We start from the raw sequence: 129,895 nt of genomic DNA, 5'->3' as shown, positions 1-129,895 counted from the left end.
AGTTTTAGCGTAGTATATCAAGATACTCGATATATTTTTGAATAAAAATACCAAACAACTAATCGCTAATTATTTAAATTCGCCAGATATACCAAAAATATCAAACACGAAAATATTTACTTATGTGGATCAGCGACGTACAGGCTCTCTTTCCAATGTACCGGACGTCACTGGCCTGATTAAGATAGCTGCCGTCGGTGCGCAGAAACGTTCGATTTCATGACATATTTACTAATTATATATATATTTTTTCCTTGTGGAGCTATTTCAATCGGAACAACTTACCCCGGGAACTTTTAGCCCCGCTCTCCCCTACTTCGTTGAATTTTTATAAAAAAGCATTCCGAACTTTGGTTTAATGTAACAAATAAGACATCCAGTGGAATAACGTAATATGTTCTAAAGTACTTTGAATGTACAGTGTACAGTACATTCGCTTTGTCAGAATAGGACTAGGAGCGCATATAATCGCACGTGCGGTTTCGATGACTTTACTGAAATTGACGTCATTATTACTCTCTCGTAACGTAAGAAGTACAGTACGTCAAATTAACGTAAAAGTACATATTATTCTGACAAAACGAACCTCGAGAAAACTTTTTTTTTGGTTAAAATAAACGAGCGAAACCAAAATAGCTTTTGCTTATTTTTATTGAATATAATATAGGAAAAAATGATGATATATGCGATTAAATGCTAAAATCCATTATCTGCTGGAACGTATTTAACCGGTAGGGATGGGACGGAAAGAACTACTGGCATATTCCCTCGTCACACTGCAAGAAACTTTGGCACGGACACATTAATCTGTACACTCCTCTCACTTCCAATGTACTTCCGTCGGGGTAAGACAAGACCTTATCTTCAGGAAAATTTCCGGGAATGCAACTGTCTCCTCGCTGACCAATTTTCTGGCAGAATGGAGTGACGTATCTGTCCATGCCTAAAAATTAAATTTATTTTAAATCGAAATTATAATTTAGTGTGACGCAATATAACATAAATAATTAGTACGTGTAGTCGAGTTAGAAATTTTGTTTTGCATAATAATCGTATTTCGTCATACAGAGACACGAGACAACCCGTCTAGACTAAAATTGTTTGGATTCTTGGAAAAAATTTGCGCGATTTCAAGTTTGCTTTCAAAATTTTAACTGTCGTGTCAGCTCTTTAAACAATAAAAAGCTTCTTGATAAAATTCACATACGAAGTCTGATGTAAATTTATCCATTATTTCGGTTTGAAAGCCCTCATCAGACAGGACACACACATCTTAAAACCGAACAATTCGGTAAATACATTTTTTTTTCATTTACCAAAATATTGTCCCAATGCATTGCAAATATTGCCAACGGAAGCTAATTAACAAGCAATACATTTTTAAGCTTTATAATACTTGTTAATTAGATTCTGGTGGCAGTATTTGCAATGCATAACACAATATTTTGGTAAATGAAAAAAATGTATTTACCGAATTGTTCGGTTTTAAGATGTGTGTCCTGTCTGATGAGGGCTTTCAAATCGAAATAATGGATAAATTTACATCAGACTTCGTATGTGAATTTTTCGGCAAATGATTAGTTTTGATTTTGTTTGATATGAAAAAGCAACACATGAGCGATCTTCCAAGGGGATTGCTTCTCGGAGGAATTTCTATGGAAAACTGACCATATTTAGGTGTTAGACACACGAAGAAAGTCCAGAAAACTATACGTAGACAGCTCGTTAGTCAGGCGTGAACCCATGACCTAGGGACAAGTACCAGTGATGTATCCACTCGGTTACTGATGGGCTCTTACCGTATATTGTGTGAACCTGGCCAAGTTCAGGAGCCTCGTCTCACTGTTCGTTAACTAATATATATATATATAGTTACCATATAGGCATTGTGAGATATACAGTGAGTGTGGGTTATGACACTGAGCTTAAAACGGCCCTGTAGGCCTCCGTAAGTGCCAGTATATTAGACGAAAACTACTATCACATATATGCGCTACTACTTGTAAATCTCTATTAAATTAGCTTTCGATATTTAATAAAAGATACTTCAAACTCGGGAGCGAATGCACGGGGGCTAAAGGAGATTAAGTCCTCCCCAAGGACACATTAGTTATTTGTTGGAACTTCAAGACACTACTTTTAAAAAACAATTATGATGGCAAATATGGTTTATCGAACCATTCGCAATACAATCTTCTTGCACCTGTTAATAAAACGTACTGATTAGTTATTCAAATATTTTTAATTTTTGAATTAGTCTCCCTTTGGGTTCTTCTGGATCTGCCACTATTCAAACGTCGTCGGTGTGTACTTTGATTTACACGAATTGACAATTAAAAGTCGAATCACTTACCTAAACGGCAACATTCGTCGGGTGCACAGTCATCTGCCGATTGGCAATTCATCACTTCCTGAAAATGGAAACAGATGATATAGCTTATAAATTCCGAAAAATTTTCAAAATGAGTCTTTAAAAGTACTTACTTTAAACAAACAGGCCATTATCACCATCGAAAAGCAAAACAGTAACTTCATGATTTCTGAATTATATCGGGACAATAATCGTCGATCTAAAAATGAACAAAAATAAAATAATTATAAATTATTTTAAAATAAAATTTAAAAAAAAAACCAATTTAACTTAAAAACTTTTTATTATTTGTAAAAGATTTTAACACGCAAACTAATTAATTAAAATTTGTTTTATAAAAAATATCAAACATTTGATTAAGAGAATTCCACATGTTACTAAAGGATCCCGCCTCTAACTCAATATCTGTCTTATTTTTTATAAGATATGAACCATTTACGTATTAATTTCTTACGTTTTGCATGCTAATACATTAAATACGTAACATAAAATATGATTTAGAATACCAATTGCCTTTATATAATTGGCATCGATTCAATTTAAGAAAATCTGTCGAGGACTCGTTATTTTCAAAATGTTTGAGTTTAATTAATTGTACAAAACGGGTAGTATCAGCAAGGATCATCATAAGAATATGATAAAATGTTCGACTAGTACCGTGAATTCTTTTATTGTTTTATTGCAGTATATAGAAAAATACAATTTCGTTTTAGTTCCAACGCGAAAGAGATGAGTAATTAAGAAAACATCCTCATCGAGAGACCATAACTCAGAGAAATTAATTACAAGTAGAAGTTATTCTTGAAAGTATTTCCGCTATTGTTTTGCATTAAGTTGTTTTTCAATCTATTGACAAATAAACAATACCCGGAAGTTTGTTAGACATTAGATAATCCCAAGGAAGGATGCTCTTTTTGACACATTATCAGAGGAACAAAACTTCCTTAACGTGTCGTGTTTTCTTCCAAAATTCTACGAGTCAATGACCAAGAAAACTAGCGAAAAAATTTCGATTCATTTTTTTAATGACGAAATAAGCATATTTTACAAAATTCTTTGGATTTTTATCTATATTTTGGCTATTTAATTCTAAGACTTCTTAATGCGAATATCATTCTCCCTTACATGGTCTTAGAATTGTAGGAAGATGCTTATTGTTCTAAGATAATGAAGATTCAAGTTCATTCACATTCGAGCGAAACCGGTCTGATCTTTGCACTTCTACATTTCGTTTGACTTATACATTCTTCATTTGGATCCTTATTGCTAATTGAGACAGATTTTTATAAATTTATGAAATATTTCAGAAAATAAAGTAACAATTTGACAGTAAAAACACAATTAATTAAAAGAGAATCGCACGTAAAAGTATAAATTACATCTGCGAAGTTTAATTTAGTTTACTTTAACAATGGGAAGGTCATTCAGAGCACTTAAACGCCCTTAAAGCTTCAAGATCATTTTCAATAACTTACATTAGTAATTGGGCTTTTAATTATATTTATTTTAAAAATATTAATTGGAGAAGCATCTTTATGCAATATTTTCAAATAAATTCACATTTTTATTAACTGTAATTAAGAAAAAGCCGTGATTCATGCGTACATTCGCGTTTTTTTAAGCGACAAAACTCAAATTTCGGGTCCTAAAAGCGTAAGAAAAACTCAAATTTATAAAATATTTGACAAAAATATTTACAGTTGTAAACATCTACATAATAATTTCATATATAAATAGCATGCGAATCATTATTTTACGGGATTCCCCTCTTCAAACAACTTTACTAAAATTCTTCTTGACATTTTTAAAATAAAAATTACATTTAATTATTAAAAGTAATTGTTTTTTTTTAATTAAATGTTATCTATAGAAGAAAACACAAAATCAAAACAAAATAAAAAAAATTACGTACTTACCCGTCAGGAAAATATTCAGAAGTGCGACCTTTAGACGGGATTGTTGCCGTTTTACGTGATTTCATCCACTCCCTCGCACGTGACTTCCACTCGATCCTTCTTAAAGTTAGGTAATAAGGAGGTGTGGCAACAGGATGCCTTTTTACATTTGCTTTCCTGTCATCACTCGCCTCCCAGTTAAGTAAGTTCCCGAAAAGAATGCAATTTCCACATTTCTCAAATCGATTTTTATTTGGTTTACAAAATCCAATGCTTTCGTCACAATTATTCCCATTAAATTTTTTTTTCTAATGTAAAATTAATTCTTATTATTGTTAAATAGCAACAAGTTAATTATAACAGTCCAGGTTTGAATTTAATAATTAACACTACGCAGCGATATACAATGGAACCCCTTTTATCCGGCTTCGGGGCAAATGCAAAAGCGCGATGCAAAAGAGGGTGGAAATACTACTAAGAAGCGCAGAATCGTTTCCACGCTCAATAAAATTATACGAAAAATGCTTATTGTCTGAAGTTTTACACTAACGTTATAATTAGATAAACCTCCATTTAGTGCCAGATTTGTTCGCTTTTGTATCTAGCACTATATCAAGTTTGGCGCTAAATTGAAGGTCCTCAAACTTGAATTATACACAGTAATGAGGTTTGTGAGAGTGTTTGAAATCCGCGTGTTTGATAAATTCTCTACGTCGTTTTGCAATGCCAAGTCGTACATTTAATAATTAAACGTCCGAAACAGAAAAAAAATAGTTTGGAAAAAGGGTTTAACCGATCTAAATCTAAAAATTAAAAAAAAAGATCATCGTAGAAATTAATGTAAATTGACAGCAATCAACTCGATTGACACATAGCGAGCGACCAACTTACAACGGGCAATTGGTCTATACTCTACTTGGAGAACTTTGACCTCGAATATCTCGGCCCATACATTGAATTTCAAAATCCCGGCTTAGTCACGACGGTCTTGCCGAGTTGTAATATTTACAAAAACTCACGTGCAGTTGCTTTAAACTTCGATCATAGAGTTATGCAGACTTCCGCTCAACAAACATGGAGATTACGTTTAATATACGAGGTAATATTTAATGAGATTCGTTCACAAGTATCCATTGAGGTTATATCGACGCTTGAAGCCTACAAGCCAAGTATAGATCGCTCTTCCTCTTTTTCAAGCATAATACAAGCGTCATTGCATCTTGAAATGATAGGACTATAGTTTTGCCACAATTTCAAGCAAAGAATCATCTGTTATGCTTAAGCTTATCGAGTTTCTGGAAAGCTTGTTTTTGTTCATTTGCTCTGTTCTTTCTGAATGCTTCACGACATCTATGAATCCAAGTTTATTAGATCGTCCGTATCCGATTACACTACATAAACAGCTCTCGCCGAAGAAGTTAGAAGAATTATTATAAATGATAATCCTTCTAACTTGAAAGACCCTAGGTAATATTCACACAGTGCATGCAAGCAAAGCTTAGCGATTATTTTAATTACAACATAAATAGGAAAAAATTAAATCTGTCAAAATTTCATCACCTCCAATCGACGGCACTTTTTGCAGTGACGTTAACGAGATGATAGGAACAGGTGTAAATTAGCACGGGTTAATGAGTTTAAAAACAAGCAAAAATAAAGTTAATATGATTTAGAAAATAAACACACGAAAAACTAAGATATTTTATAAATATATGTCATCCTTACCACAGCGCACTCTTAAAGCACCATCGTTTAATATTTATATGGGAGATTGAAGGATTCTTCGTTCTCCACGAATTACTAAATGCAAAATTTTGCATTGCAAACAGCCAGTCACTTGATTCAGTAATGTTTGTTCCCAAACTTTCAATTTAGCGCCACAGTCGATTTACTGCCAGATTCAGATGGGAGCAAATCTTGAACAAAATCGAGATTTGACTGTGCATTTACAGAAAAATTATTCATGTAAATAATCATAATTTTATTTATGAGTTAAATACAATCCCTTAATAATAAATTTTATCGAAATTATGGCAATTAAACGCATAGGTAGAACGATTTTAAGTACACGATCAAGTACAGTAAAGTTTCCGTTTACAGTAAATTGAGGACCCTCAATTATAATTATCTATAGTAATTAGATCTAAATACAGGTTTGAGTTTGGTAGTTTGATATTCACGTGAATTAGTGTAAATATCGTTTGCCATGCGAAATCGTACGTTTAACAATTCACAGATACTGAATTTGTTTAATATTTATGAGGAAGTTCATTCACAAGAATTCGTTGGTACTTTACGAGGTTGCGATGCTTTTTAGGACGACTTATATACAAAGATTTGACTATGTACTGTATAATCATACAGAGTCAAACGTAAGTGGGCAAATCAAATATACAGTATGTCTAATATCATTGAATTTTGAAAACATGGAACGAAATTATTGGGTTTGAAAAATGGAATTGCATTTACATTCAATTCAGCTTGTAAAATTTACTAATATTTTACATGTATTTTTTAATACAGTCGAGTCCGCATAAGTCGACACCCCAAGGGGAAGCGAAAATGTGTCGAGTTATCCCATATGACGAGTAAAGCGAAGTTGAAAAAACCACAATACTACAATTAGGAAAATACAGTAGTGCAATATACCTCTCTGATCATCCATCGCTGGCATTAAAGTTTGTTTCTACTCAGTGGCGTAGCGTGGTGTCAGCCGCCCGGGTCGGAGGAAAATTTCGCTCCTTCTTAAATAAAATACGGGGAATCTATATAGAGGGGGTCACGTGACGTCATATGACTCCACTCACATATACAGGCGCCATATTGGTTGCTGATTTCACGTTACCCTGCTTGATCACTTTATTACGTCAACGTGGAAGAAAGGAATTTTACTGGCTTTGCAGCCGATTTAAAAGGTAATGATTTGATAAAATATAAAGAGAAAACTTCTTTTATTGAATTGGATCCATAAGAAATGAAACAAACGGATATTTCATCCAACGATTTAACCACGTGGCCAACTATAGAACATGGAGACAAGTAAATTATTTGGTTTTAACAACCTGTCACACTGGATCAGATGAAGGCATACAAATCACTCGATGCTCATAATTAGTTGAAGCGGATTTATTCATCGTGATATTTTATTCGTAATGATCTAATTTTGCTTGTAGGAAAGGTACAGTACGTATCTTCATGCGAGACTTTCCATTACTCATAACATAACTGCGTTAATATAAAGATGAATGTAATTTTATATTTAGCCACATTTTAAGTTAAATTGTATTTATAATTACCATTAAATTTATTTTTGTCACTATGGTTTTGTGTTGCGCAAGTCTCTAACAACCTGTTATTAAGATTAAATGAATTAGCCTAATAAATGTGGCTATAATAAATTGGAGGGCTTATCACATCAGGGACTGACTGGAACAAAATAGACTAAATTTTTATAAAAATTAGCCTTCAATTAACCACAATCAAATTTTTAGTAGAATGCATTTCGGGCATGAAAACTCATCAGCTTACATACACCAATACAGTATAAACACAAATATCTATCAAGACCATCATAACATAAATAGCGATTCCAGACTAATACATTTTGGAATTGGCTAATCAGGAGTTTTTATGAAAAGGAGTTTCCAAATAATTACTTGTCTCCATGTTGGCCACGTGGTTAAATCGTTGGATGAAAAATACGTTTGTTTCATTTCTTATGGATCCAATTCAATAAAAGAAGTTTTCCCTTTATATTTTATCAAATCATTACCTTTTAAATCGGCTGCAAAGCCAGTAAAATTCCTTTCTTCCACGTTGACGTAATAAAGTGATCAAGCAGGGTAACGTGAAATCAGCAACCAATACGGCGGACGATTGATTTGTTGGGCGGAGCGATGACGTTATATCACGTGACTGCACCCCCACTATAAGTCAGTATAGACGGTGTTGTCAGTCGCTACAATGAGCAAGATGTCATTATTATACATTCATTTAAAGAAAGGGGATTCCCCAGTTTCGCCACAGAATAACTAATGAAAAATTCCGTGCTCATTTCAATCGGTCCGAATCGTAGGTGCGATAAAAATATGAAATGAAATGGTTCAAATTTTTACAAGATATTATTATTATTTATTGTGAAAAAATGCCGCCCCCACTACGCTACGCTACTGTTTCTACTCCAAGTATCCCAGCAATTTCCATCGCCTCTTGTTTCAGTATCGGTCCCTAAACAGGAAGATTCGATGAACGAATTTGCTTAACCAACCTACGAGACAATCTTTGACATCTTTTTACGACGACTTTCTCTGGCGTTTTCGACACAACCGCGACGAAAATCCAAGAAAAAGTTTCTTAATTTCTCTTTTTTCTTGAGAATTCCCGCCAATGTTGTTTTTGGAAGGTTTTTTGTTTTGCAAATTTGGCTTGCGAAGTTTTCTTACATTCAAATTACATTACATTCAACAAGTTCGTATTTTTCCTTCAGAGTAAGCGTTGTTAGCCTTCGGACACTCATTTCTAACAAATGTGAAACACGTGCTACAAATAACGCATGACGTGAGAAAATGCAAAATCGGATTCTGCTGTTTCGTTGATATAGATTGTATATTTTCTTTTTGTTTATGTTATTATTTTATACATAAAAATACATAAAATGTTAATATATACATAGTAATAAAAATGCCTTAATAAATAAGTGGACTCTCCTGAAAAAAAAAAAAAATGAATTTACAGTGTGAACTCATTTTTTTCAGGAGGGGAGTCGACTTATCGGACGTCTAAACGAGTGTGGGACGGCAAAAATATGTCGATTTATCCAGTGGTGACGAGTTAAACGGTGTCGAGTAAACCGGAGTTTTTTAAACATTAATGCCTATGTAAGTCGGCCGGGACCATGCATTTACATATATTTACTTTATTTTATTTTGATAGTACAAGGAAAGCCCTGTATGTACGGGCAATAAGTGAACAAACAAAAAAAAAAAATATTACAATCACACATAATAGTATAAGAATACAATTACAGTATCTTCTACCAGAGACACGTGACAATCAATCTATAAACAAAAAGAGGTACAAAATTATTCACGTCACATCCCTTCTAAAATCAATAAATGTCCCCCCAAAAAACAAAATGACAAATAACAAATAAACACACAAAACAAGAAAGTGGCAGCGATTGGTCGACGCATATAAAACTAAAAGTAATAATAAAACAAAATAAATTAACACACTAAAATACACACTTAATAATCGAAAATACACTTAACACACTTAATAATCGAAAATAAATTAAACAAATACCTGAAAAATATTAAAGTGTTAATTAATAACCGCCCAAAAGCGCCGACCATAAACGCTGCCAACTAGCCAACACCCAGATGTCCTCTTAAATACTGTAAACACACCACCTGTTGGACAAACTTCTGAAAAAGGAAAGAATAAAAAATAGCTTATTCTAATCAAATCTATTCTGTTGATCGTTTATCTTAGTAATAAATATATAAATACAGTAATATTTGTTATGGTCTTGCAACAGTTGCCTATATGATTGAATTGACAAATAATCTTCTCCAAAGCACTTTTGTCTATCTGCAGTTAAAACTTTACATTCAGCAACCACATGGTAAGCATCAAAATTGACGCAAGAATCACAGAACTCACAATACTCGATACACGGAGAACTCATTCGTCTAAATGTATTACAACGAACATGTAGCACTGCTTGTATCATAGAAAATGGTCTTTCCATATTTAAATAAGTCAGCGACCCCCAATCATTAAAAACATCCCGATACCACTTATTATATTTATAGTTGGCCGCTCTATCTTTGAATTCGTTTACATAATTGATCGCAAGCCGCATTAAAATATCAGAGGCAATAGTTTCATTGACCATTGTCGGATCCATTCGATAACCGAACTTCTGCATCAAAGACATAATACGATCTCCCCACGCTATTCTTAACGAAATTAATAATAATTTAGCCGACTCAGTAAGCTTACTAGCAGCCTGTTTATATACCCATCTTAAATTACTTTTTATTATATTAAAATAAAGGGGAACCCTTTGAAACTCCAAATATATAATATACGATGGAATCCATCTTTTTAATGAATATAGACGCTTAATAAAATTAATTTGTAGATTATCATCTCTGTCTTTCCAATCAAAACCCCACACCTCGGACCCATATAACACTACTGACTGTATAAAAGCCTCAAACAATTTTAACTTATCTTTCCACCGTACCAATCTACCAGAAACACATACCTTAATAATCTTATCTATTCCTATATTCACTTTATTATGAATATACTTTAAATGTTTAGAAAAACGACCGTTAGACTGGAAGAATACACCCAAATATTTATACTCATCAACTACTTCTATTTTACCCTCTTGTAAAAACCAATTTTCCCTTTTAGAATGTTTTCCTCCGTTTCGAAAAACCATAATTTTAGATTTATTAATATTCACAGAAAGATTTAACTCCTGTAATGCCATTTCCAAAAAATCTATCAATCTCTGTAGGCCCAAGGGCGAGTCTGCCATGACCACCAAATCATCAGCATACGTCAAAATTTTCACTTCAGTTCCCAAAAGATCAATACCCCCTAATTCAGAAGCAATCAATTTACTTACCAGTGGAAATAAATATAGATTAAACAATAATGGGCTCAAAACACAATCCTGTCTCACACCCTTAAACGTATAAAAAAGATCAGAAATACCATCTTTACCGGACACACATGCCTCTGTATTAGTATATAACTGCATCAAAAAATTTACAAATTTATAACTCAACCCAATCTTCAATAGCTGTCTCCACAAAATGTCTCTATCCAAGGAATCAAATGCAGCAGTCAAATCCACAAAAAAGACGTAAAGTTTGCCTCGTTTCTTCCTTAAAGACTTCTGTATTAAAGCATATAAAACAAAAATATTGTCCAATGTTGAAAAACCCGACCGGAAACCAACCTGGAAGTCCGAAAGAACTTCAAACTTATTCAACCACATTACCAATCGCTTACCTAAGATTTTACAAAACACTTTAGAAATAGTCGGTAATAATGAAATTGGTCTATAATTATCCGGCAAATCTCTACGCCCTTTCTTAAATATAGGAATGATCTTACATATACGCCAATCCAATGGAATTATTCCTGATTGATAGACATTATTGAACAAACCTGCCAAATATCCAACCAATTCTGGAAGATTCTTATACAGCTCCACCGGAATACCATCTATACCTGGAGCAGTTCCATTTTTCATGGAAACTAAAACCTTTTTGACTTCCTGTTCCGTTATGTCGGTATCCAACAACTCGTCCTGCCAATTCACACACCAATTATATACAGTGATATCTGGTAAATACTGCCTAGAACAAAATTTCCGAGCAAAATGCGATACCCAATCGAGAGCCGGAAGTTCACTACGTTTCCTACCAATAAAGAAATTAATAGATCGCCAGAACTGTTTACTATCACCAGACGCCAAATTACTATTCATCCTTTTCAAAAAAAGCTTTTTCTTAGTTCTGCATAAATTGCGAGTGATATTCCGTTCCTTAATGAAATTACCCACAGCAACACTATTTCCAATCTTGGCTGGCCTCATTCTTTTCAACGCCTGGTTTCTCCTCGCAATACTCAATCTACAATCTACATCAAACCACGAAATACACGTTCCAACCGACCTTTGATACCAATCAGAAAATGATGATTTAATTAAATCGTCCAAAATCTCAAACGTTAATACCGACTGACTCCGGATTGCAGACAATAAATCACTGTATTTATGACTCATCACCTCTTTACTTTCTTCCCTCCAAAAGATCCTCACTCTACTATCTCTAGACCTCTTCCACCGTTCTTTACATATATTTACTTAATAAACTGAATACTTAACCGACGGTGTCGAGTTATACCTATGACGACTTATGCGGACTCGACTGTATTTTAAATCAGTATAATACGTGCATTAATATATATTTACTTATTATATTTAAAATTGCTTTTTAAACAGATGTTTCCTGTCATCTTGCTAAATTAGACATGTTTTAAAAGAAGTTCGCTTATTATAAACGAAACAAATTTCTGTATTTTTGGTACATGTTTTTTTTTTAACATTTCAACTATTTATTATTATTCTATTCTATATTTGTCTATAAGTTCTTATTTAAAATATAAAACATTAAAACAGCAATTTTTTTATGTTTATTTAAAAATAAAGACGTTAATGTCGTAATGAATAAACAATTAATTCTATCTAATAATTATATTTTAAGCAACCTTATTTGTTAGTGTCATCTCCGGGTTGTACTAAAAAGTATTTATTCCTAGAAAAGAACAATCGACTGATGTTCGTACGATATAAAATCCGGAACTGGTTTGATTTGATAAATAATGCCAGTAACTGCTATTGTAAATTTCACCTATCACCACTTTATTCCACTAAATTGTTGCGTTCTAATTTTCGTTATAAGCAAGCTGAATATTCCAATTATATTGATATACTGAAAATAATAAATCCAATTCAGTTTAAATATTTTTGATTAATATTACATGTTCGTCTATATTGAGCAAAGTTGAAGTCAAGGTTGTACAACGGGATATTACATATGGGGAGAAACGTCTCTACCAGAAATCGTGAAGAGCCAAAATATACAGTCCCCCGTCCAGTGGCAATTTCAGACAACTATTACCTGTCACTGAGTAGCTTTGGCATAAGGCCTCCAGATGTTATGAGCGTCAAATACGAGGATATGTAAATGCATGGTCTTGTTTGAATCACGTAGGCCTACTCTGAATTCAGTATTAGCTAAGGCCATAAATCTTACAGATCAATTATTATATGATGTATACTTCTATTATAGAAAAATTTCATATAAAGGTCCTGACAATTCGTGGGTCTAGGCCACAGAGCTTCGCACGACCCTGCATGGCTGTTCGTCTAAGTATGGCTACGTGACAGACATTTCTGGAACACACTTAGTTCTGCAGCCAGAGCCGGATTTACATAAGGGCATTTGGGGCCGGTGCCCAGGGCCCCCACAAAACTCTGTTTAAATATATATATATTTTACTATATACTTAACTATTGAATATATATAAGTTTCACTGGTGTAAAGTTAACTTGCAGAAAAAAAAATTTTACATAAGCATTTTCAATTAAATTAAAATAATTAGTTTTACCAGTAGCGTGCCGTCATTGGAAGCGGTGGAAGCGCCGCTTCGACTTTCCAATAAACTTTCCTTGCAGTTTCTAAAATATAAATTTTCATATTTTAACGTACTTTGAATTAATTAAAATTAATATTTTATTATAACTGCATTATGTATCTTATTACAAATTTCTATATACATGTGAAAAAAAACGATAAGATTGCTATTGTATATTCGAATATCAGTGGCGGAATGGAAGCGCTTACCAGACAGCTTCCACGGCGAGAATAACTGAATGGTGTAAAGCATCCAGACGGCATTGGCGGATGCGCTTTACAGAGCACCAACCTCAGCCGGTTGACGGCCGGATGGCCGAGCGGTAAAGGTGGCAGCCTACCGCTCTGGGGGACCCGGGATCGAATCCGAACGGGTCGAATAATCCCCAGGAATTTTTCGGGGGGTGGTCCGTTCGGATATGTCGGGCCCCGTCCCTCACCACCCGGTCGCCCCATTGTGGGCCTGGCCGAACCCATAATGGGCCTACTAAAAGAGGCCCTCTTAGTGCCCACAGGGCGGAAAGAGTTAAAAAAAAAAAAAAAAAAAAAAAAACCTCAGCCGGTTTAGTTGATGGAAGCTACACACGTATAACGCTTCCAAGCAGCCAGATTATAGGCATTTGCGCATGCTCTTTACAGAGCACCAGCCTCAGCTGGTTTAGCTGGTAGAAGCTACACACGTAACGCTTCCAACGATTCTATCCCTTAGTCAGATAGCTCCTTACCCAGTGGCTAAGTGAATTGTTTAAGATTTAAAAAGTAAAGAGTATTCAATGTTATTTTTATGTACGTTTTTGTTGCAAAGCTATATTTAATTATAATTTTCTTTTAATTATACTGTAATTATATTGACAGATTTTCAGACAAAATCTTTAGAATTTTTATCACTTTTAGATGTTAATAATTTTAATATTGTGAAAAACAATTTTTCCAAGCGTGTTTTAATTCTTTAAATTAAATAAATTTTATGGGAAATGTTTTGATTTATCTAAATTACGTAGCGAATCGCAATATTTATATTCGTGTCCGGACTATAGGCCTATTGACAAGTAACTCTTAGACATAAAAAGTATTATAATTAATGTCGATCCGAACAAAGACGTACTAAAACAATTATATGATTTAATATCATTAATTTTTACGGTACCATCTACCAGTGCGTGTGTTGAGCGCAGTTTTTCGACCACGAAATAAATTCATACATTGGCCAGGAACACTCGGTCGGAGGAAAGATTGCGGTCGCTAGCGTTGCTTTCGATAGAAAAGAGCGTTCAAATACGTTGATGGAGTCGACGACCAGCGACTTTTATGATAAAGTAATTAACGACTTTGCGGAAAAAATCGCCGAATAGAGTTAGTTTATAAAAAAACTTAAAAAAACAAGTTTTTCTATCATTGTTTGTATCGTATCAATTTGTATTATGTATGCATCATTTGTATTTTAGAACTAAAATACATGAATTGTTTATTTTTGTCATTTCCACTATTTGTTTAAAACTTTTATGAAAATGTCATGTACCGGACAAGTCTGACCCGTCACGAAAAACGTGAAAAAACGGTTAATTTAGAAAAAAATTTATTAGTTTAAAAAAATATAGGTAAAAGTCGTTTGTAGTCGAACACCCATTGTTTATATCAAACTGCCAGGCAGAAATCATAAATCGCGGAAGGAAGTCGTCCTATGATCGGTGGAAGATCGAATTCATCTTCGATTTTGACTTTTCTCCCGCTCCTGGTAAGAGTCTCGTTACGTTTAGTAACCAGGATCAACCACTCGGGAAGCGTGATTGAGGAAAAATGACCAATCAAATAGACGAAAGAAAGAACGGAGATAGAAAGAACGGGATTACCCCGACAATCTCTGACACCTGGCACTCGGTTAACATTCCGAATTACCAAAACGCCGTGTGTCAACGCGCAAAAAAAAAAAAAAAAAAAAAAAAAATACAATTTCTATTGTGCCAACCTGTAACCCGTGCGTGCCCCTTCGGACTTAGACCGTGTCCCCGACGCCAACAGAGGAAGTCTCGCCGTGCCCTACAGACTTGTTAACGCCATTGTCCCGGGGCCACCTTCGACCGACCATCGAAGAACCACATCGACGCCCAGGATGTCCGAACGGCTCATTGTCCTAAAGCAAACTATTTTGTACATAGTATATGTTTATTTTGTGTTTCTTTTTTGTCAATTTTTGTCAGGTACGTCTCTTCCGCCACTACGTACGTACGAATGGACCGTAGGCCTTCACTGACGCGCAATTAACTGATTGCCCTTGGAAGTCGGCTTCTTACAGAAACACAGCTTCCCTATCATCAAACGTCACGGCACGCCACTGAGTTTTACACAATAAAATATATGTACAGTACGTTTACAATATCCTTATTTTTAAATGAAATTTACAACTTCCTACAGTTGAAATTTTTAAAATACTTGAAATATCGCGCGATTCGTTCGTGCAAGTTTATAAATTTTCTAAATCATCAAACTTGCCTACTGTTAAAGGGGGCCCCACCTTATTTCTGCCCATGGGCCTCTGATTGTTAAATCCAGCCCTGAGTGTGACACAAGCTTACGGACTGCTACAGACTAGCGTCTTGAGTTATGAATCCTGGTTCTGTTTCGAAATGGACTGCTTTAGAGTGGAGGACCATTGATCGGTAAGAGCTTCATCGCCGCCTTTACTATTGAGAACACTGCTGCCACTGATGGCATACTATCTGTGGAGCTATCTCATATGACAGTCGACACTCGTAATGGTACAAGGGATATTTGTTGACATATTATTATGTTTAAGAAATCTTCATTCTCATGTATTGCTGGAAAATGGCTGTTTACAGCTCTGCCATGAAAGACAAGATAATATTTTGCTGCAGACAGTGCCGTCTTTAGAACGTAAGGGGCCCTGGGCTAGAAGAATGTTGGCCCCCCATGAAGAAACAGAATCAATACTAGATTACAGACCTAGGGGTCGCTGGTGTAGCTAGCACGGGCGAGACCGGTTACGGATATCGCGCTATCACCCTTTTAACATATCCCGGAAAAGCGTAAGTTTGGCTGGAACACAGGGATAAGCAGCTGTAAACATTCGAAATTAATATATGATATTTTCTCGTTTTTAACTCAGATATTGCTTTCGTCTTTTATAAATGACTGCTTATAAATACTATTTTAATTCGGTTTTGTGCATTATTTATTCATAAATGTCGTTACTATTTCTATTTACTGTCAATTTAATGTGTTCATTTTAAAATATTTTTGGGAGTTTTCGTTAATGGTAAGAAAAAATAGTCAAAAAATGTATACCGTATATTTTCGCAGATAAGACGAGGTATAAATTTTCGTCAAAGTTTTATAGTTTTAGCATATACCAGTCCTATAAGACTACCCCCAAACTATCAACGGTGTATGAATTTAGTTTAGATCAGCGATCATCATCTGGATAATAATACTGTATAGCGTATACGGAATGTCCTATTCGTAATTTTTCGAATGAACAAATTTTATTTACTGCCTTGCTATTGTTGCAAACGTTTCACTGATTCGGGCATTCGGGTAATGACCTTGAGTATTCACAAAAACGTCGTATGGGTTAATGATAATTCTAATTACTAGATTAATAATTGGATTCAAAAAGATCTGTTATAATTAATCTAGCTTATCTGGAAGTAAATATTTTTAAAATCTCTGTCATAGTCTATGAGGACTCAATCATATCAATTAAAGATGTGGTTTGATCCACAATGGCTGTGTGATGACGGACACATAGGAGAGTACACCCATTAAAAATTTTTTAAGTTCCTGGTCATAATAATAGGCTAAAGCCTTTTTACTCTTCTCCATCATTAACTCAAACACTCAAGAACATTTGTTGTAATTATACAACAAACGTTTGAGTTCTTATAAATGTGAAGCCAAGGAAAAATGACCCTGTTAGTCCTCCTATAAGGTCTGGCATGGCAGGTAATTGTAATAGGCAAATGATAGTCAGCAAATGCAGTGAGCAGTGCACAAAATTTCGACTGTGTTCTGTGATCTAATGTCGTTGAAGAAAGATGACACTTAGGTGGTGTGCACATATTGAGACAACAGATTTTGCTTCAATTTTTAATTTCCACCCATTTCTGTATACAATTTGTCATCACTACTGCTTCCCCCTCCCCATTTGTGCAATCATATGTACAGTACAACAAATGTCAATTAACAACAGAATATTCCAAAATAAATGAACTATTTTGTATGCACAAACACAGATGATTTCCTCTCCCTGTGTAAGCATTCATCAACACCCTCTTGACACAATCCCCCCATCTCTATGTCATTACACTAAATGATTATTATATCAGTGCTCATAACATAAATTTTGTTTTATTCAACATATTAGTGAGCTGTTTAAACTGTATGAAATTGAGTTTTTTTTAAATATAAAAAATATAGGTAATTTATGAAATATGAATTTATCCATACATACATAATTTTGAAACATCCTATATGTTTGTGTAACCCAGTGATTCCCAAACTTTTTTGAGCCATCATCTCTTGATTCCATAAACTTATACCCAATGTCCCCAACCCATTTTCCCTTGTGTGAGAAAGGCTTGGAAATATCTTAGAAAAACTTTTCTATGAATCTCACATTGTGTGTCCTCACTGTACAGTAAATTTTTCTCCATATCAGGAAACCATTAAATGCAATATTTTTTCTTACCTGTTTTAATGGAGAAAAGGGAAAGGTTGCCAGTGACCTATCCCCCTCATCCTCCCCTATGATCATCATTCAGTTAGAACCCTCCCCTGCTGCTTCCTTGGTTCTTTTTGCCCCCAAGACTTACTCACTGCCTGAAGGGCGGTAGTAAATTTAGGGGGTTTATATGCTTTATTTCTGTTTTAGTTTTTACTCTTTCTTCTCTGTCCAAATTTGTATCTTTAGGAAGAGGAATTGTATCAATTTCTCTTGCATTGCAATACAATCTGTCAAGAGGTGTCTTGAAAGTTTTTCTTTGCAAACTGGTCCTTATTTAAGCATTAGGAAAATAAAGAAAATCTTGAAAAATTATGCAGCCAGCTCATAGTTAGGTGTGAATCTGCAACTGACTACCAGTTTTCTGTCCCTTGGTCACTCACGGGTATGACATAGCCAAAACAGATCATCCATGAAAAAGTTTCCAGGATTCCTCATCTGTATTCAATTCCAGACTCCAAGAATGCCAGACTGATGCCTTTATAGTTTTATATATGCTGATGGTGGTTGGCTAAGTTATACAAACATACTTTTGATAAAATATTGTTATACAATGATTTATCATAAGTATTTGTTTATATTCTTCAATATGTCTTCAATATTCTTCATTTGTTTATATTTTGTAATATTCAAAGCTTAATCATCAAATAAATAATAGTGATCTCAATTCTTTCATAAAGAATTTTATACACCATGACATTTTTTAATGATATTTATATTCAATTTTTTTTCCTACACAAGAATGAACAAATATATTGAAGAAAATTTTATTGAAAAAATTGAAACTTAAAATATTTATACATAATAATAATAATCTTAATTGGTTGATCAAATTAGAAAAAAGAAAATAATAATAATAATAATAAATATTAACATGTAATATATCCATAAAGTAACAATTACTTCTAGTCTAAATTAAGTATATCTTTATATATATATATAACATTATGAAACATAAATCATTTAAAATAATTGTTCCACCATTGCATCCTGGAAATAAATTATTTTTCTCAGAGTTATTTATCACAATTTGCAAACTTGCAATAATAATAAATACTCTCTTTCACAGATACAAATGTATTCTATTTACAGGGGTGTAGCTCTAAAAATGCTGTTTAGGAAGATTTCAGATGGAAGTGTATGGTATAAGAAATGATTAGTCCTTTTGTAGTGGGACGTTTAGAGAGAGTCGTTTCTTCTGTGATTCGTTGTTATTTTGGGAATATTTTTGCATCTTGCCATATTTGCACATGTAATGGTTGCAATATATTTTCCAAGAGAAATTTATTAAATTTACATTTGTAGTGCAGTGTACTTTTCTATTGACTTTAAATCTAACTTGGGCATATTGCTCTAAATTGAGAGCAGAAATTTTTTGCTTCTAAAATTGTTTTCTTTTTAAATATTAGAAAAATAATATATATTTCACTCTACTATTGTTTAGACATTTCAAAATTTTATTCATTGTTAATCTTTCTGCTGACTATGCCATATAATGGAGTGATTAAGATATGCATATATGTCAATATATTGAGGATGATATTGAATAGTATATATTTTCCAACAGATTCAATGTGATTTTTTGCAATTCCCTGGATATGTCCATTAAATGCACAAATATGGTTTAAAAAACAAATCTTTTTTATACAGTTATTAATCATGAATCTACTTATTTGTATCAAAATTACTATAAAGTGTACCAAATAAGACTTACTTTATCCTAGATTGAATTTTACATGAATGCAGTAAAATATGTTTGTTTTTTACAAATATAAATAATCACTCATTCACTAATTGGTTCCTCATTTATAAATTTTAGTAAATAATTATTTACTTCAAAAAACCAAATTTTATTCAAATTCCTAACATTGTTTGATCAACTTTGATTCTTTATATCATTTTGTAAACTGAAAATAAGTATAATATGACAATTAAACATTTTCTGACTTCAATTTAAAAGTTTTCATTAAATTAATAGTAAGGTTGCAGCCAAAGTTTTCATTTCTAAAATGTAAAAGTTGAACGTTGCTATCTTGTAAGCAGCGCTTGACATTCACATTTTGGAGATGAAAACTTTGCCTGCAACCTCACTAATATTTATACTATAAATCTGAATCAAGCAATTTTTAAAATTGTATTCAGTCTTACATATATTTGATGAAAATCATATAAACATGCAAAGTATATAGTTCTATTAATATAAGATTAATTTTCAGATCCAATTCAAAAACTACATTTTTTTGGAGCAAAACTATTAAGAAAATAATACTTTAAGGTTATTTTTAATCAAAAGCTAACAGCAAATTTTTACTGTCTCCTGATAACAGATGTACAGTTCAGAAATACTAAGTGTTTTTGTTTTGCTCCAATCAAATCAATTTTAATATTATCTACATAATTTTGAGAAGATTCCTTAAAAACCGTACTTTTAGAATACCTCATTCTTTAATTGTTATATTTAAACTCTTTAATTAAGTTGCTTTAGAGAGAGATTTAAAAATATACACTGACAGACAATGACAAAAATATAGATTTGGATTTGACATTTAATTTGTCAACAGCAATATTCATGGATTCTAAAAGTTCTGTTTATTTTGGAATATTTAAAAAATAAATTATGTAATCTTCAAATGATTTATTTGTAATATCTTTACTTAATAAATTCAATGACCATAGATAATATGAAATATAGATTATTATTTTCCAAAATTTATATTTTAAGTATGAAAATGTGACATCATTTCTAATATAATTAAGAAAGTCTAATTGGAATATAAATTTAACTTTGTATTAAACTTCTTAAATCATGTAACACATGTAAAATTTTGATTTACAATCAGAATATTTGAGTTATATTCTTTTGCAGTTTTAAAATGATACAAGAAAACTAACTCAAAAATGTTAGGCTTTGACTATAGCTTTGGTTTTCTTGAAATGAGCAATCATTTATCATGGCAATGTAATTTAAATCACAAATAAATTGAAATGTAAATAATTATTTACTTTTAATGCATATATATATCATTAATATGGAAAAATTATAATTTCTAATTTTTTTTATAAAATCTAATTACAAAAAAAAAACGCTAAAATGATAGTGCATTCCAATTTGTGAAAAGTCACATTGATCCATTATCCTAAAATGCTGTACCATTAGTTCCATAGAGAACCACAAAAATTATTCTTCTCCTTGAAGAAAAACTAAATAAAAATTTGAATAAATGTATTTATATTACAAGATGGAATTTGTAAATGTCATCTTTACAGCTATTGTTGTTAACTTCCTGTCTTCATCAGCTCTAATAAACATCCAACAGAACCAAAATAACCCTGTAAATAAATTTACCACATGTCATTTTTCTCTAAAATTTATAAAAAATAAAAACTAATTTGATAACTTACTTCATGTTCTAAGAAAACAGCTTTCATAGTTCCTTTTGACCAAAACTCCATTGCATATGCAAGTAATTTCATTGAAAGTTCATTGATATGCAGAAAATTTCCAACGAAAACAACTCGTTCAATACCCTACAATATATATATGTATAAATCATCAAATCATAAATCTGATTTATAGTTATGATTATAAGAAATCCAATTTATTATAATCATTAAATCTAGTACAAGATGGCAGCTGTCTACTGTCTACTTCTAAATAAATTACAGTGGAACATCACTTAACGAGCAAAACAAATTGTAAAAAATGACTTGCTTAACAACTGACGAGAAGGGATGTTCCAGATTGTGCACATGCTACATCAGTCTGTGTTTAGCCCTCGTTCCGCTAGCACATTAGTGTCACTTGTGATCCCACATTTTTCCAAACTTGTGTTCAGACATATTACATATAAACAACAACAACCATAGCCTGTTATATAATAAATATGCCAAATTCTTGGGCTATGTAAAGGCTATAATTAAATATTAAAAATTAAATAATTTGACTAGAGGCAAGCAGTTATGCTGCCATCTTGTAATAAATTTAATGACTGATTTCAAATTAAATTTCAATTTTTGTTTTTGTTTTCTACAAATTGAATTTGTATTCCAGGTTGGTTCATTCTGCACTTTCTTCTAGTGCAGAATGAACATGCAGATGATTCACACACCTTAGCAATGTATATTGTATATATTTTTTTTTTTTGAACAAACATTATACATTATATAACAAATATTTTTTTCAGCATGGAACACATTATCATATTTTACATTCATTTAAATAAGAAAAATTGTTTTGCTTAACAAGTGTTTCGCATTACAAGTAAGATTCTGAAACAAATTATGCTCGTTAAGTGAGGTTCCACTGTATTTAGTATTTAATTAATTACATAGCTATATTATAGCCTGATAATTTGGCAGCCACTGGCTTTAACCTTACAGTTTAATTCTTTATTTTAATTTACAAACAACAACAACAACAAAAACAACCCCAAATATAATATATCAAAAATTCTGAATTTTATTTACAAAAACAATTCTTCCTTTGCACATGGAACTGGCCAACACATTTTAATACACACAAACAAATTTAACAAATGTTTGACATATCTTACAGCATAGCATCATCACATGCACTAGATTCAAAACTTACTACACAAAAGACTATGCAATACAAATAAATTTTATGCCTTCAACACTATACAAAATAGCTTTGCCCTTCATCACAAGCAGGTTAAGTATAAAATGTTATTGCATCTCATATACAAAAACAAGAATTTGCACTTCCACACAAAAAATCATCCTCCTTAAAAATCACACACACAACAATTTATATATAATATAAAAATCTGCTAGGCACAGTTTGTTTTCTTTCCAAATGCAAACTAAGAATAGAGTCAAAGTATTAGCAAGTCAATAATATTGTTTCAGGGAGCTATGTATAATGATCACTTGCTACTGCCATGATAGTGACATTGCACTGGCATAAAAAATAATCGTGTGCACTCTTGATCTTTTATCTCAAAAATGAAATCATAGACCCACAATTTTAATTGTATTTTTAATTTCCACATCTTATGTAAAATGACAAAGTTTAAATCAAAATTGACCAATCAAATTTTGATGATAAACTCAATTCTATAAGCCACATAGAAGAGATTTCACTAACACTCCACCTCAATAAGCAAAATATTCACTCCAAGCAAGCTAATCTATCTGCCATGAATAGATTTTTTTTTAAATTGATGACCATTACTTTCTGGAACCTGTGTTTAAAGATGATGATTATTATATACAATGGAAAAAATCGAACATTAATGTGAAAGCAACATGGTTATTTTACAAACTTCTGGCCAGTAGATTCCTGTCTTAATGAAAAGGATGGTGATTATGAGTAGGAAAAATAATTTAAATTGCATTTCTACAATATTCACTTTATAAAAATGGCCATTCATAGCAACTAAATGTATAAAAGATATCAATGAAGAAATGTGTGAAGTAAACAGGATCTTGATAAAAGTAAATTAAATAGTAGTATTAAATAAAGCAGTGATAACAAAAACAAAAATTAAAACAGCTCTCTTAATATACAGATAGTAACAAAAGCTCTGTCAATATACAGTAGTGGCCAGAAGTAGAGCTACCCTTGACATATTTTTTTAAAATGCAACCTTTATTTTGTTTACCACCTACTACATAATTAATATAATTTTCAATGTCGACTGAGGATATTATTTCTTCATATTATGAAGTTTAGACTATTTACAAAAAATTTTTACATTTTTGAGTCTGTCTAAACTTCATAATATGAATACATAATTAATATTGTGATAGTTGAAAAGAGTACAAACAAAGTCAAAATACTCAATTGAATCAAACAGATTTTATTTTAAATCTAATTTACACAATAAAAAACTAAGTTTTTATATTTTACACAGTGACAAAAGTAGAGCTACCAAAGGAAGTATGCAGATTTGTCCAGTATTTTCAGGACAAAATATTAGTAATTTATGGTGTAACCAGAGCATTTGATCACTGCATCACATTACGTTCCATTGAATCAACAAAGTTGTCAAACACTGATTGGGGAATCTCATACTATGCTTTTTGGATGGCAGACCACAATTCATCCGGATTTGAATATGTACACTGGTGTATACAGTGCTCAACTTTATCCCAAAGATTCTCTATTAGAATATAGAACAAAGACTAATACTTCGAAAAAACTATAATTACAAAATCATCCATGATAAATGTATCTATTCCAGATATTCACAATAGTAATATGAAAATAAATAAAATGCCTATGGTAAATGGATTAAAGGCTTACTTTATCTACTCTTCCATAGGTATCTTTATCACACACATTATACAAAAAGTATACAATATTATGGTACCATATGTTTTTAGTATTATGTTAGACAGCAATAACATTAAACATATCACATGGACATGAAATTTTGAGAGGAGACAGATAAACAACAGTAAATAAAATATTTACCTCATTTACAGCACACATCCTAGCTATAGAACCAATGTTATTTGTTAATGTAACTAATGTTGCTCTTGCTAAATCTTCTTTTGTAACTGCTGCTCTTTTTTCCTTACTTGACATTTGACCAAAACTAATAATAAAAATTATTATTATAATGATATGGTAACAGTCATCAATCTAAAAATTGAAAATAATTCATGAAATAATGTAATTATTCATTTAATTCAAGAAATCTTCCAAAATCAACCTCAGATTGGCTGGAAAAAAGTCACAAATAGAGGAAAAAATTGGTTGCTCACAAATATGTACTTATAAATAGCTACATCACTTTTCCACAGTTGCCATCCAAACTCATACTTGTCTTACAGTGGTAGCTGCTTTTACAATCCCATGTAAAAGAACAGTACCATCACATTATGCAGCCTGTTGCTGACTGCATCCATGAGCTCATTTGTTTCAAACTGCTGGGTAACTAACTACACCTTATCTTGAAGAGATGGTAACTGCTTGATGCAAAGTTCAGGCTGTAATGAAATGGTTGAAAATCTAGTGGAACTGCTCAAGTGTGAACCAGTGTGAGGCTATGCTCTGTCATAGAGAACAATACACTTGGTGAGTCTTCCATATCTTAGTGAAGCTTTCAAGATCAATCCAAAACAAAGCCTCTGATTTTAGAAACCATGGCGATAGAGATAATATTCAATGTTAACAAAATTCCTTTGTAGATAATTGACAACTAAACTTGACTTCAAAAATGGCGGCCTAGAAGACTGTGGCCATGATTTTTGAATTCAAGTGTGTTTGTTTGAAAAAGTGAATGTGCATCCACTGTTTACTGTTCTTCATCTCTGTGTTCAGAAATTAAACCAATGTCTCATCCCCATCACAATCCTGTCTAGAAATATATTGTCTTCTTCTTGGTAGTGCAGAAGAAACATCAAGGCTAAGCCCATTCTTTGAGTATTTTTTATGAATACCATTCAGTTGTTTGTTTTTATACCCATTTGATACTTATAGTAATCAAATCTCTGTGTCAATGCAAAATAGTATTCTCAAAATTTCAAAAAATTCACCATAAAGTTCCAAAAGCATAATGGCTAGATTCACACAAAATATTTTGCTAATGAAAACATTTAATACCAAAAAGCAAAATGCTAATACTTTCAGGCATATTCTTCTTCCTCAGACAACCATTTTCAAATTAGAACATAATGCAATTACAATAGAATGCAAATAACAAACATATTTTGACCTAAAGTGCACGTTTGAAAAATAAAAAGAGTAAAAACACAATTGTTAAGTAAATGTACAATAAACCAAAAACATGTTACATAGGGGAAAGTTTTGAATATATAAAATGTATTTGTATGTTCACTTATTTAAACAATGAAATCCCAGATTAGATAGCTCTAGCGTAGGGTTAGTGCATATTTCATTTGTTGATATATACATTTCTCAGATAAACAGCATATTGTAGTCCCAATATTGGTGTATTAAAGATGCATATGATCATAAAGGCTCATAACTGATTCAAAATCCTTTTGACAATTTCAGTAGTGTAATGTCATCTTGATGTTCAGCCAGTCTGTTGGCTAGCATTCTTGCATTAGCATCTTTATATGTAGCTCTCTCATACTCAGCATATTAATCGCTATCATTAAATGAATACGTAAATGTCTCTTCAATCCAATCTGACAAGAATGTGTAAAGAAATAAGGGTGTAATGGGCAGAAAATACTTGTCTCCTATAAAGTCTAGCAAGATACAACAAAATTGGGCCTAGAAAGCAATGTAACAAACTTTCTCTGTTGACAGCCATGACAGAAATTGAGAATAAAATCCTTAATACACTACAATCAATGTAATTAAATTTGGTTATAGTGGAACCTGCTTTTAGAATCACCAATTTGATAACCTTTAACATCATAAGTTCAATTTAGCACTCTTAATTATACTATCAACTTTTTTCCAGCCACCATACTACATCAATGCCTCAATCATAGCCCTGGTACAAAGAGCATATTTGTACCCTTCCACACAAAGCTTGATAGCTGAATAATTAAAGATTTAAAAAAATGGGTTTAAACTCTTATGGTCTAGGTGTCATTAACAGACCAATGTAAGGGTATTGTTTATCTGAAAAACATTGTGTATATTAACAAATGAAGCAGGCAATAATCCTACATTAGAGCTACCCAATCTGTAGATTTCAACATTTAAACAAATGACAATGATAGTGTCCATGGTTAACTCAGTTGACTCATGCACAAATGAAAAACTAAATAGAATTACTATTCAGCAATACTTTGTATAAACCGTTACTTCTGTGTGCAGTGTGGCATATTGCTGTTAATTTTTACCAGCCAATCAGAAGTTGATTTTGGAACAGCCTTCATAGATATATAATAAATCCACGAAAAAAAAATGTTATCAAAAAGAATTAATTTGATTAAAGCAAATTATTTCAGTTAATTATTTTCCAAAAATATTTAATAATTTTTTTTATTTTGTAAATTCATTACATGTAAAAAATTTTGAAATAATTTTTTTTTCTAATGTCAAAAAAATTGTATCTATTTTAAATTAAATATTGCTTGATGTGTGTTATCTTTTAACATTTTTTTTTATTTTTGTTTAATTCCACCAAAATAATCACAATTTAAATCTTGGAGTTTTGAGTAAGAATTTGAGTTTAAGTAATAATAATAATAATTATAATTATGATGGTGAAACTAGATAAATTTAATTTAAAAATGTTCTGTAACCAAATGTTTTAAATAATAACTATATATTTCAAACTTTAAATCTCTAAATTTAGTTAAATTTCCTATGCAAAGCAATATTAAACATTTTGATTATTATGTAAATTAGCATTGAAAGATAAGTCTAATTGTTATGCCTCTGTCTTTAAATTATTCAATATAAATATTAAAGATAATAGAATAGAGAATGAAGTATCTTCTTTAGCAATAAAGGTACAATATCCAGAATCAGTTATATGCACTACATGCAACACTTGCATGTCAGAAGGTTTTGCTTGTATTCGATACTTCAAGATATATTATTAACTTGAATCCTAAGTTAAGATATAAGTGTTAATGTAGGCTTTATAAGTAACTGAAATAAAAATTTATGTATTTGTGAGAAAATTAGTAATTTTATAGAATTATCACATATTAGATAGTATTTATTTTAACTGAAGAAATTACTGCTTTCCAAAATGTTATCAACATAATTATGAATGGTATGTAAATACTTAAAAAAAATTCTTACCTGCTAGCAACAATATCACCTGGTAAATTAAATTTTGAATAATCTCCACCATAAATATCTTTAACTAGTTTATCGACTTTATTACTATCACCTTTCTCTGCTAAAGCAATGGCTTCTTCAAAAGTTTCACAACCAGTAAGAAGACAACAAAGCCCTAAAAACGTACCACCTCCTAAACTGAATGAAAAAGAAAAATCCTAAGAATAAATTTATTGGATTTATTTGAGGTTTTTTTATGATATCAAAAACTTACCTGGTACCTGAAATTCTTTTATAATTATTAGGAGAATAAACAGCAAGAATACTAACTCCAGAACCAATATTTACAACTAAAAATGGATAGCAGTTTGTAAAATCATATCTTCTTTTCCTACAAGTTTCTTCATTTGGATTACACCAATAATAACATTCACTTGGATTGTTAGCTTCAATAAAATGTATACCACGAATTAATGAGTCCAATTCATCAAATTTGTATAATTCTAAATTTACTTCCTGAAAGTTAAAATAAATAACTATTACTAGATATTTTGATATAATCTTTCTTTTCATTAAATTATTCAACATATGATTATTATTTTTAAAAATACACACACACAAAAGAAAATAAAAATTATAATTTATTATGTTGACTACTTTATTTCTTTTCCCCCTTCTAAAAGTGAAAGATGACAAAAAAATTCTATAAATTTACAAAAGCATAATGTATATTACAAAATATGTAATGCTTTATCTACATATCATTTTAAACAAATTTAGAAAAATTAATTTTATTATAATAGATTTTATCAAAGTTAATGAATGATGAAAGAACTTATATAGCGGGGGTGGGCAAGCAACAGTTCAGTGGGAGCGGAAATGTAGGTTTTGCAAAATGCATGGGAGCCGCAGTTCTGTACTGTCGTAGCAGATAGTATGGTAAGGTGCGAGATTTTATTATATAATATAAATATAATATAAAACAAATATTGAATTTTTTTAATAAACATATTTTCACAAAATTACAAAAATAAAAGTGTAAAAATAATAATAAACAGAAATTAACACTTTCAGCAAGAGCTGCATGTAACTCAAAAGGAGCTGCATTTGCCCATGTCTGTTATATAGTATAATAAAACTTAAATCATCATCAGAGTATAAACTAAACTGATGTTCCAACAATACTTTTAAATGTTTAAGAGATTCACATGAAGTAAATAAATAGTTAACATTTTTCACCATTAAAACACATTTGATATTTTTCATAAATTTAAATTAATCTTTATGATGTAAAAAAATAGTATACTTAACATAGTTGTACCACCGTATATTTTTCATTAGATAGATTTAAAAAATTATTATTGTCTGATATTTTCATTTACAAAGGAAAAATTTCCATTATTATTTCCAACCATAAAAATATCATATGCAATTAAATAACAACATCTTTAGTTTTAGTTAGGTATTCTATTAAACATTAAATTAAAAATTGTTTTTGTAGTTTGTCATTTTATTATTTTAAATTAAAACAGGGATGACTATCAGTAGAACATATCAAACCTGCAAGATCTATATGGCTAGCCAATGGCAAGAAACTAACCATCACTAGACCAATTACCACTTTGTTTTGTGGTGGCAATTAGATAGTTCAAAATACTTGTTTTGCTTTCCTATGGTAACAAGTAGTTTGATTTAAATACCTGTATAATCTTAACATTTCACAGCATAGCAGTGTTCTTTCAATGAAAAAGTGAAATGACAAGTATTTTGAACCATCTATTTGCCTATTTTGTAGTCTCTTGATCTACATTAACAAATATTGAATTAGGATTGTTGTTTCTACACTGTTTACAGATTATTATTTTAACATTAAAACACAGGAATTGATTCACATAATAATTACTTAATTAAAATAATATAATGTACTTCCTTGATTAAATCCCTGGAGATTTATTTAAAACCTGGGCTCTTCAAGGCCAGAATTGCAAAGAGAGAGAGAGGAATGAATAAAAATTGAAAGAAATATCTTTATTACTTGTACATTTTCTGAATGATTGAAACCACTTATTGACTGTATTTATGGATTACAGCTATTTATAATATTTGAAATAATTACTGTTTCTATAGTTAATGATAATGTAACAACTAAATCAGGTTATCATTTTTGATGTTCTTATCAGAATTAAGATCTTGCCTACCATCTTCTAGTTTAAACTCTCCTTCTCCAATTTGAGTTTTCCTAACTAACCTTCAGCTGATTATCTCTCAACTTAAGAATTCAATTGCAGTTTCCACATTCAATATTCCACAATATTTATAATTTTATTTCAAAATTATTCCCTTAAACTTTGGAATAAAAGCACTGTCTGACTCTAGACAATTTGAAGAGGTAAAGTTTTAGTTAAATTTCATGCCTGTCATTCTAAACTAGAAGAATTGCCCAATTGAAAAGTGGACATGTGTCAGATTTCATTATGGAAAGTAGCAATTGGTAACAGGCAGAAAAGCTCAACATAGACAAAGTGTGGGCTGCATTAAGTATTGGTAGGAATAGAAATTTTAAAAATTTTTTAAATTAGATTTTTCACGGGGTAACACTTTTGATTCCATGCAGGCAAGTGCTAGGTGCTACCTGTCATAGTAATGATATAGCATGTCTATTCACACTATAAAATTGTAGCAGTAATTAAGTGAATATAATATATATTTTTAAAAATTATACTTAGTTTATTATTTTCTTAAATTTTTTTGCCAACAACACTATGGCACTGTGTGTAAACCCAGTAAATTTAATGTAGACAGATGTGAGAATCCAGACTTCAACATAAACAATTTAACATCATAACATCAACTTTGTCAAGTATCTGTCAGCTTTCACACCTGGGAATATATCCTCTTTTAAGTTCTCAGTGTGGATAAAGGCACTTTCATGCAACGTTCTGACCTGCTGTCCTGACTTTTTCATTTTAATATAATACCAAATGGACAGTCAGGGAGTCGTCACCAGTCGCTCTCAAATTAAAGATTTCAAATGACACTTGTAAATCTGTACAAATCTGTACAGATTTACAAATGACACAGGAACAACAGGATTTACAAATGACACAGGAAAATCTTGATTTTCCTGTGTCATTTGTAAATCCTGTTGTTCCTGACACAGGAAAATCTTGATTTTCCTGTGTCAGTGCCAATTGTATTCTATTGGATTTTCACATTACCCTCAACTATGCCTAGGAGAACTTTCTTGGTCCCGGATCAATCCAGAACTTTCTTAATCCAGACCTGTCCCAAATCCAAATCCAGACAACCTCAAGACCCTAGACCTCAGAGTCTTCACAGAATTTAAATCAAGAAGCACCATCATCAACGCAGATATTTCCCAACTCACGAACAATTGTAAACACTCTCTCTCGCAACTGCTAGATAGATAGGTTAAGTCGATATATTGTATCATGTACTCCTTTTTGTTGAAATTAAATGGTTATTTAGTTGTTAACTTTAGTGTCTGAGAACTTTACTTCTGTCTCTCAGTCTCCATCCAGAACCAGATCGCATACTCATTCGGCCACTTGCGTGATTCATTTTTTAATCCAAAATAAAATTGCCATCACAGCTCCCATGTCAACCAAGACAGTAATCCTGGACAAGGAATCAAAGAGGTGCTGACCCTCCGGTCACACAGGAATTAATTAATATATAGAAATCCAATCAATATTTTGGGGGTGATATTTATGATATTATCCAAGTTAGAAGTATGTTAATGTAATTGCAGAGTTTCGTAATCATTGGTCAAACAGCCTAAAGCCTGGTACTCACATGCAGGAAATGACGACAGAAACTGTTGCCGTTCTGCTCTTTCTGTATCACGTGTACTCACATGCAGAAAGTACCCTACAATTGAGATACATCAATCTGCCAGCCATAAATATAAACAGCTACTACAATAGGTTATGCCACATGCAGGTAGTCAAAAACAATACCTACGGGATTGCTTTGTTATATCAATTAAACTTTCTATGTTTGTCTATGATCTTATCGCAAATAAAATGAAGAATTTGGATAGGAAAAATATTCTAAATCATTGAAAGTTAAGAATATCAAATACTTTCGTAACCAAATTACAATTACACCATTCCGAATATTTTACACAGTAAGTACATCTATTTGACATTAATATTTAAATTGGATAGTAATATAGCATATAAATGAAATGTATTAGTGTATTAGTATATAAATAAAGCCTTTTAGCCTTGCTGGCTGCCATAGTTCAAATGCTATCATCCCACATGATAATTATGATGACATTGCTAAACAGCCTTCCTATTGGTCTAATTTTTACTGTTCCGCTTTCTGCAACAGCAAAAGTTGAAAATTTTCAACTTCATATTCCGTTGACTTCAATGACAAAATGATGTCACTTTTGCTGTTCCATTGATGGTTTCCATCCTGTTTCCACATGCAAGTACCAAGCTTAAGTGTGCATAGCAAACAAACATCCTTAAATATATATATATATATATATACATACATACATACATACACACACGTGGTACGATCCAAAAGTTCGGGGAATGCAGTAATCTACGACAACAAAAGCGTGTATTTGAAGTTACAGCATATGAAATGGATTCTACCAAACCATTTCTACGTGTTCAGGTTAATTTCACCCATGTCATGTGATTAAACCATGAGCGCTGCTGTTTTTTTCCGGAGATAGTTACCTTTGTCCTGCGACGTAATCAAAGTGGAGTTTCAAGAACAACCTCCAACATTTCGACTTCACTGTGACCTTTCACCATAGAATCACCGTACACCTTTCTTAGCAATTTTAAAATCTCCGTAGGTGTTTTACCTAAATGCTGACAAAATTTAATGTTGGAGGTTGTTCTTGAAACTCCACTTTGATTACGTCGCAGGACAAAGGTAACTATCTCCGGAAAAAAACAGCAGCGCTCGCGGTTTAATCACATGACATGGGTGAAATTAACCTGAACACGTAGAAATGGTTTGGTAGAATCCATTTCATACGCTGTAACTTCAAATACATGCTTTTGTTGTCGTAGATTACTACATTCCCCGAACTTTTGGATCGTACCACGTATAAGGATGTTTGTTTGCTATGCACACTTAAGCTTTATATTATAAAGAGAAAAATATATTTAAATATTGTGGTTAGGAATAATTGATTAAAAAAAGAAACATGTTCCAATACTTACACGTCTAAAATCTTCTTCAAATTTGTAAGCACCACCTCCTGTGGCACAAACTGTACTAGCCAAGGTTGCCATTCCTTTGGATTTTGCCAACTCGAGGAATGTTGCCATTTGGCTTGTTGGAAATCTAATAAAATGGAGAGTGCCTGTTCTACCACCTATTTTCACATTATCCATCTAAGAATGAATAAAAATGGATAAAACCATAAAATCTTCAATTCAGAACATGTAAATCTTATTTAATTGATTATCAAAATTGCATTATCATCATACCAAACAAGTTATATACTTAATCAAGTTAAAACTTAAACAAGTCATACAAAAATTATAATAAAACAAATCTTAACTACCAAAATTCAGTATTACAATTAATATCTTAAATTATCAATTTTAATGTTATATAAATAAAAAATGTTTAGTCATTTTATAATCTTGCAAACTTTAGACATTTCAATAAAATCGGGAACTGAAAATCAATATTAAACAGAATCCAATGTCCCAAAAAATACATTTGACTCAAGTCAAAAATATTTTTTTCTGTCTGAATTTTTTTTCTTTGAATACTTTATACAACATACAGTAGGATCTAGTTTTACATAGGATTAATATACTTGATTTGATTTTTGCACATGGTAAAACTTGGCTAACCTACTTTTGAGGCCACTGAAAAGTCATGCAAACTGTACTTTACTTCTCCATCCTCTGACATTCTGTACAGAAAAAACTACTAAATGTTACTCACTGTAGTGAATATCCTGATTTGCATGTATTTTTCTCAAGAAGTTTCTCAACACGTTTTAATAAAATTTTCCTCTACATTTTCAGAAATGTCATATTTGAGACTAAGGTTAAAAATGTTATTCATTATTGTAAAAACAAGTAAAACATTTTAAAATTTTATTGTTAATTGTAAATAATTGTGTGTGTCTAGCCAATCATCTGAGATTACTTGGAATATAGCAAAAATTTACACAAAATTTCATTTTACATGCACCTGCTGACACCTGTTTTCATGGCACCTGTTTATATCAACTCTGGAATAAAACAAGATCATATTATAATTTACACTTTAAAATTCACACTTTAAATATTGCTTTTTAGTTGATTGTGTTTATGGATATAGATCAACTAACTAAAAATAACAACAAAGTTAAAAAACTTTGCTATTATATAATCTTTATATTATTTTCTAAACTTTTTCTGAATAAAATGTAAATGCATGAAGACAATGAATTCATAAGAAGTATTTACACTAATAATAAAAATATTTATCTGAAGTGCTTTATAAATTTCTGTTTCATTTTCTTGTTTCTTTTAAGTTCATATGTATACACCTATCCCTCGATTTACACGAAAGATAGGTTCCCGAGAAAAACGTGTAAATCGAATTTGTATCTTTTTGAATGTAAAACCGTGTAAATCGAAAAGTATGCAAAAAACGCATAATTTCGTTGTTTATTAATTATGAATTTTTTTCAATTTTTTAAAGGTACATAAATCAAACAAAAATATTGAAAGGCAAAAAAATATATTCTTTTATTAATTAAATACAAAGTATAAAGGAACAAAAAATAAAATCTGAAAGATTCATAAAAATGTAATGTAATTGTGTAATGTAATGTAATGTAAAAAATGTAATTAAAAATAATGTAATCGTTTGTTACTTATGAATATGAAAAATTAAAATTTTCTGGTTTAAAACCATGTGCAATGAATGCAACTTCGTGCGTATGGGGGAGTATCCTACATCGGTTTATCGGTTACTATTTGACGGATTGAAATAAAACTGTCACCTAGTATCCTAAATATCAACTATAACATATAATTAAGGTGGATTGGAATATAGATGTAGATTGGAGTTAAAAATTGTTCCTTTTGATCATAGCCAGTTTATTTTCTACATTTATTTTTTAAACTGTGTAAAAGCGAAAACGTGTAAAAAAAGTACCGTGTAAAACGAGGGATAGGTGTATTTAAAAAAAATTATCAAAATTAATGATGATATATTTTAAGTATATACTGCAAAATTAGTATTAGCAAAATTGATATAACTTTTATTACCTGTAAATGAATATCTCTCTTCCCAGCAGTACCATAAGCAGAATTACATTTTAAATAATGTCTAATTTTTCTAATTGTTTCCACTTCACTTTCTGCTTCATCTGGAGTAGAATCAGTTGGTTCAAAATAGACAAGTTTTGCCAAAGTACCACCAATATCCATACCAAACCAAGGCATTGCTGTGAATTTTATATATATATAATATAACATATAAATTAATTTTTTCTTAAGGGAAAAAAATTATCACTGATAATTGATAATTAAATTTTTTAAAAATATATAAAAGTAAACATTCTTCTATATTTGTATATTCAATAAATTCTAATAATTTATAGCTTAGAGATATATGATAAATTTTCAGGAAAATATATACATACAAGAATAAAAATAAAATTTAAAATTGATATTTCAATATATAATTATAATCTATTTCAAAACTAAAAATATAATGAATTTTGCTTACGTGGTGTAGTAACTCCGTTAACATAATCTAGCATGCCATTAACAGTACTCATAATTAATTCTTCAGAATTGTATGGAACAAAAAAATAATCTCTTAAAAAAAAAAAAAACATCACAGTTTGTAATGTATTCTGAAAAATTCATATAGTTAAAAATAATTATTAAATACATTATGAAATTTTTGCTGAGTTCATTATTTTTAATGAAAAATAGTATATTATTAAGCAAACTTCAATGAAAGTAATTATATTCATAGAGAAAAATAAATAAATAATAAGAAATAATAAAAAAATAATATACTAGAATACAGAAAAACTAAATGTAATAAAGCCTTTTAAAACAAAAATTAATATATTTTTTAAAATTTCAGCTAGTTCTATGATTATTAAAATTTATCATTTTATGATAAAAATTTGCATAAACACAATATCATTTAAAAAGGTACCATAAAAAAAAGAAAAGGGCTAGAAAAACAACAATTACAATTTTCTCTTTCTCTAACATGATGAATCATATACATACATACATACATATATATATACATATATATATATATATATATATATATATATATATATATATGTATGTATGTATGTATGTATGTACTGTACATGTATGATTTCATTAAAGTAAAATTTAATGATTTAATAATTATCTCAATTAACTAATTGGTAGAGATATGAGGCTTATCAAACTGCAATGGAGCCACGTAATCAAGAAATTAAGACTTTTAAGTCTTAATTTCTCAATGTGATCTCAGTAATTAAACTATTTTTTAGAGGCAAGAAGCTTACAACTATAAAATTTAATAAATTTGTTTTTGGACATTAAATTATAAATAAAAAAAATAAAACAAATAAAATTCAAGTACTTTCTTTGATTTCAATTTTAATAACTGTATTTCTAAAAATGTTAAAATTAAACACATTTAAAAAGTTTACACAATGTAAAAAACATTATATAAATCTGAAATGAAAACTTGAATTTTCTGACTATTAAAAATATAAAATAAATAAATGATAATGAAATAAATAAAGGATAAAATAATAAAGAACAAGTTGGGAATAATCAAGTAGAAAGAAATAGACAATAGTATTATAATAATAAATTATTATTTTATATACCAATCGTCATAGTATCCAGCCTTTCATATATTTGTGCCTATCTCTGTCTTTCTTTCACATTGTTTGCATTCTTTTAAAATGTCCATTAATTTTAAATGCCATTTTATGATTATATTTTCTGAAAACTTGAAATTAAAATCAATGAAAAGTATTTCGATTTTATTTGTTAGATGCCATATGTTAAGTATAAATAAAAACAGTAAGAAAATGCATATTGTATATATAAGTTGATTATTACATTATGTAGGTACAGTACATTGGTTGGCAGTCACATAATTCACAAAAATCAATAAGAAGAGTAATTCATTACTTTAAATTTTGAGACACAGACAGACAGCTAAGTGTTATAATAATGATAAACACATCTTACTTATTTTGATTTTAGGTTAAACAAAGATATTATCTTAAAGGGTTTGGGTCATAATCCCAAAAGACAATCCTGAATGTTGAAATCCCAAAAGGCTAAAATCCCAAAATGCCTAAAATCTCAATTCCTAATGAAAAATTTGTGGTCAGTATATGAGTGCATACAGAATGGATTTCTGTATACCCAAAACAACATGGAAGTATGATACAGAAGATAAGAAAATTCAGTAGGAATTGCTCACTTTGGCATATATTGAATCATTGAAGAATTTCAAAAAGTGCAACATCACATAGAAAATGAATAGGACCATATTCTTATAAAAACCATGCCCTAAAAGGAAAAACAGATACCCATCACAAAACAAGACTTCAAAATATAATTAATGATCATGAAAGTTGGCCAGCTCTTACGGACTACCTCCATACAATTGCCCATAATCTTTCCAAGTAATATGCTTTTTTTGTATGTTGATATTTTTTTTCTTCTTTCCCATTATTTAAAATTTTCATAATTTGCAATTCTATATACAGTATTAATGTAATAATACTCAATGTGTATTATGCACAGTGCATACATATTGACTATTACTGTTATTAAATATTTTATTGTATAAAAGGGGATAGGAAGTGTTCTCTCACATGTTTGTTTCTCAAATAAATTTCATTTAAAAATGTAAATAAATGACTTTTAAACACTTATTATTTTTCTCAGGATTATATTTTCGAAATTTTAATCTCTTGGGATTACAGTGTTTGGAATTGTGTCTTTCAGGACTATGATTGATACCGAATTTTAAAGTACTTCTTAAATAGAACTTGTTTAAATAGGCATCCATGTATAATTATTATTCTATTTACTCGAATATAAGACAATCTTGCATATAGGACGAGGTATGACTTTAAAGATCAAAACAAAGAAAATTAGATTTATTAATACAATTCTAATTTTATCTCATTTAATTACAAATAAAATATCAAATGCACATAAATGTACACATTGTCCCACAAAAATTATTGACATTTTAAACTTTATTGAAAAATCTCGTAAAATCAACAATATAATTTGTGCATGTAAGGCTGGACAATCAGGAACCCTTTTTGGCCAACTCTTAACAGTCATATTCACTCTTCGTCAATTACACTTAAGAGTTTCTTCGAATTCTGATTTCCAAATAATCATCTGTTTTCACACATGGAAATGAATTAAAACTTATATCAGACTCCCATGTAATTTTGGAATTCAATTCAAAAGCTTTGCTTTTCCTAATGCTATTCATCTTTACTCATGACAATACACAAGAACAATTCAAATGACCCAGATAAAATACTTTTGTTTTTAAACACCAGAAGGCAAGAAACCGGTAAAAAATGTGAATACACGGTTTAAAAAATTATACAAAAACAAAAACAATCCTTCACTTGCACATATAGGATGACCTAGGAATTTGAAGCAGTGAAAAATGGATAAAAACCTCATCTTATATGCGAGTAAATACTGTATATAAAATGTGATGTGAAGATAACTAAATACACAGTTATTTCTCCTACACCTTCAAAGGTAAGATTAAATTTAAATACCTTATAACTTTTTATAAATTCAAGTGAAACATGTGGTGAGTTTGCAGTAAGATTTCCTGCAATTGTAGATGACATCATTCATCTGCAACTGCATTAACTAGAAAATAAAAAAAGGTATATAAATTAAGCAACCATACTATATAGCACGGTTGCTTAAATATATACTGTATATGACTAATAATGAAAATCCTGTATCACTAGGATTCCTTATTTTAATTAATAATAAATTTTAAAAATATATCAGAAAGAATTTTATTCAAATTATCACATTTTTGGTCTGTTAGTAATTTTTTTTAAATCTCAGAAATTTTAATTTTGATACATTTTAATCCATGGTAGATTTATCTATAATTAATAAATACCATTTTTTGCAAAATCTAATAAAAAAAATTACAAACATTACCAAGATAGTTCCCAAAAGTAAGATAAATTCTACTATCAATAATAATTTTTAAAAAATTGTTGTCTTTTTCATCAATATATTTTTTTAAATTTACATAAGAAAGTTTCAAAACATTAATGTTTGTAATTAATGTTTTTAGAAAAATTTATTCCATTAGATATTATACCTAAATACAACAATTTATTTGTCATTAAACTATGTTTTTAACTCTGATTTTTTTTTTTTAAAACAACATTCTGATTTGTACTGTACATTTAAAGCAAAAAACAAACAGCTTAAACAATATATATAAACATAGTTTACTAATAATTTTATAAATCATTAATCTAAAATTAGAAATAGTTTTAAATCCTAGATGATATTCTCTCTTGAATCTTGCATGATCTGTTTCTATTAAATTATATTCAAGGATGTACTTTGTTTTTTATCAAATAAAAAAATCCTTTAAAATGGCAATACATTATTCCTCTACAGTTCTGATAGGAAAAACTTCTGATTTTAAACTTTAGAAAGTTAACTTTGCATCTTCTGCTAAGTATTATCTCAGAAAGCTTGTTAATTAATGCACTAGGGCTATCTCTTGATAATGTATATAAGGAGAGAATTTACTTCCCATAGATGAAACTTTTAATAAGTAGGCCTACAGCATTTTTGTGTGTTAATTACGTGTAGATTTCACTATTTTTGCAAGTGCTTTTGACACTTTATAATTCGTCATCCTCAGGCAGAACATAAATTCAAATAAACCTTTCAAACAGAATATTTCAAATTAAAAACTAATGGCATTTAGTCCTTTAGAACAAACCAAATTTAAAATAAAAATGTGAAGAATTTGAATTAAGGGGCATGTGATGACAATGCTCATGAACCAAGTTGTGTTGAATAGGTGCCGAAAGCAAAGCTAGAGCGATGAAAGCACTCACAAAAATAGCAAAATCTACACATAATTAATGCCTTTGTGATAATTTCTTCCTTTCTTGTTTACCCAATAATTTTACCAGACTCAACAATTAACCTAGATTACAAAGAAGTTTAATATAAGCAATAGGTATAGAGGAAAACAAGAACAAATTCTTTGAAATTACAAATTGGAAAGTATTCAGATTTTATCTTTATCCATTTTCAATACAACGTCATTAGTGACCAAATGGAGAAACCATCAGAAATTTCTGGCCAAATCTTGATGTGATTCTATTGAGATTCAGTACTGTTTATTTTGAAGTACAAAATAAAAATTATAATAGTTCACACAGCATCATCTTTGGATTTTTCTTTCTTTCTTTTTTATTATTATTATTATTTTGGCTTTCTGAATGATATTTTGCATTTTGATTTACTGAGAAATGAAATATCCTATCATAACTATACTTATAGGATTCTATATTGATCTTCAAAAAGAAAGAAGAAAAAATTTCTCTCCTCAATTACTTAAGATAGTAGATGCTGAGAAATATAAATTTGGTCTTACTGTCTATGAGTTCCTAAGAATCTAATTCTTCTCTTGTAAATTAAGGAAAAGTGAAAAGGTTTGTACCTTTGTCAAAGTCTCCCTTTTCTGCAAGATAAGTTCTCCTATTGAAAGATCTCCAATTTTTAAACTATTGCAATCATAATATTCAAGAATTTATAGTAACAAATATATATACATATAGAATATTATATGTAATGTTTATTCAATGAATACATTTTATGCATAATCATACTTTCATAAATTAATTTAATATCTAAATCAAGTCTATTTCATTTTTCACTACACTAAATTTTCTAAAGCATCAGCCAGTTTGTATCTTAGTTGTCTATCATCTCTTTCAGTTTGTCGACAAGGATAGCCTATAACTAAAAAGTTCTTTACTTTGAGAATCTCGGAAAAGAATTTAAGAAGTTTGCAAACATTGTGAGAAAGGATTGATATTGCTTTATAGGGAAAGTTAGTTCCCATCAAGTTACCTCTTTCTTTAGTCTGAATATAAAATCATTTACATACATGTAGAAGCAAAAAAACATTGTAAATAATAAAACTGCATTCAATTGCAATTGAACAGCTTCACATGTTTAATTATTTTTCTTATTCAATAATAGCAGCATGAATATAAACAAATTTATTCATGAACACAGAAAATTATAATCAATCATTCGTATTCTTTTTACAACAAGCAGCAATTTAAATAAAATCAACAATGTTCCAATAATCTATGTAAGATAATAGCACCAAACTATTTATATGTTCTAACAAAGTAAGAAAATTGAATGCCAATTTTATCTAATAAATTAACTAAAAATTTTATCATCTTTATGTATGTATGTATGTATGTACAAATTTTAATTCTTTTTATTAATAAATATTTTTGATTCCAAATTAGTTCACCTTTGGAAAAGTAATGCTTACTGCTCTTTGAGCAGAAAGTGATCTATAATCCTTTACCCCAAATTCTTACAATAAGAAGAAAGCTGGTAAGGGCTCTTGCAGACTTTCCTGACTGACTAATAAAAAGGTTAGGAGGACAGGAAGGAAGTCGAATGCTTTTTAATTATACATTATGAAATTTAAATAACAACAAAAGCTTAAAATAGTAACTTTGTTCAATTATTATAAATTTCTCTATTTTTCAAAAACGAAATCTTTAAAAAGTTGTGTGGTGTCATCTGTTATAAAAATTATTTTTAATAAAAATCTTGTATTATTAATTATTATAAAAAAAGCAAGAGATTTATTCTGGGGTCAAGGTGAATTTTTAAAGAAATTATAAATGTCAATAAAAAGTCAAATTTTTATTAAGTGTGATCCCATTTCAGACATGGCATGACCCTCCTATTTCCCAAACCACTTGACCTTTAATTACCAAAATTTAATAGTATCAATACCCCATATATAGAATCTTATATACTCCATATACTCCTGCTAGGTTTCAAAATTTTTAGTTTATCAAACCCTGAAATATAATTTTAAAAAAACACCAACATACACAGATTTTTGTAAGAGATTCTTTTTACATTGCTGAGCTCCTGGAATGTCAAAACAAAATGATGCAAAAATCTAGTAAGGGTCAAAATTTGACCAATCATCATACTTTTCCTATGTAATATTTTTATAACAGCTGAAAAAAATAAAGTATATAATGTGTAAAATATTTTATCAACATGACTTTCTCAAAGCGTCCAGCATTATATACTTAAAAGCATAAAGGATGTCAAAATCTTCGACATCCTTTATGCTTTTGTCCTTACAGACAAACTCTCTTGTAATCCCCATAAGTTTCAGTCAGACCACGGTCAGCATTTGGGCTTTGGTCCATAAAGCTACCCTGGCGACAACTGCCAATGATTCAAAACATTTGCCTATGTGGGGACTCTTTGGATCCCCCACATATATTGGAAGTAATGGGACTAAACTCCCCATTTCTCCCAATGTTGCCCTAAAATTTTCCTCCATTACTGTTGGGATATAGATCCTGCTATGCCCTGCTAATAGGTACCTAGCATAAGGTAGCAACTTATCTTAAAATACTGGAAACCTGTCAACATTTTATGTTTGAAAAATGAAATGTTTATATTTATATGAAATGATATGACATATTTATCAGGGTATGGCTGGTCAAATAAAATAAGAATAGAAAAAGTTCTATCTTGTTAATAGCAAACAATGCTATTTATATAAGTAAACAATATAGTTGAACACACTTAGTTACATGCAGGTCATTGTTACAATAAATTTTTATCTGTGGCCAACACCATAAGTAAATAGACTTTTCTCTGGTAAATTTCTCATCACTTATTAACACAAATTGGTTAACATCAAAGTACATGAGAGATTTAAATATTGTTTAATATCACAAAGCTCATAGCTATAAAAAATTTATAAACAGAATATGGAATTTATAATTTTTAAACAAGTTTGTTCTAGTGGTTTTAAGTGTGAAATCTAATGGTTTTCTTGTCCAAAATGCAGTTTTTGAAAGTACTAATAGTAATTTTCAGCTTCTTAGTCAGCAACACTGATTTATATTGTATCTTCATTTAGTCATTCTTATCAAGTAGAGTACACTAACATGTAATTGTCAAACTAAGCATTGCTAAGTAATGCTGTCAAGAGTTGCTAAACTCCTCACAGCAGTCTCCACTGGTTCAAGATTAAATCTGAGACACTTGTTTCAGTTGCTTTTCTCTCTACAACGAAGATGGCTGCCACAATGGTGAAAAAGTTGAATTTTTACAAGATGTCACAGCAAAGTTCCAATCAACATGAGTCAATATTCTACTTGTACTAATTCGGGGAGACTATCCGATTTTCTTTTGGACAATTGGTTTGAATTGTTGTTTTTTTCTTTTTCTAGGTAAGTCTAGTTTATAATTATGTCCCAGGCTTGGAAGAGGAAGACCGTTTCTCCAACCGTTCCTGAAAGATCAACAGCTAGGTTTAGGGGTGAGACTTCTTCTGGTGAAGAGGATATTGCAAACTTATTACAGGACTCAAATTTTGATATGGCAGAGGGAGTTAGGCTTTTATTGCGATTGCATGTTTCACTGAATGGTAAGGTTGATGAATTTATCAGAAGACTGAATCATCTGACAGAGTGGCTTCAGAATGTAGATGAGGCGTTGATTGACTTCAAGTGAGGTTGGGGGAGGTTGAGTCAAAGATTGGAGGGGAGGTAACTGGTGTCGGGCATTCGTTGGATATGGATAAAATTTTCACAAAAATTTCTTTTTTTGAGAGAGAACTGGATGTTATGGATAATCAGAGAAGGATGAACAATGTTGTTATCCACGGATTGAAAGAGAGGAAAGAGGAGACGTCTTTGGAAATATTTGACACTGTTAATTCTTTTGCGGTTAATACATTAAATTTATCCTCATTGCATATTGTAAACGCGTATCAGGTTGGAAAGAAAGTTGGAGATAAACCCAGACCAGTGATCTGCCAATTTGGGTCTTTTAGTGATAAATTGAGGTTTAAAAAGACTGTATTTGAGAATCGGAATCTTAATGTTTCTGTATATGATGATTTTTCTAAACGTTTATGGGATATTAGATACAACCTAAGAGTATTTGGGAAGAAAAAAAGGAAGAAGGAGCAAGAAGTGTTCGGTTAAGTTATGATAAGTTACTGGTAGATGGAGTTCGGTATAAAGTCGATGAAGTATCAGCCAAGGTGGTGCCGATCTCATAGCAACCAGTAATGTCTTCTGTGTTTTGTATTATGGTGTGGAATTGTGCTGGGATTGGTAATAAACCACGGTCTTTTTGGAGTTATTTATTGAAGTATGATGTGGTCTTTTTATCGGAAACTTGGTTTATTAAGGGTGGGAGCAGATGCTATTGGGAGGAATTAAAAGAATATCATTGTATTGTTGGTGATGCTTTGAGGGCTCACAGTAGGGGTAGACCTATGGCTGGTTAGTTGCTTTGCATTAAATCTTCTTTGAAATTGAATATTATTTATAGGGATAGTTATATTGTATTGATTAATATTCTGCTACCATTAGGAGAGTTTAATATTGGTTTTGTTTATATGCAGGAACAAAGGTGGCAAGAAATTTTTGATGTACTGTCCAGGTTTGAGGTCGACGAATCGAATTGGATTTGGTTGGGTGATTTTAATGCACGGACCGGTAACAATAATGAGATTTCGACAAATATATGTGATAGTAGTGGTATTGCTGTTAATAAGAGAAGTAGAGCCTCCAAAGATGTAAATATGAATGTGAGAGGATGGAAAGTTCTTGAGTATTGTGCAGATAATGATCTAATAATTTTAAATGGTCGTGCTTCTGGTGATGAAGCGGGAGAGTTTACTTTTGTTTCCAACCGAGGGTCCTCAGTAATTGATTTGGGAATAGTTACTCCTTCTGTGTGGAATTGTATTAAATGTTTTAGAGTAGAGAGTTGTTTTTGGTCTGATCACTGCATGATAGTACTTTATTTGGAAGATCGTGCCATAGATTCTTTGGGCGGTTCTAGTACTTGTTACCAGAGGATTTTCTGGGATAGTGATCAGCTGGAGTCGTTGTCCACTGATTTGTGGCGTTACTTGGAGCAGACCTCCAATTTATCTTTGTTGGAGCTCAGTAAGGTGATATTGGATTTTGCCAAAGTGAAGGGATTGACTCAAAGGAAAAAGACTATGGTTGATGATTGGTTTGACTTGAATTGTCAATTAATGGTTAGAGCCAGAAATAGAGCTTGGTTAGAGTTCAAAAAAAATGGTTTGCTGGCTCAGAGGAGTTTTTGTGTTATACCGAAGTTTGGTAAAAAAATTATATTTAGCAAAGAAGAAAGAATTTTGTAAAAGGTTACAAAATGTTAAAAATTTTTATAAAAATAATAATTATTTTGGAATTTATGTAAAGCAAGGGAAAATTATGTTAAGGTTAATATTAGTTTATTTGATTGGTTTAATTATTTTTTCTCCCTTTATGGCTCTGAAAGTCTATATGATGTTGATTTAGTGGCTTTTAATAATTGTGTGACTTGGTCAAACAAAATATTGGATTCTTATATTTCGGAGGAGGAACTTAGAGTCATTTTAAGTAAGTCGACTGTCGGTGCTCCTGGAATAGATGGTATTCCTACTGAATTTTGGAAAATTGATAGTGCTTTTCTCTGTTTATTAGATAATTTTAATAAGGTTTTGAGAACTGGTGTTATTCTGGATGAATGGAAGAGTTCTTTATTGGTTCCGGTGCCTAAGGGTGGCTCAAGGTCAGTGCTTACTAATTAGAGGTATCTCGTTGTGCTGCGTTTCTAAGATTTTTTGTAGAGTTTTGTATTACAGGTTAATAAGTTGGTTGAGTATGAGAGATATTCTGTCAGAGAGTCGGGCTGGTTTTCGTGCAGGTTACTCGACTGTTGATAATATTTTTATTCTGTATACTGTTATCTCTAAGACATTAAATAGGAAACGGCGTAAGATTTATGCTTTTTTTTATAGATTTAGCATCAGCATTTGATTCTGTTGACAGGAATTTATTATGGAGGAAATTATTAAAGTTTGGTTTAAGTTTTAAGTTTGTATCTTTATTGGCAGAGTTATATAGTAGTTCGAATGTTAGGATTAAATGGAGGAATTCTTGTTCTCAGCCTTTCTTTTCTGATAAGGGTGTTAAACAGGGTTGTATTTTAAGCCCTATTCTTTTTAGTTTATTTTTAAATGATTTATTAAATTGTATTGATGATTCCGGTGGAGATGGTATAGTTGTCGGTGGTGTCTCTGTTAAAGTATTAGCGTATGCGAATGATGTGGTAATTGTGGCGGATTCTCCGAGGTCGTTACAGAGGCCAATTGACCTTCTGGATAATTATTTAAGCGATAATAGTTTACAATTGAATCTTGCTAAATCAAAAATTGTGGTCTTTTGAAATGGTGGTAAGGCTTCTAAGGCTGACAAATGGTGGTTTCGAGGTGTTCCAATTTCAGTTGTATCTCAATATAAGTATTTAAGTGTAATTTTTAAAAGTAATGGTTATTTTAATACTCATGTGAGGTCTTGTAAAGTTAATGCCGAGATAAAAATGGACAAAGTTATTCATATGTGTGTCAGTCTGCTAAGTTGTGTAATTTGAAGGATCGGTTAAGGTTATTTAATGCCGTGGTGGGCTCATCTCTCCTTTATGCTTCGGAGGTGTGGGGGTTTCAGGCGGAGAGTTTGGATACGGTATTAACTACTTTTGTTAAGAGAATGTACGGGCTTCCAAGGTGTACTCCTAGTTATCTAGTGTCTATGGAATGTTCATTGATTCCTTTGTCTTTTTTGATCTTGAACAAATCTGTTAATTGGATTTTTAGAACGTTGAGTTTAAATGAAGAACGCCTTAGTAAGATTTGTTTGCGTTATGTCGTGAAACATGTTCAGTTGCCTTTGTTGAAGTATTGGTGGGCTAGTTGTTCAAGGAACGGAATCGATTTTGATAATCTGTTACAAGATGTTAACAGTGTTTATTTACTAAAGTTAAATAATTTTGATAACTATATTTTGAAGTTGAATCATGGCATATTATTAAGTTGTTATTGTGAGTGGTATAAGAGTTTGAGTAAACCTTTTTTTGATTGTTCTATTTATAATAGTAATTTTTCTTCTAATGTTATGGCCGTATTAATGCAAATAAGATGTAATTCATTAAGTTTTTTATGTAATTACAGAAGGGACATTTGCATATGTGGTGTGGCGGACTTACCATTGGATGCGTTTCACATTATTGCTGTTTGCTCTTTTTTGTCAAAATTACGTGAGGAGACTTTTGGGGTTCCCAGTTTTTCATTTAATCAGTTTAAAAAAGTTATTTCTGATTTTGATTTATTCTTTAAGGTATTTATTTTCATAAAGAGAGTTAAATTATTTCATAATGTTTATTGTATATTTGATTTGGATTTCTTTTTTATTGTTTTTTTAGGCTTAAAGGTGAAATTTGTGTTTATTTATGTAAATTACGTCTTGGGCGTGGTCTGCCTACTATTTAATCTGTGGCTGCTTGGACTGCTTGGGAGACCATCCAATTTTCTTTTGGACAATTGGTTTGAATTGTTGTTTTTTCTTTTTCTAGTTAAGTTTTAGCCTAGTTGGTTGCTAATTTCTTTCAGATAGTTCTCCCAAGTAGTTCTTTAAGTTTTATTTTCTGATTTGGATTTAGTTTAAAATGATAATTGCAAAATTTATAAATTATTAATATGTTATTACAATTGATGAATATATCTGTGAAATATGTTTTGTTATTTTATAAGATTATGTATACTTTGTTTTGTTCTATCCCCGCATCAGGGTCTTTGTACCAGAATGCTTAAATAAATAAAAATAAATATTCTGCTTGTACTAATTCTTTTAAAAATACTCATTAGTAGAATAGAATCAGATTTGACAAAACTTGTATAGTTAAAATGTTTATCATCCACTTCATGTTGCAAGAAGCTGTGCACACTGAATTTAAATCATTAATTTTATCTCCCAAAGAAGGGATTGCATTGCAAAAAAAACTACTTTTAAAATGTTTCAAATTAAATAAGTCACAAAACATACCTACAGCTGCATAAATATCTGCCATTTTAGAACTGCAGTGCTGCTCCATGTGCATTGTTAAAAGACCTTCAGTAGCAATTGCATCACTTTTGCAACAGAAGCTGCACTGCTACATTTACCAAGCTGTAAGGATTGATCACAATGTGAAATTCTCATTGTGATGCAAAAATGGCAACAAAACACAAATGTGTGTCATGATATTAACACTAAAATGGACATTTTGAAGCAAGTTGATTAAAATGTTGAAGAAGGATACTGCAGATAAATTTTGCATTGACTTTTCAATTATATTTAAAGCTTCTAACATGTTTAGTTCTGTGAATTTTTCTTTTACATTTTTTTAAATATGTTAGATATACATTTTAATGTACAGATAAATTTCAAAATAATCACATTAAAATAAGAAAACAAAATATAGTTGAAAATAGTTTGAGCAAAATAATAACCAAGTTATAATATATAATTACATTGCATAAATAAAAGAGTGAAATGTTCTTATATTAATTTTTGTTAAAAAGTTATTTATAATAAAATAATATTTATACATATTAAAAATCAAATTATATTTAACTGAATATTTTAAAATACACAATTAATATATACCAATGTTCTCAACAGAAAATAATTTTAGATGGTCAATCAACAGTGTTAGTTGGTTACAACTGCAAATATCCTTACGAACACAAGTTAATAATGGGAAAATAGTGCCAATACTATAATACAGTCAATTATTATGGTATCAATTTTTAACTAGTGAGAGGAAATATTTAATTGGTCAACTGACCAGTTAAAATGACTTGGAGAAAGCAGATATACAATTATATGGATTTGCATTTGTACAGATAAAAACCCTTTTATCTATTATGTAAGATTAATAATATAATTTGATAGAATAACTAACATTTTTTATTATATAAAGATATTAGTTATCTTTTTCATTAGATATATACTTTTAATTGTTTCATTATCAGTAAGCCAATTAAAATGGTTTGGACTTAAAAGTGTTGCAATAATTCATTTATCAAAGATTTCACAAGCATATTTGTTGAATGATTAAATGATATAATTTCAAGAACATATGAAAATAAATCAGCAACAAGTTGCTCAACTTTCCCAGCAACATTTAAAATTTTGGTAGCATCATCTGATAAAAATATTAAAACTTTTTTTAATAAAATAGGATAACTATTATAAAATGGCAAAAAGCTTAATTTTGAGGGTAGGAATGAATTTTATAAAAAATTGTAAATGCTAATAACAAGTAAAACAGTCATTAAGTCTTACCCTACTGGAGATACACACAACCTCCATTATCTCCCTGCCCCTCATCCTTTAATCACCAAAATTTAATAGCATATAACCCCTATAATAAACAAACATCCCTGCAAAATTTCATAAATTTTCGACAAAAAGCATGGGAGTTATTAAGCTTCAAACAGGGTGAACAAAATCATGTCCCACACACAAACACCCATCCATACAGAAATTACTCCCAATTTCTTTTGCATTTCTCCATGTTTAAAAGTGTCCCAAGTCCAAAAATGTAAATATCTTGACAGGTCATTTTTTGACCAATTGCCACACTTTCCTTCTGTTATATAACAGCCGGGAAAGTAAAAATGAGTAAATTAAAAAAGATTTAACTGAATATTGGAGTGGTATCTAATTTAGTAGCTACATACAGCAGTTTATTCAAAGAAACTATTTATTCAAAATGACAATTTCATTATCTTCATCCAATTGTATTTGAAATTTGTGATTGCAGTCACACAGTGTTTGACACCCCATATTTTTAATCATATTAAAACTTACATGCATGTTTTAAAATGTATGCTATGTGTGTGTGTGTAGTTAATTAAAAACAATAACTGGAATAAATATTTAAATATTTTAATATATTTGGAATATAAAATACTGAAAAATAGACAAAAACAACAATATGATGTTATAAAAATTTTAGTAACATTTTTAGCAAACTGTGTGGCTTATGTATTGATTACATCTTTCACATGTACAGTATTTCTGTTTTTCTATCTTTTCTCAGTGTACAGTAGGTATTGGTACATCTTCCATAGCAAATCAAATTTCTTAGATAATTCCAACAAAGATATTCAGCACACCAGATATTCCAACAAAGTCTAAAAAGCTTTAGCAAAGAGTTGTAGGTAAAATTTATTTATTTTTGTTGATTAATTTCTTCTTGAATACCAGATTTTTTCCCTCAGTGTTTTAAATGAAAGTGATCTTTTTTGAAATTCTAAAAGAGTTTTTATAGTACAAAGTACAATTTTGAGTATTTAGAGCAACTGTATCACATAAAAATATAATAGGAGGCTATCCTTGTTTTCCTTTATACAAAATAAATTTTACATATCTGATCTACTGTATCTATTCAGCTATTTTCACTTTAGTTGCTAAACTACTCATAAATTTTTATTTAATGGCAATTTTGGAAGTTGTATAGATTGCACCCTATGAAATTTCAAGACTGAGTCTTAACTCGGGACTGAGACGAGTTCAACGATACCCTACTTTTGGACTGGAGACGAAAAATACAAAAGTTATCATATTAATGATTTCTTGCCTTTCACAATGCATTCTATGCCATTTTAGAGTTTTCCACTAGGTGGTGCTGCTTGTAGTTCAGTATATGTTTTCTTTTTTTTTTTCTTTTGTTCAAGAACTACCGTGAATCAATAACTAGTGACATCAAACATCGGGCGGCCTGCCGGCAGCTCCCCTCTGAGAGGAGTCCATCGGGAGCACAAACAGTGGAACCCCACCTAGTGGAAAACTCTAAAATGGGGTAGAATGCATTGTGAAAGGCAACAAATTGCGAATACGATAACTTTATTTTTCGTCTCCAGTCCAAAGGTAGGGTATCGTCGAACTCATCTAGGTTCCAAGTTAAGATATATACTCAAAATCCCGAAATTCCATAGGGTGCAATCTATACAACAGCCGCAATTTTACTGTTATAAAAGAATCTCATTAAATGTTGCTTTATGTAACAGAAACTGTAATAAAATTTAAAATAATCTTTAAAAATATTAAAAGTAATAACAATTATAACAAGGCGTGAAGTATTTAACACTCCACATGATCATTTGTTGGTTTTTCTACTTGGAATTTATTCTCATAGTTAACTCAATACATCCAAAATGAAACTTTTTGACTCTTTCTCCTATGCGAGCAGTAAGATTCCTTTTATCAAGCCCGTAGCAGATTCAGTTGGGTCCAGACTTACCCAGGAGGACCATCGCCGAAAAATTCCCAGGTTTTTTGATCAGACTCTATTCGTTTTGGATCCCTAGAGCAGTAGGCCAGTACCTTAACCACTGTTTTGTCTAATTTATTGGTAGTAGATTTACATATTCAGAAATTAGTTTTGAAAGTAAATATATATAAGTCTTAATGTTTCAACTAAATAATATAAATACTGTACATAGTACAGCATGTAAACAGCATATGCATTCAAAGTAAAACATATTTACTGAAATTCTACATATAAAAATATACATATTTTTAACATCATTAAAACAACAATACAATTAATTAGTTAAGAAATTATTAATATTTATCATCTTAATGTTTATAAATAGATTTATTTATAAAGATTTCTTATGTTAATAATTTAGTTTTGTTGGAGTTTATACCTGTCAAGATCTCTTGGAATCGCTTACATGACCCTGTCGTTGTAGAGTCGAAATAATTTAACTTCAGTCCACCTTAATGAATTAAAATGAGATAATAAGTTGTCATCTTCCGACGAGTAATCTTTGATAACATTTTAAGAGATAACATTAAGCAAAAATTACACCTATTTCGGTACGCTGTCCATTCACAAATACTCTCGTCGTTCGCTATAAAAACCAAAGTATATCGTGTCGCTTCGAGCGATTTAAAAATGTCTTTTTATTTATTTATTATTTGTGATATTTAAATGAAAATATTTAAGTATTCTGTTTAAAAATTTATTTTATTATATTATTAACATGGAATTGCCACTTGTATAATTCTACGGATTCGAAAATATTAATAAGTTTTATGACGTCGTCGCACGTAAAACCGAAAATGAATTATTTTAAAAAACGACTTTTTTTAGTTCTCTAGACCTTTCCTAATTAATTATTACGAAAAATAAAAACATGAAATATATTAAGTTGCGATATAGCGTGTTTTGATATCAATTTGACGTCATCTCTTCGATTTTACAATTCAAATAAGTTGGAAGAGGCCTGTACAAGCAAGTTAATGGCATAGTCCGTATCAAACAGAAGATATATCAATTGGTTTATTTATGTAAGGCAACATCTAATTGGTAATCGAGAAAGTTTAACAAGTGATGTCGGATTAACGTTATAAAATTAAGATTAGTTATCAGAAAAAGTAAATAAATAAAAATAACAGCCAGTTCAAATAGATGATTCAAGATTTACATTCCAATTTTAAATTATAAATTAATTTTGCGTGCTTAATTATATTAAAAATTGAGTACTGTAATATTAAACTCTATACAGTACAGTGGGTGATCGATTAACGAACAAATCGGATAACGAACACTTTCGCAAAAGATTTTTACGTTCGGACAACGAACACCTCATAGAACAAACACAAGAAGAAGCGACGTAAACCAATGAATACCGATTGTCTTCCTTTGTCTTCAGACAACAATTCGAAACTTTTCGGAGTGCGGGAGACGTCGACATTGACGCTCAATCCGGTATATACTGATCAGATAGTATTTCTCCGAACTTTGAAATTCTTCCTTGTAATTCCAGCCTTTTATTTTTCTGACAGAAACAATTCTTTTATAGTATTCGCGAGACTGTCGGGCGGATACTTGTTAAATAAAAGTTTTCTATCTTAAAACGGAAACAATTCATATCGATATACAGTGGGTGATCGGTTAACGAACATAATCCGTTCCAAGACTTTGTTCGCTATCCGAATTGTTCGTTAACTGATTATCGATTACCGTAGGTTTTTATCGGAATTTGATTAATTCGTTCTGGAAACTTCAAAAAATAAAAAAATATACACTTTCTTACTACGTTTATTTATATACAGGGTGGGCCAGCGAAAACGAAACGGCAGAGTGTTCGTGTTCGTCCAAGCAAAGCGCTCGGACAGGTCGATTTTACTCTCGAGGGGACATCTTTTGAAATAAAGTTTTTGCGATTTTGAACACAACAGACAACAAAAAATTTTAAAAACTCATTTATTTTGTATTAACTAAACAAGCATTTATTTCGGAAAAAAATGTTTGTTTAGTTAATATTCAGAATCGCGAAAACTTTATTGCAAAAGATGTTCCCTCGAAAGTAAAATCGACCTGTCCGAGCGCTTTGCTTGGACGAACACGAACACTCTGCCGTTTCGTTTTCGCTGGCCCACCCTGTATAATAAAAATACACACATACATACACAGTCTTGCATTTTTATTAGTCATGTTTTTTTCGTTTGTGGGGGTTAATGAATCTGTCTAATGTCGATTGCTTTTCTCTCTTCTTCAGGATTTTTTAGAAGTAATTAATAGCATTGTAACTGTAGAGATCTTGTAAGGAACCAAAGTCCGAGCGTTATTTTTTATTTTACTTTTATTTTGCCTATTATTCTATTTTTGTTTGGGGCTTATGTTTTGTTAGGACGAAGGTTTCCTCACCATTCACCTTAAGTATTTAAAAAGAGAAGAAATAAAACCCAACTCACCGACGAAAGAAAAGCGCCATATGACTCACGCACATTTGCGCTCCCCGAGCGGCAGAAAATAGGTCCGCACCGAGAAGAGGGGGGGGAGAACCCACAAGCACGAAATAAACTCGCTAAACCTTAAGTAATAAAAACGTCCCGGAAAGAATTGTAAAAACTAATAATGTAAAAGGTTAGTGAGTAAACTGTCGGAAAAAGGGCTGCCAGACGATGAAAAACGTTATTGTTAGCATTTAAGTATGTAAATGAGGGGAGTGACCGCATTAAGAATTGTGACGTCACCTCACACTATAAATCCCGAATCTCAAGTGAAGACGGTGAGGTGAATTCTGATAGCAACGAGCTTGGTGAGCTTCGCAGCAGTAATAGAGAGGTGTCCGATAGGATCTCGAATAAGTTCCAAGGTGATTTTGAAGTGATTCGAAGTTTGGATCGACAGTCTGAGAAAGTCTTGAGAGTTTAAGGAAATAGGTTCCGAGTATATTGAGGTGACGATTAGGATTTCTAGTTTATAAGAATTATTGTTTTAAGTTAAACTTTTTGGTTTTGTCGGATTCCCAAGGGGATAGAGTTAAGTTAGACATAGATTTGAATTGAGAATTGTCGGGTTGACTTTGTTGAATTTCTTTGAATAAATTATTGTTTGATTTTTACTTAATATTGTACATAGTTATTGCTAAACGATTAATTAAATCTTTGATTTTTTTCTATTGACAAATATTGTCTTTATTTAATTCGGTGCACGCTTAAAGTCCAGGCCTGGCACGCTAACGCGAATCCGAGTAAAGTACCCGGTAGGTTAACGGTTGTTTCCGACACGGTAGAGTCGATAATCGTTGTAAATTAAAATAGTACTTTACAACTGGCGCCCGAACAGGGACTCTAAAGGTTAATATTAGACTTTGTTGCTTTCTTTGTTGATATTGACTTTAGCTTAGAGGAATAACACCTCGTAATCTCAGAAAAAAAATGGAAGATAGTGCACCAGTCACCCGAGCCGAATATAACCAGTTGCAACAACAATTGTCAGTACTGTTGCAACAAGTGTCATCCTTGTCAAACGCCGTGACTCATCTAACTTCATGTGTCACGTCTGGAATTGTAGAGCCAACAACACCGAACGTTACAAGTGCTGTACGGCCCGAAACTTCTACTCCGAGACAGGAAGTGCCTACATCTAATGCATCGATGGTCTGGCTTCAGACTGCACCGCCGCCGCCAGCCATCCAATTTAACGGTAGGTCAGCATTAACTGCTAATGATTTCTTGCAGGACCTCGAACAGCATTTCCTGGTAAACCAAATACCGAACACTAGATGGGTTGATACTGCCGCTAGTTGTCTTCGCGGTAGCCCAGCAATGTGGTGGAAGAATGAAGGACGCCACCGAATCGGCAACAGTTGGCCGTTGTTTAAGCGATCTTTTCTGGATCTTTACGCTCCTTTAGCTGACGAAGTAGCTGTCGCTAAAGAACTATTTAGCCGACAATACACAGGAACCAATGGAGTCGAGCAGTTTATATGGACCACAGTTCAGCTATACCGCACGTGGAGACCTTTAGCTCGGGATGAGGAAATTATACAATGTGTAGTTGCCCAGATGCCTCTTCCGTTACGTGAGTATCTGGAAAATCGCCGTTCTTATTCATTAAACGAGTTAGTACGTACTGCGAAAGAGTACGAATTTAGACGAAACGACCAAGGTTCTCCTGACAGTGCAAAGCAGATTAAGGACTGTCGAAAAGTAAGTAAGCAACTAGAACCGAAAAATTTTGCACCGGCAAAGTCACCCATGACCTGTTATTCATGTGGTGAGGTGGGACATTTTTCGAGGAATTGTCCAAAAGGGAAAGGACAAAATGATCACACAAATGTCAAGACGCCAAATAGTCCCGAAAGAAAAGTAACCTGGAAAAGGAAGGGTAATGGAAAAAGAAAACCTTTAAACTAAACCGGAGACGGCGAGGGGAGGATCCTGTCTCCGATATAGATCCAAATACCTCCACCGTAGGACTAATCGTGAGTGAAGCCTCCAAGTTGCCTGAGGTAAATATTTTTATTAATGGAGTACTAACCTCAGCCCGGATTGATACGGGTTCTGACTTTACTTTAATCAATGAGTTAGTGTGGAGGAGAATTTCTTTGCAGAATAGAAATATTCGGTTACAAGCAGGGCCGAATTTTAAGTTAGCCATTGAAGGAGGAAAAGGAACCTCCATTGGAAAATTCCTGGCAAAAATCCAGATTGGAAGTGTTACCCTTCGACAGGCGTGCGTAGTAGTAAAAGGACTTATAATGCCATGCTTACTAGGGCGTGATTTCGCCAAGAATCATAGAATAACAATGGACTTTAAGAATTGTCAAATTTCTTTGGACGTAAGTCATCCCAAAGAGAGAATTTCACCTAAGTGGGACGAACTCCAAACCACTTTAAGTGGTGAAAGGTTAGTAACTTTGAAAAATGTATTATTGCAATACTCGCAACTGTTTACAGATAAGCCGGGACTAACTAATATGATAGAACATGAAATCGTCACTGACAAAGCGACACCAGTATGTGGACGTCCGTATAAATAGTAAAGTTAAAGACGTAAAGTTAAAGGAAATGAACCGCCAGATAGCGGAAATGTTAAGAGATGGTATCATCCAACCATCAAATTCTCCGTGGGCATCCCCGGTCGTCATGGTCAAGAAAAAAACGGGCGATTGGAGATTATGTATCGACTATAGAAAGCTAAATCAGGTAACAGTGACTGATAAATATCCTTTACCGATTATTTCAGAATTACTGACTTCGCTTAAGGAAGCGAACTTTATAACTACCTTGGACTTATCGTCTGGTTACTGGCAAGTGCCATTAAAGGAACAAGACAGACCGAAGACAAGCTTTATTACGAATAGTGGCTTGTATGAATTCCTGGTCATGCCGTTTGGACTCAAAAACGCACCGGCAACATTCCAAAGACTAATGGACAAAGTCCTAAAGGAAGAAAAAGGGAAGTATTGCCAAGTTTACTTAGACGACATTATTATATACTCATCTACTTTTACAGAACACATCGAACATTTGACCAATGTGCTCAAACGATTGGCAGCTGCAGGACTAACCATTAAGTTAGCTAAGAGTAACTTTTGCCGCCCAGACGTTCAGTACCTGGGATTTAAAGTCAGCAATAAAGGCATTGCGACGGAAGATGAAAAAGTAAGGGCCGTTCGAGAGTTTCCGACGCCCAGAAATACGAAGGATCTTAGCACCTTTTTAGGAATGTGCAGCTGGTACTGTAGATTCATACCTAACTACGCAACTATTGCCGAACCATTGTATCAATTACGGCGGAAAAGGAAACGATGGGAGTGGACGGAAGAATGCCGGCAAGCTTTTGAAAAGCTAAAAAGTAAGTTGATAACTGCACCTATTTTGCAGCTTCCTAGGCCAGGTGTGCCCTATACGTTATATACAGACGCTAGCACGGTAGGACTGGGAGCAGTGCTTTGCCAGGAGAAAGTCATTGCATACGCTAGCCGTACTTTAAACGCAGCCGAAAGGAACTATACAGCCACGGAGCTTGAATGTCTAGCCATTGTATGGGCTACAGAGAAGTTCAAAATCTACTTAGACGGAACCAAGTTCACCGTCGTAACGGACCATTCTGCATTACGATGGCTTAATAGTTCTACATCCCTCTCAGGTAGGTTAATGAGATGGGCATTAAGATTGCAGGAATTTAGTTTCCAAATCCAACATAGAAGTGGAAAGGACAATCAATTGCCAGACGCTTTATCTAGACGTCCATTAGAAGATCCACAACTAAGTAACGACTCGGACATAACCGCAAAATTGTTAGCGGTAACAACATTTGAACGAGAGAAAGACCTTATAGACGCTCAACGAACTGATTCACAGTGGAGCGGACTATACGATTACTTAGCGACTGGGAACTTACCAAATGACCCAGCCATGTCAGCAGAAATAGTAGGTAAGTCATCCCATTACCGGCTAGTAAATGATGTTTTATATTATAGCCGGAAAACAGATGACACTGGAGGTTACAGACCAGTAATTCCGTACAACTTACGAGAGGATGTATTACAAGAACTACACAATCATCCCACTGCTGGCCACTTAGGTGTACGAAAGACTACGAAAAAAATACAACAACGTTGCTATTGGCCTGGAATGAGAAAGGACATAAAAGAATATGTACTAGGATGCCATACATGCCAGATAACGAAGTTCGACCAGAAGAAAACGGCCGGACTAATGCAAGTCCCCGAGATAACGGAACCAGGGGAAAAGGTAGGCGTAGACATTATGGGACCCTATCCCAAGTCCAACAAAGGTAATCAGTATCTTCTTGTTATGGTGGATTATTTCAGTAAGTGGGTGGAGATTTTTCCCCTGCGGAAGATTACCGCGGAAAATGTGGTAAATTGTATGTATAAAGAATACTTTTGCAGGTATGGCATGCCAAAAATCTTAGTATCCGATAACGGACCCCAATTCATATCTCACCTCCTAGCGGAAGTTTGTAACCGCACCGGAATTAAGCACATCCTGACGACGCCATATCACCCTCAGTCGAATTTTACGGAAAGAACGAACCGCACCTTGGGTAGGATGATTGCGGCATACATCGAAAGGAACCACAAAGAATGGGACACCCACATATCGGAATTTGCGCTGGCCTTACGAACTTCAGAACAGGATTCGACGAAATATACGCCAGCTAAACTACATCTCGGGAGAGAGATTGCACTCCCGTGGGACCGTCTAACGGCTTATCCAAGTCGCCCTACGACTATTAGAGAAAAATGGGCAGAATTACAACAGATAAGAAAACAAGCCCGAGACAACGTGCGAACTGCACAACAGAAACAGAGAAGGGCTTACAATGCACGAAGACGGCCAGATACATTCAAGGTGGGTTCATTAGTTGTTTTAAAAGCTCACCCTATTTCTTCTTCTAGCCGACACTTCAGCGCTAAATTGGCACCTAAGTGGTCAGGACCTTATGAGATCGCTAAGATTATCTCACCAGTAGTTTACGAGATAAAAGATCCCCACACTGGAGCCAGCCACGGAAGTCAACATATCGCTAATCTGAAGCGATACAGGTAACGGGGAATCAGGGTTCGATTCCGGAGAGGGAGCCTGAGAAACGGCTACCACATCCAAGGAAGGCAGCAGGCGCGCAAATTACCCACTCCCGGCACGGGGAGGTAGTGACGAAAAATAACAATACTCTTTTCTTCAGGATTTTTTAGAAGTAATTAATAGCATTGTAACTGTAGAGATCTTTAAGCCTATTAACCTCAACCTGGTTTGAATGCCATTCTAAGATCGTTGTTCTGACATCCTCCCACTTCTTCAAAACATCTTTAATAACAGATATCGGCATTAATCCTGTTTTTCAGAAGCAAACATATCTCGCCGAGTTTCTTGGTGTTCTTCATTCAAAAGTTCTTGACGTTCTTCTGTTGTCAGATCAGTTTCAGATTCCATTATGGGTTCTTCAATGTTCTTCATTTCTCACATGTGATTTTTGTTACTCCTTTAGTTGCTTGAGTCTTCTTGATTATACTGTATCTTTCTTAGATAAGATTGAACTGCGGCCTATGTAGACCTGTTCGAGTCATACTGTCCAGCAACACCAGACATCTGTCCACTCTCTACCTATGCTATTATACTCTCACCTTTCGAAAATAAAAACAGACGCAAAACTTAAAATATATTTCAAAGTTTCAATTAGAATAAATTTATTATAATAAAATTGTCAAAAATAACAATTAAACTGAATAAATTTTATTAAATGTATAAATTATTATGCTTCAAAAGCAATAAAACGCGGAGTTCGTACAGATTTAGTGGCGAATAGCGCTATGAAGCGAGTTGGAAAAATACAGTATCGCGTAACTGCAGTATTGAATCAATAGCATTAGTTTTTCATTTCTATCAGTTATCAAAAACAATGAGAATGTTTGAGGAATTATAATATTTAATCAAGTTATTAAAACACTTATTATTTATATACTAGTTTGTGTTTATTAGGGATTTATAAAAATTCATTTGAAAATACTAAATCAAAAATATACTGTATACATACCAGAAACATTGATCGCGTATATCAAAGTACAATAATTTTATATAAATTCAAGTGATTGTAAATGTTTAGACATGTATATATTATAAAAGAATGCATCAATTTCATGAATTATAATTTATTTGTAATGCTGCTTGTTTTTACACGATTTAAATAACGTGTCTTGACGGCTGGATGGCCGAGCGGCTAAAGTGGCAGCTTACCGCTCTGGTGGACCCGGAATCCGAACGGGTCGAAAAAGCCACAGGAATTTTTCATGTGATGATCCGTCCGGATATGTTGGCTCCCGTCCTTCACTACGCGACCTCACCATTGTGGATTTGGCTGAACTCGTAATAAACGTGCTAAGAGGCTCACAGAGTGGAAATTAAAAAAATAATAATAAATAAAATAACATGGGGTATTGGAACTATTTTAGTGATAAAATAAACAATAAATTAATGATTTATCAAATTTAATAAAATTTATATATGATTGTTGAATACATTTAATTTATTAATATACATTTATTGACAGTAAGTAAAGACTTGAAACTGAACAAAACTTTGTTAGTGTGAACGTAATGGCAATGGTAATAAGATGTTAGAATATCATAGCAAAGGGACAATTTCTCGTGCAACATTGGAACAAGTTAGTGCCTTTAGGACTTTCTCTTACCTGGATCATATAGGCATACAGGCCACTGGATGCTATCCTGAGACTGATTTGCTCATAGATGTTGTAATTGTCGCTTATACTTGTATAAGACCAAACTGGAGTTCCATCTGTTTGCACAAACGCTCGATGGGCGATAAATCTGGAGATTATTCAGGCCGAGGAAGGATGTTAACGTGACTGAGACCCTCTTAGGATATCATAGCTGTGTGTGGTAGAGCTTGTTGGAAAATGTTTGCGGCCTTGTAAACAAGCCCTAAAAAGCAACACATACGGTTTGCAAAATATCCCGATCCTACGGCCTACGTGTTACCTCAACGCACACTAAGTTGCCAACTCTCCTACACTTTCTGGAAAACTCCCGAAAGTTGGCATGTTTTTGAACTTTCGGACTTTTAAATTGATGCTATTCTTCAGCATTCTTCTCAACATGATAAAATTTTGAATTATGTATTAACACGAATGGACGTTAGCGTTTTGATATTACTGCTAGTATGAGCGGACAGCCTGATTAAGATGCCAGCTACCACTCTGGGGGACTCGGAAACGAATCCGGAAAATTTCGGAAACCCAGGAAATTTTAAGTGTGATCTGTTCTGGATATGTTGGTTTCTGTCCCTCACCACCTGGTCACCTCTTTGTAATCCTGGCCGAACCTATGATGGGCCTACTAAAAAAGGCCCTCTTAGTGCTCACAGGGCGGAAAGAGTTAAAAAAAAAAAAAACCTATGATGGGCTTGTTGAAAAGGCCATCTTAGTGTATTTTCAAATTTGCTATGTCAAATTCTGTTGTTGCTATTTGGTTTCCAAATACTAAATTGAATTGAAACAAGATTTTTCAAAAGTATGATGAATAAACAGAATTTATTCATCACAATTTGAAGATTCTTATTACAATTACTAGCAGTACCTGCCACGCGATGCTGTGGCTCAAAATGTATCTATTATAAGTGTATAACACTTCCCCGCGGGGGGGAATTTCGAAAAATCCACTTCTTAGTGTACATTCTCTTGACGTACCCTATTAAAACGCAATCGAAAACGCAAAACACCGCATCTAAAATAGTATAATAGAAGCCCAATTCTTCACGGTAAGCCTTAATTTTGTCCCTCCCCCGCGGGGGAGGGAATTTCGACATCTATATTATATAAAAACACGCGCGTATTCGAATTCAACGTTGTGTCAAAATTTCAAAGCAATCGGTGAACAACTTTCGGAGATTAGCTATTAGGAACAAACGAACATGTACAGTACATTTTTATTTATATAGATAATAACGATAGCTCTTTACAACTAAAATCCGTTCTAACAATTTTTACGTTTTCTCTACATTTTTAAAACACTCACCAAAAAAAAAAAAAAAAAAAAATTAGAAAGAAAACTGACATTCGAGGAAAATATTCCGGAAATTTTTACAATGAAACTAAAAAGTAAGAAATTTAATCATCAATTTATAATGGTCAAACACAAAACACATTTTAGCAATCTGAAACCGTGCTGTAAACTTTGTTAAACCGCCAAGTGTGTGAATTATAACACTTTATTGTGTCCTAAGCAATAACAAAACACATTGTTTCTCATCTCTACATAAAACACGCTACACAAAGCTAAAGATTTTCTTGACTCTTTCACCCTCTACGGATTAAGCTTCAAAGAGGGTGAATAGAATCGTGCCCCCAAACACAAACATTCATACATACGGGAAAAGCCAGAATTTTTGCATTTCTCGACGTTTCAGGGTGCCGAATCCAAAAATTAAAAATCTTGGGAAGTCGTTTTTTGACCGATCACTACTTTCCCTCTGTTATATATAATCCTGCAGGCATTCGATGGGAGAGATCCAGCGAGGCGAAGGAAAGGATATAAATTTCGCTAAGGCTGGTGAGAATTTGCCGTGCGACATGCGGTCGGGCAATATCTTGCTGGAAAATCGTGTCAGATGCGGCCTGCACCAGTGGCAGAACCACTGGCCCCACGTGTGACATACAGGTCCGCTGTCACAGTATCAGGTCCGAACATGATACCCGGTGTGATGCTCTAAGAAAATGACTGGCACGTAGTGTTTTCTCGGGTTACCGCCACATCCGTTCACGGCCGTCATTTCTCCACAGATAGAAGTGGGATTTATCCGTAAACAATATCCGATATCATTCAGTGATCCAGTTGCGATGACGACCCCACCATGCCAGGCGCGCAGCCCTGTGTCGAGCGATTAATGGCACCTTGGTTGCTGGTTGTAGTGCATGCAGCCCGACTTCATGCAATCCGTTGCAAATGGTTTGGGTGGACACAGATATGTCACTTGACAGTGACAGATGGCTTCAGATGTCACGTGCCATGACTGACTATCCATTTGGGGTCCTGACTATCCATTCGGCGAATCTGCCAGTCTGCGCGCTCTGTTATGCGCCAGTGCGATTCCTCTTCGGCGTGTTTGTAGATATTCCTGTTTCCATCGTGTCACGCATCGCTGACATTATGCCCAACAGGCCTGGTAACTGCGCGCATTGACAAACCGAGGTCGCGCAGCTCCAGGATACGGTCTACTTCCCCAGCTGTTAATCATTTGCATATCTCTGTTGTCACCTCTACCGGTCCTGCAATTTGCATGTGGCAATGCGCATTCTTCACGGTGTTGCGATCTCGCTTTTTTGAAGTGTATTTCCACACAGTATATTGCACTGCAGTCCCAGATAATACTGTAGTTTGATGCTAAACTGGACGCGCTGCAGGATCGCGGATTTTTTCTCGGTCCTGCAGTGTTTCAAATGTTGCCGGTATGGGCATGTGGTCAAGGAATGCCCAGAGGACAAACATACGTGCAGCCAGTGCACGGGGGATCACCCCTTTCGTGATTGCCCAAACAGAGCGGAGGAACCAACTTGCTGTAATTGCCAGGCGGACAAAACAAAAAATAGTAAGCACAATGCGAGGGACTCCAGATGTCCTCTATTCCAACGGGCCAAATCAAATATAACTGCACGAACCGACTATGAATAACACTAGCACAAATTTACGTATACTGCAGAACAATGCACAGAGATGCATCTCCACTACCTTACTCATCTCCGATCAACTTACCAAGTATGATCTTGTGCTCCTACAGGAGCCCTATTGCCGCGCAGGTACACCCTGCGTGCCTGCCAACGTTTTGCCCCATTCTAAGTGGAGCCTGCCAAGACCCGTGGGCCATTACCCTGGTGCCCAACACGAACTTAACTGTTATGCACCACGCTAAGCACAGCAACGAACATATTGTTGCTACTGAAATAGACCTAAATGATGAAAGAATCGTCATCCTAAACATCTACTTCCCAGGAGGAGTTGACAGCGAGAGCTATCTTCAGAACCTTCAGGACACAATAGACGCCTTTAACGGCACTCACTTAATCGTGGGGGACATTAATGCTCATTCCCCGGCTTGGGGTGGCGAAGATCTGGACGGACTTGGAGGGCTCTTCGAGGAGTTTCTTCATCGAAATAACCTCCTTCTTCTTAATAACTCTATGTCACCCTCTCCAATCCTCATGAGGACACTCTTGGATAGATGTGTCTACTTGCAGCTCTGGTTTTTATAACAGAATCCTCAACTGGAGAGTGCTCCCTGAGGAGTCTCTGAGCGACCACGCTTACATTACTTTTGACATCTGCCCCAAAGATGGGCACACTTTATTGAGAATACTCCCAGGAGAAAATATGATCCTATAAGAGCTAACTGGGCCTGTATAAAAGAATTCTTGGAGACCAACCTTATCTACTCCCCTGAACAAAACGAGACAAGAACTCAAATTGATTATAATCTTGAGATTATACGCAAAGCTTGGATACCTACATTCCCAAGAAGAGCATTGGGAGAAGAAGAACCCCCTGGTGGACTCAGGAGATCGGTATTCTGCGGAAAAAGACCAATAAAGTAAGGCGCATATTCCAGAGACATAGAAATGCCAGTGACCACCACATTCATAAGGAGGCTTATCTCAGTAGCCTTCGAGCTTACAAACAAACCATTAAAGCAGAAAAACTACGCAAATGGCACGAGTTCTGCACAATTACATCCAGGGATCCCTGGGGGTATGTCACAAAAACGTGTATGGGTAGGCTACGTAAAGTCAAGATTTTGACTGACAACAACAATAGCAACACACCTTTGAATATTGCCCAGACCATGCTTTGTCACCTGGACTCTTTTTGCCCTGCAGATGACCCTGAAACAGACACCGAATGGCAGGGCGTGATTCGTGCTGACAGGAACAGACTGGCAGACACTATTGACACTCCGCCCTCTTCCGAAGGGGAGATTAACAAGGCCATCCTAACTCTTGGGAGACGCAAGGCGCCCGGTGTTGATGAAATCAACACAGACATTGTGGTAAGGTTATGGGGCATTATTCCATCACATTTTTACATCTATACAACTGCTGTTTCCAGCATGCCATTTTCCCGAAGACTTGGAAAAGAGCCCGTGTGGTCCCCGTTCCCAAGGCCAATTCAACAACTGACATTCGACCCATCTCCCTCCTCCCAATCCTGGGGAAGATTTTAGAGAAACTTATCAAATTTCGTCTGGAGTGGCAGCACGTGGAGCACAATCACTGTCTGAGCGATACGTATCGAGTACGTCTGAGTACGGATTTCGACGACAGAAATCTGCTGAAGACGCAATTTATTATACTGTTCAAGACATTCAGCAGCTTTTACAAGATAACAAATACGTCCTAGGGGTCAGCCTGGATATTTCCAAGGCATTTGACAGTGCCTAGTGGCCCCTAGTGACACAGCAGCTGCGTAAAATCGATTGCCCCTGCAATCTGCTTAAATTGCTATTGGACTACTTCAGGGACAGGAAGGCCGTCTTTCAGTGTGGAAACCTCGAGGTCCAGAAAACAACAACAAGAGGCTGTCTGCAGACCTCTGCTTTGGAATATAATGTTTGACGCATTTCTGAGGGAGCACTTCAGTCAAGATTCAAGTACTGCTTATGCAGACGACGTGCTCATGCTTGTCGGGGGCAGGTCTCGGGCAGACCTTGAGACCAAGGGCAATCGCCTGTTACATCTTATAAGTACATGGGGCTCCGAACATAAACTGTCTTTTAATGCCAACAAAATTAAGACAATAGTCTACAATAAACCGAGAAAGGGCAACCTCTACCTAAGAACACCGGTCCTTAAAATGAACAGGAACACCATCAAAGTAGAGAAGACTCTTAAGTACCTTGGCATAGTGATGGACCACAGACTTTCGTGGGATGCTCACATAAAGCATGTTACAAGCCGTACTGGCTTGATCTTTCAGGCGTTCGCCCAGGTGGCCAGGAGAGATTGGGGCCTCTCTTCTGCGGCCCTTTCAACTATTTAGGACAGTATTTTTACTCCTATCATCAAATACGGGTGTGGCACTTGGGGCTGGGCGGCCTCAAAGGTTCACCCGAAGAGAAAATTGGTGTCCGCGCAGCGACGTGCTCTAATGCCGCTTACGAAGGCTTATCGGACTACTAGTAACTACAGCATACAAGTTATTGCACGCAAAATGCCCATCGACATTGACATCACACGAAAATGTAAGATGCAGCAAGCAAAAATGGGCGAAGATATCCAAATTGGCAGTACCATCTTCAAAACAGAGGACCTGGAAAAAGACCACCCCTACTGTGACACCATCTACAGCTATGCAAACACTTCTTGCAACCCTGACCACCAGAGGGCGGCTAGAATTATAATTTATACAGATGGCTCTGGCATCGAAGGTGGAATAGGATGTGCCTTCGTGGCATATGATGATAATCAAGAAATCCACCATCAAAAACACAGCTGCACAATAACTGCAACGTTTTCCAGGCCGAGCTCCTGGCAATCTGCAAGGCCCTGGACTGAACAGATAACACCTACAACAACTTAGAAATCGATATCTTCACAGACTCACACTCGGCCCTCAATATTATCTATTCTGACAAGCTACATCCACTTGCTGTGAACATAAGGAACAAAATAGACACCTCCCCTAATCGTATTCAGATCAGCTGGGTGCGCTCTCACCAGGGAACGAGGGGAAACGAGCAGGCAGATGCCCTTGCAAAAGAAGCAGCCTTAGACAACACCATTACTATTGAATATAACAGAATTAGCAAGGGCACCCTGAAAAGACTCCTTTGGGAGGAGGCCATCAACAATTGGCAGTTACGCTGGAATGAATATAATAATCATATCACTTATCGGTTTATACCCGACATCAATCAAATCCTAAAAATCGACTGGTACACTCCTAATCACTTCACATCGCAATTCTTGAGCAACCATGGAAAGTTCGTGAGTTATCTCGCCCGATTCACAGACCGCACCAACGAGAACTGCCCAATCTGTATGGTCAAGGATGACACAAGCCTCTATTTTTACGATTGTCCAATAACCAGCAGTGAAAGGAATGAACTTTGTCTTCTCCTGAGCGAGATAAACATCACTTGGCCATGTGGCCTACACGATATTTGGAAGAACCGGGAAATTTATCGTATTTTTAAAAACATAGCAAAGAAAACTGTAATGACCAACTGCAAACTTCTCCTGGGAGAAGCTAATTGACTTACCTAACGAGCTTTTGGGTACGGGCCAATTGTCCTTCCCCTCCCTTCAATACCTCTGAAGGGGTTTTGGTTAACCCTAGGCCTCTCCCTCTCAGGCTGGGATAAATCTCCCACTTCGGGCATAAGCACCGCCCTCCTGTTCTCTTGTGTACTGTACGTCCTCTCCGGGCTTCAAGCTGACGCGCGGATACTGTACTTTCATTTTTTTGTGATTTTCCACTCTTGCATCTGTACTCGTCAATGTACAGTACTTATTGTAAACTATTTCAATTGTACGTTTTCTCCCTGGTTGTGCTTCTGGCAGGTACAGGGAATTGTAAATTATCTTACAGTCAATAAACATGGAATGAATGAATGTAGTTTGATGCTTTTTTTCGCCATAATTCACTTTTCGACGCTATAAAGCAGACCTGGCCAACCAATTGTTTCGCGGGCCACTTTCATCACGTGTAACATTACGGGCCACAATTTACGCAAACATGCTTTTAAAAAAGTAAAACAAATACAAAAGGAATAAGATTTTATTGTTATACCAAGAGTTCGTACTCGCACTTGCGCATTATAACAATGACATATGCAAATTTTCATTTATTTAATTGTTTTGGTATACACATAACGAGAAACAAAAATTTTAATAGATATGTAATATCGCTTAGCGAGGCCACACAATTTAACGTGATGGGCCACGGCTTGGCCAGGCCTGCTATAAAGTTTTAAACTATAAAACGACCGAAGGTAACTTACGCTGCAACGGAAGAATACTCAAATACCTCACAAGTCGCAACGTACTGTGTTGATTGGTTGGTGTGCAGGTTATAGTGCTTAAAGTGCACACCCCCACACGACATTCCTCCCGATCAAAGTTCAATTTACAATAGTCTTTTCCTGCTACAGGCTGGATGGTCGAGTGGTCAAGGTGAAAGCCTAGCGCTCTGGGGAATCCGGACGGGTCGAAAAATCTCCAGGTATTTTTTGGGGTGGTCCGTCCGGATGTCGGGCCCGCCCCTCACCACCGGCCGAGCCAATGTGGGCCTGGCCGAATCCATAATGGACTTGCAAAAAAGAAGCCCTCCTAGTGCCCACAGGGCAAAGTTAAAAAAAATGTATAAGTTAAATGGCAAGGAAGTGTGCCCTAAGCACTAAAGCAAAAGCGAAATTGAGCATATTTCCCTTATAATTCCTTTAAATGAAATTAAACAATAAAATTGATGCATGATGCATTAACGTATTAAACAATCTTCGAAATAATGCATAAAACGTAGATCTAATTCATACGCCTCATTGTATTTTGTGTATACATATTATACATATATATATATATTGATGTATATAAATACAGGTATCCCTCGTACAACACTGCACTCCTACAGTACGGTTTTGCTATAACATAGTTCGAAAATTGGAAACATCCTCGTACTAAAGTCACAACTTTTAAGTGCAAACAACGTCACTAGATATTTTTTTTTATTCAAGCAAGCATACGTATTGTCTCGTATTTGTTCATGGATTTTAGAATATTGAAAATTTAATCTATAAAAGGTTAAACATATAAAGATCTCTTAAGCAAATGCTAGTAAATTTGAATATATCAGATTTTATGAAAGAACGCCGACAGAAATCAAGATGTTGCTGATAATTGAGGTCGAGTTCAGATGACATTTTGCCATAAAGAAAACGTTCTCGTTTAATGAAGTTCAGCAGCGAAGAAAAAATTAATATTAACGTGCAATACTTTTGATTGACTATTAGTTAATCATTGATTGCTTTAATAAACATATTTCTCTTAAACTCTAACTTACGAGAAAAAATACTTTACTTTTGCTAACTTTTGGGACCTAACTCACATTTTGTACAAGACCTTTCTTGATGTCCTAGATCAGGGGTCGTAAACTGGCGGTCAGCAGCCTTCATTCCTTTTCTAAAAACCAATGTTTCTAACATGTTGAGGGTATTAAAACAGAAAAAATTAAAAATTCTGTTTACGTAAGTTATAAAGGTCTAGCAACAAAAGGGGCATTTTTAGTTTACAGTATGCTTTGGTTTTCCCGAATAATAATAAATACTTGCTGGCCCTATGCTATGCTTGAGTTTGCGATTCCTGCCCTAGATAAAACGGTGGTTGAGAGCAGTAACTCTTGAATGTCCAACTCCTAGTTCATGATCAACACACATTCTTTGAAATATGGCTGAAATTCAGATTATGACGCTCTGCTGCTTTTTCAGTCCTGTCTGAAATTGGCCGCTACTTGTTTTCCAATTTCTCCTGCCATAAAATTATCTGCGACATCTTTGTCACATCATAAATGCCATATAGTAAAACAATAGCAAACTATCCTTGATAGTTAAACCACAAGAGAAGCAATGCATATTTTGCATAAACATGTCCTTCTTAATGGAATATTCGATTACGTCCTAGATATTTTTAAACTAAACATTTTTATTTAACTTGCTTTGTATCATGCCCTCAAATCTTACTGAAATTTCATTCATTTCAAATCCCTCCATGATAAAGACTAAAACTTAATGACACACTGAAGTCCGTCGACAATGCATTTTAAGTTTTAGGTAGCCATCCCAATCATTCTCCCCACTCAAACCTGATAATGTAATCAAATATATAATTTAACTGTGCGAGAATGCATTGTACTGATGTATAATGTTTACGGTGAGGTGGCCCTACTTCAATCTCGAAAAAGTGACCAATAAGTTTTTATATTAAAATTTGTTGTCTGGAAACGTTCACCCAAATTTTATATAGTTTTGTCTATGGATTAGGTAATAGTGCTTTTTTTTCAGCATAGGATCTACAGCGAATAATAGATTTGGCAGTAATGCTCTAATTTGTTATTAATTCATCTACATACAGGAAGTCCTTGACTTTCAGATAACCCACTTTTTCGTACACATTTGATACCCTTAAGCAATCGCACAGAACTTAGTCATAATTAATTTAAAGCTACCTCCTTTATCATCAAATTACATCTGTATTTAGAAACAAGCATCACTATTAATTTCCTGCTGTATAAAATATACATAGTCCCTAACATGTTGCTAAAAAATGTGTATCAAATTGAGCAGTTATAACTTTTTTTTTTTTTTGCTCTTTCTGTCCCTTGGACACTAAGAGAGCCTCTTTTAGAAAGCCCATTACGGGTTCGGCCAGGCCCAAAATAAGGCGGCAGGGTGAATAGGGAGCCGACATATCTTGTCGGATCACCCCAAAAATTCTTGGGATTTTACGACCCGTCCTGATTCGATCCAGGTCCCCAGAACGGTGGGTTGCTATCTTGACTGTTCAGTCATCCGGCCATAATAGTTATAACTTGTAAAAGAACACCGAATCTCACAGCTAAAAGGAAGCATAAATTCTCAAGGCAGAAAAGCTTTAATGATACTCATAATGGCCAAAAATTCTGCCAAATATCCGAAAAATCGATTAACCAATATATTTTTTTCAGATTAACGATATCAGTTCACTATTAATCAACTATTCAACACTAAATTTTTCTAAAGGCCAAATTAAAGAACTTTCAATGTAAGATGTAGCATTATAACAAAAATAGTAAACAAATTAGAAACAAAAAAAAAAATTATCAGTTCTTGAAATCTTAACATTTATATAATAGTTATTTTTATAATTCAGATATACACATATAACTTTTTTCATTTGTTTACACTCCTTTTCTTGGATAGAAAACTTTTCAGTATCAGACATAATCATGGAAACTTTAGATTTTCTGTATTTAAACTCTGGTAATAATTTCAAATGAATAAGATAATGGACGTTATCTTTATAAACCAGATATGATTTCTATCACTTGGATAAATAAAATCACCCCATAAATCACAGGATCACCTCAATAATTAGATAACTTTAGAATAAAAATCATGAATCATTTTTAGTACTTGCAGTTATGAATTTTGTTTCTTTAAATTAAAGAAAGGTGTAGTGAAAAAATTTATTTATAAGTGTGTGTCAATAGTCCAAAAATATGTAAAATGACTATTATGTAACAAACATTTACTTGAGAGAGACAAAACTTCGGGTACTGTATCTGATGTTCTGTTTTATATAATAAATTTGTAATTCCTATAGAATTAAATTATTATTGGGCTGCAATTTTTTCAATTTGTAGATCTATGAATTCCCACCGTCATCCGTCAGTCTGTCCTTCCTTAATCCCAAGAACACAGATAGATGAAAGTCGGGAGCAGATATGAAATGCTCAGGGGTAGGAGGATTAACTATATATGAACTTCTGGTGCAATCTGGAAGTCACATTATTGGCACGACTCTATTAGAACAGGATAAGTATGATGTACAGAAGCAAGACACTACTAATTTGAAGTGGAGAGCATATATTTTAAATTAAATAAATTAAAAATTGCAGCCCAGCATTATAACAATGTCACAATAAATAACTGCTCATTATAGAATTACTTTATCTTCAAGACAAAGAAAAGATTCTGGATAAACTTAATTCACACTAAACCTGAATTATCATCATACTTCAGTTTTAATATAGATTTTCTTTTCTTTATTAATTTTAATTGATTGCCATTTTGATACATTTGATTTTTTTTATCAATACGTTTATACTTTTGCACTTTATAGCAAAATACAAATTTTCCAGATAAAATTTGGAAGATTAACTACTTTTATTCATATTTTTAACCAATCTTTTTTTGAAACGATGATTAAAATTTCAAATAAAACATGCAAAAAGCTTACAAATTTGTTTATGTTATAATGAAAAGCAAGTTTATGGATATTATCATTAATTCACTTTAGTTGTAAGCAAATCAAACTCACTTATGAACAAAATCTTCCAGGATTCTATTTTGTTTACTTGGCATATTTATAGAAAATTTAGTTTGAAAAGGAATTTCATGAAAAACAATAACAGGCAGATAATAATGTTGTAACAGGAAAATTAACATTTTTTATTAAAGACTAATAGTAAAAGTCCTAATACCAGTTTAATGTAGAAATTGAACTTCAAATGTTTTGATATTTATTCAATAATTTCATGTAATTTTGGCCATATTATTATATATAAATTTCTAATAATAAATAAAATCCTGAATTATTTTGATCATACAAATTTTGCAGCTGCAGATTGAAAATCCATAAATTAAAAGTTTTTTTATATTTTATATATATATATATATATCGCTGGATAATTTTGGAACTTAAATTTTATAAAGAAAGGTATCTGTCTTTACTGAAAAAACTAAAGGGACAATTTTATTTATATTCATTTTTTTATCAATTCATTAAATTAAAAAGAGATGTTTCATGTGACAGTAAATTTTTATTTCATTGGAATCAAACTGTCAACATAGAGCACAGTTGGACTGGAATCCTTGGATATAATTAAAAGTATCCAAGATAATCCAATCAGGCACATAAAGCCTTTAAGGCCCATTGAAATGCAACTGGCCCCAAGATAATGATACTCAAAAAAGCATTTTCAAACTCAAATATGCTACCTCGTCCATAAAGGCAAGTATTCATAACGAATACAGGTATGCTGCAACAGAACTTAACTTTAGAGAATTGTCATACTTGGCTAGGAAAAAACTGATGAAAAATATCCACAAACAATGATATAAAAGAATGGTTTTGGAATATGTTTTGAGTCCCATCCCATAAGAATTCATTACTGAAAAATGAACTTGATACAAATATAGTAATTACACTGGCTGGATACCATATGTAATTGGCATTATGTCTGTATCAAAACGGAAGAACTATTAAATCAGCAGATGGTTGTTTCATTCGGTCTGCCTGGAAGCAGGAACTTAAACAGAGGTATTTTGTCCATATGAAGTTAGTGTTTCCCAAAAATTATCACAGCAACTCATTATATAAACAATTACAATTCATCTAGGTCATAATCATCTAGTCCATCAGTAACTTCCAAACTTTGGAAATCCACTCTGTAACGTAACAAGCCTACAAAGAAAAAATATATATTTAACTAAATATTTGAATTATTAAATAAAATAATTATTCAATTTAGAAATTTTATTATGTTTATTATAATTTCAAATTCAAATGTTGCATAATACATAATAAATTAGGTTAAATAATATTTCTGATTAGAAATTGTCATAGAATTTCTTAATATTGGAATAAATTTTTGTGATAATATTCATCAGATAGTAATTTTTCTAAAAAAGAGAATTCAGAGTACCATTTGGTCCACAACTCTAATATATTGGACCAGTAGAAAACTAAATTTAGGATGCTATTGTTATGGAAATTAAAATACTACATTGTCTCTACATTCAAATAATTCTTTTCTGAATACTTAATGAGTTAACAAATTATTAACAGAGATGCAAATAATTGTTTTAAAATAATTTCTAATTAATCATGTAAGATATAGAATATAAAATTTTATTATTTTTACATATTTTTTCATAAGGATGTTTTTTAATTTATCAGTTTATTTTTTTAATTTTAACTCTAAGTTCTGAAAATGTTTTCTATTCATGCACTTAAAGACTAAATTGTTTTTACCTCTCAGGATACAAGGGAAACTTGTATAGAAAAACCTGTCAAATAACCTTTCCATCAGCTGATTTCATTTTAAAGGAACAAGGATGATTTAGGCTAATTTTGTGGTTAGAGTTAAAAAGAAAATACATAAAAAGTATATGCTAAAACAATTAATAAAATGTACAGCTTTAAGACTGATATTTTCTTCTTATTATTAATTAATAATAATTCACCTAGTGTATAATTTATGAAATGCCAGCAATTTAAACTATTGTACTGGGAGCAGATAATAACTAATAATGATTTGCAATATGAGCCAAATGTCAAAGCTTATAGCATGAATAGACAACTTAAAAAAATTAACTTATTTACTACAAATAATGATAATTATTAAAGATATGAGCACATTAAGTAGTTTTAAAAGTGTATTTTAACTTGTATATTTTGGGATTTTGGAGGGGTCTACATGACTAATAACAGTGTATGTGTTTACAATAAGATTCTATTGTATATTAAAAAGTTGCTTAATAGTAAATTTTTACAGCTTAAGAAAATAAACTGAAGCTTAAAAACTAACTTCTGACCTACAATACAAATAATTTTGCCTTACTTTTTATCAACTCCTTTGCAATTTGAACAACATTATTACTTTTAAAGTAAAATTAAGTCTAAAAATTCACCAGGGAAGGAACAGTACACAAAAATGATAAAATTCAAATTCTCTGGTTTTAAAATTTCATCATTTTAAAGTTAATTCTGAACTGATGAATTAATTTAAGTACAAATTAAGAAACTTCAAAAATTATAATTTTACCTAATTAGAAATTTTCAATCTCTATTGGAAAATTAAATATATTACACTGCATGAAATAAAATTTAAATACCATTTTTATTTTAATAAACAGCTGTAAGATGAAAAAATTTATAGACAGCACTCTCTAATAGTAAGCATTTTATCTATTGGAAGATGAAGCTTATTGTAAACTGAAAAACTGCACATTCTATTCAGCACTGTTTATTCCATTAATAGTTACTTTTGAATAATAACAACACCCAATCTTTATATACAGGGTGATCTGTTTATAATTTTATTGGCAAATAACCTGAGAAATACTCATACAAAAAAAAATGATATATGATATATGATAAATGAATGGAATCATAAGATAGTACTATCAGATCTGCTGCAGATGGTGCCAAAATTGGTAAAACTGACATTTACTTGAATTTCTTAAATGGTGATTCCCATTTTTTATTACACATTATTTATTTTTTTAAATGTAGAATATTAAAGTTTTATCTAAAACATTTTTTTCAAAAGATGCATTTGAAATTGTAAGCATTGTTGATTTATTCTCTATGCTCTTAACATCAAATATTTCAAAAAACTTGTAACCTATGATAAATTTTGAGTAACAAATAGTTATTTAAGTATAAAAATCCATACACAATAGTTATTTAATTCATTAGAAAAGTTATTTCAGATGACAATTTCTGCTTTCTTTTTAAAATATATATTTTTTTCCAGTTTCTTGTTTTCAGAATCTAATAGCACTGTTAACAGATCAAAACAAAAAAATTATTTTGCTTTGCAAAATCTAATTTCTCAGTGCAGTTGCAAGCTGAATAAAGTTATAGACAATGTACTGTTTATTAAAATAAATATAGTATTAATAATGAACTGCTCAAATTATTAATGATTCAATACACACAAACTGATGGAATGTTTGTACATATATATCAATTTATAAATATTTGTTTATAAAATGCAAACTTACCACCAATACCACCAAATCCTTTAACAAATTGAGAACCTTCCTGAGATTTGTCTGTAATAATTTCTAACGTGGCACCTGGAAATATGATTATTTAATTAAAATAATACAATTAATAAAAATGATAAGTCATACATGGTATATATGAAATCAATTTTTTTCACTTTGACGCCATATATCACAGTGCATTTATTTATACCATGTGAAAAAAAATTAATGACATTAAAGACAGCTATTTTGTCTTAATTTATACTTAGTAAGCAATTACTTCTCAAGGAAATGATCTGATTTATTAATAAAAAAGAATCAATTTCATTTTACTATCAATACTATAAAATGCCTTGCAGATATAGATACATTTTATTTCAAAGTTGTTTTACACATTTAGTCTAAATATCAAAATGGATAAAAGCTAATTTTTTTAGAACGTTTTTCTTAGTGTATAAATCACTTTTCAATAATTGTGTTTTTGTTTGTTTGTATACATATATTATTATAAGTTGTGAGTTCATACACATAATAGAAAACTTCAATTTTAAATATAAATTTTTCTTTACTTATTCAATCCAATAATTATAACTTTCATTGAAAGTAACATTATGTTGGTTATTTTTAATATGGGATATGTATTGGAAATAAAAAACAAAACTCTATTTTGAAATCTGTTCCATCATAGAATGGCATCTTGAGATTGATGCAGTATGTTAACTAATAAGCTCAAAAAATACATATTATGCTGTTCATCTTACAAGAGAACAGTGTGACATTGGGGTCACTGAGTTTAATCAAAATCAATGAAGTTGTAATGCATCTCCAATGATTGACATGTGCCAAGCATTATAGTGCACTACTCAAAATTAAACAAGAAAATTAAAGTTGAAAATTGGACAATCACTTAAAACTTTTAAAATACCTATTATTTGCAGAGTGGCCAGTGTCTTAGTGGGAGCATGACATTCTGTAGTCATGAGGTTGGTGTTTCAAATTCTGTTGCTGTCAATGTGTTTTTTAACTATAATTTTTACTTTATTCTTGGTATTTTCTAATTTACTATATTTTCAAAGAAAATCTGACTTATTTTTAGAAAACTACAAATGTACAATAAACAGGGTAGTAAATAACAAAATTGACCTGTTTCAAGTAACAAGTCAATGCCAAAACTAATTAAAAAATGCTAACTAACAATAATTATTTAAAAACAAACATTTTCTGCACATTCATGTACAATATGTACTTACTCTGACAACAACGTCATTGTTTAACTAAGTGTGTCTATAATTTTCATTCACTAACGAATGAAAAGATGGCTTTGATATCTCATGGTAACATAGCATAAAAATTTGTTCAGCAGAAAAATCAGTGTCTGACAATATTGCAAAATTGTATTTAAATTAAGATAAATTAAATTAAAATCTAAATGCAGCTGAGGGCTCCTCATCAACTTAAAAAGATGCAAAGGTAGGAGGAGGAAACACTAAGCACTCCAATATTTTCAAATGTGATATGATAGGCATAATTGTTCTTCAAATTAGTTGATAATAGAGAAGTGTTTTGAAGCATTACTCAAGTTTGTTTTTCCAGTAACACATGTAAATCTTGTTGTAAAACTGCTGCCTTTATTCAGTGTGCATACTGCAGAAATGTTTATTGCTTCCACATGCTTCTACAACAATTATAATCCACAAAATTGTGCTCTCAAAGAGCAAACAGATTGAATAATGTTAATACAAATGTCTTTTTTTATTAACAAAATTGGTTTTTAAATAATGATAATTTTGTTTATATCTTATTGTCTTCTCAAGTAAATTAAAAACACAGTAAATATTACATATAAATCCCATATGTACATGAATATTCGAAAATAATTTTAAAATAAATATAATAAATTTAAAAATATCAAGAATAAAGTATAAAAAAATTTTTTTAAATAAAACTATAATGCACTGACACTAACAGGATTCGAAATACCAACTCCACAACTACAAAATTGGCACACCCCACCAAGCCACTGGCCACTCTGTAAATAGAAATTCTGAAGTTTTAAGTGATTGTGCAATTTTCAACTTTAATTTTGAATAGTGCACTTTATTGCTTGGCACACATCATCATTGAGAATGCACTATAACTTCGCTAAGTGTGAACAAAATCAGTGACACCAACATCAGGAATTCTCTTGTTAGGCCAATATTTTACCAATCAGTCTTACATTTGTATAGACAAATTCTGTCAGAAATATCAAAGTATGAATTTTCGCAAGTGTTTTTTTGTAACTGATTCATTTCTAAAGAACTGTAGTCCTTAAGATAACAGATTTTTTTTATTTCAGGAGTTATCTGAAAGTTGTCATGTTCCAAAATAATCTACAGACAAAAACACAGGATAACCTAAGAAAAACATTAAGCTATGTGTACATTTTAGACTTTTCAGCTAGATTTGCTATAGCTACAACTCTCTACCTAGTGTGGATATTGGTGAGACTGCTCTAGCAAGACTATCTCAAGTTCTTCTTAGAGTTCTAGAGTTTTGTTTGGCTTGTATACTAAAATGTCACACGAAGGTAAAGATCACAAGTGGAGCAGACTGGATACTTTGCTATTAATTCAATACCATAAGTCAGTACCATAAAAGTGAGAAAAGTAAAATAAATCTTTAAAAAAAGAAATTATTTTTAAACATTTCTGAAGAGGAAATTACTTAAAAATGACACAACTTAATGCATCAAATGGATGCTTCGTTAAGGACATTAAAGAGAAAAAAAAGTGGCAATAGTCTACGTTTTATGGCAATTTTCTTAATGTTTTCTTTTGATTCATTAATACAACAGCAGCTGCAGTAACTAGTCATCTTGTTCATGACATGTCATGTTACAATGTTCTAGATCAGGGATGGCAAACCTATGACAGGTCTGCCCAAAATGGCACATAACAAACATATCGTGATTTGGTTTATCACCCAATCATCCTTTTTCAATCAGCTTCTTTATATTTATTCTAATTAAAGCATGCTCATTTCACTTCTTTAAAATATCATTATCCAAAAGTTTTTTTCTCTAAAACCTTGGCACACAAACATTTATAAAGTTAAAAATAGAGAAGGTGTAAATAACGCAAAATAGAAAGGGGAATTGTGAAAACATAAGTTGGTCTTTCAGAATAGCTAAGATAAAATAGATAAAAATTTAGTTTAATTTTATCATTAACAGTGATATCTAATGATAAAAAATAATTTAATTATTGGATAGTGATAAGAAGAGAGACAAAAAATATAATTTGAAGACACCTGTAATCAAATTATTATGCAAGATATGTTAATTTTGAAGAGGACAGTACATTATATAATAGCAACAATAAAAGTGTGTGTAATTTTATAACTGATATAATATTCCTTTTTATAATGAATTTTAGTATGTAGTAATTGATATAATTGGATTTTATGTAATGTTATGTAATTAAGTAAATTATTCATGATGTACCAGAACCTTACAATATTACATTACATGAATTAGTAACAATACACAATAACAATAATAAAAATTCTTACATTATTATTACCTGTAAGTAATTTACACTCATTGACTCATTGTTTCAACCTTTCACCATGCTCTATTTGTGAATAAAAAAAAAGAAATTCTTCTCTTTTCTGTAAGAGAATTTCTATTTTCATTAAATCCAAAGCCTGTTAAATTGATGGTTTACTGTGTATGCACAGCCTCCTACATTATTTTTTAAAAGACATTTATTTGAGAACAAAATAATTTGCAAAATTTTTAATATTTTTTTATTTGTAAAGTTTTATCAACCTCCTCTCAATTTCATTGATCCCTAAGAGATTAACCCATTAGAAAATCCTGCACTAAACCAGCAGTTACCAACCTTTCTGACCTCACAGACCACTAAACTTACAATTTTGAATCATGCAGCCCAGTCATCAATTTTTTTTTAACAATAGAATAATGACCATTAAAGTTCCATTTTACTTTACAAATATGAAATACACTTGTTTAATTATAACAGATTGAAGTTTGTTGCTGCTTGTTTGAAATAAGTTTATGGGTTCTTGGCTCTTTTCCATAAAGGACAACAATAGCACTCACAGCATTATTTATTGTTGATTATTTATTGATTTATTATAATTATTATTTATTAATAAAAGTCATTTCATGTTTGGTTTTAGATTCAAATAAAAAACCTCCAATGAGTGAGAAAAAGTAACCAAAATTTTGTATTTCTTTGTGTATTCTTGAGTTGACCAATGACCAAATTTCTCCACAGAACACCAAAATTTTCTCAGAGATCATCAATAGTCCACAGATCACTGGTTTCTGAGTGCTGCTCTAGATAGAGTTCTCTACATCAAAAAATACATTTCAGTGTACACAAACAATAGATAAATCTCAGTAGAGTTACTCTAGTAACTCTACTGAGATTTATCTATTCTACTGAGAACTACTCTAGTACCACTATCAAGAGCAAATTTTGAATTTTGATGTTGTGTACATGCAGTTATAGACTAGTGTCACTTGAAAATGAGAATCTAACTATAATTTTCTCTACAGTGTACATGTAACTTCACATAGACTATTGAGACCACCACTTTACTAATTCTTTGCAAAATTATATACATGGTAAAGAGAATTCATGCCTGTATTAGTGAAAGGAGATCATTTTCAATATCTATTGTAATAATTATGGTTTTTCTTTTATTAAAATCGATGTTGCAAACAATTTTCTTTATATATTATTCTTCTCCAACTTACAAAATACATGTTTTCTTTAATGTTTATGACTTTTGACTACCTTAGATTATTATATAGGGTGGTTAAAAAGTCACGTCATCAAATGAAAGACTCTAAGGGACTTCATTTTCACTTTTTGCTTGCCCAATGGGCTTTGTCCCCTTCCAATATATACTCCTCATAACAAAAATTTTCTGATGATTCACGAATTCCCACTGCTACCATTTCTAGTATATTTATTTATTTTTTTTAATGGAAAAAGTATAGAAACAATTTTAAGCTATCTATTATATATATATATATATATATATATGAAATAAATGGATTCTAAGATAATTTAAAAGAAAAACATATTGTATAAATTATTTCTTAAATTTAAAGAAAAAATTTACTCACCAAAATTTTTATAATTGTTAGCTAACCATTCTAGAAGTGGCATGGATTCAACAAGCTCTAATTCTACTCCTGTCTGTAAAATAAAAAAGAAAAGATAATTTCATCAATATAAATTTTCAAAAACCGATGTAAAATTAGATTAACCAACCTCTTTGTCAGTAAAATGTGTTCGATCTTTCTCTTGTTCAGGAGTCAAATGAAGTATTCTCTCTTCTGAAAATTATATTACATTTAATTTAATTATATATAATTTACAAAAATTATCATTTTAATTGATTTACCATCCATGGCATGGTTCTTCAGAATGTATCGTACAATATCCAAATTCTCCCAAGCTATGAGTATTTCCACTGATCCCATTTCTAAAGCTTTAAGTGTGTCATCAACACCAAAACAATATTTACCAGTATCTTGGGATATTTCATCAAAGTAGCGACCTAGAAGGTATATCATAAAATTTTATGCATGTTATTTAAAAGATATACTTAACAAACAACACCGCTAAACCTGATATACTATAAAGCTAAACACCAACCAGTACCAAATTCTATCAGGCTAAACACGGCTATATTACTAAATAAGTTATGCAACCAATTTGGCACTAGAGGGAGGCATTAGGCACCATCTCTTAATAACTTTAATAATTAAAATAATTTAGAACTACCGGAAGAAAAAAATCGGCCTGGAGTGGGACTCGAATCCACAACTCCTGCTCAGATGGTACAGATGTGTTAATATAATTATAAATAATTTACAAAAAATTATCATTTTAAATGATTTACCATCCATGGCATGGTTCTTCAGAATGTATTGTACAATATCCGAATTCTCCCAAGCTATGAGTATTTCCACTGACCCCATTTCTAAAATTCGGCATTGGAATCTAGCTTTATAGTATATCGGGTTTAGCGATGTTGTTTCTTTATATATATATATATATGCCTTGCCAGGGTTTGTGATGGCTAGATGAGTGCCATAGGAGATGTTTACAGGACGTGGGCGCTGGGTGCGTCCCCAGCTGGAATTGTAATAACCACTGATGGTTATAACGTAAGCTTATATATACTGGAAGAGGAGATCAGACTGGAAGTTCAGATAGCATAACTGGCAATGCATCTGCATGGGTAAACAGGAGTTATGGGTTCGAGTCCCCCCTCTGGGCAGATTTTTTCTTCCAGTAGTTCTAAATTGTTTAATTAAAAATTATAATTATTAAAGTTATTAAGAGATGGCACCTAATGCCTCCCTCTAGTGCCAAATTGGTTGCATAATTTATTTAGTAATATAACCATGTTTAGCCCAATAGAATTCAGCATTGGTTGGTGTGTAGCGACATACTTAACTATAAATTAGAAAGTAATGCATAACATTTCTAATGCAATTTAAAAATTTAATTTATTTCAATGTAACAATTAAATTAATATATGGCAATATTAAAAGATCAAATTAAAACAGTTGCTACTTCAAAATGAATACAGTGGTGCCTCATATAACGTACTTAATCCACTCCAGGTGCACATCCGTTATACAAAACACATTTTCCCACAGAAATACATGTTAAAACATCTAATTCGTTCTGCAGCATAAAATAACCGTACTGTATCATAAAAAAAAATGAACATGGGGTGTGTTTTTTTATTCCTCCGCATAACTCTGTGTGAGCGACATCCATTTAAAAATTCCTGCGAAACGCATTCATAAATTCCGGTGGGAGTGCACGCCATCGAACAGCAAAAATGGCCACTTGTAGAGTAGCTTATGGTGGAAAGCAACATGGCGTCCTCCATGACTCAGATAGTTTCGTTTCCGGGTCCATTACGTGGTTTTATGAATGAAAATTTAGAAATTGTGAAAGCACAAGTTAGCACAAGCGGTGATGTGTCTTTATAAATTTTTTTTTTAAATGGCATCCGACATTCTAATTTTTTTCGTGCCTATTTTGAATGCTCTTTCAACAAATAATCCATTTTATGGTTAAATTTTACAATTGGGACCCTTCTTTTGCCTTTAAATGCTCATATTTTAGAATTATAGATTCCTCCATCATGATACTATCGATAGTGCAGGCGCTGCCATCTTTCTTTCTTTCACCGTTGTTCCTAAATGCCTACAAACAGCAGCGCACTCCCATAGTAGCGGAGATGCAGAGCGACCACTATAAAAAGAACGCACCCACGGAGCAGTCACCAATTATGCCGGAAAGTCCGTTGTTCGAGTCACATAACGACCAAACAAAAAGTCCATTGTTTGTAGCGTCCGTTATGCAAGGCACCACTGTAGTTCATTAGGATACATCCAATGAGGAAATTTTTTAAAAATAGCTCAGTGACGTAAGTTGACAGAAGAAAGAAATACATTAAAGATAGCTGATTAATCAAATAATGAAATAACAAAATTTAAAATGAATAAATAAAGAATAAAAAATCATTTATTATTATAATATTTCCAATATTTATATAAAATTATTATTTTAAAATCAATTATTACCAATAAGTTTCTTTTCCTGAATAAACTTCACATTTGATAAAACTTCTGCAGATAATTCTATAGCTTGATTAAAACCATTTTCACCTCCATAAGATACGTCAACAAGCTTCAGAACTTTAGCTTGTAATCTCTGAAAAAATTAATTAATTAATTAAATCAAATTATAAACTGTAATTATAATAATAGCATTTCAAAAAAAGCACTTACAGGATCAAACATGTCAGATTGACTAAGTTCTGTTTTAAAATCAGCAGAACCAGCAAGAACTAATCCTGCAATGTTTGGTTTATCATTCGTAATAAACAACTGCACAGCAACTTCAGCCACTTTACGGACATAGTTATGGCGTTTTTCCATGCGTAGTCTAGCAAATCGAAGGGCAGATTGACCACCACGTCCTATACAAAAATTTTAAATAATATGATGTATTTCTACAATACATTTTTAAATAAAACATAAAAATAGAGAAACATCTTTTAACATTAAAAATTTAATTAATGAACTTAAAACAGCAATAAGTAATTCATAGAGTAAATATATTTTTACTTTAAATCATAAATGACCCATAATGATTTACATATGTCATAATTATGCCATTTCTTTATTATTTAACAATTATGCACTTGGAGACTAAATTTAGACTTGTTATGGTTCTAAACTATAACAGATAAGATGCAATTCTACCTCCAGTAAATAATAATAAATATAAAAATGTAGAATCTAAGTTCTAATCTAAGTGTCCAAATTGAAATCCAGTTATGATTATTTGAAATTAAATATAAATTTAAGAATTAGATTTAAGTAATTAATTTTATATAAGACAAATATATACATTTGGAAAAAAATATTTAATTTATAGATACATCTTTCAATACATAGATTCATTGATCACTATCATCTTAACTATTCCAGATATCACTATCCATAATAGCTTAATACATATACATATTTAGTCATTACTTCTGTAACAACTGGAACTTGTTTGATTTGAGTATCAATCTCTTGTGTAACATTCTCCAAAAGTGGATTGAGAAACATTACCCAACTCTCTACTTGCCTATAATTAATTTTTGTGGGCTAAGTTAGCAGAATGCAATTCATATGTTGAAGATTAGATGATCTTCCCATGTGTCTCTTTATTCACAAATAACCAGTTTAAATGAAGGATTTGTGCACTGGTAAATTGATTTCCTTCTTAGCAGCGACTTCATGTGGGTAGTACAAAACCATCACTATTACAACCAATACAGACTGAGTTTCATGCAATTTTGATACACAGTCTGCTGTTTTTCTGGGCCAGTGAAAGTCATGACTTTCTTTAGCACTGCACAGTACAAGTGTGACAACCGTTCACTTGCAAAAAAAAAAAAAACAAGCATTGCTGATTATTATACAATAAACCTCATTGTTGTATTTCAGTTTAAACATAATAAATCTTTGACGTTTTTCTATAATAAACGCTATATATGCAGTAAAAGGCATTAAACAATTTTTATCATTAACAACCACACAAAGTCAATTACTGATCCCAACTCAAAAATAATTTTATTTTAGAGGAATATTTGAATTTTTGAGAGAAAATCTTAGAATATGTCATAAAATGGTATGAAACTTGACTAAAAATTTTCTTAATTAAATATTCAGGAGAAACCAGTGCTGGGGTCATTTTAAGGAAGATTATTTTCCATAAAATCTGCTCATCAAAGTTAAAAAAATTCTTACCATGCTTCTTTGGAAGATCTACAGTAAATTTATGCAAAACTTCTCTAGTGTTTCCTTGAAGTGTACCAAACAGGGCACCATTTCCATCCATTACAATAAAACCAAACTTATTATCATCTGCAAGTAATGCAGACAAAGCCTAAAAAAATAAGAAATGTTAATAAGTCTTGAATTTATAAGAGTAAAGTTATTAAGATTAAACATTGTTTATTAATACATCAGGATCTTGGGATGTTTATACAGTAGAGCGTTGTTTATCCGAAAGCTGATCAACCAAAACATCAGTTAACCGAAAGCTTTCCAGTCGGACTGTGTTGTGCTGAATCGAACATTTTTGATACTAGATTAACTTCTAAAGTATAATTTTTTGTTTTTATATTTTTCAATATATTTATTTTGTTTGTACAAAATAAAGATATAATTTTTAATAATACAATAGCCACGATTATTATTATAAAAATCTTTGTTAGGCTTAAAATCGACGAAAATTCAATGCGAAGTGACACGCAACAGAGAAAAATTTCAAAATGGGGTAGGTTAATATATTTTTCCGTACATAATCGGTTATCCGAACAACCCCAGTCCCCAATTGATTCAGATAAATGACACTCTACTGTATACAGTTATTAAGATGATTTAACTTGATCAAAAATACCTATAATTCAAAAAACAAGCCATAGAAATGACTTAAGACAATTTTATTATATTAGTGATGAAATATACAGAGTGAGTCATAAGTCTCTATACAAATGGTGAAAGTGGTGACTAATTTCTTTTTCATTTTCAGGAAGGTGAACCAATTGAAAAGAAATGCTACTAACGAAGGAAGAATGGATTGACATTATTCTGCTGGTATCATAGAATACCATTTGTATGAATAAAATAAACATTAGTCACTACTTTCACCATTTGTATGGAGACTTATGACTCACCCTGTAGAAATATCAAAACAAAAACATTTAATAAATATAAGCTATTTATTATATATTATCTATGAATTTGATAATCTCTCATATATTTAGGAAGACAATAATATTTATGAGAAAGTAATAGAATATTCATTACAAATTTCCAAAAAACAATTTCTTATAACTTAATAATAATAATAATAATAAACATTAACATATCAAGAAATACTAAATAAAAATTTTTTAAATTAATACTGTAAGTTTTCTAATAATGTAAATTTCTTATATTTCATGATTTTGAATTTCCTACATATATACAAAGTGAAAACTTGATTGGACCAGGAGACCTATCCTGAGCTCTTCCAATAGCTCAATGAAAATGATACATGAAACATTCAATAAATCTCCTTAGCAAAAGGCAGTTAACCTTAGACAAATTGCTATTCTAGGTTAAGTGTTAAGTGGGTTTCACTATGGGTAATCAGTTGAGATGCATCTGGGTTCAATGCTATTTATAGCTTTATGTTTTAATCAATTACAATTTAATTAACATCATATTTTTGTCATGTGACTGCAACCCACCACTTTCCAAGTGAAGCATGTGTTTTTAATAGTGTGCTAGTCAATTTTTTTTTTTGTATTAAAATGTCATCAATGAAGGAACAATGCAGCCAGCAAACTACAACTTGTAAGTTCGAGATATTAGTTAAAACACTTTGGCTCTAGCCAGGGCTGGATTTAAGCATTTTGAGGCCCTATGCTGAACTCTGTGTGATGCCTCTTAGCAACCCTATACAATTTTAGAAGTCAATCATATAAAAAAATCAACATAAACATATTAATTTTAATAATAAATATTCTATTGTTAAAAAGTATTTGCAACATATTATAAAATAAGGTACAATTTTAAAATGGAAAAACTAAAAATTTCATTTTTGCCATTTTTTGATCGCAATAAAACCTATTAAAAGCTAAGAAAAGCTACCCATAAAAATCAAATGAATTTTATTTATTGTTTTTATGCATTATTTAAGTTTATTATAAAGACTGCATTTTCATTAATTTCTTTTATATAGCAAAATGTTTCATCTGTCAATTTCCAAGGATAATGAAATGAACATACCTTTCCAAATAATTAACAATCAAACTTGACTTTTAATATCCGAATATTATATTATACATTTTTGTTAATTAAGTTAATAAGTAAATAATTAATCTGTCAGCATTAAAATTCTTAATTTTATTCTATTTCATTTTGCTTTATTTATTTCTAACTCTAAACTATATATGTTTTAGCAAAAATATGCACATATTGTCTTAATTTGTTGCAGATTAATATTTTTAATTATGAAAATGTCAGAATCAAAAATATGTACTAGCAAATTCATAAAGACAATGAGAATACAACAGAAAGTAGATCATCATTAAAAGGAGTTTTTAAATTGTCAATAATCAACACTGTTTACTTACCTCAGTGTGAAACTTGTTATCACACAAATACAACGATGTATTAATTGGTTTGAATGGTTCAAAATCAATATTTACTTTTTTTTCTTTTCCTTCCTCTGTTACTATTGTGCCACAATATATCACAAGGCCATTTGGTGGCACTAAAAATAATAATTATTAATTTCAATTTTAGTTCAATGCTGTGAAAATTAAATAATTTTAAAATAAAGAAAAATTGAATTATATCACAAAAAAGTATATATAAATAAACTCTAATTTTATAAAATTTATTTGAAAGGTAATTAGTAGTGATGGAATGATTAATCAAAATCAAAAAAAAAAAAAAAAAAAAATCAGATATTTTCCAGGTATCAGAATAGGAATTGAGCAAATCTTGTCAGGATTTCTGATTCTTAAAAACAATTCTTCCACATTTTATAAAAAAATTACTTGTTTCAGTCAAAGATTAAAAATTTTTAAATTACAATATTAACAATTAAGTATTAGTTTGTTAGAAACTTTCATGTTGACAAAGCAGTACACAATGTCCCGTACACGAAGCAATGCCTGTCACGGCAGACTTTTCTTTCGTGTAGTCAGAGCAATGAGAAATTGCACTCAATCGGTACTAATTGTCCCTGTCTTTGGGGAGATGGGGCAACTTTAAGGTTGCAATCCAGCCGGCACTGGACTGGCTTGACCAGCAATCTATATTCTGTATATACAGGGGGTGCAAAAGTACATATACAGTTGTTATTACAGAGAAAAAAAACACACAGGAAGAAAATAGGAAGAAAAACCATTTATTTTTAAGTACAAATTAAATAACAAATATGAAATATGAACTAATAAAAGATAATAATAATGATGAACACCAAACATTTGTATTTCTCAGATTCTCAACTGTATACCTACTTTTGCACCCCCTCTGTATACTAAAAGCACAATGTTCTGTTGCCACCACACACTCAACATAAATTTAAATATTAGATTTGATTTACAATTAGAAAATCTCAAAAGAACTTTTAAATGATTTTTTAAAATATTGCTTTAATTTTCAATTGATTTGATTTTATTTTCAGTTTTGGTTTCAGTGTAAAGACCAGAATTTTAATTATTATTTTTAATAATTTTGTATAAAAATGTAAAAATTATCCCAGATTTTTACATTTTTGGACTGAGGACCTTGAAACATTGAGAAATGCAAAACAATTTTGGGTTTTTTTCTGTATGTATGGATGTGTGCATGTGGGGGCACGATTTTGTTCACCCTGTTTGAAGCTTAATAACTTCTGTGTTTTTTGTCAAAAATTTCTGAAATTTTGCAAGGAGGTTTGTTTATTAGGGAGGCATCAATGCTATTAAATTTTGATGGTTAAAGGTTGAGAGATGGGGAGATAAAGGGGGTCATGTGTATCTCCAATAGGATTAAACTTAATGACAATTTTACTTGTTATCAACATTTACAATGTTTTATAAAATCCATCCCTACACTCAAAATTAATCTTCTTGCCATTTCATAATAGCTAAAAATATAAAATTTTTAAAATAAAATATTGTAACAGATGAAGCCACATGCACTTTTAAATATTGCTTATGAAGTTAAGCAACTCATTGGATTTTTTGTTTTGCAACGTAACTATAGAAATTGTTTTATTGTTGTTTTGCACAAAAGATAATCAAATTTAATTTATTTTAATTTTTTAGTAATTTTTATTTCATAAATTTGCCCTCTTTTTAAAAATTTTAATTATAATCGAGTTAACGTTGATTAAACTATTGGGCTAACAGTAAAACGATAAAAGTTTAAACAAAATTTTATTTTAATTGAAAAAATATTATATAAAATTATTTTTAATGTTTAGTGTGTTTACTTATAATGATAAAAATGACTCTTCCATTATAATTATGAAAGTTTTTGTTATGATTCACAAATTATGGTGTAATATGTTAAATTTTCAAATGAGATTTGTGAAAATCTGAGTAGAAATACTTCTTAGCATGAAGTTTACTGCCATTTTGAGTTTTAAAATTGATTTTTCAAGAAGAGTCAGTCCAGACATTCATAACTCAAATGAATGAATTCAAAACTTGGTTAACTTGCACTTGCACAGAGGTCATTTGTTTGGCTTGTTTCATCACTTGCCAAACCTTATTTAGTGTTAAATACAATGGAGTTAAATCATTTACAAGACATGCCCATTACAAGAAGCACGAAAAAAGTGCATCATTTCATTTTCCTTTCCCTTGGTCATTACATTTGCCAATGAAACAGTTTCCAAAGATAGCAACCCTAGATGACAAAACAAGATAGGATAATTCATTGAGTAAATGGGAATTAGCTGTAATTTCTTTGCGTGTAGTGTTGCAATATTAACGTTATCTGAAATAAAATTACAAATTTATTTTGTAGTATACAATAAAAGCATGTGTACTCACATATAAATGGAGAATTTTCACATTTATTTCGAAAGATTGATTCTGGATTTCCCAATTGTTTTTCATTCTTAAGCTTGATGTTTATTAATTAATGGATGTACAGTGCTTTAATGTAATTCATTAATTTTTCTGAACTAAAATAAACTTTAGAAAGTATTCAAAAGAATCTGAATCAGGAGAAATTTTGGTATTGTCCCATCACTAGTAATCAGGTAATCAAATAATAGAACTCACATATAGTAGTACAGTCAATTCTCAGTTAACCAGCATCCACTGGGATTAATAGATGCCAGATAAATGTAGTTTCTGGTTGCTTGAGAGTTACTATTAAAAACAGGCCTAACACTATACCTCATATTATAAATTCTGTATTGAATTGATGTTAATATTAAAATACAGTAATTAATAGCAAATTAAGAAAAGGATAAACTTGGGTTGGGTGAGAACGCTTAATTTGAACAACAGATCCCAATCAATCAATATATTTACACTTGGTGAATTGATAGGAGTAGGAGACAAACATCTGGTGCATAAAGCATGGTAAATCATATCAAGTTTAAGCTTACATTTCCACTAGGAATTGATTTTAATTTTTATTTAATCAATTCTTTTGCCAGTTGCTTTAGTTCTGGTTAACAGAGAGTCTACTGTACAAGTACAAGTCAGACTTGATGACACTGTTTGACTGTAATTATTCACTTATGACTATAACTGAATAATTACAGCCAAATAGTGTCCTCTGATCAAGCTACTTCTTATATATTCTACTTTCATTTGATTTCCATGTACAATAAAGTATGTAAAAGGCAAAACATCTTTAAGGCAAAAACTTGTGAAACTGGAAAGTTAGTTATTTTTTGCATTACTATCAAGTTTTCCACAAAATATGACCAATTTTTCAAACATAAAATTTTCCAATCTCACATATTCTGCTAGAAATGAAACAGTACATGTTATATGCTTCTGTTATTAATTCATATTAGTTAAAATCTATCAAAGATGAAAACTTAAACATGTATTGAAGCCCAACACAAAAGCATTAGGAATAAACTCATATCTGCTGTATAATTGAAGATATTCGTCCCAAAAAATATAAGTAATACATTCTTATTTTCTTATTCTTATTTAAAATACATTCTCTTGCTAATCCAAACTAATTATTGTAGGGACTTACTCAACTTAGTGAAAAATTTGGATGAGCAAAATTATATAAAAAGAAAAGAAAATGACTGAGGAAATAACGAAAAAATGTTTAAAATAAATTTGCATTAAACTTTTTTATACTGTATTTAATGCAAATATTTATGTTAAATTATTAATTACATAGTAGTAGTACATATTAATTTTACAAATTAATTGTTTTTAAAATATTCCGTTAGATATGCAAGAGTATACTATATATCACAATCAGACTTGAGAAATCAAAAATAATGATAGTAAAAACTGAGTAAACCAGACTTGAACTGTGCTAAATATTTTTTCTGGTTTGGCAGATTTCTGTTTTAAAGAGGTTTTTTTAAACAGAAAATCACTATGTTCTGAAGAACTTTTTCTGTTTAGGCAGGTTTCCATTTTGGATGGGTTTTACTGTATTATTCAATTTGGACAAAACAATTTCAATAATTAGCAATCAAAATATTGTATCTTTAGGGGGGAAAAAAACCAATAAGTTTTTAAACTATTATGTTCAATGTATTGCACTTTATAAATATTTCTTCTTTGAAACCATATTTTGTTGATTGTTGGACTATATACTTAGTGTAAAATATTTTAATTGTTGTATTGTTTAGTTGACTGATGAGGGGCTCTATGCCCGAAAAGTGCAAATGGCACGTATCAACTAAATAAAGATGGAAATAAAGCCAAGTGTTTAATTAAAACTCAACTTGGGTTCATAGTCCACTTTGTAAATAATTGGATATTACAATTATAGCACAAAGATAATACAATAATTACAATATCTGATTAAGAATTTTGATACTAATAGAAGAAACAGTTAAACAAAAACATTCATCTAATTCTTACCTTTAGTATAAAGTTTTAATCTATGTTGTACAGATGTAATTGCTCCAAGAACTGAAAGTCTATTAACCCGACTTTTAATGTTAGATGCTGTACCAAATTCATCAGCCAACATTTTTGAAACCCTTGAAATTTGGTCCTTGGGTGGAATTATTAATGATATCATACTAGTTCCATTGCTAAAAATAAAAAATATTTTTAATAAACTGAAAAGCTTACTAATACTACCAATATTAAAGTAATTTCTTTAAATATTACTATTAACATTAACTAAGAAATCATTTAATTGTACATTCATTTTTTTCCATCAAACCATACCATAATTTCACAGTTTGTAATTACTTAATATGCAGAATAACTCCATATTTAATTAAAATGAAACAGATCCGAATAAAATAAAAAATCCATTAAATTTTTATTTTGCCAGAAATGTTTTAAAGATGGTCCACCTTCAGATGATCCTAAATAAAGCAGTTTCTAAATCAAAGTTAAAAATTTATCAAATATAATTCACATTCTAGAGTTAAAATAATTTAATATTCTTAAACAAAAAACAAATTTAGTATTCAAGTTTAAAAATATGAAGTTTTAAAAATTTAAAATGTGAAATACGAATTATAATACCTGAAATTTATTTTAATCTATTTGATTTGAAAGCTATTCTATTCAGAATACAGCTTATATTGAACTGAGATTCAAAAACAATCTTGCTAAAAAATTAATAACTTTTCTACTTATTGTCTCATTTATAATATCGTATTAAATAAATCAAGAAATATAAAATTATTGTATTAATGAATAAAAATATCTTAGACAATCATATATTAAATGACAATGTATTATCAGTCTTTGGTAATAGAAGCTTATAAATCACAATGTTTCCTACAATTCAACTTTTCAGTCTGAAGAAATTCATAAAATTTATAAACCAAATTATTCTTAACAGTTAATAATTCACATGATGTATGCATAAATTACATGCACAATACTGTTAATTTATCTGCTTGTATATTTTTTTTTGTATGAAAATAAATGGAAATCATTTTTCTTTTCTAATGAAATCATGTTACCACCAAAATATTTAGTTTACTGATTTTATCTCTAAGTAGCAATCTTTGATTTTTGTTTAAATCTATTACTTTTAATAATCAAAATAATTCTATGTTTGGCAGTCGTAGAGAAACTGTGTTGTGCTAGATTGCTTATTCGAATTGTTAAACACAAGATCGTGTTGTTAACTCAATCATTTGGCTTTTGACTCCACCTTCACTAAACTAAATAAAGGTGGAGTCAAAAGCCAAGTGATTGAGTTAACAACACAATCTAGTGTTTAACAATTCAAATTAATTCTATGTTTATTACACTAATTATTCAATGTGTGAATAAAGAGGCATAAATAGTCAATTTTCAATTAATAATTTAATTTCCATTTATATTAATCTTCCACTCAACTATAAATCAGTTTAACAGATTAAATAAAGATCTTTCTCAAATATTGCACAAATTACTAAAAACTGTTTTAACATAACATGTTTAATGTAAGTCACAGCCTGTACCAGAGATGACAAACTTTTTTAAGTCAGCATGCCATATGGTAAGCATATGTATCTAGGGATCTCACTACCAGTATTTTTTTTTTTTTTTTTGCTTTTTTGCAACGTGTAATTTAGTGGCAATTATCTACAAATTCATGAAAATCAATGGAAAATTTTACACTTAGACAAACGCACTAGTTTCCTGTATGATGATGTGTTTTTGTACATTTCAGAATTACTTAAAAAATGCTTTAATACAGTAGTCTCTCATTATATCGCACTTGTTGGGAGACAAATAAAAAGTTCGATATAACCAAGTACTAAAAATTCTGGCTTTTACATGCTATAGAACAGGAGTGCCAATTTTTTGTCTTGAGTATGACAGCGGGCCAGATGTTTTTAGCTTTTGTAGCCAACATTTTTCTAAAAAGTAGCCAACTCAAAAATTTCCTTTTTAATAACCCAAGATTTCACAATAAAATAAAATAAACCATTTGTACTTTTCCAGCAATAACTTTAATCATAGAACAAACATTTTCGGCCAATTTACAGGCCTGAAGCAAATCTGTAAACTGATCTGGAAATAAGGATCGCAAAAATCAAAATACAAGCATAAACTGTAATTTACTAATATATCGAAAACACGCATTTTATATGCAAAATAGTGAGAATTACGTAATAAATGATTCTGCCAACACTGACTTTAATTTGAATTTCAAAAGATGAAATAGAGAAAACATAATGTAAACAAGAATTAATCACAAAAATAAATCAAATAAAATAAACATCTTTAAGTAATATGAATAAATAAAAACAATAATTGAGTTCAACAATTTTGTTTATTAAGTATGATTTGTTTAAGTACAAAATATCACATTTTCTTTGGTATAAAGATAATATAAAAATAAACAAATAGCATTATTGAATTTATGTCAGGAGCCACAACTAATTGTCTCGTGGGCCAGTCATGGCCCACGGGCTGTATCTTTGACATGCCTGCTATAGAATCTCTATCCTCTATTCTTTCATCAGCTTATGTTTGATATAAATATACAATTTTTTAATATCAAAATAAAACATAAATGATAACTGATCTGTCCACCTGTTTTGCTTATTTAGATCTTGACAAATTTATTGTTTCACTTGCAGTGGTAGTTTCAAAGATAATGATAGGAATAAAATACAGTATTTCAATAGAATTCAAATTCAAAGAAATTCAATGGCAATTGATATTTTAAAATTCATTAACTGAAGTGTTTCAAAATTTTGGGAGAAAAAAAAACTGTAATATATCTGAATCTGTGATATAACAAGAGGCTACTCTATATCTATGGGTAAAAGGCAAAAGTGTAATGGACCAAGATGGCTGTACAATAACTTTAAGTGAAATTATTATTATATTAGTTTTAGTGAAATAAATCTTATTATTTCACTAAATAAAACTATATTATTTGTTGCCCCGCAACTTCAATAAGATTAGGGTTTGGGAAGTCTCGACATACTCAAAGTCCCAGGACACAAGACAACCCACGATCAAAATCCTGGGACGTCCCGGGACTTCAAGACTTCTCAGAATAAAATTATAATTGAATTCATTTTTGGCAAGATGTATCAAATAAAAAAGCAACTTTACTAAAAATCAACATTTATTGAACATAAAATCAAATCCTAACATTTATAACTAACTAAAGTCTAAACAATTTGTATGTTTAATTCTTATAATCATAGATTCATTTTTTGGCAGTAAAATCTTAATTATAAAACCAACTTAATCATACTAATCATTAATAATCACCACCTAGTCTCTATTCATTAGTCATATAAATAATATAATGAACTAGCAATTAGACTTCTTTTCTGATTTAATAAAATAGGCATTTAAAAAAATCAGAGCATTAACAGCTTTGTCTGACAATCTGTTCCTGATTTTTGTAATAATGCCTCTAGACAAGAACACACTCATTTTCAACAGATGTCGGTTTTATCGTGTTTAAATCTTTATAAAGTAGTTCCAAACTTTCAGTACGTTTTCCGGTTGCTTCAAATAACTGGAACTCCTTTTTTAATGTTGTTCTTCATTTTTTTGCAAGAATTTCAGGTAAATTTTCTTGATTGCCTATTCCATTTGACTTTGAAACAACTCATCGGGTTCATTGTGTACTGTAGAGCTACTGGTACTGGGTTCAGCATCCATTATTTCCAAATCTGGCAAATCAAAATACAAGGGATATTTTCAAAAAGTCTGAAATAAGTGCAAAAGCAATAAGTACAGTTTTATTCAAATTCAAAGTAAAAAAGTCTGTATTTTGGGACTGTGAGCTGTGGTAGCCAGTGTGCAAATATTTTAACAAACATATAACCTGTTGTGATCTTTCTTCTAGATGGGCTTTCAATGTTTCAAAGAACTGCACTGCCAGATTATCATTTGTCGTTGTCAAGTGAATTTTTTTCAGTAGAACGTAAATTATTGCTTCGGCTGTGAGTAACAGAGTTCTGTCTGCTTAAGGCTTCTACAGTTATCTTGACTGGCTCCAATAAAGTTAACTGCAAAAGAAGATGATTGTCTTCATTCCATTTGTCTAACATGTTTAAATCAAACAACACTTTCTTTATGCAATTTTTGAGCTTCATAAACCTTTCTGCCATTACAATTATAGAATTCCACCTCGTTTTGACATCCAGTAATAAACTGAGTTCTTTCCCAAATTCTGATTTAACATATTTCTGTAATTGGCTGTTTTTCAGTGGACTCTTTCTAAACAATTTCACTAAGAATCCAGTTTCATCAAACATTATTTTAATTTCATCAATTGGTTGTAATGGGCAGTTTGTTTCGTAGCTAGCATTGCAGTCCTCTTCTTCATCAGAAGTGTTTTTGTTCTCCATGATTTCATCATCACTATCATCAGTATCTTCGGAGGTAGAAGCTGTGGATGTGGCAGTAGCCTAATTTTTTTTAATAAAATGTGCCTACAACTCCTACATGTATTGTGTGGTTCAAGCATAGAATCATCTTGCTGGGACTTTCCCTTCCAAATTTCTTCATTATGTTTAGACCATTGCTGGTGGTGGCCACAATATTTTTTTCAAAATCCAACTGAAATCTTTTCAATGTATCATTGACTATTTGTCTGGTCTCTTTGGCACTGCGTTTTCCAAGTATATACACTAATCCCAAATTGAAATCTTCTCCATTCACACCATGCAGACACAAATTAAGGTACCTCTGGTTTCGGATACTGGTCCATTCATCAACTGAAAGACTGAAATGTGTACCAGAAGCAACAAAATCTTTTAAAGTCTGAATCATTTCTTCTTTTCTCTCTTTATAACAACTCAATATGATTTTTGTTCTTAGGCATTTTATAACCTCTCTGGATAATACTCTCACGAATGAATTTACTCTTTGTGATTGCCCTTATTGTAAGTCCATCCTAAGCCACCAAGCGGGAAATTATTTCAGGCAAAGACTTTTTTGCAACATATCCTATTATTGTAGACTGCTTTTCAGTTTTAATTTTTTTCGATTCCAGTTTGCAAGATATCCCAGGCTGTATAACTGATTTTGATTCTTTTGGCTGATTTACAGAAGTATTGTGAACTCTTTGGAGGTGCCTGTCAAGGCCTGTAGTATTCGGCCCTTTGCATGAAATTTGTTTTGGACATAATGAGCACTGTGTGGGTTGGTTCGTTTTTTTTTTGTTATAATGTTTCCACACTTTTGCTATATGTTTTATATGAAATGAATAGGTTGGTATCTATTTAAATTTGTTGAAGATCTATAACAATAATGATCATCCAAAATTAATGTTATATCTTTGTTTGCTGAGTATCACTATCATATCAAATATTTTTTTAATAAAATAACAAATCTCATCCAATGTAAACATCTAACTGAAGTAAACAAAATCTAGTGTTTGTTTAAACTTACATGAGATGGGTGTCATTTCCACAAGAACGTCGCAACACAACTGTGCACAGCACTTTACCCCATAAAGTGAAATTGACGACCGACTGGCTGAGCTGAGCTGACAGTGCTGAACAGACAGTCACAAATATCATGATCTCATAAACAAACGTCACAAAATAACAATATGGTGGCAAACGCATTTATTGTGTACACACTCGGTAAGTTACATAGGAGTATCAAGTAATTACTCATTAAGCTAACAGATGGTGCTCTCAATGACAAAGTGCAGGAAGCTAATAAAATTTATTATGACCTTCTGAAAATAAAATTATTACAATACAATTTCAACAAGCATGTCTTGAGTCTTAACACGAAAGTCCCAGGACCCAAGACAATTAAATTTGGAAAAAGTCCCAGGACTTCGAGACACAAGACTTCCGGGACCCAAACCCTAATTATTACATTAAAATTATAAAAATAACTCATAATTAAAAATAATCAAATAAACTATCTGATTCCCAAGTATGATATAACCTTTATAAGGATTTTACAGAAAACTCCAAGAGTTCACATTTTCGGTCAAAATTAGTGATGTAATGAATATTCGGTTATTACTCGGTATTTGGTCTATTCGGCCTATTTTTCACTATTTGGCCGAATACCAAATACTTAAAAACAGGAGTAAGAAATAACAAAAACACAATAAATTAATCATTTTTGTAACTTTTATTAATGCTGAACATTAAACTATAATTATTAAAGTTAATAAGAAATAGCATCTAATTCCAACTCACATCAATCAAACGTACTGGATGAATGTACTTCTTCTAATATAGCCTTAATCCTTCCAGTTAATTTCTTTCACGTTTGTTCTAACGTTTTCGGCCCACCCTGGCATCTAACTCTAGTATTAAATTATTTCGTAGTTAAATAATAATATAGCCTTTATCTAGCCCGATATGGCATTGATGGTGTGTAGGTTAGAATGTATTGGGCATTAATGTTATTGTTTAGTTAATTATGTTATATTCGTATTCGCATATATTTTAATATTTATACGATATTTTAAAATGAGTTACGAAACGTTTTATTGAAACTTATCGTATTTAATGAAAGAATTATTTATCTATTTGTAGAAGATGAGTAACTAATATATAATTTATTTTATATATAAAGCAAAGAATGAGCATTTTTCATTATATACAAAAGATAACATTTGAAATCATGTTAATTTTAAAAATATTGACAAAAACAATAGCAACAAAATATCACAAAACTTCACAAATAGAAACTCCCCAATAACATATTTGAACCGTTCCACAACTGGGGAGAAACTAGACCATATTACGTCACCACTAAAGTATATCCTTAGTGTACTATTCAGTCTACAAATACATAGTAAAAACAAAATTTTAGTGTTTAATTAAAGAGTTAAAATGATCGATTGCAAATAAAAGAACTTGGTATTTGGATGTAAGTTATAACTTACATCCAAATACCAACAACTGCCGAATCATATCGGGTTATTTACAGCTATTACATAAATTATAAACCAATTTGGCACTAGATGTTACGCTCCATCTCATATTAAGTTTAATAATTATAATTTAATTAATTAATTTAAATAATTTAGACCTAATGGAATAAAAAATCGTAGTGACAGTGGGCCAATAGAGAGCACGGTGCGCGATCCTTGCATAATGAGGTTTGCACGCTAATTTTTATATGTGCGTTAATCAAGCCGAATAGTTTGGCCGAATATTCAGCCATTCTGCAACGCTTCTGGCCGAATATTCGGTATTCGGTTGAGGCCGAATATACTATCCGTTACATCACTAGTCAAAATTAATAATATTTAGGGATTTCCTTCTAGAAGGAATGTCAGAAGATAAATTCATACTTTAATTTCTAAGATGTAAATTTATTTTAACAGTCCCTCCAGTTTCTGTATTTTGTTACATTGAATTTCCTTTCAATTTTACATAGAGATGTCTGAACAGACTTTCTTTTTAAAAACTATGTTTCAACAATAAATAATACAAATAGTAATTTAAAAGAAAAATAAAACAATGATAACTTTGGACTGCCAAGCAAAACAGAACCTGAGCTGAGTTTTTTTTAATGTTGCTATTTGATATGAATAGGGTATAAGATCATCATTTAAATACAAGTGTGGTGATTGAGAAATATTTTCTCCTTTATTTAACCAAGATGTATTTTTAAGAATGTTTTGGAACAACTATATGTTATCCATTATGAATCAGGAACAACTGAATCTTGCATGCAGCTGTTCCAAATCAGTTTCAACTGTACTTAAAAATACAATCTTGATTAACTCATTTTTAGGCCACCCTATAAAACACACTCCAAAAAACCTTAAAAATTGCATCTCTAATTCACCCTTTATAAAGTTTCATACTTTTATTATTTTTTTAAAAGTTATGTTTTAGAACAATATAATTTTAAAACTAATTAATAATAATAATAATAATAATGACTCAAAATGGTGAGTTGTATAAATGAAAAACATTCTAGCATCTTCAATGAAATGTTTTCAGCTGATTGGACAGCCATCATCAGGATTAAACCAATAATGAATTAAAATGTTGAATATAAAATTCATAAAATTTATAAAGTTTTAGAATATCTTCAGAAATGAAGTGAGAATAGATAAGCAAAATGAATACCGCAAATAAAAGATGAAGCAAATATACACTAATACTTATAGAAAATTCTGACAAAAATATTTTTAACACGTTGACTGCCACGTGACTTTTTAGGATTCTGTTGTAAAACGCCAACTTAATTTAATTATATTATATTATTAAAAACTCTAATCAGAGTATATAGTAATAATCAAATAGCATATAGAATGTGTTTTTCTTAAAATAAAGGTATTACGAATTATCTCGTAGTTGGCTTATGTAACAGAAAGCTCTTCGCTAAAGCCAAACTACGAGTTAATTCGTGCACAGACACGATTCGTCCTGTCACTTCGCTACAGCCAATCGGAGATGTGCGTCTAAATTCATTAGTAATAAATCGGATATAGAGGCGAGCACATCACATTTACGTCTTTTTTGAGAGTGTTATTTTTTATTTATTTTTATAATCAAATTATAAATATCCCAAAATGGATAAGAAAAGACCACTGACTAAAAAACAACTTGATTACTACACTAATCTAAGTGATTCAGAATCTGACAAAATTTTTGGTGAGGATGGGGGAGTTTATTTGGCAGCGAAATGGTCCTGTTACTGTATGTAAATGGAAAGACAAACGAGAAGTCCTTACCATTTCAAACATGCACGTTGTTGAAATGGTAGAGGTGTTCAATCGCAATGGAAAATGTTCGATGAAACCGAATATAATTCGAGATTATAATCATGGAATGTCTGGCATTGACGATCAGATCAAATGCTATCGTACTACACAGCTCTAAGAAAGACTATTAGATGGCCCAAAAAGGTTGCATTACATATTATAGAAATATATATACATAATGCGCACAAACTCTTTCAAAAAGCAACTTCTTCTAAAATAAAACTTATAAAGTTTAGAGAAGCATTCGTCAAAGCGTTGATTGGAGAAGAGATTCAACCAGTTTCAAAAAAAATTAAATTGCAGAAGCTCCACTATTTACAGAGTATCCCATCTACTCAGAAAAAACAACATCTGACAAAGCCATGTCGAATTTGTACCAAAGCTAAAAAACGGCGAGAAACGCGTTATTTCTGTCCAATCTGTCTTGAGAAGCCAGCCCTTTGCGTAGAAGATTGTTTTAAAAATTATCACAAACAATAAAAATATCGTTTTGCTTTTGATTTTGAATAAACATTTTATAATATTTTCTGTTCGTTTAAATTTATATTTCTGTTTTATAAATTATCACTAACAATAAAAATATTGTTTTGCTTTCGATTTTGAATAAACTTTTTATGATTATATTTTCTGTTCATTTATTAATAAATGTTCTGTTCATGTAAGCCAAACTTGATTTTTTGTTCTTGCCCCTGAAGCTATCTATTCATATTTACACTGATATACTACGAATTACATCGTAGCTGCACAAATATGGCAAGGAAACAAACTACGATATAACTCGTAGGTGGCGTCCTAGGCAGAAACGGTAACTACGAGTCATCTCGTAGATGGCAGTCAACGTGTTAAACAATGTTGTACATAAAATATATAGTGAAACCTCCATTAACAAACATGCTTAAACAGCAGACACCTCTATTTAACAGACTGTCATTTGTAACCTACCTTACAAAAACACAAAGTCCCACCTTCAATATTCTGAAACGGTTAATTATATATGAAATACTTTAAAATGAAAACAAAGAATTGGTTCAAATACTTTTTCAGGCAAGTTTTGAGTACAAGAGTGGAATAAAGACTGGCTAAAAATAGAAAGAGGGGAGAAGGACAGATTGTAAAAAGCCAACATCTGTTAGAGAAGACTAATGTGTTTTAAATTGTCAATCACCAATTATTGTCATACATATTATTGTTATTAAACTTCTGTGTTATTGTTGAAATTAAAAAATTGTAAATTCAAATAGGAACTCCCATTTTTCATAGCAAATTAGGATTCTATGTCAAAAATTATGTAGGGTTTATCTGAAACATTTTTTCGAATCGAGGTAGATGGCACTGTAATTGATGAAAATCAGTTAAGTCCATTTTTTTAATGGAACCTCCAAGTTTTATTGCATAATGATTCTGGATTGGAAGAAAAGTAACCCTGATGGCTGAGCATGGTTTTTGAATGGCATTGCAATCAGAGAAAGTTAAGTGAGATTCATTTTTTTTCACAGGAAACTCATGTTTTACAGCATGATGATTCTACATTGAAGAAAAGCGTCCCTTTGCCACTTTTGGGGTGGCCAATAGCAGAGTTTAAATGTGATAGTTTTAAAGTTTATTATTATAACATACGTTTAAGAAAAATCTAATTGTTTTAGAAATAGTACAACTAATAAATGTCTTTAAAAAATACTAGTACTAGAGAGATAAGAATTGTTGAGGTGTAAGACACCTGAAATGCATTTTCTCGTAACTAATAAAATCTAAATTCATTCCTGTTGTCTCCAATGTTTCCTGTATAACAAGTCCATAAAAAAACGATACTCAAATATTATATTGAGTTAAACAGAAAGTTTTTGCATATTTTTAACTGATGTCATTATTTAACATAGATGTGTGATTAATTGTAATATATAAAAATATACTAGTACATGATACAACACCAGTTAAACAAACACCAAAAATATCTAATATAACAAACATTTTCACCTCCTCAGGTTACATAAGCCTATTAAAGAACAGAACACCAAATCAAATTCAGAACTCAAATTGAATTTTTAAACAGCTGAAGTTTTTTAACAATTTTTAAACAGCTGGGCATGTGCCCTACACAGAAATTAACTGTGACAGTTGCAAACTTTAATGCATTATTGATAATGTGAAATTGTATTATTTCTTTGTGGGAGACAATTTGGGCACACAACAAATTGTGTTTATACTTTGAGCACATTTTTTCATTGTTTATAGTTCAAACTCTAAAGCAAATTTTTGTTGAATTTAGTATTTGAAATTAGATTTGTTTGAAGTACAAGGTACCATTGTAATTATAATTAATAAACTTCACATTTAAACATTTTTAATTGATTTAATACAGCCTTTTAAAGCCAGAGTCAATAAAACCAAATTTCAACTAACTCTTGTTTTATTTACTTACTGTTTAATATCATTTGATTATTGATGTAAATATGACTGAGTCTCAAAGTGATTACAAGAAGTGAATTCTGCTGTGTATCTGAAAATACACCCCCTCCAAAAAACAAGCACAAAAGTGAAAATCACACACAAATATTGATTGGGATTAGCCAAATTCTTTCTGTTCAAATGAAAAAGTTAATCTGGTTCAAAGACTTAATCAGGATTAACTATCTTTAAATAAATAGAGTATTATTGTCTTAAATAACTATTGCATTCTTACCATTAAATAAAAATATGCCTGATATAATGTAATTTTGTGAAAATAAAATGCAATTTGAAAGGAATGAGATTTTGTGATGGATAGGTTATATGCTGATTTTAAATTGCAATTACTAACTCATCCAGTGACGTAGCATGGGTGTCAGCCACCCAGGATGGAAGAAAATTTTGCCCCCCCTTAAATAAAATATGGAGAATCCCTACAAATCAGTAAAGATGGTGTTGTCAGTCACTACAATGAGTAAGATGTCATTATTATACATTCATTTAAAGAAAGAGGATTCCCTAGTTTTGTCACAGAATAAGTAATGAAAAATTCCGTGCTCATTTCAATCGGTCCGAATCATTGGTGTGACAAAAATATGAAATGAAATGGTTCAAATTTTTACAAGATATTATTATTATTTATTGTGAAAAAATGCCGCCCCTAAAAGTGCCGTCCAGGGCAAGCCTGCCCCTGCCACCCCCACTATGCTATGCCACTGAACTCATCAAATAGCTTTTACTTTATCTAAAGCCACCAAGAATGTCTTTAGAAAATATGAAAAATCTTTTGTGCACTAGATATACTCATCTGGTCCAAAACCACTAAAATACACTTATACCTCACATTTAGTTCTCTTCTATTCATTTTCTGCATATTGAATCCATGTACAAAATTAAATTATGGCTATAAGTGATATTTGTTCTCTGTTGATAAGCAAATAAACAACAGCCAACCCGTAACATATAAAGCTACCACCAACCAAAGTCGAAATCATCGGGCTGGAAACGGCTATATTAATTATAAATTACAAAATAATTTGCTATTAGAGTGTGGCATTAGGCGCCATCTCTTGCTAAATTTAATAATTATAATTTAATTAAATAATTTAAACAATTTAGACCGAACTGGAAGAAAAGAATCAGTCTGAAGCAGGACTCAAATCTGCAACTCCTGCTTACCATGCAGACACGTTACCAGTTATGCTACCCGGACCTTCGGTCCGATCTCCCCTTCCAGTATATCTAAGCATAAGCTACGACCATCAACAGCCATTAAAACGCTGGCTGGGGACAAATCAAGCGCCCAGGTCCTCCCAAGGCACTCAACCGGCCATTGCAAGCCCAGCAAGGCGTATATATTTTCTTCCAGTTCAGTCTAAATTATTTAATTAAATTATAATTATTAAATTTAGCAAGAGATGGCACCTAACACCACACTCTAATAGCAAATTATCTTGTAATTTATAATTAATATAGCCATTTCCAGCCTGATGATTTTGGCTTTGGTTGGTGGTAGCTGTTGATAAGCATTTCCAAATTTACATCATCTATAACAGGGGTGGCCAACTTTTCTGCACATAAGATCTACTTTTTATCGTAAAAATGTGTCGCGATCGACTTGTTGTCATAGGCATAGTCTAAGTGGGGAGGGAGAGTGTGAAATACATACTATGTTTATACACTGTGTTTCAGTACGAAGTGCACTCACTGCTTATGAGTCGAGTCATAACTGCATGCATACAGTTGCGTTCGGTTACAAATATAATACATTAAGTCAAGACATCGCTAGCGATCGACCAAAACTGGCTTGGCGATCGACTTGTTGGCCACCCCTGATCTATAAGACACAATGCTAATAACCTTGACTCCATGAAAATTAGCATTGTGTCTTATGAATGATATGATTGGTATTATTAGAATTTGTACTTAAACTTGTATCTTGAAATAATCTAATAAATTTCTAGAAATTATTCCTATCTACATGATGATATTATCTCAGAGAACTTTGACAGTTAAGACACATGATGCAATAATTGTGATTATCCTTATAAGCTATAAACTCACTGCTCTTATTTGCCATAAAGTGAACTTTGACAACCAACACTAATTATACACATTTAAAATAACCCTAGCTTTTTTTTGTTTTGTTTAAACAAAATTACTTTTTACCATTTGCCTAAGAAATCAAAATTTCACTTTTGATTTAATTGCTTTCTTTTTTAAACTCTATAATGGAGAAATTCAATTTACTATGGAAGTGTTGACTTTACAAAACTAAAGTGTCATTAATAATGATGTCCTACACTAAACAGTTTAACAATTTGTCATAGATGTGATTCACAAAGGCTATCACAGCAATATACTGTTAATTATAAAGTAACTAGTGCCTTAATTTATACTGAGTATGTGTGGAAATAAAATCATCATATCCATGGATTATGGCTAATAAAAAATTATATATTTACACCATATGATCTAAGAACTTGTTAAGTGGCTATAATCATGGCAAAAGAAAGATAATACAATTTAAAGTTACGAATCATAACAGCTTTAAATGAAGAATGTATTCTATAGTCCAGGGGTGGCCAACAAGTCGATCGCGATCGACCGGTCGATCGCCAAGCCAATTTTGGTCGATCGCTAGCGATGTCTTGACTTAATGTATTATATTTGTAACCGAACTCAACTGTATGCATGCAGTTATGACTCGACTCATAAGCAGTGAGTGCACTTCGTACTGAAACACAGTGTATAAACATAGTATGTATTTCACACTCTCCCTCCCCACTTAGACTATGCCTATGACAACAAGTCGATCGCGACACATTTTTACAATAAAAAGTAGATCTTACGTGCACAAAAGTTGGCTACCCCTGCTATAGTCTATGTCTGCCAAATATATACACTGCTGGTCATTAAAATTCTAACATCAAGGACACATCCGATTGTCTCAAACCTTGCAGGATGCAAAGATCGTGGGAGGAGATGTAAATGATTAGCAGCACAGCATAAATGTAAATCATGTCTGCCAGTAATACCCCTTGGGAGCAGTATAAGAGGAGGAAACAGTCTTTTCAAGTATTGGAATTATGTTTTTTCACATTTCTTGCACAAACAGCTTAAGTATGCTCACTGAATAATACACACACCAGCCATACCAGCAGATTTCTGATTTTCACAGTAGGAGAATTATGGCATATCAGAAATGCAGATCATTTTTCCATGAAATTGCTCATCATATTGGAAGAAATGTTGTCAGTGATGCGAATATGGAATTGGTAGATTGAGGAGGGACAAACGAATCAATATGAAGGATCTCAATGAATATACCACACCACCAAATGAGAGGACAGATGTCTGTTCTCCTCAGATATTGCAATTGTAAGCCATATCACTAACCCTAACACAAGAATTAGGATGTATTGCACAACACCAGTCTTTTCATGGACAGTTTGGCACTGTCTGCAGCATCAAGGAATTTTTATAAGGTATCCATTGCTTTGGCTCACTTTGTACACCACAGGTCTCTGCTACTGTAATGGTACAAAGAACATTATGAATAGAGGAATGAATAGTGTAACACTGTCTTTTCAGATGAATCCCACTTTTTCCTGCAGCATTATAATGGGCACATCAATGTCTGGCAGTACTGTAGCAAAAGATTGTGTGAGGTCTACATTATATATCCCCATACCAGCCAATACCTGGCATTATTGTATAGAGTGTCATTGCATCCCAGTCATGCTCATGCCAAGTACAGTAGAGCATCGTTTATCTGAAAACCGGTCAACCAAAACGTCAGTTAACCGAAAGCTTTCCGGTCAGACTGTGTCATGCTGAATCGAACGTTTTTGATACTAGATTAACTTCTAAAGTATAATTTTTTCGTTTTTATATTTTTAAATATATTTATTTTATTTGTATAAAATAAAGAAATAATTTTTAATGATACAATAGCCTCAATTATTATTATAAAAATTTTTGTTAGACTTAAAATCGACGAAAATTCAACATGAAGTGACACGCAATGGAGAAAAATTTCAACATCAGATAGGTTAATATATTTTTTCGTACATAATCGGTTATCCGAAAAAATCAGTTATCTGAACAACCCCAGTCCCTAATTGATTCAGATAAACAATGCTCTACTGTATGTATTTCTAATATATTGAAAGCCCATTGTTATATTTCTGAAGTGCTGGGATCTGTTTTGTCTATTATCTTTATGGTCTGCCTGGGTCTCTTACCAACAAAACAATGCATGACTGCACACAGCAGGCATCATCCAACAATTCTTCATCACTACCATGTTCTATTTCTTCCTTGGCCTCATGGACATCAGATCTTTTGCCAATGTGACATCTTTTATCTATGCCACATCTGGTTCATGATCTCACAATGATTGGCCTGCCCAGACGGTCTGCAGCCACAGCAGATGAACTTTGGCAATGTGTCAAAATAGAATGGATTGACATTCCAGACATGCATCCAATGTCTGTTCCCCTCTATGCCAGGCCTTGTAGCAGCAGTTATTATAATACAGAAATCAGTATCATGTGCAATCACTCATAGTGTTAGCACATGATACTGATTTCTGTATTATATGTAGCTTGAACAGAGCTGAAATTTTAACTTACAGAGCAAGGGTGAAATGATTATCTGTATAATCCACACAACTTTGATAGCTCGTCCTTTTTGTGCTACAATTTTAATGGCCAGCAATGCAAAACATTTCAAATTTAATAACTTATTTAAGTGAATAGTCAAAAATTTTTATTAAATTTCTTAATGGATTTACAAACATTAATGGTGTCTTGTAAAATGTTTCACAGTAAAAACAGGTTTATTTTGAATTACAAAACTACAGAAATGAAGTCATATACAATTTTGGTACATGTCTATTTTAATAAAAAATGTCAATTCATAAAATATATTGTCTGAATGTAATACAGTGATACCTCGGTTTTCATCGATAATCCGTCCGAAAACAACTGACGAAAACTGAGGCAATTATTTCCATATAAATCAATGTAAATCCAATTAATTCATTTTAGACACTCCAAAATACATACCAAAAACACATTTTATAGAGAATTAATATAGCGCTAAATACTAAAAACAATAAAAAATTAACATAAAAGACAAATTAGCATAAAGATAAAAGCATTAAGATTAGAGATAAGATAATTAGCATTAAGATGAAAGCAATGGAATTGTTCAGCCAGACACACTGGGTAATGTCTTGTCTTGTAGAAGCTAGTTGAACATGAGCTTCTAGCCTATACCACGAGGCAATAAAGTGTGACGTAATTGTCATGTAATAGTAGTTGTATGAGTTTATGATGGTTGTATCGAGGGAAATAGTGCCTTCTGGGAACCGTTTAAGGGTAACTACCCTTAAACGGATTTCCCAGAAGGCATTATTTCCCTCGATACGCCCCTATTCAGGCATTACAGACGTGGAAAAAATCCAGAAAACTTCATGTGGCCAGCCTGCCCTGGCGAAGCGCAAACCCACGACCGAACTCCCAGTGTTCATGGAACAGAACTGTTGGCCAATGGTGGGCCGTTGCAGGGTAATGCTCGCACAACGAGAAATAACGCCATACTGCACTGGAAAATGCCTGGGTCACCCTTTGTTTTCACAAAATTAGCAGTAAGGTCACTTGAGCATGCCGACGAAATCCAAGGCAATTGACGAAAACCAAGACAAATTTTTCGCAAAAAAAATCAACGAAAACCGAGGTATTACTGTATATCTTAAAATTTGATTGTGTCATTATAAACATTAAAAGACTTCAAAAATATAGTGTGACATTCATTACTAGTAACAATAATATACTTTATGTAAAAATCACACCAAAGTATTATATAATATAAAATATTCTCATAAATCAAGTTCATACTGTATTTTTAAGAACAAAATGAACTGCTAGATTATTTTTGAGCTATAAATAATTATTAATTAGAAGTAATGTAATTTGATTAGAAGTAGAATAGAATGATATATTCCAGACATTCCATCTCACACTAATTAATAAAATTATGGAGATGGAAGCATAACTGCCTATCTCTAAACAAATTACATTACTTTTAATCTATTACATTACATCTATTCATAGCCCAAAAATAATCTGGCCACTTTGTTTGGCTTATATTATAGATATTTCAGGTGAATATTGTTATATTAGTAAGACACCAACCAATGCCAAATTATGGGGCTAGAAATGGCTATAGCAATATTAATAATTTTAAGATAATTTGGTACTAGAGTTAGACGTTAGGTTCTAGCCCGATAATTCGGCATTGGTTGGTGTCTTACTTTATGTATAATGGGTTAGTTGTTGTTTGTTATATTAGTATTTTTAGATATAAAATTATCTTAATAATATATGAAACTTCTAAAAGACCAAAAAAATTTTTAATGATTAATAAACATTTTCAACATATTCAACAGTCATAATCAGGCTTACATATTCAAAGATAGAATACAAATTTTAAAATGGATTGCAGAGAGGTTTATGTATTAGGGGGAAATGTTTCTGAAAATCTGATCATTGGTTCCCTAGATATGGCTCAATCCTCTTAATATCTGCTGAATCAATGCTCTAATTTTTCTGAAAATTTCTAAAAACATTTTCCCTGATACACAAACATTTTGTGAAAAATTTCAGAAATTTTTGACAAAATGCACAAGTTATTAAGCTTCAAAATGGGTTTTAAAAAAACTCAATTTTTTTTTGATGATTAATCACTTCTATCAGTAATTTTGTGTACATATGAACACTTAAAGGCAATGATAGCAATTATTAGGGATGAAACAAATACAGAATACAAAAAATGTCTAACATAACATTGCAGACTTTTATAATTCAGTATTCTAATTTTTAATTGTTATAGAATTTATTAATCTTACATTCTAAAAATATAGCTTTTACTAATATTAAAACTAATTAATAAATACCTGAAAGATTAATTTCAAAAAATTTTGAGAAGTTTAATGTTCTGTGATTAATCTAAGTTTTATCATAACGATGAATTATAATTCCTAATAATGAATATGATAATTGAAATAACACAAAAATACTCTATCCTATCAAATTGTCTTAACTTATTTCATACAGTAGTCCCACAAACTCTACTTAATGTGGACTGAGATGAGAAGAGTTATTGAAAATACTCTCTGTAAAATCGTTTTACAGAGAGTGATGATGCTAGTCTAAATAGTTGAATTTTCTAATTATATGTGTAAATTCATGCACATAATAACTGCCTACCAATAGTGACTACTTTTGAGTTAGTGACATTCACATTGTGGAGTTTTTCAGTGGCATCTTGGGAAAAAGGTTATATTTTTTGTTACCAAGTGTAATTGGTGACACTTGATAATTGAACTTGTCACTATTATCAAGTGTCGCCAGTGAAGAACAATAACTTATTTGATGCTTGTGTTAAGTTACACAGGTAAAAATTATATTACATGCATTTTTTTTGATGACACAATGAGTCTTATGTAATGTTGAGTTATCGAAAGTCAAGTTTCCAGGACACTACTGTAATTAAAAATAAAACTACAGTAGAGCGTCGATAAGTGGAACGCCGGTAAGTGGAATGGCCGGAAAGTGGAATGATTTTCAGTCGGACTGTGTCGTGCTGAATTGAATGTTTTTGATACTAAATTTACTTCTAAAGTATAATTTTCATGTTTTTTATATTCTTTAATATATTTATTTTGTTTGTACAAAATGCAGAAATAATTTTTAACGATACGATAGCCTTGATGATTATTATAAAAATTTTCGTTAGGCTTAAAATCGACGAAAATTCAACACGAAGCGACACGCAACAGAGAAAAATTCAACAGGAAGCGATACGCAACGGAGAAAAATTTGAACATCGGACAGGTTAATGTATTTTTTCGTACAAAGTCGGAAACTGGAACAAATCATTAACTGGAAGGACTCCCAGTCCCCAATTGGTTCCACTTATCGACGCTCTACTGTAAATTGAAAGATATACCTTACAAAGTTTTAATAATTTTAAAACAATATAAGATAAGCTGTCTTATCTTCTTTAATACACTGTTGGCCATTAAAATTGCTATACCGTGAAGGTGGCATGTAAGGTACAACATACTGAGATATGCAAATGATTAGCATTTCAATGCATGCTTGCAAAGTAGGTAGGGGTAAGACCATGTACTATACATTCTATATAAAAGGGAAGATTGTGATATGGGTTTTTCATATGGAAATTGCATTTGCAAGTTGGTTGCTTGTGTAAAGGTTTTGTTATGCCTTGTGTAAGGAGAATGCCTAATAGCATATGTCAGAGTTTGATCATGATAGAATAGTAGCCTACTGGAACTGTGGTTTATCATTCATGATATTGCTGCTCATGTTGGTCATGATTCCACAACTGTCATAAGAATATGGAATCGATTGGTTCAGGAGGGTCATAAAGAATGCCATGTGGGATCTCAGATGTTCCCAGTCACTAATGCCTGAGAGGACAGACATCTTGTCCACATTGCCTTGAGGGATCATGTAGCCACATCACATACTGAGTCAGAAACTTGGGTCATTTTCAGAACAAAGTGTTTGTGACAACATTTGCAGCACCACAGACTACCAGCATGGTGACCATTGCTGTGGCTTCCCTTGACACCGCAGCAGAGACAGGCATGCCTACAATAGTGCATTCAACAACAAATATGGATGCAGGAGTGCAGAAGACAGAACCACGATTTTCAGACGAATCCTTGTTCTGTATGCAGATACAGCATCATTATAGCCATATCTGTGTGTGGAGGCACCAAGAGCAACAATCATTGTCAGTTTAAATTTGTCATTGTCATGCAGGTCCAGCACCCGGAATGATGGTGTGGGATGCCCTTGGGTACACATTCTGGTTACCTCTTGTTTGCATAGCCCATAATTTGAACAGCCGCTGTTACATTTCTGATGTGTTAAGGCCCATTGCTGTGTCCTATCTTCAAGGCCTCCATCACACTACTTTTCAAAAGGACAATACATGACCACATGTTGCCTATGTTGTCATGACTTTCCTGAATACAGAGAGAGTGTTTGACTGTTGCTCTGGCCAACACATTCTTCAGATCTGTCACCAATTGAATCAATGGTTGCTGAGAAACTGGCATGTTCTCACTAGCCAGCCAGTAGGATAAAAGAACTTTGGCATACAGTTAAAGCCGAATGGACTGCTGTACCCATACCTGCCATCCAAATTCTGTTTGACTCAAATGCCCAGCTGGATTACAACGGAATGCTCTGGGTACTGATTTCTGTACATTCTGTACCTCAAAATTATCTATAAATTTAATCATGTCTTCCTCCCATTATACTGTATGTGTACAATAAATATGATTCTGCTATTTGCTTTCCTTTCTGGTGTAGCACTTTTAATAGCCAGCAGTGTATATATGAAACGACAAATAGCACTATCATATTTATATAAATTTATTTTAAAACTATATCATTGCAACTGCTTTCTTCAAGAAATAAAAATTTATTTATTATAACAGACATTTAATCTATTTTAGGCCATCTTCAGTTTTAAATGGAAAATGTTTGAAAATGTAATGTTAGTTAGAAAATTACAATAAATTGAATACCGATATTTAAAATTAAATATATAAAAGTTAATACAGTGTATAAAAATTATTCACAATGTAAATATAACAAGAATCTAATAATAAATCTAAATTTATTTAGAATTAAATAAACTGTGAAAGAAATTATTGTATATTTTTAGTTTTTCAAAATATTTATTGTTCCATAAATATTAAAAACTGTATTAAACACTTTTTACTAATATCACAACCTGTAATTACAAACATTAAACTCAGTTTCAAAATTAATGCAATCATACACTACTTCGAGTAGTACAAAATATTTAAGATAAGTACAAATAGAACAAAGTCAATTAAACATGCTTCATAACACTTCTTCCAGAATGATACAAAGTAATATGACAAAAATTTTAAATAATACAGTTGAACCTGTCTATTTCAAATGTGTTTATCTTGAAATTAATTTTTTTCAGCTTAAATTCAATATATTTTCCATGTTTATCTCAAACAATTTTCTCCCAAAACTAGAAAATATTTCTTAATTTCAAGTGTGCTGGTATTGGTATGTTTATTCTATCCTAGTACTGGAGAATTATTGATTACCTTCCAAAACCTCTATATCTGAAATTATGGGACAGAAAGACAAATTCAAAGCTCAGCAACTATATTTTAATAGCATAAATTGTTTTACAAGAAACATTTCTTGTAGTACAACACATAGTTGAAATTAATGCTGCTTTTGGCTACAAGTTTAATTTGGTTTATTAGTTTACAGCAATGCAACATACGGCAATCTGCTTAAGGGGAATGCCTCCCTGGAGGAATTTGTAAGAAAACTGCCCTCGTTTTAGTTGTTGTAAATGTGAAGAAAACTCAGAAAACTCTACATGACCACCCATTGAGAGGCATGAACCCATAATCAACTACCAGTGTTCAGTGGTTTTATCCACTTGGCCATTGGTAGGATAAGAGTACAAGTTTAGCTTGCATCCTCTGAGTGAAGAAAGTCAGGCATCAGAAACTATTGACAAACTATTACTTTTAAGGTTTCACAAAAATGTTTTATTTATACCTAATACAGGTATGTACTGTACTTGCTGTTGTATTAATAAAATATCATACCTCCAATCAAATCTATTACTGTTTACTGTTTAGGAACTTCTACATCTCAAAACTTGTCTATCTTAGATTTTTTTTCTTATTTCCATGAGATTCAGGATAGACAAGTTCAACTGTGTTTCTTAAATTACTGCTTTCTTCATTTTTGATAATGTTCTTACAATTGAACCCTAAGATTTTTTGTTTATTCAAAATGCAATTTCTAAATTCAGCACAAAACACTAGGAACTAAACTCATAAATCTTAGAAATTACAATTCAAAAAACTTAAATAAAATGTAAAAATATGGGAAAAAATGCAACAACAACTAAAAATACAATTAGAACAAAATGGAATAACCACAATTTTTTTACTAATACAAGAATTTTTATACTGTTATAACTTCAACAAATTGCATCAATAAAATACACCCAAAGAAAAAATTAATCTAACAAAAATAAATCCTGAATTTTAATTTTATAATAAATACTGAAAATATAATCTATTAGAAATTATTTTATAAGAAATAACAATAAAATTTATCTATATATATATATATAATCAAGACAAGTTGAGATAAGTTGATAATAATTTGGTACACAGTTTGGGTACATCACGAGAATGCACACTAAGAAGGAATTTTTCGAAATTTCTCCATTAAGGCTTAACACTTCCATCAACAACGGAAGTGTTACGTAACAATGGAATTGTTAAGAGAAAGTGAAGTGCAAGACGCAGATGCAGTTTTTTTTTCATTTTTGTGGGAAATCGAACATATTTTTAGACCCATCTAAAAATTCTCTAATTAGTCTGGAAACAGGGAGACCAAATTCTTGCATTCTGTGAAAACAGGTAAAATTGACTATATTGTAATAATCTTAATCTTCGCTATCATTACTTTTGCCTGAGCAATGCTGGGCCTACCTGCTAGTTATTATATATCTTGTGTGTGTGTTACAGTAAAAACCAGTTTTTAGTTAGAACATGTTTTAACTAGTTGAAACTAGTTTATACTAGATGCCTTTGTTATAACTATAATTTACTGCTAGTCAAAAATGAATTTGAGTTAAAACTAGTTTTAACTAGACAAAACAGGTTTTAACAAAGACATCCAGTATAAACTAGTTTCAACTAGTTAAAATGCATTCTAACTAAAAACTAGTTTTTACTGTAACACACACTCACACAGGAATAACAAGGTAGAAACATTCTGGAAAAATACAGTGTTATATGAAACAAAGGACGACTAATGCAAAATATAGGGTTACGTTCCAGAAGTTAGCAAAAGTATATATTTTTTCATTACTAAGAGAAACATGTTTATTAAAACAATCAAGATTTCATTTCCAATCAATTAACAATCACAAATAAAAATACTGTATTACACATTAATATTAATTTTAGTTAAATAAGGGCAATTTCTTTTTTACAAAGTAACCTCGTCATCTCAGTTTTTTTGTTGAACTTTATCAGAAATACCAGTAATGCTTAATTTTTTTTTATGGATGACAAAATAAAAATACATTATTAATCAAAAATTTGTTCTAGCGGGCTGCATTTGTTCAGTCAAGTATGCACTTTCTTCCATAATTTGTGTTCGAATATGGAATTGTTCAAGTACTGAAATACTGCCATATTTGGTTTTTCACTTTTACAAATGAAGTAATCATTTGCAGATAAGTAATACTTACAGTTAAATAAATTTTACTAAATATGAAGATCAATCTATAAAAATAAAACACAGTGACAGTCTTAAAGGCTAAAGACTGAAAGCAACAACAACAACACCTAGGACAGAAAAGTTAGTAAAGTTTTTACTTCCTTATCCTCTTGTCCTATCGGTTTTCATTAAAGTAAACCTGACAAAAGGGGATACTATAGATCACGGGTGGCCAACTTTTGTATACATAAGATCTACTTTTTATCTTAAAAATGCGTCACGATTGACTTGTTGTCATAGGCATAGTGTAAGTGGGGAGGGGGAGGTGTGAAATACGTACTATGTTTATACACTGTGTTTCAGTACGTGGTGCACTGCTTATGAGTCGAGTCATAACTGCATGCATACTGTTGTGTTCGGTTACAAATATAATACATTAAGTCAAAACATCGCAAGCGATCGACCAAAATTGGCTTGGCGATCGACATGTTGGCCACCCCTGCTATAGATTACCACCTATGGAATTTCGGGTCTGAGTATATATCTGAACTCAGGAGACCGAGACGAGTTCAACGATACCCTACTTTTGGACTAGAGATGAAAAATAATAAAGTTATCATACTTTTTTCCAGCGACCGTGCGATGATAGGGAGTCATGTCGCTCTCTCTGCTAAGTCGGCCTCGCTATCATGATCGGGAGTCACGTCACTTGCCGTTAAAATTGCCTTTAGTAGATATTTCTCCCCCCTTTTTTTTACTTTGTTCAAGAACTACCATGAATCAAAAACTAGTGACGTTTAGCACATGGCGGCCTGCTGGCAGCTTCCCTCCGTGAGGTCAGTCGGGAGCACGAACAGTGGGAACGGCCGCCATGTTCGCTGCCATAAGTAACATTAACTGAAATGGCAATCACATGATGATCGGAAGTCGCATCGCTCTCTCCGCTCTCGTATTGCTTGTTTAACCCTACTGAAGATGACCATAGTCCGACGTCATGGTTTGCAGACTTTACCGCAAGATGGCAGTACTAGCAACTATGGTGCCGTCTTCATGAGAGCATTAAAAAAGTATGGTAACTTAAAAAGTATAATAGCTTTTTTATTTTTCGTCTCCGGTCCAAAAATAGGGTACCGTTGAACTTGTCTCGGTCCCCTGAGTTCAAATATATAATCAAAGTCCTGAAATTCCATAGGTGGTAATCTATAGTACATCCTGAAAAAAAGCACAAAATAATTTGAAAACTTCATTATTCTAAAATCCATGGGTAAATTTGAGACAACACAGATGCTTACTTAAATAAAAAAAAAAAAAAAAAAATATTAAATAACAAAAATATAATATATATATATATATATATATATATATATATAATTACACACACACTGTACACACGATTAAATGAATTAATATATAAATCATTATTAAAGTTAAATTAATTTATTCTGATATCCTAAATAATATATTCATGATGTGAAACACAGTTAATGCAAAAATGTTAAGAATCTCAAAACTATAATTGTATTTATCCTTCAAAATCTTTTTACATTAGATAAATCATTCTAAATTCTCATGATGAGAAAGAAGTTATCTGATCATTACAGACAAAGTAATGGATCAATGTAATATCATCTATCAAGAATGACAGCATTTATTAAATTTTTTTCTTTGTAGACTATATTAATAATTATGTTATATTAAAAATATTTATTTTAAAATCATATGATATTGATGTAAATTTAATAAATATTTTTTCCTGTTTTGTATAACTTTAATATTGCGAAATCTAAATGACGTAACATTTGTCTTAGATCAAACACAAAGAGAAGAAAATTATTTCTAGTAAATAGATATACCAAAAACATTCAAAGTTAAATAAACAAAGTGTATTATACTTTTATATGCCTTATTTTCTCTTACAACTATATTCATGAAAATAAGTTAACTGATTAGTAATCTAACAGTCGTTTTTAATGGGTTTACAACAAAATCTGGATAAAAGTATACATAATTTTGACCTACTTACTGATTTAAACTGTTTATTTCTGAAAATTTAACTAATTATAAATAAAATTTCACAAATTTTATATATAATTATTACATCCAAACCTCAAATAATATTTCTAAATATTTACCAATCTGGAAACTTACAACATGAAAAAATGGATGTTGAAAACACATTATTTCTCTATAAATTTGCATATGTTAGATATATATTCTAGAATTATCATTAATCAATGTAAATTATAGATTATTGTATAGAATTTTACCCTCTAGCTGCTTCCAGACTTTTGATCAACTTCTTTATCTTCCATATTTCTACATTTCTATCGGCGTTAGATTCTTCTAAATTATATCCAGTCGAAGACATTTTCTCCCAATGATGATTAAAACGAAATAAAATAAAAAAGGAACTTAAAAACGTGAGCTTTTCTCTCAATCTAATGCACTTTGTTATTTGGCAACCACATTAACTTAGGCTTACATACAATTTAACTTAAAGCTGTTAATTTAGCCCATTAATAATTAATTTTGACTTTTGCCTTTGATAATAATATGGAAATTCTTCTAAATATGTTTAATAAGCGTAAACTACAAATAAATACATAGAAAACCTAGATAAATAGCGAATGGACCAATAGACCGATCGCTGATTTACAAACATGGAAGCTAACACGAATGCAGCAATGCAGGTCGGGATAGGAAAGAAATTCGGTAATTTATTTTCCATTATTAAAAATTAATTTTAAAATAATATATTAATTAATTTAAAATATATATTAATATTTTATTTTAAAAAATAATTTTAATATAAATATTTTAAAATATTATTTATACACTAGATACATCCAATACACCTTATTGCTGAGAACATATTTATTACGTATAACTAACGTTTTCGGCCCACTTTATGGGCCATCCTCAGGTTACAGTTGTTCGACTCTAATACAAAATCGAACACGTTCAAAATTAAACTAAATTAGAACATACATTTTAAATTTAAACAAATAGAACAAGTATAACACCAAATAATAAATAAGAAAATCCAAATAAAACACAAATGTAAATGCAAATAAAATACGGTGACTGGCCGTAAACATTAAGGAAAAATTCCTTATCCTTTAACCCAGATATCTACTGAGCCTCTGTAGAAGCATTATTATGTGTGTTACTTTTTACCATGTACTTCCATGATGACGGTAACCCCGTCGCATCTTTATAATTTAAACATCTGCCAGACAAACCCGCTCTGTAAATTTCGCATTTCTCCGTTATGGATGACAACGTTGGCGAGTGTACTTTTGCAAGAATTTTGGCATCCTCCCATTGCACAACAGAACCATCGGCTTGCGCAATCCTGGATAACGCTGTTGAACACTTGTTTTTTGCGACATCATACTGGTGCTCTTTAATCCTCACTCTAAGGTTTCTATTGGTGACCCCTACGTAGTCCTTATCAATTCCCAATTGCTCATTTTTGTAGGGAATCGCATAAACTCCTGCCTGCTCTCTATCGCCAATTCTTTCTTTGTCATTTCTAATCAACCTATATACTGTGGGGGCCCTTTTGCATAATATACTGGCGTTTTTGTGTCTCGATATTTGCTTCATAATAGGGAAGAGACATTTATTATAGGTAAACTTTGTGAAGTTACCCCCAGCTTCAGGTTTCTTCTTAGAGTTGCTCTTAGGCTTTACGTATGCTGTTATTAAACGCTCTATAGACCTTGTTCCAAACCCTAACTCCTTTGCCACCATTTTTATTCTACCCAGCTCATCCATCGTGTCCATTATATTCGAGCAATACAAAAATGCTCTTCTGATTAGGGCCCTAAATGCGGATAATTTATAAACGGTTGGGTCATTAGAATTTGCCGGAATATACATCGGATCATGTGTGGGTTTGATGTACACCTTCGTGTACAAAGTTCCATTCCTAAACTCAATGCCAACATCCAAGAAGTGTAGTTGCTTGCTACTAATTTGCTCAAGGTTAAGTTTTAAGCCATGCTGGTTAGAGTTCATTTGGTCTAAGAATCGTTGAATCATTGCATCATTATTCCAAATAATTAGAACGTCGTCTACATATCTTTTGTACATGATTATGTATTCATTATAGTTGAAAATCGTCATGCGTTCCATTCTTCTTACCACCAACTCACAGAGCAGGCCAGACATCGGGCTGCCCATAGGGACCCCTCTTAACTGCTTGTAAACTTTACCTTGGAAACTGAAAAATGACTGAAAGCATATCAGATCGACCATTGTCTCTAAATCTTTTTTGTGTTCGTATGCTTTTGGGTGCAACTCACATAACAGGTTCATTAACTCTTCAAAACATGAGGTAAGATTTATTGATGGAAACATACTCTCGAAATCCATAACAGTCCCAATTTCTTTGTCCATTAACGATATATCATGCAGGTTATTAACTAAACTAAAAGCGTCCTTTGTGACGAATTGGTAGTCTTCAATTAGTGGTGTTAAATGCCTATGCATACGTTTTTCCAGAATGTAGGTTGGTCCTTTACATTTCTCTACTACCGGTCTGACCTCCTTACCGCTTTTATGTATCTTTGCGAACCCAAACAACCTAGGTACGCCTGGGCAGGTGATGTGGGCCCCTTTTAGGAAAGGGAACAACGATGCTATGGGCGATTTTTCTAATCTTCTTAATTTTCTGTCAATTCTTTCAACAACAGTTCGGTCCACCTCTTCACACTCCGTTTTCCTTATATATTCATCTAGGGCTTCATTGTACCTTTGTTTCTTCATTAAGACTAAATGCTTACTCTTATCAGCCCTAGTGACCACTATATCATTAGCATTCAACCATTTTTTAGCTTGGTTAATGCACAACTCTTTACCCTGCCTTCTACAGCATTTTTCAGTTTTGAATACCGTCTTCCATCTGTAATAGTCTTTATCAACTTCACACATACCTACAATTCCTCTTTCTATTTCGGCTACCACACCTCTCCAGTTCTTATTGCTGTCCGGAACATAATTAGGACCTTTTTCCAGGATTCGTTCCACACATTGCGGGAGTTGAATCTGATCCCATAATATATACGGGGTTGGCTTCAAAGTGCTCGTAGTCTTGGACGGTTGCTTTTTTGTAATCCACAGCAGTTTATTCCTGTATTTCTTCCTTAAACTAATGGTTATCCTGTCAGTTAAGCCAACCACTCTTAAATTGATACTCGCTAACATATCTGGGTTCTTTTCAAATATATTCTCTTCAAGTTCCACTATTTCTTTAATGGTTCTGTACTTCATATTCTTTACACGTTTAATTGAACTATTTAAGCATAGCTTTCTTACTCTTTCCCGCATGGACATACATTCATCTGGCAACTTAATTCTAAAAATGGACATTGGATAGATTCTTCTTACCCGACACTCTTTCAAAAATTTTAATCTGGAGTCCATCTTCACAATTTTTACAGCCAGTTTTCTATAATTCCTATATAGACAGGCCGGTGACGCCATATATGTTCTCAGCAATAAGGTGTATTGGATGTATCTAGTATATTTAGTAAGAAGGCTGAGTTTGAGTTAGTGATTAATTATGGCGTCACCGGCCTGTCAACCTGCATGATATATCGTTAATGGACAAAGAAATTGGGACTGTTATGGATTTCGAGAGTATGTTTCCATCAATAAATCTTACCTCATGTTTTGAAGAGTTAATGAACCTGTTATGTGAGTTGCACCCAAAAGCATACGAACACAAAAAAGATTTAGAGACAATGGTTGATCTGATATGCTTTCAGTCATTTTTCAGTTTCCAAGGTAAAGTTTACAAGCAGTTAAGAGGGGTCCCTATGGGCAGCCCGATGTCTGGCCTGCTCTGTGAGTTGGTGGTGAGAAAAATGGAACGCATGACGATTTTCAACTATAATGAATACATAATCATGTACAAAAGATATGTAGACGACGTTCTAATTATTTGGAAGAATGACGCAATGATTCAACGATTCTTAGACCAAATGAACTCTAACCAGCATGGCTTAAAACTTAACCTTGAGCAAATTAGTAGCAAGCAACTACACTTCTTGGATGTTGGCATTGAATTTAAGAATGGAACTTTGTACACGAAGGTGTACATCAAACCCACACATGATCCGATGTATATTCCGGCAAATTCTAATGACCCAACCGTTTATAAATTATCCGCATTTAGGGCCCTAATCAGAAGAGCATTTTTGTATTGCTCGAATATAATGGACACGATGGATAAGCTGGGTAGAATAAAAATGGTGGCAAAGGAGTTAGGGTTTGGAACAAGGTCTATAGAGCGTTTAATAACAGCATACGTAAAGCCTAAGAGCAACTCTAAGAAGAAACCTGAAGCTGGGGGTAACTTCACAAAGTTTACGTATAATAAATGTCTCTTCCCTATTATGAAGCAAATATCGAGACACAAAAACGCCAGTATATTATGCAAAAGGGCCCCCACAGTATATAGGTTGATTAGAAATGACAAAGAAAGAATTGGCGATAGAGAGCAGGCAGGAGTTTATGCGATTCCCTACAAAAATGAGCAATTGGGAATTGATAAGGACTACGTAGGGGTCACCAATAGAAACCTTGGAGTGAGGATTAAAGAGCACCAGTATGATGTCGCAAAAAACAAGTGTTCAACAGCGTTATCCAGGATTGCGCAAGCCGATGGTTCTGTTGTGCAATGGGAGGATGCCAAAATTCTTGCAAAAGTACACTCGCCAACGTTGTCATCCATAACGGAGAAATGCGAAATTTACAGAGCGGGTTTGTCTGGCAGATGTTTAAATTATAAAGATGCGACGGGGTTACCGTCATCATGGAAGTACATGGTAAAAAGTAACACACATAATAATGCTTCTACAGAGGCTCAGTAGATATCTGGGTTAAAGGATAAGGAATTTTTCCTTAATGTTTACGGCCAGTCACCGTATTTTATTTGCATTTACATTTGTGTTTTATTTGGATTTTCTTATTTATTATTTGGTGTTATACTTGTTCTATTTGTTTAATTTTAAAATATATGTTCTAATTTAGTTTAATTTTGAACGTGTTCGATTTTGTATTAGAGTCGAACAACTGTAACCTGAGGATGGCCCATAAAGTGGGCCGAAAACGTTAGTTATACGTAATAAATATGTTCTCAGCAATAAGGTGTATTGGATGTATCTAGTATATTTAGTAAGAAGGCTGAGTTTGAGTTAGTGATTATTTTTTATACTGTTTAATAAATCGTTTTAAAAGTTATATAATATTTTAATATAAATTTACATTTAAATTTTAATATTTATATTGTTTATCTTAAAATTTAGTAATATTTCTTTCGTGTATAATTTAAAAAACAGGATATTTTTTTCACGGCCGCTATGAGTTTGGTCAGGCCCACAACAGAGAGACTGAGTCCCGACTTATCCGGGACAAAAATTCTTAGGGTGTTTCACCCTCCCAGATTGGATTCCGGGTTCCCAGATCGGAAGATTTACGCCAGATCGCCAACCGACAATATATCAGAGTAACTAGGCCTATGTATCTAACATACTGGTGAAATGTGATACTGGATCCTTTTTTATACCTTGCATACAATTAACTGCACAGCAACTCGGTGGCATTCATGTTAAGCTCCTGCCTCAATTCCCGCAAATAAGAAATAGTTACCATAATTCGGTACGCAACAATCTGTCTAAAGTATACGCATTTTTTGCCTTAGACTGTCATGACGGTGCCTACTTCCTTTGGCTTCAGACAACAACGCTAGTTTCTACGTTAACTTTTATCCGATTCGGGGTGTAGCCACGGTGGGACAGGGTGGTGCGCTTGCCCTCCTAGCTCGTTTAGTCAAATGAAAAATTATAATAAGTATAGTATTGCGCAACAAGAAAGCATGTTTGAATCGTGGCGGGAAGACGCTATCATGTTAGCCGGTGACGGGAACGCTCTCTGGTGAACGAGCGGTTCAAGGCCTGGATGGTCTGTGGTAAGACTCGAAGATTATAGAATGTTCGAGGTTCGGATTTAGCGAGAAAGTTCTAGTACCTTCTGTTCCCTATTTAAGCGCTGCAATTAGTGCGAGTGAGTCAGTTGAGTGAGTTGATGCATTTGAGCTAGTTTAGAACATACCGCGAGAGAAGTTTATTTGAAACGTCATTGCGTCCATGTGCAATACTGAATTTCTTACGTCGTTTTAAATTAATAAGTGCTGTATTTACTTCTATTGTATATTGTAAGCTGAACTTTGGTACAATCAATGGAAAGGAAAATATGTGTCAAATGCTGAACTGAAGGAAATAGAACTAGCTGCACTAGTTAAAGAAACGCATTGTTTTACCCATCCATAAAAAAAGGCGCTACTTATCTCACTTTCACAGCCCTGCGCAATGTGCACTGTCGAAAAGTCCTTCAGCACCTTACGCAGGGTAAAAGCTTGGATACGGTCAACAATGACAGAAAATCGTCTTGTCGGTCTTTCTTTAAATGAGTGTGCATAAAAAGACGGCTCTGAAAACTAATAATAAATTTGAGAAAGAAATTTTGACAAGATTTAGGCAGAACTTCCGTAGGCTAGTGCTGAAATAAGATTTAGATAGGTTCAAATAGCATCGCGACTAATTACTTTTAGCATTTTCAAATGTTCAAATAAAACCATTTTTTAAAATAAACAACGTTATTTTATTTTTGCTTTCTGCAGAAAATCCTGACTACGCTTTTGGAGTGTAGTAGTTATATGTCGTTGCTTTCCAAAGTGGGCATTGCTTATTAGTAGGCTATACCATGTTAGAGCAAACTTTGTTAATTCAAGCAAAATAGTGATTGTTCAATTGCGTTTTTTTAATATTTTTACATTGCACCAAAAGCCTAGCGAAAATGGAAAATGGAATGTCAAGGGGTACGCAAGTCAAAAGAGGTTGGGAACCGTTAGTCTAGAGCAGAGTTTCTCAACCTGGGAGTCGCGACCCCCAAGGGGGTTACGGTGATATTTGTGTCATCCTTGTATATTGCCGGGTTACTTTATTTTATTGTCGACTTTCTCGTCTATGTTCTGATTGTCGTCAATATCAATATTGTAAGTTGTCATTTCTTTTATTTATTTCTGTACGCGTGATGTATTTAAAATTGTAAAATATTCCTTTATATATATATATATATACACATTAGAGCATCGATTGTCCGACCCCCGATCAACCGTCATATCGGCTAACCGACCGCGTTCTAGTCGGCAAATTCAATTGTCCGCTATTAGTGATGTGACGCTACAATATTTGGCTATATCTTGGCTACTTTAATATTATTTTTGTTAAATTTTTGCGTGTTTTAGCTGGCAACACTGACTCGACCATGAAAGGGAGGCCAGTATTTAAACGAGGTTTAATTTTCTACTTCGTCTTTATTTTTGTATTTATTTTGAGCAAAATAAAGAAATAATTTTTAACGATACGATAGCGACGATTATTATTTTACAAACATTTTGTTCGGCTTAACATCGATGAAAATTCAACGCGAAGTAGGTTAATAGCGATATACTAATATACTAATTACTGTACATGGGATATACTAATATACTATAGTAATAATGTATTTTTTCATACTTTTCGGTTATCCGTTTTTTCAGTTATCCGACCAACCCCAGTCCCCAATTGAGTCGGATAATCGATGCTCTACTGTACATGTATATATTTACTACTTTTTGGGCGTTATTGGTATGGCAACACTGTGTTGGCGGTAGGGGTTTTATAAAGCCGGATGCACACATGCAGCGCGGCAAAGAAAAGCGGCAGAATGACGTCACTTTTTCTCGCCGCAGAGGTCTATTTCGTGCCGCGAAAGTTGGTCGAATTCTATCTTTCGCGGCGGCCGCCGCCAAGACGCGTTTCTATCAGCCAATAACATTTCGTCTGGCAGTCACGTGAGAAAATACTATCACGTGGTGTTTTAATGGCGGAAAGTTCGACGTGGTCAGAGTCGGTAGATTAAAGGAGGATGCACACATGCGGCGCGGCAACGAAAAGCGGTGACACAAACGCGTCCTCGCCGCGCGGCAGCACGACCACACAAGTGGCAATCCGTTTACATTTCGGTGCATGCGTTCAGTATTCAAGATGGCGAACGATATCGACATTCCACTATCCACGTGTTTACAAATTTTGTTTTGTACGGCTCGTTTTATTTAGCTAGAAGATTTCGTCGAAGATTCGAATGAATATTTTGGATTAGAGATATCGTATTGGCAAGAATCTTGCCGAGATATTTTGTTGGATCGATAAAGAACTGATGTACAAAATAGGCTTATTCTTCGATTAAGATCTCTCGATAAAGAATACTATTTCGAGTAAGATTCGGTTGTTTTGTTCTTTGAATTAAATAATATATGATTACTGTATCTGTGTAGAATTTGTGTTAAATTTATTATTCTTTCCTCTTTATTCTGATGTTAGTTATCTCGGTTAACCACGTCAGAGTCGGTAGATTAACTGGTCTTTCGACTCATAATTCAAACTTAGCTAGAGCCAATTTTTGCCGCTAGTTGGCGCCACTGTTGGTAGAAGAGGCTTGTTCTTGCTTTGGATATACAGAACTCAGTGATTTCGACCTATAATAATTGTTTTTTTTAGCTACATAAAAATGCCAACGTGCTTTGTGCCAGGATGCAAGGCAGGATATAAGTCATCGAACGAGAAGAGACATTTCTTCTGTGTTCCTAGCGATAAGATTGAGAAGTGGATGCGATGCATTCCACGAGACGACAAGCTAACAAGTAAATGTTATGTTTGTGACGTACATTTTGCGAGTAGATTTATTTTAAAAACCTACTCCCATGTTATAAATGGAGAGAAAGTAGAAATTCCACGAGATCGCTGGGCATTAACGTCAGATGCATATCCATCAAACTTCCCTAATTGTCCTAAGTACATTAGTAAGTCTGTACCTCAAAAACGATCAACGCGATGTCTCACAAGAAATGAAGAACCATCTACGAAGAGATACCGAAAAGTCAATACCAAAGGTAAATATTTATATGTTTTTTATGTAATCTTAATCCTTAGTGAGCCATGTAACTTTTTGCCCTTGCCTGAGTTGCAGTGGGTCTCTCGGACCCTGTGTTTTAATATAAATTTTTCGATTGGAAGCTTAAGACATCTAGTCTAAGTAAAATCAAATAAAAAAAACGTTCTAATCTCATGTTGATCGGGCTGAAAAGTTGGAAAAATATAAATTTTTTCAGTATTTTTAAGGAACATTTTATATTTAAAAAATGCTAACTAAAGATTGAGCTGGGTTTGTGAGACCCACTGTGATTCACTGAGGGCTATTTCTCTGTGGCCTAACTTTTCTTATAAATACTTTAAGATTAATTGTCTGATTTTTTTTTATATTTTTTTATCAATTATTAGATTTGCATGATACACACTCTCAAGTAACAACTGTAGAAAATGAAATAGAAGAACCCTCCACATCTGAAGCAGCAACTACACAGCATCCTGAGCTGTTATATGTCAATAAAATCTCTGCTTTGCAGTCTGAATTGTTAAAAGTCAAAGAGGATTTGTATCGGTGCAGAAAGCAAAAGATGATCTATAAGAAGAAACTGAAAACTCTTCAAACAGAAAATCTCAAGCTTCATCAAGAAAATGCTGAACTTAAAATAAAACAGTTGTCAGCTGATAAACTTGATTCCTTACCACCAAGACAGAAACTTGTAATAGAGCACATGCTGAAAGCATGGCATATAAAAAGCAAAAAGGGTATGAGATATGACATTAATTGGTTACTTGACTGTTTGCTTTTAAAAATTAGGTCACCATCTGTCTATGAATTTTTGAGAAATAATGATTACTTGCCTTTACCTTGTCAGTCTACACTGCATCAATATATCAGAGGCATTAATGCCAAATTTGGATTTGATGAAGATCTTTTTGTTATTTTAAAGTCAAAATTGGAGACTATTCCACAAACAGAATGCCAGGGAGTTTTAATTTTTGATGAAATTACACTTCAAAAACATATAGAACTTTCAAAAGCTACTGGTGAAATGATTGGACTTTTTGATTGTGGTGATAATTCTGTGTTGCCACAGAGTGAATTTACAGCAGGTGATCATGGCCTAGTGTTTATGTTCAGACCTCACTTTGCTAGTTGGGTACAATGTATTGGCACATTCTGTTCAAAAAGCTCTGTCCCAGGTACTACTGTTGCAAAACTTATTTTGCAAGCAATTATTCATTTAGAGCAGTGTGGTATAATAGTCATTGCAATAGTTTGTGATGGTGCCAGCACAAACAAAGCAGCTTTAAAAGCTGTAGGAATTTGTGCAGACACAAATAATGTACAATGCTCATTTACAAATCCTGCTGCAGATAGACAAGTACTGGCAATTATTGATGTACCACATATTTTAAAATGTATGCGAAACAATCTTTTGAAAAGTAGATACTTTCAGGTAAAACTAAGAAAATAAAGTGTTTTCACCTAATTTATAATATAAGCCATTGCATTATTCTTCATTTTTACTTTTAGTTTCCTGAAGGAAGGGTTGAATTACAGCATTTTAAAGCAGTTGTTGATGAAGATTCCAAATTACCAAAGGGATTAACAGCAAAACCTGAAGATGCTGCACCAGAGAAGACATTTACATTCATCAAATCTCGAGGAGGTTTGTTATATCCAAGCTATAAGCTTTGCCAATTGATGTACTGGGCAGAAAGCAAAGTATGTGAACAATTAACAAACCCAAACATGAATGTTTATTTTTCAATAATGGATATTATATTAAATCAGTGTTCTGTTACATTGATGATAGGATGCCACAATGCTGGTCACAAGTCCTACTTGACCTCCAGATTTTTGCACTTTTTTGTTACCTGTCGATTGCATTTTTTCACGCGAACGATTAATCAATCATTTATTTCATCAATTGAAAGTAAAAAACATAGAAAAATTTCTCACTTAAAGTAAATTTTAATAGCGCAAATAATAATAATTATTATTATAATTATAATTATGTGTAATATAATTTGTTTGTATGTATAATAAATTTTTAACGTATAATAAATTGGCATAATAGCACAATTTAATAATTGTACTATTATTTCAATTTTGTTCCTTGTCATTTATTTAACTGAATATCAATCTTTATTAAATAAATATTTCTCAGCGATGGAAGGTGTTTAATGTTTTATTAAGTGTCATTTATTTATCCATAAACCTGGTTTTGGGTTTAAATAAAAGCCTTTTCATTCTTATAATAAAATTCATAGAAAATTATGAAATCGAACTCGAAGGTTATATAACTTTCAATTTAAAAAAAAAATATTCGACCTCACTGCGATTCGATCTAGCGCTCTTGTAGTGATTGCAATGCCCCTGGTGGTAACATTTGTCTCTAGTTGATTTTAGCTACTAGCGAAGATAGGTAGTCGAAAGACCAGTTAAGCCGGATGCACACATGCGACACGGCAAGGAAAAGCGGCAGAATGAGGTCACTTTTTCTCGCCGCAGAAGTCGATTTTGTGCCGCAAAAGTTGGTTGAATTCTATCTTTTGCGGCGACCGCCGCCAAGACGCGTTTCTATCAGCCAATAACAGTTCGTCTGGTAGTCACGTGAGAAAATACAACCACGTGGTGTTTTAATGTCGGAAAGTTCGTCGCGGTTAACCGAGATAACAAACATCAGAATAAAGAGGAAAGGATAATAAATTTAACACAAATTCTACACAAATAATCATATATAATTTAATTCAAAGAACAAAACAACCTAATCTTACTCGAAATAGTATTCTTTATAGAGAGATCTTAATCGAGGAATAAGCGTATTTTGTACACCAGTTCTTTCTGGATCAAAGAAAATATCTCTAATCCAAAATCTTCGTTCGAATCTTCGACAAAATCTTCTAGCTAAATAAAGCAAGCCATACAAAACAAAATTTGTAAACACGTGGATAACGGCAGTGTCGGTATCGTTCGCAATCTTGAATACTGAACGCATGCGCTGAAATGTAAGCGGATTGCCGCTTGTGTGGTTGTGCTGCCGCGCGGCGTAGATGCGTTTGCGACACCGCTTTTCCTTGCTGCGCCGCATGTGTGCATCCGGCTTTAGAAAGAGCCGAAAGACGTCGTTTGAGAAGGCAAAGAATTTTTCGACCACGAATAGATGCCTTTGATCTTCACGAAGAACATTTTAAACTATTTAGGCTTTCCAAGGAAGTGGCATCAAATTTAATAGCGAGGTTGAGGCCAAAGTTTTAAACGCTAAAACGTTTACGTCGGACGTTCGGCGCCGCTTTCCTGTGAGCCTAGAAGTTTGACAATGGAGTTTGGAAAGTCAGTGGAATCATGCTCGACATTTCAAACTTCTAGACTTACAGGAAAGCGGCAACGAACGTCCGATGTACATGTTTTCGCGTTTAAAACTTCGGCCTCAACCTCGCTGTTTCTTTAATAAACGTTTTCTCAGCAACAGGTGTTGGATGATTTATTATATTTTCTTCTTTTCTTCACAAGAGAAACGTCCTAGAGAAAGAAACTACCGGGTCTAGAAAGCTCGAATTTTAAACTCAAGGCTTTCTCCTCATCAGTGAGATGGCTACGAAACTTTTGGGATACATCAGAGTTTACGGGGGCTTCCCATAGAACTAATTTACTTTTACGACTTAATTTCACATTCGCAAGGAGAAAATTGGATGGAAACGAATGATTTTCATTCAAACTGTTACTCAGAA

General features: G+C 32.2%; 7 protein-coding genes across 11 annotated transcripts; 3 read left to right on the top strand and 4 right to left on the bottom strand.

The window, feature by feature from the left end:
- Positions 1–633: 633 nt before the first annotated feature.
- LOC136975494 (astakine-like) lies at positions 634–4,432 on the bottom strand. Of its 2 annotated transcripts, none has more exons than XM_067270552.1 (4): positions 4,288–4,432; positions 2,485–2,570; positions 2,354–2,411; positions 634–943 (listed from the first exon to the last, which is right to left on the bottom strand). In XM_067270552.1, the coding sequence occupies exons 2-4, from the start codon at positions 2,533–2,535 to the stop codon at positions 753–755; spliced, it is 300 nt and encodes a 99-aa protein (XP_067126653.1). In that variant the 5' UTR covers positions 2,536–2,570; positions 4,288–4,432; the 3' UTR covers positions 634–752. The 2 variants fall into 2 exon arrangements, with proteins under 2 accessions (XP_067126653.1, XP_067126654.1); XM_067270553.1 differs by having other exon boundaries at positions 4,284–4,355.
- A 16,151-nt stretch (positions 4,433–20,583) lies between these two features.
- fbl (pantothenate kinase 3 fbl) lies at positions 20,584–52,000 on the bottom strand. Of its 4 annotated transcripts, none has more exons than XM_067270466.1 (10): positions 51,950–52,000; positions 51,788–51,859; positions 35,654–35,713; positions 35,191–35,369; positions 33,133–33,306; positions 28,191–28,432; positions 27,938–28,114; positions 24,671–24,794; positions 21,634–21,759; positions 20,584–21,561 (listed from the first exon to the last, which is right to left on the bottom strand). In XM_067270466.1, the coding sequence occupies exons 3-10, from the start codon at positions 35,703–35,705 to the stop codon at positions 21,508–21,510; spliced, it is 1,128 nt and encodes a 375-aa protein (XP_067126567.1). In that variant the 5' UTR covers positions 35,706–35,713; positions 51,788–51,859; positions 51,950–52,000; the 3' UTR covers positions 20,584–21,507. The 4 variants fall into 4 exon arrangements, with proteins under 4 accessions (XP_067126567.1, XP_067126565.1, XP_067126564.1 ...); XM_067270464.1 differs by having other exon boundaries at positions 35,654–35,783; positions 51,950–51,968; XM_067270463.1 differs by having other exon boundaries at positions 35,654–35,783; positions 51,788–51,984.
- A 2,812-nt stretch (positions 52,001–54,812) lies between these two features.
- LOC136975463 (uncharacterized) lies at positions 54,813–55,793 on the top strand. The gene has a single exon (XM_067270524.1). It carries the CDS (start codon positions 54,813–54,815, stop codon positions 55,791–55,793), a length of 981 nt encoding a protein of 326 aa, XP_067126625.1.
- A 7,837-nt stretch (positions 55,794–63,630) lies between these two features.
- LOC136975462 (uncharacterized) lies at positions 63,631–65,317 on the top strand. The gene is made up of 4 exons (XM_067270523.1): positions 63,631–64,166; positions 64,287–64,485; positions 64,530–64,967; positions 65,027–65,317. Exons 1-4 carry the CDS (start codon positions 63,631–63,633, stop codon positions 65,315–65,317), a joined length of 1,464 nt encoding a protein of 487 aa, XP_067126624.1.
- A 7,153-nt stretch (positions 65,318–72,470) lies between these two features.
- Positions 72,471–117,869, bottom strand: LOC136975413 (eukaryotic peptide chain release factor subunit 1). The gene is made up of 11 exons (XM_067270462.1): positions 117,449–117,869; positions 91,620–91,795; positions 87,177–87,316; positions 84,799–84,937; positions 83,284–83,474; positions 83,077–83,206; positions 80,871–81,026; positions 80,738–80,802; positions 80,590–80,662; positions 75,462–75,536; positions 72,471–73,134 (listed from the first exon to the last, which is right to left on the bottom strand). Exons 1-11 carry the CDS (start codon positions 117,547–117,549, stop codon positions 73,055–73,057), a joined length of 1,326 nt encoding a protein of 441 aa, XP_067126563.1. The 5' UTR covers positions 117,550–117,869; the 3' UTR covers positions 72,471–73,054.
- Positions 117,870–118,313: 444 nt separating this feature from the next.
- On the bottom strand, positions 118,314–120,611 carry LOC136975461 (uncharacterized). The gene has a single exon (XM_067270522.1). The coding sequence runs from the start codon at positions 120,609–120,611 to the stop codon at positions 118,314–118,316; it is 2,298 nt and encodes a 765-aa protein (XP_067126623.1).
- A 179-nt stretch (positions 120,612–120,790) lies between these two features.
- On the top strand, positions 120,791–122,062 carry LOC136975460 (uncharacterized). The gene has a single exon (XM_067270521.1). The coding sequence runs from the start codon at positions 120,791–120,793 to the stop codon at positions 122,060–122,062; it is 1,272 nt and encodes a 423-aa protein (XP_067126622.1).
- The last annotated feature ends 7,833 nt before the right edge of the window (positions 122,063–129,895 follow it).

The sequence above is a fragment of the Centruroides vittatus genome, unplaced genomic scaffold (genome assembly GCF_030686945.1).
Source record: "Centruroides vittatus isolate TY-2023 unplaced genomic scaffold, ASM3068694v2 contig_371, whole genome shotgun sequence".
NCBI lineage: Eukaryota > Metazoa > Arthropoda > Arachnida > Scorpiones > Buthidae > Centruroides > Centruroides vittatus.
The sequence above is the reverse complement of the archived record's forward strand: the minus strand, read 5'-3'. Positions and strand labels throughout refer to the sequence as shown.

Excerpts from the sequence above, each read along its gene's own strand:
- LOC136975460 (XM_067270521.1), top strand. The coding sequence starts at position 120,791 with ATGGACAAAGAAATTGGGACTGTTATGGATTTCGAGAGTATGTTTCCA.
- fbl (XM_067270463.1), bottom strand. The coding sequence starts at position 35,765 with ATGTTTTTTTTTTTTTTAAGAGATTATTTTTTTGTTCCATACAATTCT. Across the intron at positions 33,307-35,190 it reads AGAGAGATATTCATTTACAG|ATGGATAATGTGAAAATAGG; the intron begins GTAATAAAAGTT and ends ATTCATTCTTAG. Across the intron at positions 21,760-24,670 it reads GGATGTGTGCTGTAAATGAG|GGTATTGAACGAGTTGTTTT; the intron begins GTAAATATTTTA and ends TATATATTGTAG.
- LOC136975463 (XM_067270524.1), top strand. The coding sequence starts at position 54,813 with ATGGAAGATAGTGCACCAGTCACCCGAGCCGAATATAACCAGTTGCAA.
- LOC136975461 (XM_067270522.1), bottom strand. The coding sequence starts at position 120,611 with ATGGACTCCAGATTAAAATTTTTGAAAGAGTGTCGGGTAAGAAGAATC.
- LOC136975413 (XM_067270462.1), bottom strand. The coding sequence starts at position 117,549 with ATGTCTTCGACTGGATATAATTTAGAAGAATCTAACGCCGATAGAAAT. Across the intron at positions 91,796-117,448 it reads AGTCTGGAAGCAGCTAGAGG|CAATGGAACTAGTATGATAT; the intron begins GTAAAATTCTAT and ends TTTTATTTTTAG. Across the intron at positions 75,537-80,589 it reads TAACAATTATAAAAATTTTG|GTGCCACGTTAGAAATTATT; the intron begins GTGAGTAAATTT and ends TCATATTTCCAG.
- LOC136975494 (XM_067270552.1), bottom strand. The coding sequence starts at position 2,535 with ATGAAGTTACTGTTTTGCTTTTCGATGGTGATAATGGCCTGTTTGTTT. Across the intron at positions 2,412-2,484 it reads TAATGGCCTGTTTGTTTAAA|GAAGTGATGAATTGCCAATC; the intron begins GTAAGTACTTTT and ends TTCCATTTTCAG. Across the intron at positions 944-2,353 it reads CGACGAATGTTGCCGTTTAG|GCATGGACAGATACGTCACT; the intron begins GTAAGTGATTCG and ends TTTAATTTTTAG.
- LOC136975462 (XM_067270523.1), top strand. The coding sequence starts at position 63,631 with ATGCACAGAGATGCATCTCCACTACCTTACTCATCTCCGATCAACTTA. Across the intron at positions 64,167-64,286 it reads TGTGTCTACTTGCAGCTCTG|GAGAAAATATGATCCTATAA; the intron begins GTTTTTATAACA and ends GAATACTCCCAG. Across the intron at positions 64,486-64,529 it reads CTGGTGGACTCAGGAGATCG|AGACATAGAAATGCCAGTGA; the intron begins GTATTCTGCGGA and ends CGCATATTCCAG.